We start from the raw sequence: 144179 nt of genomic DNA, 5'->3' as shown, positions 1-144179 counted from the left end.
GGAACCAGGGGGGAGTCGTTTACGAATTTAAAATGTTTCCTGAATTGTTACCAAATCATTAGAGTATTAAGAACAACAGGGTTCTTGGTGAATTGAGAAGTCTTGGTTGGGAGAGACAGGTACATCAGGGCAGTGGCGGAGGAAGGGAAGGAGCACGATTGGGCTTCAAGCCTGCACAAGGGTAGTTCAGGGGAATTCACCCGGTAGCGAAGTTTGTCAATGTGGAATGCCCAGTAGTAGGATTGGAGGTTTGGCAGGGCGAGACCCTCACTGAACTTACCTCTTTGTAATAGTGGTCTGCGGATACTTGGAGGCCTCGCACCCCAAATGAAGTCAAAGAAACATTTCGGAAGGAATAGAGGAAGAGATTGAAACAGGTAAAGGAATCTGTGCAGGACATTCATTTTGATCACGTTTATTTTCCCAATTAAGGAGAGCGGTAAACTGTTCCATCTATGAAAGTCAGTTTTCAGGGTTGTAGTGAGCGCAGTGTAGCTGGGGGGCAGGAGGTCTGAGAATGAACGAGCGTTGGAGTATTGACACTGCATGTTTTACCTCGAAGATATTGAATTGCACATTCAGAAATGTATATGATTTCTGAAGCTTTTTCCAAAGCACATGATATGTTGATTTCCAACTTTCCAGGTTTGATTTCTGGGTTCAGTTTCAGTTGATTCCAGAATTAGTTGTGGTAAAAAATATAAACCTTGCAGAGACATTGATTTTCCCGAAACTACTATTGTGATAGTAATTATCATTTATTTTATTATTTCATGGTATTTTACTTGTTTTACACAAAAATGCAGTTGGACTGTTATTCTGCTTGCTGCTGCATTTAAAGACAGTCAGACAATTAACTGTCTGACCATTTGACAATTTAAGATCTGGAAAAATCCCAATTTCCTTCAGGACAATTACGTACAGTGTATCTTAAAAAGCATTACATTTATGGAATAAGTTTTCAATGATGCACAAAAATGAGCATAAGGAAATCAACACTGTAGATTTGGTTGGTGTTGTTGTAGGAGACCAAATTTGAGATTATGAAATATAAAAACCAAAGAAAGAATTGTTGTTGAATTGAACGTTGAAAGGGGTCCAAGCTTTCTGATGTTAACAGTAAACCATGGCATGTCGGCAGGGGGACAGCTGTGAGGGAATGGCATTTCAGACGAACAGGAGAATAATTTGTTTTCTCAACAACATTTCTTCATGTTAGTAAGTCAATCTTAAATACTGGACTAATGTTTTTCAAGTTTAGGGGTGGGCGTGGCTCAGGAGGGTAGAGTGGTCATCTTGGAATCAGGAGTTGATTCTGGACTCCTCCCAGAGAGCGTGTTGTTAAGCAAGACATTGAACCCTTAACTGGTCCTGATGTGAATGTTGGCTCTAAGCAGTATGTTCCTGCCATTAGTGTATGTAAAGCATTTTGATAGAAGTGCTACACAGGTACAGAATTATTTAGTCTATTTGAGATATATGACACACATTCAATACTGTTTATCATATACTATGAATCTTTAACACAAGTCACACATGTATTGCAATGTAAACAAGGTGCTAAATACATCTCTATTAATATAACAAAACAGATTCACCAGTAAGTAATATGGACGCTGCTTTCCAGATGAAGCATCTTTTGGAAAACACCAATGCATTTCTCACAAAACATTTTCATAAGGACAAGCAGCAGTGATTGGATGCAACGATAAAAACTGTATGCTCCCTCACACCAAGAAGGTCATGGGATTGAAGCAATGTTCTTAAGTTTGTATGGGTTTCTTCTACATGTGCTGGTTTTCCTGCCATTGCTCTTGTGAAATAAGAGCATTTATTGCTTCATTATAGGACAGATGCATTGTTTGACTGAACAGAACAGTACTGTACAGAGTGTGGCCTTTACAGGCTGATTGGCAGCTAAATAAATCTTTCTTCAGATGAGTGCTGCTTATAATGATGGTGTCTCTCCAGTACTTATATATATATACAATTATACATAATTTATCTTTAATGAACTGTACTGTCCTTACTTTAATGATCCACAATTTTTTGTTTTCCTTGTGAGCTGTAACAAAAGGCAGTTAGCAGTGAGAACAGTCGAGTGCTGCTTTAAGTGTGAACTCAGTGGGTCACTGCGGACAAGGTAGTAGTCATTTTATCACCAATCCATAAAGCTTGGTGATGTTTCTATCTAATTTGGTGCCACAGATCCTCTGGGCAGTGGTCCCTAAAGTGGGGCCGCAGAGCTATTGCGCGGCGCGTGATCAGAAGAGGAGCAATATGAAGTACCTCCTCAGGTGAATGAATGAGGTGATACATCTTTGTCTCACTGCAGGAGAATGAGCGTCCAGATAACGATATTCCTCCATGTATCTGTATCCTCTGTTATCAGGTTCGTCTGTCTGTTTTTACTGCAACTCTTCGACCTGGTTGTTTTTTATCGGTGCCGCTTCACAGTTTGCGCTGTGATCAGCCGGTCTGATGCATCGTTAGCTTGGCTAGCCGCTAGTTTAGCATTACAAGCCCAGTTGTGAGGGATTTAAATAATAATTATTAACAACTTATTCGTATCGCAGCAGGAGAATGAGCAATTATCCACTGCAAGGTAGGAGAGCCACGGTCACATCCTACCTATATGAGTAGCCTCAATGAAAAACAAATACAGGTCAAAGATGGACATTTAAAATGAACTAAGAGTGTCAGTCGGACAGCTGCAACCCCGATTTGAAAAGATCTGCAGCACAAAGCGAGCCCACACCAGTCACTGAAAAGATGTGGGGATTAAAGGTGTGATTTTTGCAAAGAGTAACTTAATTTTAAACTTCTTTTACAAGGCATTACACAGTTGGACTTCCAGTCTTTAATAATTCCACTCTAAAGGTGATTTGTCAGTGTATTTTTTATTTTGTTTTGTTAAATAATAAGTTGCAGTTTTATGAATAACAATGTTTAAAATGAATACCAGTTGAGTTTGGAGGCTAAAGATGTGTACATGTGTGTGTGTGAGTGTCTGTGTGTGTGTTTGTGTTGGTGGGGGTGGAGGGGGGACGTATGGAGGGGCGCGAAAATACTTTCATCTATAAAAGAGGGTCCCTGCAAAAATAGGGGAATGCAGGTGAATCAAAAGGATCACAGTATTACAACAATGACTGGGGATGGAGTCAATGCTGAGCAAATTAGTGAGTTATAAAACCTTTCATAGTCGAAATCTAAGAAAACAATATTCTTTGTTTTTTCCTCTAATGTTATCACTGAGGTGCTGACATCTGTTGTCCATAGCAACTACAGAGACTTACAACATCCTGTGTTTGGCTTGTGTGTCCAAGATGAGGAGGCTGATACACCTCTGCTCCGCCGGTGGTGATTTGTATAATACGTGCAAGGAGTTGCTTCATTGAAGCTGAGCTATTGAGGGAAAGTGCAAAATCATTAACTTATTGAATAGTTCATTGAGTTTCTACAGTTGACTGATAATTAAACAACATTCAATCAATGTGAGAAGGGAGATGCAGCTGCATTAAGCAGATGAGATGGTCTTAACCTCTGCAAAGTGCTTGGATCAATGTTGTGTACTAAATGATAATGTTATGTTACCTTACATGCTAAATTCAATCATTTAATACTACTATTTGTGTTACAATCACATATTGTTGATTTTTGAGTATAACCGATGTTATGACAATTGTAAGTTAAAACCCTTTTTTTTTACACAAGGGATATAGGCCAAAGCTAAGGGTGGCAAAGTTTCAGTATAGATAAGTTCAATATATACAAGTTTCACATATATAGTAACTCATGCACGCAAAAACATTGTGGTTCCCTTTGCTGTGGAAAAGGGTGCTACTATTTTTGAGTTTTGAGTTTTCAGTGACAGCTGTACTTCTACAACAGTTTGATAGCTATGCTCAAGTCTGCTTTCACATAGCTCCATCAGTCACATGTCTTAAAAGTCTCAGTGGACTATCAAGAGTTTGCCGACTACAGGAGTTCAAGGTGGCCATAATGGATTGGGCATTGGGTGATGCTCAGGACCCTTTTACTTGAGAATATTATCTTGGTATCCTTATTTGTTATATGCGTCATAATCTACTCTCATTACTTGGGTGGTGCTTTCATTGTGAACAAATCGTTGTAGGTGGGCTGTTGATGAAGTCAATCCTTCCTCCCTGCTCACCTAGTGTATGATATACATCCATTTTAAATGTAGCTAATAACTTTTTTGAGTGGGTTACTGAAGTCCACATTCCATGTGTAGTTACTCGTTTACAATCAATCATTAACACCGATTGAAAATAACTTCAACTTCAAATTGTGCATACATTTTGGCTCATGATGTCTCATCTGGATGTATTGCATTTATACCTACACAATGTGAGCCTGACCACGTAAGTATGTGGCCCAGCAGGCATTCTAATCACATATATCATATTCAGATACACAAGATCTCAAGATCTATTAAGTACAATCAACCCTTTCCCATCACTGTAGAATCCACAGCATGTGCTCTGCACAAATAAAAGTAAATGCACTGAAAACACTGGAAGTCTGATCTGAATCTAATATTAATTCCCAAATCAAACAGTATAACAGATTGTAGGGCCAGGCACACTGATGGTTTTGCTGTAATGATAGCAGCAGTTGGATTTAACACTGTAAATAAAGGACACAGAGCAAAGTCCCCTCATCCTCAGCAGCGCCAGTGCTGTATTGATCACACACAGGCAGGTCCCATGAAATCAGCTGAAAGGTCAAGCCGGCGGGGCTCTGTCTGCAAATTATGAAAATCTCCGACTTATCTGTGATTATAATCGCAGTCCACCACCTTCATGTTTTTTCCTGGAGACAATTAGCATCTGGAAGGGAACATGTCAGACTGAGTGGATTCATTTCATTCATTTGGAAGATTGTACATGGCATGTATAAGAAAAAGAATTCACACAGGGAAAATGATGTTCTTATTTTATCCTCTGGTCGTGATCATGACATGGACATTCTCTTAACTGCAAAGCCTGTTTTGTAGATTCAGGCTCTGCTTGGAAGATAACGCATTTCATACTCTGCACACACTTGAAATCTGAAGTACATCAGAGTGCAGAAGATCACTTTGTTCGAATACTTGCTCCTGTTATGAAGCCAAAGGGAGATACAAACATGAAACTAGGGACAGGACAGGAGGGGAAAGATTTTGTCTCATAGAAGAGTGCAATTTCTAAAACAGCTTTGATCACATTTATTCCTTTATGGTGAAACTGGGGTTAACTATGTATTTGTAATTGAACAACCTAGTCATTGTGTTTACATTACATTACATTACGATCATTTGGCAGACGCTTTTATCCAAAGCGACTTACATTACATTACCACCCTTCGCAGAGGGGGGAGCAATTGAGGGTTCGGTGCCTTGCGAACCTCGAACCGGCGACCCTCCGGTTCCCAAGCGGAAGCACTACCCACTGAGCCACTGCCTCCTGTTTGTTGGTTTGAAAGTAGAATTAGTTTTAGGGATAACATTTCCGATATACACAAAGTTCATAATGTAACAAACTGCTTTTGCTAATTAACTAAGATTTATGCTACAATGATTTTTCTTCGGGTAATGGCATCATCACACTCACCATGGGAATGAGCTGGAGCAGCAAAATCCACAATCTTCCACAAACAAAAATGTGTAGGGAAACTTAACTACTGGCTTCTTTCAGTCTCTGCCTGAAAAGGCACTCAGCCAGAGGGAAAGAAGTCATCTTCTATCATTCAAAAGAAGTAACACATGAGGGACCGCGGTATAGTCAGTCCTATTCTTCCTTCCTCTACGTATTGTTTGTTGTAGTCCTGACCCTGGTGGTCTGGCCATTCAGAAGCAGTGGGCTGAAAGAATGTAATCAAAGTTTTCTTTTTGGACGACAGATGAGGACACAAGGGAGCACGACGACAGCGGTTTGTGCCCTGGGGACAGATAGGAAAAAGGCAGATCTCAGCTGTCCTTTAGTCAATCTGTGCTTGCTCAAAGGAAGAGAATGAGGTAGCAGTAGTGGTGCTTAGGATGGGGGTGGCAGGGTGGGGGTTGAGTAGGAGGGTGAGAGGATTTTGCCTGAGGGCACCCATTCCTGCTGCAGAATCTCTTTTAATAAACTTTTAACATTCACAGGGAAGAAAAATCCATACTCACAGGAGGTGACTTCTTCTCTGTGTCTCTATGAGCTGCAGCTAACTAAAAGCCAACATGTTTGACATGTTAGTGTGTACAGGTAGCAGTACAGGCACAACACAGACACCATCTCCAAACTGCCAACTCTTTCACGGTAAACTGCCTTTTTTAAGGGGAAAATGTTATATTCTGATGTTGATGATCCCAAATAACACTAGAGCCTAAGGGGTCTGACATTGTGGTTCATTAATTTCAATGATTTTTTTGGACCTCATGACCTTTATGATCATGCTGTCAGCAGGACAAACTGTAGATGTCTGGGTGCCTGTGGTGGCCAAGGTGCTGATCCAGCTGATCCAGCTGGCAGAAGAAAGGGAGCTGTCCAAGGGAGAGAGAGCACTGCAAAACAGTGTAACAGTTGTTCAGTCCGATGTGATGGATTAGTAATGCAAATGACCGAATTGATAGTGCAAATAACAGTAAAGAGTGCAATGATCCTAGTGAAGTGATGACGTAGAGTTCAGCAGGGTCACAGCCTCATGAAAAAAGCCCTTCCTGAGACTGCTGGTATGGGAGCGGGGCTTCTGTATTGCCTGCTGGATGGGAGGAGGGTGAAAAGTTTGTTGTTAGAGTGGGAGGAGTCCTTGATGATGTTTCTGGTTTTACCCAGACAGCATCTTTGGTAGTTGTTTTCGATGCTCTCCCAACTGTCTGCTAGTGATCCTGTGGGCAGTTTCACCACCCACTTGAGTGCTTTTCGGTCATGATGAGGAGCAGTTGCCGTACCATACTGTGATGCAGTTTGTGAGAATGCTCTCAATGGTACAGCGTTCAAATTTCACCAGGATCATGGGACAAAGTGAGCTTTCTTAAGGCTCTGAAGGGTGGAGGAGTTTAGAGATCAGGTTGGATTATCGAAGATACAGATGCCAAGGAACTTGAGACTGGACACAAGCTCCACTACAGCTCCTTTGATGGAGATGGGGGTGTGTGCATGGCTCCTAGTCCGCCTGAAGTCCACCATGGTCTCCTTGGTCTTCTGGAACAGATATGAAATGGTTCTCTGTTGTTGATTTGGCAAACCTGTTTTTTTAAGCATTCCAGTTGATCCAGACAGCCAATTTTGAGTTGGATTTCAATTTGAGGGCAAAATGTTACATTCACACGATTTTGTCAAGGTTACTGTGAGTCACCAACAGTCTTTAATGCTGCATTAAAGGTAAACCTTGAGTCACTTGTACTGCCGGCAGGTAGAGCTCTGTGAGAGCATGTGTAACAAAAATTGTAGCTGATAACAGACACAGAAGCTGAATTATCTAAACTGCAGTTTTCTTCTCAGAAGGTCACTTTCTTTGTTCATGAGTGCAAAATCCTCCCACCCAAACGAATTATGCCAGTCACACAGACAGTTGACAAAGGTGGGTCCATGACTACAGACTAAGACCTGTTCCCTACTTTCCACTCAGTGGCAGCGAGTGAGTAAGTAAAGTTAAAGGGAAAGCCACCTGGATCCATGCCAGACACTGCAAAGAAAATTCCAGTTGCCAAAGTAAGACGAAGGGGGCAACAAGCGCCCTCCACCAGTAGTGTGCCAAGCTCCAATTGAGTGATGTGCAGAGTGAAGCTCTGTGTCATCAACACACATCTAATTGGTTCAAGCCAAATCATTTCTGTAGCGATGAAGACCCCTCATGAAAACACATACATTATGTTTTTTTATTATCTCCCTCACAGTCAGCTCCATATGGCTTTCTTCCATGGGGAGAAACAATTTACAATGCACTCAAAATAGAAAGCGTTGGATATGATACTTGCCAGCCAAGGAAGAGTTTGTAACATAACTTTGTTAAACTTTGTTTGTAATATGAATGATTGTACTTACATTGCAGATAACATGTCGATATTGACTCCCACTTGAATCATCTGTTGCATGAAGAGAAAAGCCAGGACTCTCTGGCCCCTGACGGATGGAGCTGGTGGATTTGGCTGACTGACGGTTGGAAAGCTGTGTTGACAAAGATGTTATTGATTTGCTCTGTTATAATTCATGCTAATGCTTCGATTGCTTCTCTCATTAGGTCTACTGTTGGACTGATGAAAGTGCCTAATGACATTGTAGTCCTGAATCTTGGTTCACCCCCAGGGTGGACCTACCCCTACTGAGTTGTCAATTTTCTGATCTAGATGACATGAATTATTGAGTTTATTTGAACTAATATCTAATAATAACTCTTCTGATTGTTCATATGCATCACAGCAATAATGAATATGATAGCAATGATAACTGAATTTTTTTCCCTTTCCCTCACAATCCAACTAGTCGGTTTCTCCAGTAAAAGTTTTCCCCCACCAGTGTTGCCTGGTGCCTGCTCACGGGGGAAATGTTGGGCCATATTTAAATTATTTTTTTTTGGTTTTGTCTTTAAATGTTGTTCTTTTAAATTATTAATCATTATTCTTTTTAGATGATTACACTGTTGAGTTGCTATTTTGATTGACTGATAAAATTCTTCTTGTTTGATGTTTTAGGTTGAATACCAATTTTGATTATTCCATAAGATTTGCCTTTAATGTTATTGTGAGCTTCAGTATGCTCAAAAGGGTGCTATGGTCATGGATATTGTAAGGGCAAATTAGCTGTAACTGTTATGTGACCATTTGATAGCTGTATCTAGTATACCATGTAATACTGACCAGTCATCAGGTTTTTACACAATCTTTAAGTATGTCATTGTGCATGGTGGCACTCTAACCTGTAATATTCATCATATCTATCAAATGCATGTACTATTCTTTTGGTGCTTAGACCAAAAGAATAGTACATGCAGTATGTGATTTTTTCTGTCTTGAACAGGAGTGGTCTGTCTTGTCTTTATCAATGTTGTGAGTAAAACTACTGGTCAGCTAGGCGACTCTTACAAGACTTGGAGCCACTTCATGATGCGCTGAATTAAACCTACCAAATCACAAGTTTGTGCTTTTCTCATATTTTCTAACAGATTGGCACAACAGGTCCTTCTACAACCTGTGTCTTTGTGTAGCAGGAAACACCACAATTTTAGATGCATTTGGTCATAAATTCCAGGTGGAAATACATTTCGACTGACTTTTTGTTGCTTTAAGTCGAGTATATTTCTGCAAATATCCTTAAAAATTAAAACATTCTGAACCAGACATGTGTGCCTCTCTTTCCTGGTGAATCTTACCCATGGCCCATATTTGGTCTAAAAACATTAGAAGTAGCGCAGTTTCACAGAGAAACTGTGCTGGATTGCTTTCCCACATGTTCTCTCTGGAATCTAATTGCACGTCAATAAGAAATGAATGCATTCATTTGTTTATACATTGATTCATATATTGAATCACTTTGGCCAAGAAGTGTCTCAGGTTGTTAACAGCCAAGAGCCGAGTCACCTTCAGATCAAACAGGAGGCCGAGCAGCTGCTGTGATGTGTTCAACGTCAGCAGCTATTACCAGTAACAGAGCACACACACACACACACACACACACACACTTCATTGGTGCAGATTTAACATTAAATGTAATACATCTGATCTGTATTTGAAATGATTGCGGCAAACAATGGCATTTCATTGTAGTATTTCTGTCTCCTTTTCTATGTGTGTACCTGCAAGAGGGGGTACTGCAGTTCAACAGTGCAAGTAGTGTGTGATAAAGCTAACGAGTTGGCAGTTATTGCATCCGTTTTGCATCTTTGCGCTCCCTGCTTAAACTCTGCAAAGAAGCTCTTGGAGGAATCCATTTGCAAGGAATTTAATCATTCTTTTGAACAGCAACCTCAGTTTCTGCATGTACCTACTGCCAGGCTGTATCATACACAGGTAGCCCTTGAAAGGCAGAGACAGAGAATGAATGAGCTCATGAATGTTTAATCAACATTTTCGACACGCAGTAACAACAGCCATTTATATTCCTTGAGATGACATCCAGTGTGGATGTGCGGGTGGCTGATCTATGTTTAGCCATGCAAATGTGGGGATTAAAACTTCCGGCTAGGCTGGAGAGAAGCAAAGCACTCGCTGATAAATTAGTAATTCCTGGAGAATCATACACACACTTCCATGTGTGAGACCTCATTTTTTGTCGCTGGTTTCTGCCCAAATATAATGTAAAATCATTTCAGAAAAGTGTTTGATGTCAAGAATAAACTGTGAATGTACTGACTTCCCCATGTGTTGGTGACAAGTAAGCAAGTACAATGAGTGATGGCTTCTGGATGCAAGAAACACCCAGAAATTACGCCCATCCACTTTAGCATCAATCAGCCTGAGGCGCAAAAATTGGCCAAAAAAAGCTCATTTGGGTCTTGCATTGATGTGTTTCTCTCAAAGGTGAGTCATTTGTTCCACACGCAGACACTCTCTAATTGGATTGTAAATCTTTGGTGATGATTAATCATACGACCTGCTTCAGAGGTGCTAATGAGGAACTATTTTAGCTTGATGACATCGCCACAACCCACTGCCGGTAACTATGGGCTCTAAGTTTTAACCCGCGTTAGAGGGAACTGCCATTTGTTGCTTTCCTGGGACAAACTAAGAAATGCTCAAAACTTTGCTCCCAAATGTGTGGTGGGCCCTCTGCAGTGGCAGATTACAGTTAGTAACAGCCACTAATGGAGCCATGAGCAAATCTGTTTTGTCTTCCAATTTGAAAAAAATCCAATAGCTTGCTTAACCAGCAATGAGTAAGAATGTGTAGCCAATTATTACAATGGGTGCTTGGACACCACATTCCTGCAAGAATAATTTCCAGCCTGTCCATTGTAGCCAGCAACAATTTAGAGACAACCAATCAGAGCTGCAGCATGTTTGCATACTGTTGCACGTCCATCCAAAACAGCTTGTTCTGTAAATGAAAAAAAGACAGGAAAGGGCTGCAAATTTGTTGCAAAAACAACAAACTCCACAGGCTAACAGGAAGTATACTAACATGCTAAAATGAAGACAAATATAGGTCCTTTAAATGTATCTGACACTTTCAAAGACAACTTTTTTCTATAGACTGATCTGATTAATGGAGGTAATGAGAAGAAGCACAGGTTCATATTTTTGCTGCTCCTTGTGCCTCTTTTTGGTATGTACACCTGCAGGTACCCAATTTCACTTTTCCTACCATAAATCTTGTATGTATTGCATGTCTGCCAGTACAGCTGTACAATCATTGCTAAACACAGCCAAGCTGCAAAAAGTACCCCCAATCCTTCTTCCTCACCTTTACAGATCATTTAGTAATTACAGATAATTGAAGATGCTTTCAAAAATCATTCTGTGTGACAAGGTTTTGAGAAAAATGTCACTGTATGACAACATGGATTCTATTCTGGTACTCATGTGCGCCCATTGGTAGTAGAGGTTCTGTGTGATGTCTTTGTGCAGTCCTTCAGGATGAGATGTTGGCCACCAGAATGTAAATTGTGTCTGAAATTATGTGGCTTTCGTCGTCCACTTCCTTTGCGATACTTGAAGATGCAGTTTGGCTTAAGTTACCAACTTTTGGTCTCACAGCACCACAAGACTAACAAATCCTATTCCTGGTCTTGTATCAATTCAGATAAGTACAAATTCATGATAGAAACAGGATATTTGCATAGAGTCCTTAGCCTCCTGTTGTGATCTCATTTGCCTGCCAGGGGTGCTGTGATCCCGCCACTTCACGAGGGACAACCAGGAAGCTAATCAACTTGGACTGGACTGTAGCGGCTTAGTTGTTTCTGACAGGTGCAGTTTTGCAGCATGTACTTAAGTCTCATCACACTGTATCTCCCTGGCAGCTTTTAGCATCTGCTGTCCACCCCCATCGATTGAGGCCGTCTGTGCAGGACTGGCTGCATAATTCTGTTTAATATATGAGGAGCAGGGGGACTCGAGGCTTGTCAAAGGCAATACTGACTGATCCAACTGGCCTCATGTTAATGTGGCCCGTCAGGGCTCCATCAGGACAGAGCACAGAAGAGCGCTCTTTCTGCTGAATCGTCAAACATCAGAGGTGGACTGAATCTACAGGTGATCTAAGAATACAAAGACAGCGTGAGAAGCAAAGAAACAGAGAGGGAACATGTAAATGTGACCAAGGTGCCCCAACAACAGCTGTTAAATGGAATTTTACTGAGAAAAGTGTCTGTGTGTTGTAAGATTCACTAGTTTGCATCAGGTATACAAGTTCCCGCAAAAAGCTTGTAATCATTTCACAAATGCATAATTTCTGACATATTTCAGTTGGTCAAACACAATTTTCTGCCTTTTGTATAGCCGCAGAGCTCTCTGTCTGTGCATGTATCCAAAATGTTCTGGCCAGCATAATGTTTTTTGTTTACATGCCACATTTTGGACATGCTTTACATGTTAGGAGTACATCAATAAAAAGGCCTGTTTTGCGAAAATGTAATAATTGAAGTTATATTTTTATTTGCAAAGAAACACAGGTCAAATTTAGAACAACTGAGATGCTAAATAGAAGGAGACAAATGTTTTGGGGGTTTTCTTGTAATCACTGTCAGAAATGAGTAAAAGTAGTATTTCAATAATTTATCATTGAAATAAGCCCCCCCTAAACCCCCCAACTAGCATTTAGCTTCAGCAAACTACAGAGTGGCCAGCCAGAGCCCAGAAATCAGCTGCCCAGCGGCGGTGCATTTAAATTTTCACATGCCATCCTATCAGCTGTCAGCTGTAACTCCGCTAAAATATGTAATAAAGTTGCACTGTAATGTTCTGAAACGATCACCATGTCTCAGACAATACAGACAGTTTTCTTGTGAAAATTAATTTATAATATAAATTTAGATTTTTGTTTCCGTAAATAAATAAAAACTCACTTTTCTTCCTTTAAAACCACTTAAGCCAGTGGTTCCAAAACTTTTCTCCAGGGCCCCTGAATATTTTCGTGCCCTCCCCTTTGCTAAGATCACAACTTAATCGGCACATCTTTTCAGTGACTGGTGTGGTCCTCACTTTTTTGCTGCAGATCTTTTCAAATCGGGGTTGCAGATGTCAGACACATAGTTCACTTTGACCTGTATTTTGTTTTTATTGAAGCTCACATAGGTAGGCTGTGGAAAAAGGAAGGAGTGTGGCCATGGCTCTCCTGCCTAGCAGCGGGTAATCACTCATTCTCCTGCTGCGATACGAATGAATTAATAATAATAATTACTTAAATCCCTCACAACCGTGCATGTAACTGTGTGCGATTCCTATTTTAGGAAGAGAGACGCAGGTATTGCGTCACAGTGGGTATGTGGACAGGCGCGAGAGAGGGCGCTTCAAAATTTGCGCTGCGATTGAACACAACACGCGCGCTTCGAAATTTGCGTTTTAACCATTAATGTATGTGTGAAACCCTTACCTGGAAAATCAATGCCCTTTAAAGTACAACTTAGGAAGCGGTTTTATGTTGTCTTGTAAATTGTGTGAGCCCTCCTCACCTACAGCCTCATAGTCCATTATCCACCTTTAAAACAAGCCTGAATATACAGTATATGTATGTATGTGTATATTTATATATATATCAATTGATTGATTAATATATCAAATTTGGATTAAACTGAACTTTAAGGGAGCTCAATACCACAACAATGCTGTAAACCAAAAACGTTTTGCTCAACCTGGGACTGCAATCTACGAAATATGATGAAATATTCTGTAATTTCTTCAAAATTAAAAAAGGGCACGACTGCCAAACTTTTCAATGTTGTCTTTTACCAGCTGGGAGTCCACAATTCGACCACAGCGACGATATGAGCACAAACTGGTGGAACAGAATCAAATTCAGTCATCTCTGGTTGTGGAAATGTGTTTGTTACAGGAGGCTGTCCTGATCCCGTCATCCTGTCTGCTCCTCCCTGCCCTCCTCTGCTATTGTGGGTTCCTTTGTTTGTCTGTTCCCGTTTTCACTTGCTTGTCTGTCACGTGTCTATCTCTGCTCAACTCCCTGCTCCCTGTTTCCCATTTTCCACAATCAGCCCCAGAGCATTAACAGGACATTTCCTCACAACTCTTATCCTCTGTATTTGATGATGTTGTCCCAAATGTGAGTTTTCTCGCACTCTTGGACAATGGCTAAGGGAAGGAACCCGACCCTCCTTAATAATTTATCTCACATAAATATAAATACCGCAAACAAACAGTGTGTTTTAAGCAATAATGTGTTTTGAGCAATAATGTGCACAGGGCTAAGGGCTTTGAGCAAAAGTTTGCTTCAGTGCTGAGCAGTTGCAGCTTTCAAAATTGCAGCCAAAATAAAACAAAAGGAGCAATTTTTTGTCTCCTTCCTTCTAAATATCAAGCTGGGTGATCTGCAAGACATAGTTAGCTCCCTAACAGAGCTATGAGTAAGAACTGTGGATTATTTACTTAGAAATGTATTTGGCACAGTTGCTTTGGATAAACAATAGATATAAAGGACTCATCACAGTAGTTTTCAGAGTTTTTTTTGCCAGGTTGCATATCACAAAGCTGACTGGAATACAGGCAATGTTATTTACAAATTTAGGAAATATGGTATTGTACAGTAAGACACTGTGTGAGTATTAATTATTATGTTGTTTATTATCAAGCTATCAGGATGAGGCTCTCTGTGGATGTGGAGCATAAGTACAAGCAAAAAGTTTTTATCTGTATTTATTTTGAAGTCATGGTAGGTGTGATGAACTATAGCTGTGGGATTGAGTTTGTTATTGTGCGATGGTACTGGTGGGACACAGTAGTGCTCAGTGCCACAGATCAGAGTAATAAATGTCATTGTAATGTTATATAATGTGTTAACACACTCGTCACCCAGGTCTCTTGTTTCCTACTTCATGTTCACTACTGTGGTAAATTATGTCTCTGTTTGCCTGATATCCTCGATGTGAAAGTAAGTTTACTTTAAAACAGAGAACTCCCTGGCTTTATTTGGACACTGTTTTTGCTCTTTCTGACCTTCCTGATTTGTAGGCTAGCCTTCACTACGGAACCTGCCCTGTTTGCTTTGGACTTTTATATTGTTAGGCTTTATCTATAGAGCCATGCCTGCCCTGACTTTGTTTGTATTTTTTTGTAGGTACTGTATTTGAGTTGTTGTTGCTATTAAAGCTGAGAACCTTCACAGACTTGCTATTGAAGACTAGCTTCTTGCCCTCAGGACCCCCAGTCCACACTTCCCTTTTTATGAAAGAACATGGACTCAGGACACTTTGCTTCTTCCACAATAGGAGCATAGAGTGGAGCAAAGGGAGTCCCACATGGCCATCCTCACTAATGGACTTTTGAACCTTTTGAAATGAGGAGCCTGATTATATTCTGTGAGTGTTGTCCCTTTTCAAAAATGACCCTGATGCGATTGAATATGCAGCAATTTACATAAAAATGTCAAGGGATTTAAGAGTAAGACTCACACAGTTGACATTTTTTATTGCTATTTTTGCCCCCCCAAAGGTTAAACAGATTGGGATTAAAATGTATAGGGGCAGAGTGTACAGGTTTACGTTTCGCATTCCCTCCTCATCCATTTATTCTGGGAGACAGTAAAGTCTTAGCTACAGTATGCTGCCTGAATCACTTGACTGGACTCGCCAGATGTACAATAAATATATTTGTACAACAATCTATCCTTTAGTGCAATATACATTCACTACTTAAAAACACAGAATATACGATTAATATATATATATATATATATATATATATATAAAGCTTGATTTCTGGTTTTATTTTTCCAATTGTAAAATGATACAGGGCTAATCTGGAACCAGTGTGATCTTTTATTTTGAACCTGTGACCTATTTCCTGTTTGCTTACATGCCAGGATGGTTAGTGTGTGTAATTAAGGAGGGTAATCAATGAGACTCAGGCTGGGAAGATTAGTATAGCACGTCACTCAATGTAACATATGTAGGCATAGTAATTATGCTGGCCTGTGGTCAGAGTGAGAGTTTCAGTCATCTTGGTGGCGCTGGTGAAACATTACATTCCTGTACTTTACTTTGCAAACACAATTCTGGCTTCACTGTAGTCTGTATTTTATAACTGTACAATAGATAGATAGATAGATAGATAGATAGATAGATAGATAGATAGATAGATAGATAGATAGATAGATAGATAGATAGATAGATAGATAGATAGATAGATAGATAGATAGATAGATAACCCTTGCTTTGGTCGACACCACCGTGCATTTGAGTTCTGATGGGGCAGCAAAGCGTTTTATGACTGCAAGGGTATTGATTTTCTCGGTCAATGGGAGCACAATAAACAACACACACATGAAACAATATACATGGTATACAGTATCCACACAATAAGCTTGATGTTCGTTCACCGGTGCGTGTAGGGATCTTTTCCAACGGAAGTCGATCACCATCTCCCCAGTCTTACTGGTGTTGATCTGCAGGTGATTCCGATCACACCAGCCGACAAAGTTGTTAATGAGTTCCCTGTACTCCAGATCGTTCCCCTCACACACGCCCGATGATGGCTATATCATCAGAGAATTCTGGAGGTGGCAGCTGTCTGTGCTGTCGGAGAAGTCTGATGTGTAGAGGTAGAAGAGGCTCCCGTACAGCAGAACGGTTCTGGAATGTTTTGTAATCAATAACATTCCGGGCATCAAGCAAATGCTCAGATGTCAGAAATTACAGGGTGGCAAATAATTCTCAGGAATTGGAAGATGGCATCCGTAAAGCAAAGATGTACAATTAAATAGGAATGCACAATTGTTTTACAGTCATATTGTGTATTTTCAAATGAATAAGTATTACAGAATTTTTTTTTACAAATCTAAAGACTTACTTTGGTATTAAAAAGAGCACATTAAAAACAGTTTAAGATCTTGAAACTCAATCATCAGGACTGTCAGGCTTGACTGGTGACCTTCCTGTCTCAGCTTGGGACTTACTTATGACTTGCAAAAGAGTGACTCGGTCCTGCCTCTGGTGATTGGCATCTGTCAGCTCTATTTTATACCATATAGCAAGAAAACAGTAAAGTAAGGTATGAGGTTATGCTCTAATAAAACACGCACACATAGAAAGAAACATTGAAACTGCATAATTTGTAGAACAACCATTGCAGTCTTGTACATGTGCAGCAGGTTTGGTAATTTCAGACATTTGAATGCAGTTACAATCTAGTCACTGAGAAAAGATCACAAAATATAAAACATATACAATTGTGTTTCATGAGAAACAAGACACTTCAGAAAATAAGAGAACAATCAGTTGCAGGTCACTGTTAGTGATATCAGACACTCTTGTAAAGCTGTGGAAAGCTGCTTTAATCAAGCTGTAACCTCAGGGGGTCCATTAAACAAGATTCTTCACCACCCTGCAAACGATTGTGAAGTGAATACTAAAACAAGCAGAGGTTGTCACAAAACTTAATCAATGCTATTATAATGGCTGACTGCTTTAGATGAGAAGAAAAGCCTCTCAAGGAGACGTTTCACACCCCAATCAGATACAAAAATGGCTGCTGCTGCTGCATTTATGGTGCTTCCGGCCAATACGTCACTGCGCAAATATACTTTTTTTTTTCTCAATTGAAAAAGCTAAATTGTACTCGAATCACAAGCCAATGTAGCCCAATTCTATTATTAAATGCTTGGTGCAAAAAATGCTCCAAAACAGATTCCGCTTCAACTTATTCTGCTTCTTTTTGTGATATTTGTTTAACAATAATAGCATTAATGTCCTGGTTTTTGTTTTATAATTCGTCTCATTATTTATAATTGTATTATATGCATCGATTGTGTGAGTAAATATCACTGATCATATATATATATATTAAATTGTATATTCTGTGTTTTTAAGTAGTGAATGTATATTGCACAAAAGGATAGTCGTTGTACAAATATATTTATTGTACATCTGGCGAGTCCAGTCATCACAACTAACCAGGAAAATTACATGACAAATCAGGGGAGAAGGGAAGGGAAGAAGAGACCAAACGAAGGATGAGGAGGACCATACGATGGACGAGGAGACATGACAATGCAACATGACGACAACGAACTGGCAGTGTGCAACAAAAAACAAGGAGTATAAATACACGATTATGGATTTGTCTAGCTCAAATTTATATTTTTACATTGTTATCCTTATCTTCCTCATAATGATAATATTGGGCCCCCTAATTTTGTTCTCCTGAAATGTTGCTCCCTCTCTTGTCTGCTGCCAGTAGAGTGGATTGACTCCATGATACATAATATTTAAAAGCCTTTGATCAAAAAATAATGAGACAAGCTCTTATCTCCAGGAAAATGTACCATAGCTGCACTGAACTTCTTATGGAAGTCTGTTTTTCCACCATATGAAAAATATGAAAGGATGCATTTTATCTCACAATAGTGATAATTTTTCTCACGGTTGCAAACCGAGTTTCCATCTCGCAATGTCAAACCTATTTGCAGATTATGTTTTTAGATCTTCTCTGAGAGGTGATTGGAAACTGTTTGCATTGCTTCTCTTTTTGTAGACTCATTCATGTAATCCCTGAAATCAGTATATTCATTGTGAGATTCATGATGGCTTTGCCTAAATATGCTGTTTATCTTAGAGAATATGATCACACTTTCTATTTACACATATCCAGTCAATTGTGAGGAATGTTGGACCCTGTGTGCTTTGTTTGACCTGAAACCATTGTGTATTAAGTTTAATTCTGTAATTTCTGCTGCGAGCCCTTGTTGTTTCTCTAAATTGTGCTGTGAGGTGGCAGTGCTAACCACCAAGCTGCTGTGCTGCTTGCAATCCAGTCACATATGAAATACAGTATAGTATATACAGTGGTTCACCACTAAGAGGGACCGTTTCTGAGATGTATCACCACATCCTGGATCTAGGGGACCAATCTAATTCGAAAATAATGGCCGCCTGGGAGAGTGAGCTTGGACTCCTACTCCAGACAGATTTGTGGGAGGAAATCATACGCAAACTACACAGTGTCCCGTCCTGTGCTCGTCTTGCACTCATCCATTTTAAAGTTGTACACAGGGTCCTATTTACTATTCACCACCTGCAAAATGCGACTGTACAACGACTGTCACATTTCCTGGGTCTCATAAGTATTTATTTCCTTTCTTTTTGTTTTTTCCCCCTCTCTGTGTATGATGCCTTAATGATGGTTCCCTAGTCATAATATCAATGTAAACAAGGGATTGATTTGTTGATTAAAATCCTAAATACTGTAGTGCCATGGCAGCTTTGAAATTAGCATGCCATTTAAACTGATAAATGCATACAAAACCCAAGTTATATTTGTATTCAAACACTTTATTTTGTGCTGTTTGTTCCTGACCACCCCCCAGAATAATCCCCACAAACTGCCTTTAGCACAATCTCATGTTGTTTTACATTTTATTAATAGCAACATCAGAGTACTAAATGTACAGATGACGAATCCAATGAGAATCGCATTTACAGTGCTTGCAAATACAGAGCTTAGTAGTACAAGAGTAACCAAATCAAATTCACCTGGAAATCCAAACATTTACCAATAACTACAAAAGGAAGAAATGTGGTTCATAAGACACAAAATAAAAATTATACAACATTTAGCCGTCACAGAGACAGAATGAGTCCCTTTTTGGATGTGTGTCATGTGAACATATTTGTATATTATATATTCATAGGTCTTATACAAAAGTAACAGAGGTACTCATTGATATATTAAACACAAATATAAAAAGTTTAAGTCACAAAGTACAAATTTTTCATTTTTATGGCAACAACACGACTCCAGTCAGGTTTCTGCATGTACGTATGAGTTGTGATTGTAAGTCAGCTATAATGAGCAAAACACTGTGCACTGTGTGCGAAACGACAAAAACGAAGAATCTTACACATATTTCTTCCCCAAAAATCGAAACTGTATGTATATTTTCGTTCGGATACTATACCAAGAAGCTGTGTTTCTGTGTACACACTGATTTTGATGAACCATCTGGGAAGAAGCAATCATATCAACGTTTCCAGTTATCCCAAATTTCTTTTTGAATTCTCAACAAACACTTTGCTGTGGAGGCATGGCAAACTCTGTGGGCCTCTCTGTAACGTTTAATTCAAGTCTGTATTGATAAGCACTGACAGTGACGTAGCTCTTGTGAATAGAAAAGTGAAGACCCACGAGGAGAGTCAGAGCCCTCTGCTTTAGATACAGTAAGCACACAGCACATGATTTAAGACAATTTGTATGTTTATATGCGTGTTCAAACTTTGATTGTTATCAGATTACGGCAATAAATCAATTTATTTAAATGTCATATAAATGCCATAATCAGATTAAAATCAGTCTATTCTGGTATACGGACCTACATTGTGTGGCTGCAAGTCGATATTCCTTAGCATGTACACTCTCCATGTGTAAGGATCCTGCATTCCTCACCTGATGCACTTCCTTTAATAACCAAGCAACCACTCAAACCAAAATGCTTTTAATTCCATTTATGTATACGGCTTCCTGCATATTCTAGAATTGATCACAGCAAAGACAATGATCTTTGTGCAAAAGTGTGCACGTAAATGTACTGAATAAGGGGAAATAAGGCAGACAGCATATTGGGGTATCACTTTCTAATAAGCCAGACTTTATTTAGGGTTTATAGACTGTAACTAAGTCTTTACTAATATCAAATCACTTATCATGCTTTAAAGATCAATAATATCCCATTAATAAGAAAAACTCTTGGGTTGCCAAGCCCTGAAAATCAATCTGACTCTGACTTTTCCCCTCAGTATCTTTACTAAGACTCTCTAATAGACAGTGGTTGCCACACATTCTAATTTGTAAATGTTAGAGACGACCAATCCGCCTGCAGTTATAAATACTATTCAGTAGAATGTCAGAAAGAGATTTACTTCTAGAAACTACAGTTTGTCATTAATAAATTATAGTTTGGATGCTCTCAACTAAAGTTGATCTTTAGTTATTTTTTTAATTTATTAATTAAAAGATTTAATATTGATCTAAAAATTGTGATCTGAGATCTATTAGCCAACAATAAAGACATTAATTACAACTTCCTTTATAAAGCTACCTTATAAGAAAATGGCCCCTGGTGATTCTAATAGTTGAAAGATAAACCTTCCTTTCCTCGAACTGACACATGGCTTTTCCCTGTTTTCATTTTGGTCCATTGGAATTCCCCATTATTCTCCAAGATGGCTGAGTCCAACTTGCTGTGAACAACTTCTACCTCCTTGCAGCTCCCAGCAATTTATTATGAAAATAAGCCTCTTTCCAAGATGTTGAGATACCCAAAAGCCATGATTAAACAATGTCAGGACATCGATTTCCCTTCTCTTGTGTGAATCAATCTAATGACAGGGCAAGAATAAACCCTGGCCTGCAATGCCCAGCAAACATCTAGTTCAAACAACAAATATCTCAATAAGTTGTAATCAGTGCGTGTGATGTGCAACCAGGAGTCACAGTCCCTCCAGATGAGTGTGTGGTACATCTTTCATTATGACAGGTAAAGCCTGGCTAATGACAGTGTGTTTGTGCTGAAAGGGACTAAAAGACAAATTTAAGATGTTTGTTGGTTGTGGTGTTGTTTAAGACTTTTCTACGAGCACACAATCGACCTACTTTTGTCTGCTTGCTCTCATGTATGACCACCAATGTCTCCTGAATCAAACCTGACCAGCTGTGGATTAATTGTCCTCCAACACCCATTTTATGCACCATACACCATATCCATCAACTGTCCTGAAATATAAACTGAAACAGTGAGAAAGCAGTACGTCATTTCCTTCCAGATCATTTTGATGGCTGGCAATATTTGTCTGTTTCAATATCAGAGCTTTCGGTTACAGCCTTGAAGTAGAGCGTGGAGAGAATTGCTTTAAGTGAGTGTTGCCTAGTTTGCCCAGTTGATCAGACCAATGACTCTTGAATGTCAAAAAACAATAGCCAATGACAGCGTGAGAGGAGGTGGAAGGGACAGGAATCCACTCTAACTCTAGAGCTCCATCTTGTTTGTTCTTTATTTCCACATGGCGTAACAATGCCACACTACTACTGTGATAGGCAGGTCTCAGCGTTTAGTCTATAGTTGCTTTGGGATTTCAATGATTGTTGCCTTATGTTATTCAAAGTGACATGGTTCTGCCCATGGTAAATTATTTCTATACAATCATATAGACTACTTTTGTTGCAAATCGATTATATTGCATTAACTGTAGTGTGCTCAAAGTTTAGTCTATAGACCTCACCTTACTCAGTTGTGTGCACAACACAATATCATCTACACATAAGATTACAGGAGATGTTGTGTAAATTGAGTGATTAAGCAATTTCTGAAGTTGTATCATTAGACTTAAGAGTTAGGCTTTGTATACTTAAAAGATCATTCCCTGATCACATGTCCATAAATGCTCATACTGGCTAGTTTACTATCTGACCAACCACACATTGTCAGAGGATGGGGAAGTTATGAGATTAAAAATGAGATCCAAACAAACTAATTCAAAACAGTCTACAGCAAGTTGTTTTCTTGGCAACTTCTGTGGGAATTACAATGTTTTATCCATGTGATGAATCTAATGAGCAGATGATGTCATTGGATTCCCAGCCAATCGTGAGCATAGCAGAAACCAGGATCTAAAGCCCACACCTCTGGAAATCACGCAGGACTGTTTAAGACCGTCCACCTTCAAATCACTCTTCCGTTTGTGAACTATTGCAGCGTCTACTGAAGTATTATACTGGTTAGCTAAAGTTATAATACATGTACTGCTTCAAAGTGCAGGTAGGAAGCTTGGCACAAGGTTAGTTTGTGTTTTGAAAGAAATACTGTAGTTACACATGTAAACAAGGACACTATCCCCGACCTAGCTGAAACCTTCCCAAAAATGGGAGAGGTCTGGAAAAATAGAACACACCTGTACACAAATAGAAGCAAATATATATAAAATACATTTACACGTGTATAATATACAGTAAGATTTCATCACCTTCTGGCTATTAAGATAACTCTCTTCATCCAAAAAAATATATGTTATGTCAAATATGCAACTTCAGAGCCTGATACGCATGTGAGGCTGACTTGGTATGGTGTGTCATGTTGTGAATGGGTAAACGTAGTTGTTTTTCACCACAGTGTTTATCCCAGGCCTTCTGATGGCTCACACTGACAGAATGGCAGTGGGACGACCATTTCACTGATCGTGAAGTACACGCCTAAAACCACCAAAGTGACCTATTGGAGACCCATGTCAACACACAATAAAATCCATCTTTTCATCAGTAAGTATTGCTGTCTGCAGCCAAAAACATTTACAATTACAGAGTCGTGTTTGTGCTTTGTACAAACCCACAGCACATCAAAAGGTAGATTAACAGGTGGCTTCTTGAAAAGCTTCATAGCACAAAGGTAAGCTGTCTTTCAGTGATTGAGGTTAAAAATTAAAGTACTTGGTGCAAGAAAGCTCTCAGGAGACCACAGAGGTCCCTCACCTTCACTTTAAGAGAGAGTTTAAACCAATTTGGCAGCGGCTTGATTGAGTTGGTATAATCCCCTTACTTCAACAATACACTGATGGAGTATTATAGGGTCTTAGAAGAGTAGAAATGCAGTGGTCTTCCCTCTAAGAAGTCTGCTTCTTTCTTGTTGTTCACAACCTCTAAAATCCTTGGCTGTGCTGAAATTCTGATAACTCTTGAACTCATACAACAGAGTCTAGACTTTAGTGGATCTGGAAAAAGATAACTGGTATAGTTGGAGATCCACACCCTAAAGTGAGGGACACGATGTGGATCATCTTGGTCCTGAGAGACACCCTTTGCAGCACTTCTTCCATATGTTCATCATTCCTATTTGCTCATTTTATTTATAGTATTGTTCATCTTAAACTAAGTGTTTCATGTTTTCATGTTTATGCAAATTATCAACTTCAAATTTAATCTTTTTCAGCCTTTAGTGATCCACTCAGATAGGAAACACATCATAGATCTAATTTATCAGTAACAGCTGCTGCTGAGACAAGGACCAACATTAAAAACGGGAGACAGACCTGAGGCAGAATGAGCGCCCTGCTGTCCATGCTGTCTCCTCACTCATAACCACTGCTGAAGGATTCAGTACACCACTGAGCCTCCAACGCAGGGGCCTTTTCTTTCTTTTTTCATTTTAAGCCAATAGACTTACAACATTCACATATGGAGCAGTTGAAATGGCCTTGACATTGTCTTGTACTGATTGTATTCCGATTTTTTCCTTTGATGGATGGGAGAATTTAATTAACAGTGCAGAAACCCAGCAGCTTTGGAACTGGGTGCCAGGGCTGTGGCAGACATTTCTGTATAAAAAATAGATGCTATTAGTTTTAGATAACTATTTAGTTTTTAAAATGGGATCTATAGAAACAATGTTTAAAATCAATAAAGCATACAGTGTTTCTTTTGTCCATCTTCTCTTTTCCCTACTCAACAGAATAATGCTCCATAAAATATCTCTTAGACACAGTTCTTAAACTATTTGAAAACATATTCAAATACTTTGTTTCATTTTTTTTCTTTAAAAAACAATGTCACTGGAGTCAGTACAGTGTGAATATAGCTCTCTGCCTGTTGTCCATTGGTTGTTGAGTCTTCCTTCTGTCCAGGTTGTGGCACATAGTGGCATTATTGGCACATAGTTCAGAAATACAGTTCATCTTCCACTCACAGCAGCTCCTTGAATTCCTTTGTCAAAAATCACATTTATTCCTGCTTTCTTTAACATATCCGTTATGTCCATTACTCTCCCACAGATAGTGTGAATATTCCTACATGTGATCTACGCACATCTAAATAACTGTACGTCGCTGGAAATATAAGGAGGCAGCGTTCTGGAGTGGCCACTCTGCTTGTCATCTCTAGAAAAATAAATATCTTGACAAATGTCCAAAGATTGATCACACTATTTTACAAAAGAAGCCATTTTGTTTTGGTGTGTCTCTTGTTCAGCTGAATCCTGTGGAGATGAGAACAAAAATCAACCATTACCCTTAATATCAACTCGCAAAATAAAACATTGTATGGTTTCAGTATGCTTCACCCACATCCTCCAATCTGCCAATCATGCTACAATCATTAGCCAGCTGTGTTGAGAGTTTTAATTTATGAATGTTCTGTTACTCAGTATGTTAACATGCACTTTAAAACTTTGATTATACTGTATTTAAGGAAATTAATATTAATATTTTTTTCAAATGTCATGTACACCTTAATGTGATTGAAATTGGTACAAATAGAAGTATGCTCGAAGATTATGCAATTGTAAGTGAGGCTTGCCAACATCTTAATCAGAGAATGCCACCTCTGCATGCACTTCCTCAATGGGCCTCATACTGTGAACACACATTCAGTCATGTATACTGAGAGAATGGCGGAATGCTGTTGATTCTGTGCCTGTATGTGGCTCCCGTGTTGCTTTAAGAGTGTTCCCGTGTTTTAATGACAGTTTGTGTAGGTGCCTTAAGGTTGGGGACATGATAGGCTGAATAGGCTTCAGAAGCCACAAAAGATTTTGATGATCGATGCAAAATATGGGGCAAATATGCAGTAAACTGGGAATTTTTGGCAGCATTTTGTTAAATTTGTATATAATGCTGTGATATTTAGATTGTGAAAAGGAACTGACTTATGAATACTGACACTTCATACATTTTTATTGTAATGATTATGTTATGGTTAGGTGTATGGGTAGGTTCATGCATGCTGAATGTGCAATGATACAGCAATAATCTTACAAAACCAAGAAAAAAGTACATTTCGATGTCAGGTGATAGAGACTGACCAATCACATCCAGCATAAAAAGCAGGTCCCACCACACATCTTAAACCAGGCAAAAGCTTAAAGCTGCATCAAAATGCTGTGTTGTTCCAGCAGATGAAAGCCTTGTGATGTATAGATTTACAGTAATAATAAGGAATATCATGTCTTCAGTCTGCGGCATTGGGAGAGGACTGTAGAGAATTGAGCCGGTTTAGACCAATGTGTGTCCAGACAAAGACTGGGCACTGTCCTCTCACTATACTACCTGCAGGCAATCTGTTCCTTTTAAAATCTGGGTCAATAGCAGTCGTTACAGTTCCCTCAGGGCTTCCGGCAACACTGTGTTACCAGAGCATGTGTTTAACTTTCAAGCTTTACATTTCTAATGCAGGACTTTCAAGCTGAAATTATCCAAAAAATGTCCCAGGTCAAGAGAAAGTGCCTCTTTAATCCACTAAGATGTTCAAAACAGAATGCAGTTGAGGTAAGAAGAAGGTCACTGGTATAAATATCCATGAACATTTTCCAAAACGGACAAGAAATCATCAACTGCCACCATATACATTGGCATATAAATAGAGTATTTATATAATAAATTCTTTGAGATCAATTCACCAAAACACCACACAGAAGATGGACTGAACTGTGACCATGTCACAATGACAAACATATGCCAAGCTTCCCTCTGTTTCCAAACTGGGGCAGCGTCACAATAGGGATCTTGGTGGCCAAGGCTCACATGTTAATTTGTGTTACAGTACCCACCAGAGCGTAAATTCAGGAAGTCTGTTCCACACACAGGAAGTGAACAAGGCCTTCAGCTTGTCAACAGGAGATCTCAAACCACTTCTCTGACACAAAGGCCACAGGAATCAGTTGCCGTTCAGTGGGAGAGGGCCTGTCAACCAAACATATGCAATTAGATGTGTAATGTGTCCTCATACCACTGACTTGGTCAATTTATCACCTCTTTTATATGATATGATGTTGATTGATTAGCGTATCAGATTAATGCTGCGTTGGTTTCAATAGGCCTTCATCTTGAATCTCCCTGATCTCATAATATTAAGACTTAATAACTGGTTATTTTGAATGTTAAAATAAAAAATCAGTTATGCAAAAATTCAAAACACTATCATTATAAAACATTTAAGTGCAGTGCAAACCCTCAGTATTTTAACTGGTTATTGCTTATTGGTTATTTACTTTGAGGGACTCTGGTGCTTCTTCTTCTTCTTCTGGTCTTTTATCAGAACAGCATTCTGAGCTGTCTTCACTGTAAGAGCACCTTGTTCACAATAAATTACAAGAAGCAGCAAATAGCTTTTGGGTGTATGGGGACATGCAATTCAGTCGAGAATTGCATTAAAAATAATCTGCTGCTTTTAAGGTATCTAGGTATTTTGCTGTATAAATTGGTCAACACTTTCAGCATTAAGGTTTACATAATACTCTACCTCAATGTCTCTGCAGAGGGAATAATACATTCGATGTAATAGTTTTAGAGATGTTAAAGCTCCACTCTATACTGCAGTGACTACATGAGTAGCCATTAGTATTTGAGCCTTAAATGCTGACTTATAAGTAAATCTCTTCTGACAACTTCAACTAGATGGAAAAGACCCTTAGATAGCTTCAAATAGGAAAGACTAGCAAATACAAGGTTGTCATGCCCCTTCATTCATCAAGTTCAGGTAATTACGCCATAGATATAATTACCATATCTGCAGTAGGCAAAAGACATCAGAACATCAAGGACTCTACAGTCAAGTCGGTCAGTGAAATGTGTTAGCGTATCCACCTTTCACACTGAAATGACGTGCTGGGGCAACTCACCTGTTTCCATTGTAAGCACTCTTGTAGACAGGTGTCTGCTGGATCATCTCATCAGTGTAAATGGGCACAGCAGTCCGAACGCATTCATGTGAGCACTGCAGGCTGTCATTGTAGGCAGTGAAGATATCCACCTTGCTGGGCACCCGGGCAGGGGTGAAGTCTGTCAGGTTCTGGCAGCTTTCCTCCTGCTGGTGGATTTTACGCTGATGACTACTGTGGCGGCCATTTCCTGACTGTGCACAGCTACAAAAACACGCACCAAAGACAAGAAGCAAACATAAAATCATACCTTGTACCTTCTGTTAGGTTCAAGGGTTTGAAGGAAAATGAGTGAGTGAGCTTATGTACTCTCTTAATTGGATAAAGTAAAGGAAACTTCCCTACCAGTTTTTAAGGACGAGAGTTGTGATCAAGGCTGCGATAACCATAATGAGAGACACAGTGATTGTGATTATCTGGTGAACTGCCAAACCTGTAAAAAGGAAACATAAGAACAGGGAATTATAAATATTTATGGAGAAAACAAGTTCCACTCCTGTCGTCCACAGCACAGAGTCATGTACTCATCCTTTTATTTAGTTTTCTGTACCAACTCACCACACAAAACAAACAACACAAAACTCTAAGAGCAGCTCTATCACAATATAGAGGTCGACAGCCCAGAACAATTTGTTCCCTTCTAAGTCCTGATGATACTATCACCTGCTGCTATTCATAATATGGTGTTTTGTAAACATAAATGTTTCACCTCATCGTTTCTGCCTGAAGCCTCTTGCTAAACATTACACAGTTCAAGTTTATTGATGCAGCAGTGTTCTGAGAGGTAATGTCTGAGTCAGGCAGAGCAACATCTAAATCCAAGGTAATGAGATTATTTACTTATTTTTTTCAATGCTGGGACAAAGTTTTAAGTCTGTGTTGTTGGCCCTACTCAATGAACCTGTTGTCCTTGGGGTCAATATTAAAAAACTAAAACCAACACGGCTACTGCAACTGTAAACTATTTTAGGAAATACTGTTCAGTCTGCAGGGGACTTGGCTGACAACCGAAGGGTCGCCAGTTCAAGTCACAGGAGGACCAAAAGAAACGAAGATGGGCTGGTAGGGATGCCAGCGCATCTCCTGGGCACTGCCGAGGTTCCCTTGAGCAAGGCACCTAACCCCCAAATTGCTCTTGGGTGCCTGCAAGGGGCAGCCCCCCTCACTCTCGCCTTTTTCCATCTAATTGTATACGGACTGTGTGTTTGCATGAGGGTGTTTGCATTAAAAAGTGTGTTTCCAAGTCTGTGTACATTTGATGTTTTTAAAAACAACTGAGGGATGAAAAATAATTTCCCCTTGGGGATCAATAAAGTGTTTTTCTTTCTTCCTGACAACACAACAAAATTCACTTGTAACATTTCTGCTAGATATTTTAAAACTTTCATTTTATGAATGTGTAAATGTTTATGTTTTATGTCAATAAGTCCTCATTTACAGTAACTCTGTTTCTAAACCAAATACCAAAACAGCTATTAATCTCTCTGACAGCAGAAAAATGTGTCTCTTTACAGTCAGATTGTTTACTTTCAAACGTTCTTACATTTAGAAGTACCAGACAGTACAGACTGGATAATCAAGATATTATTAATACTGAATTAAACTGATGACTCTCATGCATATTATTTGATTCAAAATGGATTATAAAACTCATCTATCTTTATGTGATCACAGGTCTACCAGAGCAATGAAAACGATGTAATCTTGAGACCATACAATTAGTTGACATCTCAGAAGCCTCTGCATTATGTCATGGTCTTATTGAGCTGTCTGTGGTGACAAATAACACCTGGCCATAATATTATTAACGCACTTTAAATGATGCATTACACATTCTTGTGCAACCAACTTGGTTTTCTGCTTGCTCGCTTTCTTCCGTTTGACAGCTACAAAATCATTGCATTGTTCTTATTGAAACCCTCCAAACCCCTGGGGAGGGTTGAGCTCTTGGTTTGGCCCACAGTGTAATAGAAAAAAACTGTGCAGTACACATCTGAAGTGAGGATTAGTCCATGGATATAGCAGTGTACTGGATGCTGTGTGCTGTGTGTGTATGCTGTGTTGTGTAAGTGTGTGGGTGAGTGATACAGCATGAGAGCAGCTCAGGCACAATGACACACTGCAGCAGGTGACATGCTGCAGGAGAAAAAAAAGGGAAAAGAAAAGCCTTCATGATGAAAATGCCCACGTGGGCCTCATACATCTCACCTCTCCATCAGCAAGCTGCCTAGCTGCTGATCCAAGCCAATTTGTCTCCTGGAATGCTCAAAAGGAACTGCTGCTCCATGATTTTAGCTTTCATCTCCTCTGCCTGCAGCCTGGACATGCTCGTGTTCTTCTCATTTTACATATGCACTTGGATAATTAACTTCTGTGGGCAAGGCCACAAAAAACCAATCCAGGTCAGTCTTGGATTAATGATACAGTATTTAGGCTCAGGGAAGTCTTAGCTTCCCAACACAATCTGAGTCCTGAGCCACGGTACAGGCACATTAAGTTATGGCTCTGGCTTCCCCTCGGTGACGTCAAGGCTTTAAGTTCAAAGTGTATAAATTAACATTTGTCCAAGTTCAAATAGAACTTTCCCGTGCCCTTGAACAAAAGCCGAGGTCTGTGGTGAGAATTGTTTGATTTTTCCACTGATGAGGAGGTGCTTGTCAGCTACATTTCAAATCCAAATCTGCAGATTGCAAATTTATGTCCAACCACACCTGGCTGAAACACATTATGGGGCTCAATTAGAAACAAATCTGTACAAGAAACATTCTTCCTTAAATAAAGGAATCTAATCTTTTTTTTTTATGCAAACAAATGTGAACAAATAGCATTGTTAACATATAAGGAATTGCCATAGGTAGTCATTGTTAAGAATTTTCCCTCTCAGTAAAAAGTCATCTTCTATTTCTATTCTATCTTTAAGTTTCACATGCTTCAGATCTGATCGAAGTATAATATTTATAATAAAACTTAATTTGTAGAGTAACAATCCAGACTCTTTGGTCTTTACATAAGAGCCTGACAGAGAACTTATCCTTTCAAAATCATAACCTGCCCCTGCGTTGAAACTGGTGATGCATTAAATCACGTGACATTTGGACCAAGTACAGATAAGGTGGACTATCAGAAGTAGATAAGACAAAAGACAGTCCTACACTGCATGCTGCTCCTAGCGGCTTTTACATGCCTTGCCTATAGTTTGAGTACATTCTTTGAATACCTCAATGTGCCATTGAGTTTAAATATGGCTGGATTTCTGAGTTCTACAGTTGCTGCTGAAACACTTTGGGTTCTCTGCAGTACCTCTCTATAAATAAATTTTGGCGTCAATTATGGACACGTTTGTCCCCGTAGGGAGATGACAACTGGGAAGTTATAGGTAAAATGCAAACTGATCCAAAGAACACACAGATACTGAGTGCTGAATTCTGCAATATGATATGAATAAATGCAACACTTGAGCTTATGATCATTACATATTAGAGGGAACCCATCACCATGCTGTTTGCAGTTTACTGACACAATGTTACATGTATTCTGGGTACTTACCTATATTTTGTCTAGCTGCCATTTAGAAGCACCAGTATATGTACTTGGCCAAATGCAATACTTAAATCATTCGGCTCAAATCGAGCCCACAACTTGAGGCTAAACAAGCAACATGCTCAGTCCATATAATACAGCTCATAATGTCATAGGTGACAAATGGTAACATAGGAACTAATTCTGTTTTAGAATTGCCAGTTGGAGGGAGGGAAATTTGGCTTGGCTCTCTAAAACTCATTGTGCCCTGGCAGCCAGACTGAAAAATCACCTTTGGCAGTCACCTCGCTTTAGAAATACTCAGTTAGGTTTGTTTAGTGAGATCACTGCCAAACAAAGAAGGGCTGTCATTGCAATAGAAATAGGACAGAAAGGGACCCAGGGTGGAGGGGGCAGAGAACGTGACCTCCTGACAGCAGGATTTGAGTCCCATCAAGTCTCCCAGCAAGGAATAAATGAGATTTTTCACTTCTTGGCAACAACAGTTGATTGAACAAGCCAAAAAACATGGTAGTTCAATAAAATCTCTGCTGGCCATCTACTTCAAATAGAAGCTGAAGTATAAAAAAATCTAATTTACTGATTTTTCCCGCTGTCTTGTGAAAAAACAGCAAACATAATGTAAACGTGACACTGGGGATTTAACTATCAACCAACAGAACTCAGGGAGTATTTTTGCTTGTGTCTTAATTGTTTCTGCATTTTGAGAGCCCATGCCTCCACGAAGGACCATGGTCATCTGATTTCAAATGTTTTCGCTAAGACAGACTTATGTAAATTCATTGTATAGTGGACTTGTGGACGTAATATGTGAAAACCATTTCCTGCTAAATCAACATTGTCTCAGCTACAGTACAAATGGGTGAATGACTGCAACAGCACACATGTTAAGCCTGTCATAGCATTTATTTTAATCTATATCTGGAATAAATTTGACAATGGCAAATCCTACATTTGAATGGCAGCTGCCTAAAACGTGCATCAACGTTCTTCACCCACGTCCTGCCTATCAAATTTTTTTTAGTAAAAATAGTGTTTGTCTTTTGCTTTTCCAAGACACATTGGGTTCGTGGGGAGTTCTTCCTGGTATTCCAAGAGAGCTTTGGGTTGGGTCGGATAGCATTTTATGAATGTTTGTAAAGTGTTTTAAATAAAACATTAATGCTGACACACGACACAAAATCAATCTAGTCATACATGGTTTGCTTCAGTAATATTTGAAATGTCTCAATGAAAAACATGAAACATGAAGGTGAAGAGAACAGCTGAAAATACAACTAAATCTACTATTCAGCGAAAGTGGATTGTAAAATCCGTCAAATGTAGTAAGTGTCCTCCACCACAAAGGACATAGAATTAGGTTTATATTAAGTACACAACTGAATCCTAAGATGTGACCCAGAGTACACACATGGATACATACATACATGAATACAAATCAGGACAATAAACTCTAGTAGCCAAAGACAATAGAGCAGGGGTCTCCAACCTTTTTTCCTCTGAGAGCTACTTTGACAAAATAATAGTGCCTGAGAGCTTCTCATGTTTTATATTATAAGTAACATTTATTCACATTGCTGATTCTCCCCCCAAACCAGCTGAATAAGCATATTTTGTGTGAACAGTTACAAAATGTTGATATCTGACACTCACAATAAACAAACTTGACAGCAGCTTCATGTGTTGGACTGACAACTGATTGGCTTATAATCATTTTGTGACAGAAGAATGACTGGTAGCTCCCGAGCGACGTGTTGGAGACCCCTGCAATAGAGAGTTGGTGTGCTTATCTCTGTTCCCAGCCTCTCTCACCTAAATTCACTCAGTCACATTCCCAGTCATCGGAAAATCTCAGTTTTGTTGTCTTGACACAAAAAATAAAGAACATCCACTATAACCTTATTCTCAGTGACACATAACAAGACAAATGCAGGAAAAATTAAGAATTTGAAGTAAATTGATTTATTCAGACAGACGTCGTTACTTGTGTGTATTTCTGTAAGGACAGCTAAGTGCTATTCTACCTCGACACATTGCAATACACATGCATCATAAACATTCCTGACACACGCATCCACACTCATACACTCTTTGACCCCTTTGAGATGTCTCTCCCACGTTCAGGGACCAGAGCAGTACAGCTTCAATCGAAGGCAGCCTGCTGATAGTTAACAATTGGCAATTAATAGATGTGTCAAAGTGTCAGTCTAGGCTGATTTCCGCTGAGTTGCCTGGCAATCTATTACTGAAAAAAATGGACAAGAGAGAAACTCAGAGAGAAAGATCAGAAACATTGATTGTACATTCCTTTTCTCCCAATGTCAAAGGCTGTGTTGCATAATTCAATCAGTCTAGATGGCAAAAGCTGATTGGGGGATCAGAGGTGGCCAGAGTACATTGCTTTTATGATAACATAATTTACAAAAGGATATGCTTGTCACTCTTGTGTGTGTCTGTATTAGGAAGACTGTAATACACTGGCTAATCATGTTATCAAATTATCAAGAGGGTATGAAAGGGCATTACAATGAACGCAATTTCCATCAGCCATTTTGAAATCTCTACATTGCCTTATGTGTGACGGAAGTTGTTATTAAATCAAATTGTTATAATAGCTCAGTAACGGTATGATACTGGGAAAAAATCACATCACAATATCTTAAAAATCACTGATGTTATGTATTTTGGAAAATACATGATGTTGTTGAATGTGTACAGGGCATGGGTTGCTGCTGTGAGATAGAAAAGTAACAATGGTCAAGATTCTTACATTTATCCAATGCACGGTTGATTCTGACACGTCAATACAGCCAATTTGTGTTTACAAGACTCGGTTTCTTAAATGCCTGAATGCTCCATTAATGATGACAAACTAAGCTAAGCTAAGTACACTTAATTCCTCACAACTTGAGTCTGTAGTGAGATTTTCCTGCAGAGTGATCCGCTTCATTGCATACCTGCCCCAGGTTGGCAATTTAGTGACTCACCTCATGCATTTGTGGGAGGTGAGACACACTTTGGGGTTAGTTACCAATCCAGCGGCACAGTTATTTTGGTTACAGAGATGACCGCGTTTTGCACTGTGCGACGTAAACCTCAAGTCTATAGGAATTGCAGGCCACACTGGTATTTTCATTGATTCACCCTTGAAGGCACACCCACATTTATCTCCTAAACCAGTGGTTCTCAAACTGTGGTACCTGTAGTGGTACGCAGACGAACCAAAAAGAATATCGGAAATGCGACTTAAAATAAGTTTAGCACATTTGTCTTGTGTATGTTTGTGAACATGCTGGGTGTAAGAGGGACTGCCCCATATAGGAGAGTTGTTTAGATGAGAGAGTTCTAGTACCACTTTGTACAATGTGGCTGTGACTGACAAAGGTCAGAATAAATAATATTCTTATGAGGAATAAATGTGCTTCCTTCTTGCATTATAATTTATTCTGTATATATTATAGTACATTTTTGGATGCTTGGATGGTTGGATGCTAACTGCATTTTATTGGCTTGTACCTGTACTTTGCTCAATGACAATAAAGTTGAATCTAATCTAATCCAATCTAATTTTGCACAGCAGCTGAATAGGGTAGGCCTACGCTACTGTATTTTAACATCGGCCATAGTGGTGGTACTTGGAGAGCAACATTTTTCTGAGGTGGTACCTGATGTAAAAAGTTTGAGAGCCACTGTCCTAAACCATACACACGTACTCAATTCATAGAACTCTTTAGTCCGTTTTACTTTAAGTATAGATTCTTTAAACGGACACACGTATAAGCACACAGTAGTAACACAGTTTATTCTACATGTGGAATTCATGGAACAAAGAGTAAAGACCAATATGTGATTCACAACAGAATCTCTTATCACCAACATCCTGTTTTCATGAAGACCATCTCTTTCTCATCATTAATATAGTCATCTGACAGCCAGGGCGTTATTATGCACCGCCATGTCAAATCATTAATCCACTCTAATAAACACACCCTGGGCCAGATAAATTATTAAATCAATTAATTGAATAAGCCTTTTGTGCTGGTTTGGGGTGCAGATTTGAAGTATTCGGCTCAAAAAAATCTATGCGTGTTATGTATCAAACGCATGGCCTGGAAGCTTTGTGATCATCACAAGGTGCGCTTAATCTCCTTTATGGATATGTATTTAAAGGAGGATTGCACAAATAACAGGGGGGGGGCGATATTATAAGAGCAGTTAATTAGGTACTCTTTCGAATTTGAGTTGAATTAGTCAGGTGTCAAGCAATTTGCGGGGGTCAATTCTGTGTGACATTACTCCGCCTCCGTGCAAATTCACTAATGTGAATTAAAGCGCTGTTAAATCACAGTCCGCAGTTTTACGCACACTGTCCCTGGTAAACTAAATACACTGTTAAGGCCCACAATCATATACCGTAATTTTCGGACTATAAGACGCACCTGACTATAAGCCGCAGAAGCTAAATTGAATGATGTGTACATATATAAGCCGCACTGGACTATAAGCTGCCGGTTTTTTAATGTTTAATTACCATATGTAAGGGTTCGTGCACAGAGGGGATTGTCGGGAAAGAGGCGGCTGTTTGAGGAAGCTCCCATTTATTAACATTTCAACAAACAAGTTGCATATTTGCATAAAGTTTTCAAGTGTTACCATTTAGTGCAATAGTAGCTACAGAACATGTGCTATGCTGTGTAAACTGTACTGTATCACATAGCGTTTCAGACACACAAACTTTTCAACTTTCAAACTTAAACGGTGCGCTCCCAGCGCACGTACCGGCAGTGATCTACAGCAGTGGTCCTTGGCATGAAAAAGATTGAAAACCACTGATCTACATTATAGCCTACAGTAGAACCATAACAAAAAACAAAGCTTACAGCGCTTGACGAGGCAATATCAATGGCTAAATTAAATGTTTATTTAAAAGTGCAAAATAAAGTGCCTGTAACACGACAGTAAGCGCGTAAGCCTAAAGTTGCTGTAACACGGCTGCTTAAAATATACAGTAATCAGCCTACCAGAAAAGTCATTAATCCTCGTCTTCATCTTTTAGGCTAAGGTGCAGTACACGGCCGCCTTCCGGAGGACTGTAACCTGTAAAATCCATAGATTTAGGAATTCCCCTAGTGGCCGCTAGCTGTAAAAATCCATAGATTAGCCGCACCGTTATATAAGCCTCAGGGTCGAAAAATGGGGAAAAAGGCGCGGCTTATAGTCCGAAAATTACGGAACATCAATTTCCCCACATCCAAACAATATACTCAACGCACTAAATAGGAGTTTTGTGACATTTCCCAGTGTTACTGGAGCCATAGATTGCACTCACGTATTGCTTGTCCCCCCTTCTGTCAGTGAACACATTTATATAAAAAAATTAGAAACACACTTATTCCATGAATGTGCAAGTAGTCTGTCTTAATTAAAATTTCCTGAATAGTTTTTCGGTGACTGCTGTACTATGGATTTTATGATTAATAGACATCCAATTCGTTATTTAGCTGCTGTCGTTGCGTCCCAGTAAAATGTATTGGTAATTTTTTTCTTCATTTAATTTTCACTGCATTTAGATATGATTTAATTTTCCAGGCTTGTTGAGGGCTCCATGTCGGACAGACCATTCAAATGCGCCTTTTAAACTTGTGTTCACACTGCAAATGCACTAAAGAGGCGGCCATGTTTGCTGATTGTGCAATTAGCTGCAACCTTACTAAATTAGATGTTCATTTCACGCTAATTCAACAGTTTGTGCTGTGTGTTTCATGTATGTATATCTGACCCTCAGTATATCAACTGTCCATACTTTCAGCTCATTTATCCAATGCAATCAAACAGTAGGGGAGAAAAATGTAATTCCTGTTCTCTCATGCATACCAAACAGCCTGATTTTTTTGAGTTTTTTAGTTTCCCTGCTTTTGTGCATGATAATAAATATCTCTATGTTGGAGATAGGAGGACACACTTTCTTGTATTGAAAAACTGGTAAGACCATAGCTACACATGACTTTCTATACTTTATTTTAAGTATACATTCTTTAACCAGCACATGCAGCTAAATGTAAAGTATATAACATAAGATAAAAGTTCATTATCCCGAGGGAAATTACTTTGCAACAGTTACAGTACAGTGCAATGAATGAAACGAGAACGAGAAATCGCCAATACTAGTGCAATAAAAAAAAAAGTGCAAGAATGCATGCAGATCATAAAGAACACACAATAAGGGTTACAAAGTACATACAGTAGGGGAACAAAGTACATAAGAGTACAAGTACATAAGGAGGACAAGGGTACAAAGTGCAAAATATGCATCTGGCTGGGAGGTAAAGGGAATTACAATTTATACAACTTGTACAGCCTACATGTTTGTACATATGATATACAGCAACGTGTTGTGCGATATGCTATAAAGTGACAGTGAAACAGTTTGAGGGGGGGGGGGGGGGCAAGGCCTCAGATCCCTATGTCCCGACTGTCCATCCTCGACCAAAGGTAGATTTATTATAAAGATGACCACTGGGAGGAAGGATTTCCTGTGGCGTTCAGTAGTACTCCACTCCAGATCCAACCGATCAAGTTCAAATCCCAGGTCAGAACCAGCCTTCCTGACGATCTTATTGATCCTGTTGGCTTCTGCTGACCTCACCCCACTGCCCCAGCACACACAGAAGATGGCACTGGCTACCACAGACTAGTAGAACATCCTCAGCATGGTGTTGCATACATTGAAGGATCGGAGCCTCCTCAGGAAGTAGAGTCGACTCTGTCCCTTCTTGTACACTGCCTCAGCGTTCTTAGACCAGTCCAGTTTGTTGTCCAAATAGTAGTATTTGTACAGTATCCCTGCGCTGAGTCCACAGTCACCCCATTGATGGACACAGGTGTGGGGGGTGACTTCTTCTTGCGGAGGTCCACAGCCAGCTCCTTCGTTTTGTCAGTGTTGAGCTGCAGGTGATTCAGCTCACACCACTCGATGAAGGAGTCCACAACGCCCCTGTATTCCTCATCCTTCCCCTCGGTGATACAGCCCACTATTGCAGTCATCTGAGAACTGTTTATGTTTCATTTATTTTTCATTATACTTTCTGAAAACTATAATGAAAAATCTGTCCCATTGACTGTAGATGTAGTTTTTTTGGGTGTGGCTTATGTATCTTTATTTCCCAATTGTTGGTCATAAAAATAACTATTGGACAGAGGAGGGCACACTATAATTCATAAAATGAATACCAAAACATACTTAAAGAAAGCCTTGCTCTTCAAACTCCCTTAGGAAAGTCCGAGCAAATATTTGTCTCTGTAATTAATTCTCCAGCAAGAATATAAACACCATTACCCATGTGGAATCCTTGGACATAATTTCCTCAAACCAAAGCGTGAGTGTTTGGTTGTTAATGTAGTTTTTGTCTCTCTCTCTCTCTCTCTCTCTCTCTCTCTCTCTCTCTCTCTCTCTCTCTCTCTCTCCATGTCTCTATTATTAAATCCTTTTGTACACAGGGGCATTGACCTGGTCGGACCAGAGCATTTGTTAACCATCTCAGTTATTTCTGTATCTGATTTAATGTCATCACACTACGGTATTGTATTTGAGGCACCATGTATCTGCTCTTGACACTTTTGTATTGTCACTTCTGATAAATGTAGCTGCCATATTACTGAATGTAAATGTATTTCCATGCACAAGTGAGAGCCGCTCCTGACTGCTGATCTTTCCACACACACCCAGTTGCTAAGAAATACTAAGAAATAATAACTGCTGGGCTTGACTGCGCAGGTGGGTCAGCATACTGATGTACAAAAATCGAGCGCTTGGTGTTCACTTACCAGGGGCCTGTACTACAAAGGAAGCTCAACAGACCTCGGCTTCCTTGTTAATGCTGGCTAGATCAACGTGGCAGCCACAAAATGGGGTCTTCAAATACAAGCCTACAGGAACAAGATGGACCGGTCACATGCCGCAAACATACTTCACGTCTATCACAAGATCTAAAAGAAGAACTTAAAGAACCCAAAATCTAAAGGAAGAACCCAAAAACAGATCTGGGGAACAACCGTTTCTAAACTTGTATCCAGTCAAATACACAGGGCAGGCAAAACATGATATATACACAGCAGCCACCACCAACACCAACTAAAAGCGTTTTGACCAAGGACAGGAAAGAGACACAAAAGGCTGGAAACAAAATCGCAGCATCAGAGTGACCCTCCTAATTACAGGTAAGTATACACAGGGAACAATATTCGTAATCAGATACATTGTAAACCAGAACAAAAACGACAAAGGTAGCAGATAAACAAGTGAGAAGAATAAGCTTTAAAAGAAAACAACTTTGTCTTCAGTGTCATTACTGTATGTTGTCGATTGAATATCATCTGTGATCGATAAGCATTATTCTCATCATTGTTGTGTTAGTTGCAATCTCAGCAGCTTGAAACGCACAGCAAAGCAAGTAAGGAGCGTACGTCTTCCTTCCATCCATAACCTGTAGCATTGGTGAATAATATCTTCAAGGAAATCAAGCGGACTTTGCCAGGATCTAAATTTCCTGCTCCCGCCTTATATGGGGATTCCCTAAAGATATGACAAGGGCCTCCTGCCTTAACAGTGACGCTATTTAACATAAAAAATATGCTGCTCCAGACTCGACTTGCTGTGGAGCATAAGTTACTGTGGCAACAGAGTGTGATTAGAAGTGAGTCAGTTTTATGACGTTGAAAAATCTGACTTAAACTTCTATTTAGCTGACAAACCCCTTAATCTCGATTCTCAGTACAGGTCTCTGGTTCATGGCGGTTGTCCATTCTGCTGCTCGTAAAGAACGCAGAGCGCACCCATAGCGTAACAGTTTTATTTGGGAATCAACAAGATAACGTGCATAATTTCTGTCTTTGCAAATACTCCACATAATCAAACCATACCAAATGTGATGGAACCAGTGATTCATTTAATTCATGCTTTTTGATTTGAAAGTCTGAATCTGCTAAAGAAATTATATAATACTTCTAAAGAATTATATAAGTATACAGACTCATATACTTCTTTTCATACTGGAATAACATGACAAGAATCAGAAACAAGTCACAGTCAAGATTGGGGTTTCAGCACATTATTCCTTTCACTTTCTAGTCTATCACAATTGAACCATCATCAAAACTGAACTTCTCTGTACAATCATATGGAGTTAACATGAAAATGTGCCTCTGTCCCTTTCTCCCTTTTCAACAGAACAGTCTTCTTTATTTGAATAATTCCTCATTAACATCTGCACTCTTCCTTCAGTCCTTTGTGCTAAGCCATGAAATAAGAGCTTATCAGAGAAGAGAGAGAGTGTAGTAGCATCTACTTGTCCAGCCCCTTTGCCTCCTCTTGGCTGAGTTCTCTGTAAATCAGGGACAGAGGGCTCAACTCTGGGGTAACTGTCACCAGTCAGGACATTCATTTTTGCCAATTCTACTAAGAGATGATACAAAGAGTAATGGTAAGATCCTTGGGTTGCCATGGTAACTGTTTGAGAAAGTGTATTCTCTGTTTCTCTCTGGCTGTTGAAGAGGCTGTACTGTACGCCTCCACAGGTCCACCATGGGTCATAACGCTGCATCGCGATGTTCCCTGAACTTGCTACTTTAAAAAATAGATTCAAGGGATACATGAACACTTAACATACATTTTACATGTGCTCTCTTTGCTCTAAAGTGCATGTGGTATTCACGTCTTCACTCCACTCATTTAACCCTCCATCCCCCTCTCAAATTTAATAATGTGATGTGAATTACTGCCAGATAGATTTTCAACATGTGGCCCCATGCCTGGGTGCTATCTTTCACTTAGGTTTAAAATATTGACTGAATGTTTCTGTTTCAGGAGCCCAATGGACAATCCACACTTTACTTCCGCTTACTTAGGCGTAACACCAGTTATATCTAACCTTATGACTTTCAGACTCCTTAATAAGACTCACAATATCTGTACAATCTCTAAAGTTTTAATCATCTCATATTCATAATGGAGCTGGCAGCTCCATCTGTTTAGTGAAGAGGGGGGTGGCAGTTACTGCAGCACAATCACTGGAAACAATCAGTGAGCATCTGGACACACCAGCAGCCATAACCTACACGAGCCCACCAACATCACCTCCTCCCACCTCATGTATGATAGCCATGGACAATCAACAGAAGCTATCTGCTCAGGGCCGCAGCACCCACAGGAATTTCCTGTTCACACTAACAATGTATCTGATATTTGGTCATTTCTGGAAATCCCAGCTTTGCAAGAATGGTTGTTACTTGACAAAGAAATGGATTGATTGTAATGGAGTTAATCACTTCAACAGCCAACAAAGCCGATGTTCCTGATTTAACAGAAAATTCGAATACATTTTTTTCAAAATCTGACCATAGCCAATGATCATAAATCTATCAACCACCCACTTAACAAATAAAACATGACAGGCTGCACTGCAATCATAAAACACCCTCCAAAGTTGGATTACAAGGATCTTTATCTTTGGCCACACCCAAATCACCAAACCAAACAACAATAATTTGATAAAATGTTCTGTGTGTGCTTGCTGGTTTAAAGCTTGTGTGATTATTTTACATGTGAAGTATGTTAAACACAGTTTTGACGTGTGCTCTTATACTGTTGTTACCATACATTTTCTATACAGAAAATTAGGCTACAGTCAGGTTAGTTATCATTGCTTTCATGTGTCAAAAACTTAATTGTTAATGGTTGTCAAGCTGAAAATAATTGAACAAAACTCGAAAACTTAAATCACAATTTACTTGAGAACTGAGTCAGAACCCTTGCTATAATTACTGACTTGTGTCTTGGGTCTCTGTGTGTCACGAGTGGAGCTGAAAGGACTCTGATCATGTGGTGCCTCATAACTGCAGGAGGAAACCAGCTTTTTGAAGTGAGATGGACAGCATGAAATGGAATGCATAAAAAAGGGGGGCATTCTTAATCTACATGTAAAATCATTATAATTCCAGCATTTGATCATAATTAAATGTTAAAAAAGTGCACCAAGGAACTGCATCCTACTGTATATAAAGTACCCTTATAATGTAATCTCAAAACAATTTTTTCAAGTTCATTTTGTATGTATTGAGGAACCCTTTCTTCCTTCATTTTCTACCGTAGGGGTCTCCAACATGTTGCCCGCGAGCTACTAGTAGCTGGCCACCCGTTTCTGAGTAGCTTGTTAAAGGTTAAAAGAATACATACATTTGACAATACAACATCAATTGGTAAACCTTTTCTATTCATTCAAATTCACAGACATACTTATGTCACAAAACTGTCGTAAACTCTAAATTGTGACTGAGTTGTCTGTCTCTGTATGCCCTGCAGTAGACTGGCAACCATCCAGGGTGTACCCTGTCCCTAGCCCAGGGGTGGGTAAACTTACTACATAAATTACCTGTAAAAGTTATTGCATATTCCCCAAAGGTTTACCGAATGCACTTTATGTCCTTTCTTCCTTTTATTTTTATGTAATGTCTGTATTGCCAACATGCAAACGTGTTCAACATGCTGTTATTATTAGAGAGGAATACGGAGAGGTTGTTAATGTCAACAGAATGGCCCGGGTTGGGCCATTCTTCAAGTGTTCTCTTTCAGGTTCTCCATAATATGTTTTGTAAAAAGATAGGTCAATGTAAACATTTTCAATATGTACTTGTACCTCTATGCACTAAAACAAAGGGAAAACTTGGAGTTGTCCATTTACATCCCATTATAGGTTATTATGCTGTGATTTTACTTTTAAATTGGGCTGAATGTGGTCCCCGGACTGTAACGAGTTTGACACCCCTGCTTTAAGGCTTAATTGTTAAATTGTCTTGGTTAAGAAAAAAAGTACTTCTTAATATTTAGAATATTTCTTCGCAGCCCCACATTCAAAACAGACATAATAGGTGAAAAGTGTCATTTCTAGTGTGCTTAATGTTCTCCTAGTTGTCTTTGTGCTTTGAGATTTCAACTAGTTGGGCATTGGGGTTATGGGAGCTGGCTGTGGTTGTTTCTGCCTCTGGTGTGTCTGTGATGGACGGGTGCGTGAGTGACAGAAACAAAACTCTTTTTGTCTCTATGCAGACGGATTATGCCGACTCCGATCCAAGTTAATCTGATTACTGGGAGGAATTGTCAGTCATTAATTACAACAGTATTTCTATTCTATTTCTATCTATGTACTAAATGGTGTAAACTACAGTACATTAACACTACAGGGTTTTCCCTTCACATTTAACACAGATGTGTTTTTGAGCATTACATGAAAGCAGAAGATCTTACATCATTCACCGGTGTCTGCATCTGCACTGGCCTAACTCCCACTACCAAAATAGGGCTGCTGGTTCACTTTCTTTGGGCATGAACCATGTATGTTTAACAGGCGTTTTTTACAGCACCAATACAGGCATAACAGTTTATTGGCAGATAACTTCTGCATCATTCTTATTTTTAAATTGCAGTGGACCAATCGTGTAAAGCAATTTACTCACACTGTATGAAGGATGTTGATTTTGCGTCTTTAAACATCTTTATGTTACTATATGAGACTCTTACCTAGGACGCTACTGTAGAATATTGAGGATAATTTTGCTTCACCACTGCTTGTGTTGGTTTACATTGAAACTAAAAAGGGCTGACTGCTCTGATTGATGTTATAAGGTTCTGGGTGTGTTCTGGATTGAAATTACAAAGGAACAACGGAAAAAAATACCACCCCACAACTTACATTCTTTCTGGATCTCACTATGCAGGTGTTAACACTTTATTTAATGGGTCTGTCATTGGCGATCAACAGATCACCTTGACATAAAAACAATTCACACATACAGTGTCTTTGACATTTGACTAAAATCGATCTGACGAATACGACTTAAACCAGTTTAATGCAGTTCCTCTAATGTCAATTAGATGTTTTAATGTAGGAGTTATAAAATGGTATCAAACGCAGTACTAAGTTGTAATAGGATAAGCACAGAGAAAAGTCATTTGTTGCAATTATGAGGACTTTCACCTGTGCTGTCTCTTTGCATGGTGGGCTCGAAATCAAGACTGAAAAACCTCAAATAAACTATTGCCTCATAGAATGTCACACAACTGATTAGTGGCTGCTTTCTCTAGGATTTTCACGACTACTGTATATTGACCTTAATAATCCCAAATCATAATAGCAGAAATCAAGTGAATATCAAGTGAATTGATATTTCGGTGTGTGTACTGACCTTACACTGATTAGATCATAATTTAAAGGTGTTTACGTGACAGTTTTACATTAATTAGGTTTAATAAATAAATGCACTCCAAGATAAAACAGGAGAGATAAGAGAAAGAGACAAAGAGAAACACCTCTCCTTGAGCAATGGTTTTATCAGTAAAGCAGTAGTGATAATTATATTTTGCCTTGGGGCCAATAGGAGACATGGGTTAATGTTTTGAGAAGACAAGGAACATTTCAGCACTGAGGGTTTGCTTTGGAAAATCCCTCCATTCACCTGCTCTGATGAGACTTGGTCATATTGTTGCTACACTACTGACAGAAAAATCTGAGCTTTTCCCTCATCAACTCTCTATGAGCCATGTGGTGACTGATTTAGGACATAATATCAAGCAATCATTTTGAAACACAGGTGGTCTCACACTCACCTGTCATTCAAGAGGAAATGAAGAGATCACATTAAAGCTGACAAACCAATTGTAAAAGCCAATTCACAATCAGTACAGTTTATGCATTTGAGTCACAATCCTAAAATATATACAGTATCTATGCCAATATCAGTTTATAGCTTCAGAACCTAGTGCAAATGTATATTAATCATTGATTTATATTATATATATTATAAGACAATTTTGACAAAACATGGTGAAAGGACGGTGCATGGACCAGTGAAGAACCTCATCATTTTGAAGCAGATTTGGCTGCAGTGGGTAAATCTTTACACTCAAAAATTGGGTGTTTTTCAATACACACACACCAATCTCTATGAAATTAATCCTGTAAAATAACCTCACCTCTGTGTCAATTCTACCTAGGAGCTATTAAAAATATAGAAATGTAAAGTTTGTAGCTTTACCTTCACATCCTCGAATATTACCAGTATATTGCTTTGGTAGCAGTGAAGCCTATTTCCAGTCAGCAAGAGTTAAGCATACAGTTTCATACCTCCATGTCTTCAGACATTTGTCAATGCAATTGCATCATCAAAGTCCAACAACTTTTGATCTCCTTTAGCGTTTGGCGCCTAATTTTAGGACATTTATATTAATTTACCAAATGTGAAAGAGTCAATTAACATAGTGCTTGTTCGTAAGTTGTTAAACATGACTTACGTTTTATGGCTACCGGTATGGTCCATTTAAAAAGCCGTCTTTCTCATGGACTTAATGAAATGGTAAATCTAATATTCCTTCCTGGGAGGATTGTGTGTCTACAGCAGTAAGTTTCTGCCCATTAATTACACATGGATTTTTTGAGCAGGCGGGGCACTGGCAGGGATAGCACTGAGAGCCACAGCATGGTCAAGGACATTTTCTCAGGTGTCACAGATTTTCCTGGCATATTCTAAATGAAAAGCAGTGGACTGACAAACAGCAAGAGACAGTAAACACTTATGAAATAGCATATTTTCACATACTAACACATCTGAGATTGTCTTTTCTCTTCCAGTTTATCATTCAAACGTTCCCATTCTAGCCTTGTCGCGATTTCGGGAACTACATGCCCTGGAAAAGAATTTCCCTTCTGGGGATCAATAAAAGTGTTCTTTCTTTCTTTCTTTCTTTCCAGGCACATATTTGGTTTATGTTATTTTGGCAGATATATGTCATCATTTTCCTCCAGCTCGTCCTGCAATGAAAAATTATCATTTATTAATTTAATGTTTCTGATCCAGTCCAATTGATCTGAGCTTAGCGCATTGCTCTGTGGATACATGTAGTCTATTGACATTTGCGGATTAAAGGCCGTGGAATACATTTGTTCATATATGTTTTGGGTATATTTAAACAGATTTCAAACGTCTTGACATGGTTTCATAATTTCCAGACCTTGTAGATGTAAACAAACCGACTACTGCATTTAAGACTGAAAGAAATGTCTGAGTCAGCTGTCAAAGCTTTGTTTATGTTTGTGGTGGCTCAAAGAGATGTAAGACCTGAATACATCTGAAACCCATTTCTTTATTGTTTGAAATACAACCATACCAGTTATCCTTCAACCAAACTTAGAACATATGCGTATATTTCTGGTACTGACACTGCATAAACTTCTAATCATGGTACTTCACTCTCTTTGTATGTACACAGTAGCAACCTGTTAGGGGTAGCGGCCCCTCAGTGCTGCTACTTGTTTCCTCAAATCAAACATAGACCATTCCAGACAGCACACAGGAGAAATTGCTTGTGAACACTGCTTTAGATGCCTCATCACAGGACAAACTTCTGTACTGTTCTGTATGTATGTATGTATGTAGCTGAATACTGTATGTAGGTATAGTGGATAAATCACAATGAAGACCAAGGTTTTTTCTAACCCAAGGAATGATGTAATGTTGAATGGTACTCAAATTGAAAATCATGATCTTTGGTACAGCACTGGATATCGCTGTCTTAAAGGAAGCATTTAGAGACCATCTGCATTAAGGAGAAGTTTAGGAAATGATATATGTGTATGTGTCTTACCTGGTGTGTCCCCATATGGCTTTGGTGGTTTGACAGTCTCCCCGAAGCTGATAGTGGCCCTTGTGGTACTTAGCCTCTTGGGCTGTGGTGTTGTCACCACAGTCAACGTCCTTTGGAGAACCCTGGTGGTAGTGCTAGTGGTTGTGGCCACTGTGGTAGTTGAGACCCTGGTGGACAGTGTAGTATTGGGCACTGGAGTGTTGTACTCGTCTATGTTGTCCTCTGTCCCTGTGGGTCCCCAGTCGATAAATCCTGCCACTGTGGTAGTCCGGCCCTCATGAGGCTTGTCACTGTTGTCCCATTTGAGCTGCCTCCTCTCTCTCAGTAACAGCCCCCTTCCTCTAGGTAAAGCTCCTGGAGCTTCCGCTACCACAGCCAAAGGATCACCTGACTCCCTTTGAGAGTATTTTAATCGGCACTCCTTACACGCTGCTTTCCCTTTATGCACTGGTTTCTTATGCTGTTGACCCTTGGCCATTGGCCATAGCCCTGCCCTGTTGTCTTGGGGTGGAGGGATAGCGTTGAGGAGTCGGTGGGCCAAGGGGCTCAGAGTTCTCCAGTGAAGCTTGTTGGATGTGTCCCAGGCAGGCTGCAAGCGGGGCCTCGAGCGAGACACAGATTTAGCTGTGAGCTTTAGCCCCAAACCCTGACTTAGGGGGCTACACACAGAGAAGTCCAGGGTGAGGTGGGTCATGGCCAGGAGGATCCACACCCGGTGCCCAACACAACTGCCTGGCCTCAGAGCAGACGGACTACAGGAAAAGAGACAATGAGAGAGAAAAGAGAACAGTTTTGATTCAAACACAGGACACTGAATATTCAAAATCATATTCATTCAGGATCCTGCTTTCAGTCTTTAAGGTAATGAAGTCAAATGAAGATTCACATTTGTATTCAAGATCAATTTGCACACTTAGCAAAGTTCTACTTCATGACTTCTTGAGAACCCATCCTCACTTCCATCATGTATACTTCCTCAAGGAGCCTATTGAATAACAAAGGTAAAACACAAAGTAAATGTAAGAAATAATGAATTTGAACTCTCTCACTCGGAGCTGTCAAAACCTTTAAGTTCTTACCCTTGATGTTACAGATTCATATCAATCCAGAGATGATTGCACTGACACAAGGACAGGCCTGGTTTAGCTGATCATATTCAGCATTATCTGCCCCACAACCAAAGTCATCTGATTCCCAAAGGGCAATTTGGTTATGAAGCAAAATGATTGGATCAGGGAGATCACGCATCATACCAGGGGGAGACAAAGCCTGACAAATACATCACTCAATTCTCCAGTGATATGCCAATGGTATTAATTAATTAATTAACAAAGCAAGTAGTCCCAAAATAGCTGAATTCTGTTCATCAACGTAACCTAACGAGCTAATAGTCTGTTCAGGCTCAGTCGATTGATTTTACAGACAACCTTCAGTGGCTCTTGGGACAAAGCACCACATTGATTCCTGAGGGAGAAACCTCATCATGTCTGATCTTTCATCTCTGCTGTCCTTGTCCAAAAGTCACCACTCAGGATTCACTGTGAATGCATCACAGCATGGATGTTACATTGAAAATCACTTGGTGTAGTATCAAGATTGATGTATTTTGATTAAAGTGATACTCTGGTGAGGTCAATGATTTTCAGTTAAATTAAGTCTGAACTTTTTTGCCAATATGTGGTGTTCTGTAGAATCGATCCACATCAAAAAACAGAATGCAATCCATTGAACATGTGGAATAACCGTTAAATGCCACTCTACGTGACATTTTCAGTCATGTATATACAAAACGCCATATAAAACGAAAGTGTTTCCTATGATACACTGTCGCCTATAAAGTTGGAATGTTTTTTTATTCCAACTTAATGGGTGACCATGTATTTGGATACCTGGAGATGATTGTATTTTGTGTTGTTTACTATCCTATAGAAACTTTGTGGGGCCATCTCACATCATTTTGCTGCTGGGGTCAATTTAAAACCCTGTGTTCCTATACATAGGCAAAAGGGTACCTTGGTAATAGATAATGTGATGCAGGGGGTTTGACAATGCATAACTGAGGCCATGGTTACACTATGCCATTTCATGTGACTTGTATCCATTTTCTAGTATCCAATCACAGTAAACTGCATAAAGTGGCAAAATGTAACCAAGGGCAAATCAGATTTTGGTCGCATTGGGTTAGGAGCTGCCAAACCACTTGAGAAGATGGCATACCTCACAGTCATATTAGCTCATGGTGTAACAACAAGTTGGAAACGGGATATGTTTTATTGTGGCATGCATGTAGTGGCATGCATAACTTCTATCTTTGTGCTGTTAAAGAAATTTTAGATTCATTTATGCTGATTGCAATCTGATTATATGGTAAAATGATATCTCAACTATCTTTGTTTATTTCTGCAGCTGCTGGGGAATAATATACACAAATATATTGCCCATAGCCTTAGTCAATATGTAACACATTTTACCCTTTGTTGTTTGTTCTATTCAAAGCCTATCATTACCTAGCTCATGTGTATCCAATTGGCCATGTAACATTCTAGTAACAGAGACAGTATTATTGTATGGTTTGTTTTAGTTGTTAACCTTTTTGGAAACATTGGAATTTTACTGATTAATGAAGGGCAAAAAACCTCATGTGTCAAATTTCCTCTTCTGAGGAATGTTACATGGCCAATTGGCTGCTTGGTTATGCATGAGCTCTATTAATAGAACCAACAAAGGGAAAAATGGTTTACACACTAAAGAAGGTTATGGCTAAAACTTTTGTGTATATTATCCCTCTGCTGCTAGACATTTATTTGTGTGAGAGTGGACATCTTTTGGCCATGTGGTCTACATACCTGATTTAAGAGACAGGGGAAGGGAGCTGTGACTACCAACACCACATTTCAAAAAATAGATTTGTGTATATATACTCAAAGTTTTAACATGCATGTAAATATACTGAAAGTGTGTAGTGCCATGCAAGTCTGCATTATAACATTCAGATAGCTTTTTCTGTTATTTTCCATGTAAAGAGAGACTTAGAAAACAAATATTATTTATTGCAAAATGCAAATTTGTTTAATAGTATTCCTATATCAATGATATGTGGCCATCAGAATGATTGAGAGTCTGAGTTATGAGGGACCAACAAACCACTGAATAATAAATGATAATTTGGAATGGCATTTTAACTGAGCCATAAACAGGGATTGATGTGGTCATGGAATAGCAGCGACAAGGTCAAAGTAGTATTGACACTTAAAAATATGGGTACTAATTTGTTTTATGAGTGCTTGGCCATGGTCTAAGGTCAGGTCTTTTTCTGTTGAATATTTTGAGTGAAGAAATCTTTTGACAATGAGCATGCAGTTATGAGACATTTTGAAGACTGAGAAAAGAATAAGAAAAAGAAAATAAATCTCAATGAGACCTAGGAAATGAGATACACATGTGGACTAGATGCATAAGGAGAAGAAGCAATGGTGACTTCAGCTAGTGACTTGTACAGTCGGGTTGTACAGGTGGTGAATGACAATGTTACTGCTGATGAATAATTCCAATGAATTCTAATGTAAAATGATATTTCTGTACCAGAGTGATAATGGTGAAGCCAAATTATCATGGTTCTGTCACATGGGTGTAAAACATTGCCATAAGCAGATTATTTGTATCTAATGTTATTTAAACAAAGGGATGACAAGCAGAGAGACAGCAACTAACCACAGCCAGCAAAGGATATGTTGAAATAACATAATGTAACCACAAAGTTTCAGATGACATTCAATCTTTTTTCTTTAAAAGATTCATGCAATCTCTCATTGGTAAAGGAGTTATTCACCATGAGCAACATCACGAGGAGCGGGAAGATGACAGAACACAAACCTGGACTTTGTGAAAAGAACTGTGGGATACACAATGATTATGTAAACATGAACAAAACATTCATCTTCATTTAACAGATCCAGAAAGGGGAGAAGAAAGCAGAGATGCAGCAGAAGTTATACCAGTTGTGTAACCAGAGAAAAAACACCAATAGTACAGGATTGCCATAACTAGTCCAGTGATAGTCCAGTGGTCTGAATTACTTCATAGTCATGTTTTTGTTTTATCATGGCCTCCATTATTTCTCTTTTACAGTCTTGTATTTTTTTGATGTCAGCAATCAACATTACTTGCAAAAAAATAATGCTGCTCAAAGTGAAGCCTCCAATATGGCAATCAATTCTCTGGCTGTTTCAAAATGTATCAATACACAGCAAATCAATACATTGCCCAGCCCTAAAACACACTGAGGTATTTGGTGTGCTTTCAATGTTTACGGCATCAATTGGAAGACATCTTATAAATGACACAGACAGCATATTGACATGTTTAGTCAGTGAGTATTTTATATAAAAGAGGTTCTGACGTTGAAAAATCATTCCCAGAAAACTGAACACCCAATGATCCTGGGCTAAGCATTGGCTCCTAAAAATCCCTGTTACTACAGTTCAGGCTAAAGTATCCATCAAAGATGTGTATAAAGAGTAGGAGTAAAGTACTGTATAGTTGTCAACAAAATTTCACATTTGAGACTGAGAGAGACAGGCAGCACAAGATGAGGCAGAAGCACTATACTGCACAGGAGGCTCCTGAGCTAATATTTAACCATGTTGTGGAAAAGAAGGACCAGTAGGACAATGCTGAACATGAAGAGGAGGAAGAATCAATTGATGAGGAGGAAATAACGATGAGTTGATAGATCCAACATACAGACCACAGATGTATGGGGCAAGTGGATGTCTCTCCTGTCGCTGATGCACGATCCAGGCACTGTGGATGAGCGCCTGGTCACCTTCAAAAGGTTGCTGTCCATTCAAACAGTACATCCTGAGTCAACCTGGGCAATATTGGATAAAGATATGCCATGCCAGGTCCATGGAACATGCAGGGATTTGGGGCGGCAGAAGCCCAAATCCCTGCCCTACATTACCTACTTTTATGTAAACAAGGTCTAAATGTCTATTGGCCCTAAATTCTAAAATTAAGGGATTTTTTTGTGGTAATGGGTTGGACTGGAGTCAAAGGTGTAACACGAAATGTATTGAAAATGTATACTTTATGCTTTAAATTACAGTCAAACCATTTTGGGGTCAATTTGACCCCAGAGGACAATAGGTGTTGGGCTGCGATTCAAAAAATTCAAAAAATAGCACCCTCACCAAACTTTGACATATTCCACTCCGGTATATGTCAGATAGTTAGGATTACATCAAATATAAAAAAAAATAAGTTTGTTTTTATTTCTTATACTCAAAAATAGGGTATATTTTAGGTATGCAAGGCCTTTTGGCCCTAAATTCTAAAATGAATGGGAAAAAAATATGTGGTAGTGGGTTGGACTGAAGTCAGACTAAAGGTGTGACACAAAAATAATTGAAAATGTATTCTATATGCTTTAAATAACAGTCAAACAGTCAAACTGCTCTGCTGAGGACCGCAAGGCCCTCCAGAGGGTGGTAAAGACAGCGGAGTGCATCGTTGGCTCCAACCGCCCTCCCATGCAAGGAAATCACCAAGGACCAAAGCCATCCATCACATGGACTGTTTACCCTTCTGCCATCTGGTAGACGCTACCGGAGCATTCGGGCACCGACTACCAGACTCAAAAGCTTCTTCCCCCAGGCCATTAGGCTCCTTGGCCGTTGACTTTGCACTCCGTTATCATTGGCACTCATGCTCCTTTAGATTTATTTATTGGTAATAGTACGATATACATATTTTATTCTGTTGTTATTTAGTCTGGTCTGCTTATTCCATTTCCTTTATGCTTAGTACTTTTGCACAAATTGCACAATTTGCACTAAATTCAATTTCTATATGCTGCTGTCGATAACCCAAACTGAAACTGAATTGTTATACTAAAAGCAAATAACCAGTAAAATGTTGAAAACAATGCTAAACAAAGTAACATGGATATCTGTATTTCTTTCTGCCATTTGTGATTTCAAAAAGCAATCACAGTCATGGAAATAGTCTTTTAGCATTTCAATATCAAGGGAAAAATGATGTGGCATTTGAATGAACATTTTTGTATTAACTACTTTTCTCATATGCGAGGTGACCTGCAAGAGTGATGAATGCTGGCATATGTACAAGGGTTGCTGGTTGCTGGTAGCTGTATGTTCAATGAGTGTTCTAAAGAAAGTTTGGCAACAGTGACTCTCCCTCTCACAACTGTTTGCCAAGCTACACATGGAAATAATTAGTTGTGCTACTGTCAAGCTACTGAAAAAATTGTTAACTTGGTATTGTGTCCACTTGTAACTACCTAATGCCTGACACTGTCTATAGTTATATCAAGGCAGTTCTGCTGCCCTAACTTTCTTTATCATTGTCAAATGTCCTATCAATCTATATTCATGACCTCTTATATTTCAGGAAGCTTGTCTCCCAATTGGTTATCGATCTTTCCCACTAACATTGCACAGTCTGTGCCCGCAGGTTCCCTGAAATAGCAGTATTTCAGATTCGGCTGAATTGTAAACATTATGCTTAGTTCATTTTTGTGAGTTCTAAGCAGGACAAAGGAGGTAGAATACACTCTAAATAGACCTCACACATCTGTGTATTACACTGTGTGTATTATTATGATAACAATCATCAGAAGGAGGGAATCTGATCCAATCCAAATTAAATTAAATGAGATAATTATTTATGAATGTTCTTCTTGGCTCCTCTACATAATACAGTATAAATTATTTAAAAATTGTAAAAAATGCCAGTTTTGTTAACCACTACAAATTAGTCGAGTAGTAGAGTAAGACCTGTGATATTGTAACACTCATAACTGCAAAGGCTATTTATAAAATTGCCTTTTTTGAACATGGTGCCAATCTAATATATATTGACATGCAACATAATGAAAACATAATTGTGTAATACACTGCACAGATGGTAGATAAAGTGCAATAATCACAGTGTGAACATACAGTATCAGATCGCCTGTGGGAATGTCTGTCTAGTGTCCTATTCTATAAGCACAAACAATATGTGGCAGGAAACCTTTTAGTGGACTCTCACTTCATCTCCCCTCTACTCTATTGTGTGTTGTCATTAAACATACAGGGCCTGTGAGGCATGACTCACATTTTCATACCAACACACTGATTTTTTTAAATTCAGTGTGTGAGCTCATTCCTACGCACATTTATTCAATACAGGAAATATAAAGTTGACTAAGCATTATTTCTAACAAATGCATGTATCTGAGGTTAATTTCAGGAGCTTAGTATGGGAGGCCTATAACAGAGCTGCAACCATACACCAAATGACATATTAATTAGCAGACCAGTCAGTCACTTTGGAGGGTTTGAAGTTCAGCAGAAGACTTGATGGAAGTAACAGCTGTGTATGTATCAGAGAGAGAGAGAGAGAGAGAGAGAGAGAGAGAGAGAGAGAGAGAGCGTAACCTCTGCTGTCATCATACCACTGCAATGGAAATTTACACAATTTACACAAATCCAGTGATGTAACATTATACTCAAAGCTAACTGTGATATTTCTGTGCAACATATTTGGATTATCCTTCACCAAGGGTTCACCAAGCTTGACTTCTCCCCCTCAGTAACACTTTAAGCTGTACTGTATTCCATAAATCTACTTCCAACTTATTCTGCTGATTTCTACAAATGTCAGTGTCAGTGGAGCGAGGATTAAGCCCTGACAGCCACTCGAAATTAAAGGCATCCTTGAGAATGACACACATAATTACAGTTTCCCATTTTATGGGAATATCACTGGCATATGACTCAAGTTCTGATGCATACAGCTAAATTGCATTTTAATTCAAGATGTATATAAATAACATTCTGCAACTATATTTAAACCTACAGCAAAAACAGCTGTCTTAAATGTGCATGCTTTAACACTATAAAAACCTGACTTACTAAACACATTGTCAGTGGTTTTACAGCAGAGCGTTGGAAGATCTAGGTTGCTTTGAATAAGAGGTTAAGTTGTCCACACCCCACATGTCAAACTGTTAACAAGTGAACTGCTCTATTAAGGAGTGTTGCGTGTTGGCTGATTCTCTTGTGTGCTCAATGGAACAAAGACTCTCCTGACAAAGTAATTACATTTCCCTCCAAGATTCATTTCTGACAGAGCACTAATGTTTCTGGCACCTTAGCATCAACTCAAATGAGTTAAAGAATCTCAATATTACTTCAATGTGTGAAGGATGGTTGCATCTGTGGAATTATGTGATTCATAGATTTGTCATAATGCCTGTGGTCTTCTACAGAATTCTTAGTCTGTAGATTTGAGACCACACAGAACTTTAGAAAATTCCACAAACAGAGCACAGATCTTCTATGTGCTGTGTCTGGACTCTAGAGACTGTATGTTGGCCCTTGTAATCTCCCTCAATTAGTATCTCACTTCCTCAGTTCACTGTGTAACTTGTACTTTACTGTCAACACTGTTTTCCTTTCACTTTATACTCCCAATACAACTACTGTATGTTTATGAGCTCTCCTGTGTGACTGATATTTTGTGTTGGTATGAACAGCAGTGATAAGGCTGCATTGAGCATTCCTTGCTGGAAAACTGGCTAACCTTTATAAATGGAGGAAAAATGATGAGTCATGCATGTATGGTGAGCATTATTTCCCATAAAATGTTCCCCACCCCTGATTTAAATACCGGTCCAACTAACTTACCATGAAAGACAAAAAGCACTTAACAGCATATAATATTATTCTGTCCTAGCATAGACTACAATCTAATATTCTATACAACATATTTATGGAGCACAACGTTTCAAATTCCCAAATCTAGTCTGAGGAATAACTAATTGTACAAAAGTACAGGACTTGAGAAATACACCAAAGCCACTTTCAATGTGTGAGTGTAAGTCTGACCAAGGCTACAGACTTGAAGCTTAGCATTAATATTGTGATCCCAGAGCTAGACCATGAGGGCCCATAAGTGAATGAAGGATGTGACATGCAATACCAACCATGAAACCATGAACCATGAAAAGATGTGGTACCTCAAAAACCCCACCAAGAGAATATGAGGTGACTACCAAAAACTTGTGAAGCAGAAGGCAAAATAACAGAGCAAGCTACAAATGCAGAAAACCAGGCCAAACAAGGTAATGCAATAGAAAAGACAAGAGAGATTTAGATTAAAAGAAGACACAGCAGTGAGTCTAGACACCAGAGCCTATCATCATAGCACAGCAGCATCAAGGATAGAACAGATCCACAATGGAGGATATTGGAAAGTATGAAGAAACCACATTGTTTCAGGATGCAGAACAAGGTAGCGGCATACCTGCACGAGAAGATTAACAGGAGTGACATGATCTATACATCTGAGAAGTGTTCAGAGAGCATCAGCTCAAAACAGTTACTGAGAATGACAATTTCACTGTTCTCTGGGATATGCCCTTTGACTCCCACAGAGAGATGAAAGCCAACAAGCCTGATATAATTATGAAAGACAAAGACACGCAGGTCACTTCCTTTTACTTATACTGTATATTTGGGGAGTTGTCTTCAAAGTGAGCCCTGGGCTGGGTCGGGAACCAACTGTTGTTGGACCAAAACCTCATGCCACAAATCAGTTTCTTTACTTCTGCAGTAGTGACATAGCTCAAATATACTGGTCAAAGCGTGCACACATCCTCAACAAATCTAAGCTGAATTTCAGCTTAATATCCATGCACCGCTTTATACGTGGAAAACCCCTAAAGATACACCAAGAGGACCCTGTAGGTCAAATTCTGCTGTGGCCATAGAGTGCATTTGGAAGTGAGTCAGCTTCGTGATACAGAAAGTCCGACTTGAGCTTCAACAGAGCCATGCTTCGTAGGACAGGCCCACAGTCAGACAGCGGAAGAGCAGAGAGTAAAAATATGTCAATTGTATATTATTAAAGCTACAGACTAAACTACACCATGCAGGTAACAAACACACCTCAATAATGTGGCCTTTCATTCAGCTTTTGCATGAAAAAATACTCATCACTTTAGCCGCCCAAGAAGTGACATACATACACAGTTGTTAGGAACACATTACGTTATAAATGAGCTTCAACAGAGCCAACTAAGTCCTTAATCGTGCTTCATAGTACAGGCCAAAAGTCTCTGTGCATTATAAATGATATCTGAAGATATCACATCTATTATGCTATTTCAAAAAGCAGCAGCTTGGCCAATGCTTCCTGCGTCGGTTCGGTAACGCGTATCCATGGATGCATGTGTCAGGAACACATCACGTTGTAAATGTATGAGGTTATTTATGATAAAATTCGGGAACAGAGAACTGCTGAGAACTGAATTTCTGCTGCTCAACGCCACAGTGGCCGGTGTGTCCCAAGCTCCGCCTCTTCTGTGGCAGGATAAATACCTCTCACACAGACAGGTACAAGCTTGAACACAGACAGGTATTACCACGCACACACGCTACAATCCCCCCGCTTTCAGACAAGTATGGTACATAGTTATATATACATAGTGATACATGTGCATTTTATCAGTATGTGTGCAATTTTTCTAATGTATATGCAAGCGGTTTCTCATTTGTGTGTGTGAGTGTGTGTGGTTTCACTAGCATGTAGCATGGATTCAAAACTAAACGGCAATTCATAGTTTTTTTGTAATTCAGGGTAGCTATAATGATTCACAGCATTTAAACACTGAACTGTAATACCTGTATATCTCCCACACATTTCTAAAAACAGCATTTGGTAAAAAAGGAAAAAGAAAATCTCTGAGGAGAGGGTTGGACAGCTAGAGTTCATGAAGTTGCAGGTTGCAGTGGGTTTTTTTTCTCTGCTGGGTCCAAACACATACAGCAGTGGTTGGGCCTGTAAGAACAGAGGGACTGCATCATAACAATCACTGACTCGATTTTTTTTAATTACTTCAAATTTTTTTGACTTTTTAAATGTTGTCTCATATGGAACCTAGCAGAAAAAATATTCATATTTGCTGCATCTTGTGGGCATAATGTAACCTCCAAGTTTTGCCTAAAAGTGTTTCACTTAGGCTCTCTAATTAAGACCATTATCATAGAACTCCTTGACTTGACTCCATTACTCAAAAGTTGGGATAGTCAATAATTATCCAAACCATTTTTGGGAGAAAATAAAGATTTTCAAATTCCATTATTTTTCCAGGATTTTTATGACCTTAGAAACTTTTTTACGGTCAGATTTTACTTACCTGTTAAGTATTAAGCACCCTGTTAACACTGAATCAATATTTTGTATTGGCAGATTTTCACTGAAAGCAGGGTAGCAATACTTGCTTCTGACAATATGATGTTCATCTTTTCCTTGACTGTCAATTTGCACAATCAGATCTGTTTCCAGTTGGCTAGTGAGGGCTGTGAAGACTATGACCTATGTCACTCTGTGTTTGCGTGGATCACTGCATGGATTTATTATTTATTTTTTAATCATATAGGACTTGCATTGAGATTACACTTAAAATGCTAGCATGGTGGTGAGAGCTAATACAATGTATTTCAATTCATTGCACTTTCCCTGATTCTGCTCGCCTCAAGAACCGTGCATTCACACTGGGGAGAAGAAGCTCAAAATAGACACTGTGTATGTGTGGAGGGTGGGGGGTTTACATTTGCATGACTCTAAGAGTGACAGAGATGGAGAAAGAAAAGAGGCAGCAGGGGAGGAGCTGTGTAGCAGTCTCATCCCTCTGGGGGGTAAAAACTCTGTGATAACATCCAGACCAAAGAACAAGGACACTTCCCTCTTTCAGATGACTCAGTGTGCATACAGCGCACACACAGTTGCAGATTGGACCCAGTGGCAAAGCCAGCGAATTTGACTGCTTCATCAAATTACAACAATGGCCCTGTGAGTGTATTAAAGAAGAAACTGGGAAGAAAAAAAGCCTATACATAGATAGCTCCATGCAAGATGCTGAGTTTACAAAACATCTGAAGGTGTGTGTGTATGTGTGTGTGTGTGTGTGTGTGTGTGTGTCTGGTTTGTCACTTTTAGATTAGGTTTGTAGGACTATCTACATTTCTGTGATTCTTACAGTTCTGTAATATGTATACGATTAAGTAGTAGTCCGTGCTCATTGACCGACTGTACTGTTGGTGTGAAAGTCAGATGTATTTGGTTCATTTCACATTTTCAAGATCAGTAGCAACATGAGCAAGTACAAGTAGCTATTTTACTATGTAAAAAATGCAACACTTTTATTTTTATTTGTCCATCCAACAAACTTCACAACCGCAGACCCAGGACCCCCACATCTGGCTTCCTCACCTGCTGTCCACTGTCTCTCGGGTTTGCTGATGTCAACATCGTGAACAGCGTTATGCATGGCAATTTGAATGCACAGGGATATTGTGACGAGATCCTTAGGCCCATTGCTGTGCCATCCACCCACTGCCATCACCTTATGTTTCAGCATGTCAATAAACGGCCCCATGTTCCTCAAAGCTGAAAATGTTCAGTGTAGATTGCACATGGTGCTGCAGCACAGCTTCTTGCATGGGAGGGTTTTCTTATCACAGTAAACTGTGAAGTTTTTATTTATTTATAAAGGTTCAGACAGAACAGTCACCTCAAGGCATCACTGTGACCATTAGAAAAGAGTGTATCATCCTCGTGATTCATCCAAAATAATGTTTAAATTAAATGACCGATAATGAAATCTCTTGTTATATATATCATTAGATTATTTCCAATTAATATATTCTCAAGTACATATGAATGATGGTTAGCACTATTGCCTCACAACAAGAAGCTCCAGAAAGGTTTGAAGGCTCCAGATGCTCCAGTTTCTTCCAATCTCCAAATGCTGGTTATGTAACCTGGAAACTCTCAATTGCTGGTAGGAGTGAGTGTGAATGGGTTTGTCCCTCTCATCTGTGACAAAATAAGCTGTTATAGCAATATGGATGGAATCAAGAATGATGTTGTTATGTGGCTGTCCCATTAAGCACCTGCCTACAATGCCTACAGCGTCTGCTTACAATTTTGGAATACTGCCACTGTATTACTGCCGCAGCGCTGAAAAAGACTTAGTTGCGTGAGCCCGGAAAACAAACATGTGCATGAACAGGAGTCTATCCAGAAAACACATCAATCTTCCACTTGCTTCCCTAAAACTGGTCAACATCACACACGGTTATAGAACAAAGCTTTCAGTAATTGTGATAACACCAGCGCACAACGGTAGCACAGTGAGTTCATAAGTCAGCAGTCATAGGGAGCAGAAAATTCTGCTCAATTTCCTCAAAGATTTAACTGGCTTCTAAAAAACAACAATGTCACTGACACGCCTAAATTAAAAAAGCTTGGAGGCAGTGAATTTTTGCATCACCGTTATTTATTGGCAAACCCTGCAATATACTGGTAACGTCTATGCATTCACCATAATTCTGCCTCCTTGAAATTACTGTGGAAAACAAGATGTTACAGATACTTTTTGCTTCACCTGAGGGGTACTGAGAAAACAATGCCATGACAGTCAGTCCTTCTCTGCCCTTTGCAGTTCTTTTAATTCCAGTGTGTATAGCTTTAAGAGAACCTGGCCCAGAATACACACAGTTTCCAAGAAGAGGTCAGCAACGATTGACAGTAGGTATGGTAAAGCAGACATAGCCTCAAGAAGTGAAGCTCCAAATAACGGAATTTAAATTTAGGCATGAAGACACTGCAGAGACATTTACAGTACACAATCAAGTTACAAAGGTTTCTCATAACAGCCTTTGTACATCACATGCTTTGACTGAGCATTACATCAGTATGGACTTGCATTGTGCATTGTTAAAAACTAAGCCAGAGTGTCAGTTAAGAGTTCTGTGAAATAGGAAAAGACATTTTGTATTTGTATTTCTACATTTATCATTTAAATGCCTTGTTTTCCCAGTAACAGAATAGAAAGGGTTGATATTCCTTCTCTAGGGAGTTAACAACGCAAGCGAGTTTCATGTTTCCAAGTTTTCAGATTAACTGATTCAAAAGAATAAATTGGACCAATGGTGGCACTTTACACCTCTACCGTTTCCTTATTCACTGAAATAGCTTCAGCTGCAGCCTGTAGCTCAGGGGAGCACGACATGACAGTTTAAAAGGCCCTACGTCAGTCCTATATTGAATGCTAACCTTATCCCAAGCATCCAAAACCAACTGAACTACTATTATAACAAAACATCACTATCCCAAAATTACAACCCACACGCCTCATGCAAACAACAGGGTTTTATCATTTGTTGAATATATTGCATATGAGGCAAGAATGTCCACCAAATTAATAGATGGATTTACAGTGATATAGGCTAGGTCTGGTACTGAGAGTAAGGATACTTTGATAAATGGAAAGTTCATTCTAATTATGTTGTTTATAATATACGAAAAAAACGATTAATTTGTTGAATCCAGGGGTCAAGAAGCTATGGCTCTTTGGATGACGGCATGTGGCTCGCAGACAGTTCTGAGCTGACATTGTTTAACGCGACTAAAAACTAACTTGTTAATTACTTTAAAAAAAATAAAGCATAAAGTTGCATCCAATTTTATTAAATATATGGCTAACAAGGTAATACATTTAGAAATGTTTGGCTTCCCGACCCCTGGTTTAATCAATTTCAAGCAGTGTATTCGAAGTCTTAACCTGCAGGTAAACATACTCATTCTGTTTCCAGAGGAAGGTGTGTCTAATAAGAGATATCTAACTAGTTGCAGAGAGACATTAAGACATAATCAACTCTATTTATAATGGGAAATAGAAACTTACAAACAATTCTAAGGGTGAAATACTCTACACTGCTATAATTCATAGTTTTTTTTTCCATTTATCCTATTAACCCTAATAGTATTCACACAGGACACATTGGTCACAAGTTAACCCAAGTTCTTCTGATCTAATTTCTCTACTTGTAACTCATTACTCTTCCTCGCCCAAATACAGTGATCAGTCAAACCTGACTGTAAGATTGGAGCTTCAAACTAGTACACTCTAAATGTATCTTAAGAGGTAAAGCTTTAACTGAGTGAAATAATCTCTCATTTGCCAAAGAGATAAAATCCATATAAAAGAGTGTAATCGTTTGTACAATTTGTAAAACCGGAGAACTACTGTATACATCCATTTACAAAGGCAGATTTTTTTTCAGACAAATGTGGTGCTCATATGAAGAATATGGCAGTGCTGCCTTTCTGGTCCAATAAACTGTTAATGATAAAGCAAATTGAAAATGTCAGAAGGTATACAAAGAGCTGAGAGGAATTATCTGCCACGGTGACGGATGGTGCTGCATCGCATATTTATGTGTTATAAGGCTACATTGGCTTCTTCCATTATTCTAGTTAAAGCTCATTGTAACTGGCACCTGGCCCACAGTCCTGGACAGTCTGGTTACAATAGACTCTGTCATTACAGTGTAGGCAAATTTCAACACATTGTTGGAAAGGTGCTCCACATTTCTCACAATCTCAAGTTCATTCCTCCAAAACGAAATGCCGAATTCATGTGTTCATTCAAGTTTTAAAGAAAAAAAAGTGAATACATTTGAAATTAAGAATGAAACGAGACAAATGATCCATTCAGGATGACCAATCAGAGCAATTTCACAAAATTCAACATTCTACAGCACGCAAAACGTTCCAATTTGTAATAATTCTTACAGGCAATATCTCATTTAGAATAGCAGTTTAAAAAGGACTATTAGCACAATGGTCTGTTGTTATTTTAATCCTGTTTTGCTCAGTTTTTCCAATGCTTTGCACTTTTTTCTTGCACTATCATCTCCCACTGTGCCACAAATTTGAAGGGAGAGACTCTAATCCTCTCTATGTTCAAGGGAATATCAGGGAGACGAAGCCTCACTCTGAAAAAAAGAAGAGATTTTTAAATCCTGTGGGCCGTTATGCCTATTTGTATTTTAGAGAGCTGAGGCAAAGCTGTCAATTTACTGATCAATCTACAGTCCTATTCTTACCTATGGTCATGAACTCTTTAATGAGTTTGTGGATATAAGCAGCTGAAAAGAGTTTTCTCTGCAAGGTGTCATGACGAACCCATAGGGACAAGGTGAGGGGCTCAGTTATCAGGAGGGAGCTCAGAGCAGAACTGCTGCTCCTTTGCATTAAAAGGGCACCTTTAATGCTGTCCGACTGTCCGATGCTGTTATGACTGTCCGATACCTAATCAAGATGCCTACTGGATGCCTCCCTAGGGAGGTGTTCAAGGCAGATCAAACTGGGAGGAGACCGTAGAGAAGACATGAATAAAATGGAGGCGATATATAGCCCATCTGACCTAGGAGAATCTTGGGATCGCCCAAGAAGAGCTAGAGATTGTAGATGGGTGTGGGACATCACGGCTACAATGCTAAGAATGCTGTCTAGAAATAAACATTGATTTGTTCGGATAATTGCCCTTTTCTTCAAAATCAAAGCAAATTACAGCATAATATTACTCATTTGCAGAAGCACTTCAAAAATAAGTACGTCGCTTTGGATAAAAGTGTCTGCCAAATGAGTGACAAATGGAATGTCAGAATACACTGCATACTGTACATCACAGTGACAGCATGCTGACAATCGTGATTTTTTGGTTTTTTTGATGGGTTGACTGTTGAGGTAGTTTAAAAAAAAGCATTTACCAATATAATGTATCAGGGCTGTTATTATTATCATTATAATTATGGTATACGTGTTCATTTTTGTCTTGTATTACAGGGTTTCTGCACCTACTTTACTTAACAATGACATTATGACTTGAGTTAGATAGCTCTAGTCTGGACAAAAACTTGGAAAAATCAGTAATTGTTTGAGAGTAGAGAATCACAAGACAACGTCTCATAGCAACTGCCACTGGCAGGATTGCTCATATGAAACCAAAACGTATTTCAAGGAAATCAAAGTATCTCATAATATAATTGCTTTCTCGTCTTGTTAAGATTACAGTCATTATTTAAATTGTCAATGTGTGAATGTGAAAAGGTTCAGCATATTTCACAATTTTCCGAAATATTCCTGGACCTTGAAAAACATTATTAAATTCCAGGATTTTCATTGCTGCTCAAAACCTTTCTGACCATAGTCATTTTATTGCATGCACTGCATGGTCAAGTAAATGACATAAGAATTGTCGTTGTAATTGTGGAGATATTTCATACAATATTGCTAAGGGAGTCAGAATCAGAATCAGAATCAGAAGAGCTTTATTGCCAAGTAAGTTTTCACTTACAAGGAATTTGTTCTGGCCTTTGGTGCGATCAACATATAAGAGCAACAACTGTGCAAAAAATGTAATTCAAACACACAAAATTAAATCAATTAATTAAATTAAAATAATTAATAATTAATTATAAGGACAGCAGTGAAATATGTGTATCTGTATTTGTAGCCTGTTGAATATGCAATCGTGTATTTGTTGGAACTGAGGAGGGCTGTGTGCTCAAGCTCTCGGACTAAGCGTCAGGGCAAATATAACTCAGCATGTATACACACACGCACGCACACACAGGTGCAAATTGCTCTGTGGTACCAAGTGCTATTTCCAATTCACAGAGGATCCTAATCATTTAATCCCACTATGTCATGTTTCTAATTTGTTGATTGGATAAATCCTGCTGCATTCTCACCCAGACAAGCCACATGACACTGACAGCAAAAGATATGAGGAGCACTATCGCTGTGTAGGTGTTTAAAATCCATGATTTGACTACTTTATCCCACTGATCATAAGAAGGACACACAACACACAAACCTCATTTCACATTGAAGTCGGCAAATGTATTTTCCCCTTCACAGTGACCAATTTAGTCGTCCAAAAGCATTGGAAGGCGAATCACAATAATATATACAGATATGATTAATAACAGTCTACTTTGCCCTTCTTCTTTGCACGAGAAATGTCAATGCATTGCAAAGTACCTCAATACCTTTGGACTTCAATAAATGACACAGTACCTAGCCAGATCTTTTCATCATGAATCAAAATACACTATTTGGAATTATGTCCAAGCAATGTCTGTGTTTTTGAAAGTATCAGCTACATGTGGTTGTGAAGCTTTAAAATTAAGACTCTGGGGTGTAAGAGTTACACTCTCCACAGCAGCTATCCAGTATTAGGGAGATAAATACCACAGTTGGCTCTCCAAAGACTTTAAGAGATTTATAGATTGCTTCTGTGAGGCAGGCCTCTGGGAGACAAATATTCAAGGTTTTTTTTCAAGTGTCTTTGCAGCATGCAACACACACACACATCCACAGATGCAACAACCATTTCTGTATGACTTTGTAGCAGCTGCTACAACAGTTTTGATGCAAAAGGCACTGTTGCTGTGCAATGCTGATATACATACATGACATGTGTCGGTATGTGTGGGGGACAATGTCACAATGTCCTCGACTATAGTGCATGACCCAGTCAATTAAAGTGCATATGAACCACATGCTCAAAAAGATAAACAAGCCTCTAAAGAGCGCGGCGATAGGCTGAAGAAAATTAAGCTTTCTGATCAAACAAACAGGATAAACACTCCAATCAAGTCAGCCACTTGCATTTTTTATTTCACTCTAAGCTTCAATCCACATCCATTAGGCCAGAGCAGCAGAAGAGGGAAGAGAGTGTAAAAAGGGGGATTCTTCTGAGAAAATCCTTGTTTTCGTGTATGATGAATTTTACTGGAAAGTGGTCTGTTGAGAGGCGCACCCGTGCCGTGAGAGGCCAGTAAGTGGGGAGGGCCATGATGGATAAATCCCATCCTTAGAGGCAGTATTGATTCAGCAAAAGCTCACTACATGAATCAAGTAGGAGGCATGTGCTGTTGGCATATTCACTCCATAGGATAGATGTGCTCCAGCAGCATGGAAACACATTGGTCAAGATGGACATTAGAGCCAATCAGAACTAAGAGTGCTAGCATAACAGTGGGTGTTTCTACATTAATTTATTCTTTCATCTTACTGACTTCACGTGTAGACAACGGAAGCCAGAGCAACTGAACTGATCACAATACAAAAACATAAATTACTATAGTTGAAGCATGTGCTCCTAAACATTATCATAGAGGGTGATGTGTCATTATGTGTATGCCATGGAGGAAGAGAATCTGCAGATTTCCAACCCAATCATAAAATAGTCCAACTGAATTAATTGATGAGTCATTCTCTCTGGTCAGAGGGGTGCTCATCCTGACATAGGTGTATAACATGTTCTGCTGCATGGCTGTAAAAAGGGTCCACATCCTGAATCCTGTAGAGAAGCCTCTAATTCTCTTAAAAGCTTCAGTATAACTATTTAATTTTTATGTTTTTCAGCCGAGGGTTTCAGTCACCCGTGCTGGTAAGAATCATGTTTCACAGACTTTTCCACCCCAACCAGAAAAAAAATATGTTTGAAAGATTCACTAAGTCAGCAGCTTCAATGAAATATAAATATATTTCAAAGGCTACAAAGTGAGTATAACTCATTTCAACCAGCCACTGACAGGTTATTAGTTATGGTCGGCAAGTATAAAAATAGACATTAAAACATGGACATTAAAATTCTGCAATCGTCCCTCTTCTGTACCACATGTTGTCCCATGTAAATGAAAGTCCTTTCTGGTTCACCCTGTGGTTGGCAAAGCCAGTTGAGATTTCTCCCTTGGTGGTGTTATCACAATGGTCAGATGAGGCAGCAGCCATGTCTGAATCTTCTCATTTCACAGGGACAACCTGATCTGGTCCTCCTGGATTTAACAGACTGCTGAACCCAGGGTGTTTATGATACATGTACATGTGCGTATAGACACACACACACTCATATCTCCAGAGGACTGGATCTCAGAAGCAACACAGCCTATTTCACTGCAAATTAGCTTAATCACGCTCCAGAGAGGCCCAGTTAATAACCCTCATAGAGGCTATTAAGATGGCACCTAAATCACATGAATATCTGAATATCTGATGGCCCCTTACATAGTAATACTTCGTTTAGCACTGGAGTTCTTGGCTGTAGGGACAATGACTGGCCATATAAAACCTCAACAGCCTCAGACTGATGTCATGCAATTGTTTCACTCTGGAGAAAACATCTCTGTGTCCAGTGAAATATATTAGCAGCCCTGGTTCATTAAGCTTCTGATATTAATCAGAATAAGGCTATTAGTCGGATACAAACTGTTTTTTTATACATGGATAACACACAGAATAATAGGCACATGATCACCATGAATATCAATGAGGCCCAGCTACTATTGCTCCATTTTTAGCCCCCTTCTTTTTTCTAATTATAAAAGATTATAAAACCATTCAAACCAAAAATCAATCACTTTACCTATACTCTCTATACTGTCAATCTTAAAGTCAACTGGTGTCTCAGACAGTTAGTCTTTACAGTAATGGCCTGTCTGATAACGTCTCTAGTTCCTGAGCGCTCAACGTGGGGATCCAAAAACTGTGACAGCTATGAAAGATCAGGCCTGGAGATGCCAAGCCTGGGCTTGATGAATTCCTGCTGATTAACTCTCAGTTGGGTCTCTCTCTGCTTTATGCTACTTATTATTCAATACTTTTACACCCATAATGTAAAAAAGAGTAATGGCAATATAGCACACCTTTATGTTAGGTAGCAATGTATTAGAGCATTCATATCACACAGTCATCTTCTTTGAAAAGATACTTTTATGATATGTGACAAACCCCCAAAAACCTACCAGTCAAACTTTATGTAGTGGTATGGCCCATTACATAACATTTTGTTGCATCTCTCTATGAGCAGGATATTTCTTACCATTTGCATACTGAGCAATACTTTTGCACTTGGGTGGTCGGTGCTTTACGGAGCATTTACCCCCAGCCACTTTTCAATCACATGAACAAGCCTGTCATATAGTCGGGTGGTATATTTACAATTGAGATCTGTTCTACAGTTGCCTGTAATTCGATATTTTTGACTGTGGTCCAAAACGCTTCAGCAGCTATCCACACGTAACAGGGGACATTGTGAAAATAAATACAGCCAAACACACATCACCATAAATCAAAGTGTAAATAATGATACAAAAAATAATACAAAATATAAAATGAATTTCAAAAGAAACATATGCACTGCACTGACTTGACATATCCTGTTACAATCAAAGGGTTTATCAAATGGTCTTGCCCTGATTGTAGAGACAGTAAATTACATTTTTACCAACAAAATGTGAAAAAGAAATGTTTTTAGTTAATTGTTGGTTATCTGTCAAGCCACACATACAAGTTTCTCTCCATCTTTGGTGAAGCTTTACTGTGTTTTGTACTGCACTACCCACAGATCTCTAATTAGTTTGTGCAACTGTATATCTTCAGAAAGAAAGTTTGAATCAGTGACAGCAAGTATAACTGTAAAAAATTGAGAATTATTACAAATGTGATTCTATGACAGCAGCAACATGGATTACTCACCCTGCATTATATTCTGACATTCCAGATTGTTCCAGCAGGTGACAGAGAAATTCCTGAACATGAAAATTTGTTTCACTGAGGCTCTGACAGATCCATCTGGAAATCCAGGACCTACATGCTTTTCATTTCTTCATCTGTACAACTGTTCTGTGTATGACGTATGTTGCTATTAACCTGTGAGATCAACTCTAAGATGTTCAGTGTGTGTTATGCATAAGAAATGCATGGCTGCAGATGAGCATGAATTAGACCTACTGGTTGGGAATGAGTTCCAGCAGGTGGCCAGAGTTTATCTCTGCTGACAGGTCATTACTCATTTTACAGCATGTCATTACCTTTAAACTATTTATTTATTTATTTCTAGAATAGAAAGAATAGATTTCTAGCTTTTGTTCGCAGACCTCCTATCTTTGTAATCATCAGCAAAGTAACCATCTCCCATTTGCTGAATTATCACTTTATCCCGCTTTTATTAATGAAGATATATATCCAAGTCATTGTTCTGTGACTATATTTAAATGCTGACAAAAGCAGGAGGTGAGGGGTAAAATTGAGTGTTGGATGTCAGTGAAAAGAGGTGGAGGTTTCCCCTCCACCCACAGGAGTTATTGCCCGTTTCCTCTATCTGCCTAAGCACATAAACAGCAACAACTTTCATATTTTGTCAAAGGACTTGAATTGTAGCTCAGTAAAATCTGAAAAATTCACAATATACACATGTAAATAACTTTCCAAACTATTCAGGACAGACCTGAAATGAGATGAAACACCCCTCATTGTCTATCTTGTAATCCTTTATAGACTATTTCATTAGGCGTGTCTTTGTGAAAGCGCACGCGCGTGTGTGTGTTGAGAGCTGAGAGATCTCGCCTTCAGGTTGTGTGCGCGTGGGCCGCACGCGCGTGTTTGGTGTGTGTTTGTGTGCGCGCGCGCGTGTCGCATGCGCTGGACGTCGGGCGACCCCCAGCGTACAGGACGAGAAGTTTTTGATCGTTTTTTATCTGAAACATTAAAAGACACGTCCATGTGCAGGCTCCACCTTGACATTTTTAAGTGTTCACACTCCAAAGCGAAAATCTTCGTGCTTATCAGAAGCATTTCAGCGAAACAAAACGTCCACGCACGTCTTTAAAGGAATATTGATACATGCATTCCAAAAATCAATTCCAGCAAACACTCATAACTTGCTGTGTCGTAGATTAAAGGCGAAGGCAGCTTGTTTTTATGTACCAGCGAGATGTAAACACAATGAAACAATTTCCAGATAGCTTAACACAAATCAGAAAAAAGCCTGCTGTAGATGGAACAAAAGGAGTCTTACCTGCGCGCAACACCCCGTTTTATCCACATTTTCTCTAGACTGCTGAATCCGTCTCAGTCCTCCAGGTATCCTCCCATTGAGCTGGATTTCCACCTAAATCGACGATGGTTGATAGAAACACTCAAGTGACGCACCTTACTCCATCTGTCAGTAACGCAACCATTATTTAAGCCATATCCTCAACGTTGCGTACATGAAAATTCCTCCACTCGCCCCCAAATTCCAAACACAGCACAAAAGAAAGAGGAGAAACTATCAAGTCGTTTGTTAAGTTGTTTGTCAATTGTTCTGATTCGCGTCGAATCCGAAACAGAGGAGACGGACGCGCGTGCAGCGGACAGGTGAGAGGGAAACAGGAAGATGTCCTCAAACTTTGCCTCCGTTCATTTCCCCTGCTGGAAACACGAACATAAAATGCCGCGGAGGGAAACACAACAAGGCAGCGTCTGTCGTTGGCATCCTGAGATGACAGCGCACTCTCTCCTAAATTGTTGAAAGGCAGCGTCAACGTCCAAAAAAATCTGAGGAAGATCAGGATGCTCGCTCGTCTGAAGCGCGGAGGAAGAAGTGTCACCGCTGGCCGGGAGTCCTCATTATCTGTGTGGAGGTGTAGGGAGGGTGGGTGTGCGGGGGTTGAGGCAAAGTAATAAATATTGAGGTTGAACTGGAAAAAACGAAGAGGAGCGACGGAGGAGAAGGCTGGCGGCAGAGAGTAGTTTCAAAGGAGTTCCAGAGAGAGAGACTGCGCGTCTGTCAGCACAGAAGAGATGAGGCTGCTCCGTCTCCTCCCGCTGCTCCTCTTCTCTCACACTGACGAACGACCTGCCTGCTGAGCCCCACGGTGCCGTGACGTCGTTTTAAAGCCAAATATGTCATACGCTTGAGTCTTCTCACATTGGTGCACGTTTGGAAGTGTCAAAGGGATGGCATGGCGCGAGCCGTTGGCTGATGTATAGTGAGATGTACAACATTATTAGTGCCACTTTTGGGGAAAAAAAGGGATATTTCAGAATTAACTCAATATTTCATGAACAAAAGTCAAAATGTATATTCATATTATAGGCATAATATATTAAAAAAAATATTACTACTTTACACAACGAACATTGCAGCTTTTCTCTTTAAAAAGAAAGATTTTATTATAACATTTTGACTTTTTTCTGTGAATATTGTGCAATTCTTGTGTAAAATGGTTCCATAATGGACAATTTTGGGTCAATTTGAAGACCCTCTATAAACAAGTGGTTTTGAAACCAAATATGTACATATATGGTACTGTTTGATCAGATAATCGGGTAATTCTTCAAATATTATCAGAGAAGATCAAATGGGGTTCCACAAAGCACATTTTCACTACAGTGCCAACACTTTTGCACTTTGGCCCTATTTAGAACTGATGAGTTCCTGCGCCACCAATCAAATGGAAATTATTCCCATAAAATATTAAAAATCCCTTGTAGGAGTTAAACTTGCACGAGAAGTGACCGACTGGCCTCTCAATACAAGATGCATCCTGTTGCAGCAACACATCACCAGTATTAGTGGCCTCCACTTTGGATGGCTCATCCACTATGGCCCATCTCCAGCACACACAGAGCGGAAGGAGTGGTCCCTCTACGTCCAAAGTCAGATAGTGGCAGGAATGACCAGCAGGAAAACATGACATAAGTAGGTTGTCTTCGATGGCAGCGTGGTTATGGAGCAGGTTAAGCAGACACACACACACCTCTCTATCACATCATTATCCATCTGCACCACGTTCTTATATGTGACATATATAATATCTAACACACATTTCAAAAGAGTTACACAAAACAGTATTCACATGTCCTTAACGTGTGAAAAGTACCATCTGAACCTCGTTTGCCTTCTACAAAATTCTACAAATTTGAATGCCTGCTTAGCATGGAAGCTAAACCGTGGTAAGCATCTGCTCACTTCACGACATTAATGCGTAAAACTCAACAGAATCTACCCATGTAATAACACATGTGTTCACCTAGCAGGAAAACATGACATTCTGTAAGTAGGTTGTCTTTGATGGCCGTGTGGTTACAGAGCAGGTTAAGCATTCACACACTTCTCTGTCACAGCATCACCCATCTGCACCTGCGTTCTTTCCCCACCAGTGAATTTACGTGTATGAGAATTGACTACTGTAAAGCAGTCAGATATGTAATACTGTCCTCACTGAAAACTCGTAAATAAATCCATTAACGCAAATGACAGGAGTGATAATAAGACAAATGACAAGGCAGCCGGTATGTTATAGCCAACAGTGCCCTGATGTAAGATAAGATACTTTATTTCTGTATTAAATGCAACTCACAATCAAATCAAATGCAATTGAAATCTGTCTTGCACCCGCTCTTACATATCACACACACAAACACGTGCATTACAGAGGGGGTGCGGGACTGCTGTTAGGTACCAGGATGATGAGGATTACATCCTGTTAACATTATCCAGCAGGTTAATTGGGGATCGGGTACCTTTCAATTCTCCTGTAGCATTGCCAGTGAGCGTCTGAAATGATGTCCAAAAACCAGGTAGTTTGGGCTGAGACCTGTATAGGACTGGATTACTTTCCTGGCATCAAACAACTGCCAAGGTAGACCTTCTTTCCAGTCATGATTCAAGTCACTACAGTATGACTAAAACATTTTAGTGTTTTAGGGTTTGATGAAACCTCAGAGCCCCCTGTCTTTGTGGAAGGTAAGCACTAGCGGTGGCTTGTTTTGCATGGAGTTGTTTCAGAATCCTCCCAAATCCGCCAGTTTGAATAACTTTAGGAATACCAAAGACAGAACATAAACTTATACATACATTTTATTACATAAACTCAAAACCTTCACCACAGACTTAGCTGTGATGTTTTGCAAATGATATGTGGCAGGATACCATGTGGATTGACACATCACTGTCAGCAGGTAAGAACTTCTAGAGACTTCTGCAGCATGCTGACACAGTCAATCAGCGAATGCTCGGGAACAGATTTATTAGTTTGGTCAGGTTTACTTTTCTACATGTCTAGATGTATGCAGAACTATCCCTTTTCATCCAAGACCTGTAGAAATACTGCAGCACTTGGTTGTAAGTCTTCTGCACTCACAAGTGGCCTGCAACCTTATCATAACCTTTTCTCAACTGACATCAATTGCATACCCATTCTGGTGTTTGTTTAGGAGTTTCCAGGAGTTACCTGGATCACATTCTTCAAAGATTAGGGGGGACTAAGGCTGCAACTCTGGTTGATCTGAGTTGACATCAGAACAGTTAGGATTAGTATGGAGTTTGACAGTAGCTACAACCTAATTTCTGTGAAAAATGATGGCCAGGAACAGCAAGTGCAGCAGGATTTGGTTATTTTGGGGTACTTTTTGCTTCAAGTACTTTTTGCTTTCCAGTTACCTATACCAAAAGTTACAAGTTCAATTCACATCCCCTTTACCCATACAGCCAGGTAAGGACATGGCACTGGACTTTCAACCTCACTACCCACTTCAAAGCTGACAGCTAGTAGACAGGTTAGCCCTGTGCCCTTAACCTATTGCTCATTCAGGTATGTAGTAACACATTCAGGGAGGTTGTCTTTGGATAGTTCTAAAATAACAAGTTCCTTCAACTCACCCATGCTCTCCACTTCAGAAGCTACAGCCCAGTTAATTGAACTGTATGATCAGCCCACAGACCAGTTGTACATATGTCTACCATTCTTGACCCCCTTAGCATCCTGAACAGCTGATGATTTAAAAACAAGAGCTTCACTCTGCTCGAATCGCTATTAGAATGCTAGCTCTGTGGCTCTTGAGCTGTCTCAACATTAGATGGCTTCTCGCCCACAGGGATGCCAGGTATGTCGACTTGTAGAATAGAATAGAATAGATGGAAACTTTATTGTGTCAAATCCCACATGCGAACACGTCACCATGCAAACACGGCAGTCCACACACACACACATGCTTTACAGAGGGGTCAGCGCAGGGCAGCCATGATACAGCGCCCGTGGAGCAGTGTTGGGGGCTCGGTGCCTTGCTCAAGAGCACCTCAGCAGTGCCCTAGAGGCAAACTGGCAACTCTCCAGCTGCCAGTCCACTTTCTCTTCACCCTGGAACACACAAAACACACCCACACCCAAACAAAGTGCAAGTGGTTTAAAATGGTACAAATGCTAATGACAATGTATTTTGTTCGTGAATTAAATACAAATGTCCACGAGGCATCATCAGATTAAGGAATTATTTTTTGGGGGTTTCTGGAGGCAGAATGTCCTTACCCCTAGAAGTCTGCCATTGTCACTGGCACCTGGACCCTTGACCTGCATAAATCTTTGTTACACGGAGGTTACTGTCACTTTGCATCAAACCCAATTGGTAATTTCTTCCATGAAAACCTAAGCTTTCAGTGATATAAGTCACAATTCACTTTTGACATGAGCAAGCTAAACCTGCATCATTTGTATTTTGTACTTTTAATTCAAACTGTACCACATGGTTTAAAGATGTCCAGTTTCATCGAGGTGTATAGAGCTTCTGTGTGTAAATTACACATTTTAATATAAGATTAGAGCAACTATTGTCCTTTCAATATCGTGCCTCAATGAAAGCTGGCTATGCCTCAATGGAAGTTGTAAGACAGTTTTGAAATTGGAAATTCATTACTGAATCACTTTAGTTGCTCATACAATTGAATGTGATAAATGTATGTGTTTAAAATCGTATCTTTATTCTGTAATGAATGAATAATTACTCAGAAAACTCTAGAGGTATAATACGTAATTGTTAGGGATGTTAGAAGTCAGTAAGTAACCATCACCCTGTGCTTGTATTGTAAGTAAAGTGATAACTCACAAAGCTGAACTTCACTGTATTTTTTATAAATATATTCCCCAGCTGCCTGCTGATGTGAACAGTACATTCTAGCGGGAGACTTATTTCTACCATCTTTCCCAAATGACATGAATCCAGCATTTAACTGTCAACCTAGATTCTTTTAGCACACAGATACAACAAGATGTCAGCAGAAGGCAAAATCCCATTACATTAGAATCAATGTACTCAAGCGACCGCACAGCGAGATGGGTGAAAATATTACCTATGACAAGATGAATGCTTGCATGAGAAAGAAAGAGAATGTGGCAGCTCTTCTCTTACACCTCAGGGTCAAATTGTCAACGCGATGAACACAGCTGCTGACATCACACCTGTTTTAGCCTTTGCCACTGTTTTCGCTTCTCCTGGGAAGGCCAGTGTTTTTATGCTTGCAGTATTTGGACTCCTTTTGTGCATAATTCTTATAATCTAAGATTAATACTTTGACCATGCAAAAACTTTGCTTACCTCAGCCTCAAAAGTAGATCTGTAGCTCCACTGGGCTTTTTCGTACTCTCTAAGCAATTGCTTTGATCAGTGTTTGGTAATGAACACGTTCATTCTTCTCCCACAATCAGGTGAAGTTCAGCTGTTTATAAAGTTTGCTATTCTACACAGGCAACTTTGCATAAAGGACATGCTGTTGAATATCCTCATTATTGTATTAGTGAGTGTAGATACACACTGATCCAAGTGGATACCTCTCTCTGTGGAGAGCATTTGTAGCTCCCCAGCAGATGGAGGCTGTCATCTCTCACTTCTCTGTCACTCTCTCCATCTCTTCCCATGTTTTTTCTCACTCACTCCCACACACTCACTCTTTGTCTGTCTGGGTTGCATGAAACAATGCATGTCCCTAGACTACACAGATCACACTGTATGTCGTTTTTTTTCTGTTCACAACATCTTTTTGATACAGTGTGAAGAGGAAGAAGCCTTATCCTATTTGGCCCAAAGATGGAGGCATCGTTGTCATGTATGTCTAAGACCACTGGTGGTTTTAGTTCACATGGACCTAAACGCAGCATACTAAACACCCTGTAACACCCTGCTACAAGAGCACAAATTAAAAGACGAGAGATTTTAATATATTGCTGATCTGCTAAACTGGATTGAGTCACTGTGAACTGTAGTCGAGGATACCGTTTGTGGAGTCTGTGAGGCTGAATTAGATGCTGCACCGACGGTTTATGGCTGTGGTCTTGTTATGGTTGGAAACAGAGCATTGGTGTTGGTTGAACATAATTTGTCATCCAACTATCCCTCTTGCTTTTAAAGTCAGCAATAGCTGTTTGCATACTTTGTATACTTTCCCTTAAAAGATTTAGAATAGAATATAAGAATAATAGTAACAATGATACGGAATAATGATATGATTGAACACTGAAATAGATAAGTTTATCATCACAACACAGCTTTTTTCCATTGATAGAAAACATAAAAGAAACTGATTCATAGCTCCATTTCAACCCTGAAGCATTTTGGATCTTTTATTTGATTTGATGTGATTTATATCCAAGAAACATGTAATTTATGCAGACATGACATTATCAAAACACTTTTGATCTAATAATTTATATTTAATTAATATTTTTCCTCGAAAAACAAGACAATTTGAGGCATGAACAACAATGATTAAACTGTGATAAAAACAGAAGGGAACAGTCCCCATAACTACCTCCTAACAAAAAGCTAAATAAATGGCATAATTACTTGAGTCAAGTCACGTCAATTTTATTTGTTTAGCCCCATATCCCATACAATGTGTCAAAGAGCTTGACAGTGTTAGCATGATGCACAACAACATGTAGCACAGAGCCTCTTGTCAGTGTTATTCAAATTAAACCCAACAGCCCATAATTAACAGATCAATTAGGAAATTCCTAATTTGTTAATTACACAAATAAAATCATGCTTCTTTTCTTAATTTGCAGTTATACAACTGCAGCACTATCACACACTGTAATGTGCAATACAAGCATACAATTAGTCACCAGGTTGTGCCAGTGTGACTAAAGCCTGAGTGTAAACATTAATCTGTTATTTAATTTTTTTAATATAATGTTGATATTGAGCACCAGTGTATATTATGTTGCCATTATTTTATGATATTACTGTAAAATCAAAGTAGAGAACTGATGCAGTGTTTGACATTTTATGCTTGACCCCTGTTAAATTACTGAGTTAATTGAGCATAGTGAGACTATAAAATTATATTGTAATTGAGCTAATTCTAATTGAGTGAAAGCACTTTTAGAGCAATGTCCATATGCTTCCATGAAAAAAAAACCCAACAACTTTCATGTAGCTTTTAATCCAATGCTTTGGCACCGTATCAGCTTTGTCAATTCATCCATTGTATGCAAATGTTTAATAGGCCATTAATATGTGGTTGGGTTAGACGTTTTATGACACCTTAAGCCTCGAGTGTCATTGGTCAAAAGACAAAACCCTATACCAACTACCAGACTTGTGTGATACAATTGTACAGTTAATGCTTTCAGAATTTAACAACAGCCAGTCAAATCCATCAGTGTGCAGGTTTCCTGTGTGAAAAAGTGTCTGATTTTCCTTTATATCGCTCTGGACAGTGGCCATGATTTTACATTAGTTTAATATTTTGACATGACAGTGAGCATACAGTTATGGGACATTTCTGATGCTTTTACATTCAAAGGGGAAAGCCACCTTTTCCTTTAGACAGGTTACTATGTCATTTGAAACATTTACTTGTGGCTCTCAAAGTACGTGGCACAACATCTTTGTAGTAGCTGTGGTAGATGAACATAAAATGCATGTTATAATTGGATATAAAACCAGTGTATAATTGTAATTCTTGGAGAAGCTCCAGCTTTCAGAATGTCCCATATTGACGATATGTGTCTTACAGTGATGGTGTGACAACTTTACAAAATACTAGTTGGAACATTTTAGGAAATATTTGGCATTATGATCAGTTCTAAAGTAATCCTGTTGTCTGCTTTCACCTAGCCTCATCTTCCCAGCTCCACTTGCTCTGATTATAACAGTTGCCTAAATGGGAGTTGCAACTGTTACAACTGGGTAGCTTTTAGCTTTTTACTTTCATACTTTGTATAATAAAGGAGATTGAAGATTGCTGTAAATCAGCAACTGCACTGTTGAAAATGACATCCCATGGAAAGAAGATTGCAGAGAAAGGAGGAAGTAGTCTGCTTGACTACGGAGGTGTGATCACAATGCAAACGCAACCAGGCAATATCACGAAAACATGATAACACAGAAACATATTTATTAAAGGTTGAAATAGGGCCTGCAAGTTGTTTCATGACCATTTCTTTTTCCAAATAATGTATCTGAATGATCACATTTTAATATATGGAAAAACACTTAGGTGACCAGGTGGGAATTATGCATATAATGTTTGTTTAATAATGAAATGTTGTTTACATATAAATGTAGAAACTGATGAGCTGGAACGTTTGTTGTAGGTCTGTTGTGTATTATTATGATTCCAGTGAAGGCCATTTGCATTTTATGCTTACCTTTGGATTCCTCCAAAGCAAAGTGCTGATGGAAACAAATACATCATGAAAAAAGTTGTTGCAAGTGGAACAGATGACCTTTCTTGGTTTCCATTTAATTTGATTTACCATATTATTTTATAGGACGTGTCGTGCTGAAAAATGGCCCTTATTGATTTGTGTTGGCTTTCACACCTTCAGTATTTGAGGGGGACGACAAGGGAGGGCTGGAGGCTTAGTTTCCATTAGTCTACTTCAGACCAAACATGGATCGAAGGCTACAGGAGGGCTTGAACCAGTTTTTGCTATCCAACAAGGTCATTAAATACTGTGTATTTACACAGTATGCATTCGAAGGTTTGGAAGTTTGTGTCACATCTTCTCAGAATTATTCTCTCTTTACGCATGGATCTACTGTGGTAAGAACATTGCGAGCAATGCTTTCCTAAAAAAATAATATGCATATGTTAATAACTAGTGGTCAGTGCTTAGTTCTTTCTCTGTGGTGTAGCATCATAATCCCGTGTATAAATCTCAAAAAGGCTTTTTTCACAGAGCAACACTATTGTGAGTTCTGCAAATGACATGCAGAGCAGCGTGGGCCTCACATAGTTAGTCCAGTGGTGATGACCCAGTTCAATGCTCTTACATCGCAAGCCCAGTGTTGCACAGCCCGAGGGCCCCAAGCCAGCCCTGGGCAGACTGCTGCTGTTCAGCCTGTTCACCAACTCCCACACAGGGAGCATCATATCATTGCAATCAGAAGCCAGAGTACAGCCAGCTTCACAGGTAAGTAACCTTTGGAAAAAACGTTTTTTTAATTTTGTTGACAATTACAGGGTCATGAGATTGTGAAACGGGTGGTGATCATTTTTCTTTAGATTAGATTAGATGCAACTATATTGTCATGGGCTAACTAGTACTGCAGTTGTGTATGGTATCTTAGTTGGTTGTTAGTTATGAGTACATAATAATGGTGGCAATTGGGGCAAACATTTTGGAGTCTATTGGTCTACTTTTACCCTAGGGCCTGCTAGAATGTTAACCTCGCTGAGGAAAAATAAATATTCTGTTTCCACTGAAAAATAGCAGAATTTTTAAAAGAAACAGTTCCTTTTAAACTGTCACTTAGATGTTATCTTTGCAAGCTCCCAAAGTTGTGTTCCTTGCAATAGAATGGTGTTCAATAATGCAATTTAAAGAAAACAAAGTCATCTAGCAGTTTGGATTAAATCACTTATATACTTCCACTGATTAAACCGGAGAGGAAAAATTTATAGAAAACACAATCAAACTGCTAATAATGCTTAAGTGTTAGAAAATAAAAGGAAGTAGGAAATGCAATAAATATGTTCCTGACATCTAGTGTCATCACAGATTTTTCCATATTTAATCAAAACACTGAAACGTGAATTTGTTGAACAACCAAAAATGCATATTGATTTCCAGACATCAAAAAGATTGATGTTCGTAAATTGTGTGGTTTGATCCTGCCCTGCACTAAATAAATGGGATGGATTGATCGATGTCTGGAAGGCTGTCAATTTATTAATTGAGATCAGAGTTCCTTTATTTTCACATCAATTGAACCCTATAAGTATTGGTAACTTTACACTGTGCTCCACTCTTACACAACTATTCAGCCAGTAAATTAAATTACAATTTAAATTGTTTTAAGTACAGTATTTGGCAGAGTGAATGTTGTCATGGGAATCAGTCCCATTGTTGCTTTTCATCCCACATGGTATCAACACTGCATTAGTGTGGGGTACACCACAAAACATTTCATTATTGTTTTAGAACAGGAGGCTTGGGAATCATGCTGCATGTCTGCTACTGGGGTAGTTCAGATGACCACTGTGGACTACTGGGATCCCTTGAGTCAACCAGAGACTTCCATCTCTGACGGAAAAAGAACAGCCAACTGTTTGAGATTCATATTTAACAAAACAGCTTTCAGCCTCTGTGACATGAAAGCAGACATCTCCCTTTGCGTTTGAAATAAAATGCACACGCTCTACACACTTACATGTTTCCTTTCTCAAGCTCTCAAGTTTTCCTTTATAGCACTACATGGCCACATAAGGACATCATTCAAAAGGTGTTGGTAGGTGGGTTATGCATGAACTGTGGGGTTATGGGACTCCCGGGGTATACTACACTCATGCTGCTCACAGTAAACATGAATGTGCTCCCTTTAAGAGGGCATAGCGTAGCTACGGAAACAGCAGCGCCATTTTAGTATTCAAGCAGGTGTTGTGGCAATGAAAATGATGTCTGTTGAAGTCAATGGGCACAGAATTGTGTAACCAAGCGAAAAAGCTTACCTGTGCTTACAGACATTTCCTCCGACACAGCAAAAAGTTATTAAGCTGTTCCGCCCCTTAGCAGGTCAACAGCTAGTAAAGTGGTGAGCATCCTGGAACATTGACGGGAGAAGGATTACACTGCCCTCCCCCCGAAAGCTGTGAGGGACAGCCCCATCTGCAGCTGTGTTTCGAGGGGCAACGTTTCAACAGGGAAAATGGCCGCTCTCGATGTGGATTTCTTGTGTGCTTGTGTGCTTGCGAACTGCTGGTGGACGCAAAGGGCCACCGCTTCTTTGGAGTGTACAATCAGCAGACCAGACGTGATCATCGTATACATCATATTGGATATGGCTGCACACAGGACAGCATACGTTTATTAAACACATGATTAATAACTGGATGTATACAGAGAATCAGAATGCACTTGTTATGTGATTCCTTTATGTGGTATAACAACAAGCAACAAGCTTTCCCTAATGCTGAAATGGAGCGAGGGTGTCTTTTATATCTAAGCTGCGTACAGTTAAAAGCCCATTTTAAACTGTGTGTCTCTGTATTGACCACAATTTATGCATCTACCACATGAAGATTTAAGTTTAAAGCCACTTTGGTATGTTGAATGTTAAAACCTGAGCCTTACAAATCAGTATCAATGGAAATTTATCGGAGTACACTTAAGGACAATTGATTTACTGCTAGAATACATCTTTTTAGTCTAGCAGAGGAGCTCTAATGATGAGAAATTCAGGCATTGTCACCCTGGCAGATCTTACCTGGAAGGAGAGAGTGTGGGAGCACTGAAGTCATTGCTATGGAAACAAGCAGAATGCTGTCAGAAAAGAGGCATAAGTTAAAGCAGAAACTATGCCTTGGAGGAAAGGATGCTCTAATTAATTGGTCGATAGAACCGGTGCGGTGCCAAGAAATACCTTGCTCCATTTTCCCAGGTCACAAATGGACAGTTCATTTTCTCTTTTGTCTAAAAAGTTGTTCTAACAAATGGCAACACCAGCCATACAGAGACGATGGATGAAGGCTGAAAATGAGAACGCCACCGACTCAAATTCAACTCTGAGGGCTTTTTTTCCCCAACTGACAGATCCTTCTCTAACCACGAAGAACATGAAAAATGTACCTAGGAAAATGTCAACAATCATTGAGAACTTTAACATGAATTCTTTTCATGACCTTGTTCTAAATATACCATTACATGTATTGCATAAAGATGCATTCCTCTCCAAGACCAAACAAGCCACGACAAAATGTGCCTCTTCTCATAAAAGTGGAGTTCTCTGGATAAAACATTTTTGTTTTATTTGTCATGACAAACAGTTTTGTTTTTGTTTTTTTAAAGTCACCACATCTGGAAAAAAAAAAACTAAACTCTGATCCTCCATCTTGACATTCAGTGGATAGCGACCAAAAGAAAACATTGATTTAGTTAAAACAAAAACTGTGTCCCCATCACCCAGAATATGCAGTCCACCTTTTGGGTAGTTTGAGAGAAATCACTTTTGTGAAGCAAAATTCTTTACATTTGAAGAGAAGAGGGTACATTGTGGCCACTGGAAAGCCGTTGTAACCAATATCACATATGGTTGGCTTAAGCATTAAGTAGATTGAGATATCTATGGGCAGAGAGGGAGCCAGCGTAAGTGGACAGAGCAGTGGTTGGCAAGTAATAAAGGATGAGCATTAACTTGCCCAGCCAGAAAAATGGATTGACTATAAAGAACTATTGTCTTTGAAAATATAATTTTGTACTTTTTTTTCAAACTAGGAAAGCTTTTACAACAACTTTAGCCACATGACCATTCATTCTGTGGTCTGTCCAATCACATGTACTGTATGCACCTTCCACTAATGTTTACCTCAGCTGCTTTCAGTGTGCTCATTGATGTGTTTTTCATCACCCCTTCTCCCCACACCACCTGTTTGGTCCCTATACTGTTGTTAAGTGTAGATGTAATAGGTTATTTGGATCCATTTTGCTACCAGGGATTTCAAAATTGATATTAAAAGTAACTTTAATCAAATTATTTTTTTCCCAGGGCACCACCCCTTCTTACAGCTGAATGAAAACTTGCAGAACACAAAGGTACTGTTTCGTGTGGCCATGCTGTGTGTGTGTGTGTGTGTGTGTGTGTTAGCCGTCTCCTCTCTGCCCCGCCCTGCCATCAGGTGATGACCCTCACCTGTGCATATAAAAGGAGGCAGTAGCAGGCGTATCTCTCTCTCTCTCTCAGATTACAGGTGTGTGGCTGGAGGAAGGTACAACCAATCTAAACACAGAATCCTTAACTACATCTGCCCATTACTTGAAGGGAATCACATCTGTGGTGTGATTCACCATGGATCGAGCCTGTCGGGTCTGAGGCTGAGCTGAGCGGGTCTGCACTGCGGGTTTGTTTGTTGCCGTCAAGAGGGAGATGCACCCGGCTCCAAATATTCTGTCCCGTCAAGAAAGCCTAAAGCAGGAGGTATACAGACGTGGTGTGGGGAAGGAGAAGGCAAGCCAGTCGCCTTCTCAAACAATCAGACGTCAGTTGGTAAAATTAGGATAGGTCAACGAACAAACTACCTCTTTCCGATCAAAGGGCTGCATCGTCTCAGTTGCCATGTGAGGGCCCACACCAGGGTTAGGCTACCCGACCCCACCATCTACACCAGCAGGATCTGTGGCGGTGTTAAGGAATTGTAAACGTTGCTCCATGGAATAAAGCCCATGTCAAATCGACCTTTATTGTCTTTTTTTTCTTTCCTGTTGCTGGTAATCAATATTTGTGTTTCTATCCAGGTCTTGAATTGTTCAAAATCCCTCAATTATGTTCAAGCAAACTCACTCCAGAAATGGAACAGTATTTGTTGGATTACAAAACATGATTCACTTATTTGAGTTAATGTTGAAGACAGCAATTTCACAATTTACAATTCTTTTGATTTTGTCCATGTACTAAAATGTCTAAAGTAAATGAAACAAGTATCTAGTCCATGTCACTTTTTAAAGATATCCTTCTACCTCAAAGAAAATAAAAACTGAAAAAGATAATTGGTCCATTGAGATTATATTGCAAGATCTCTGAGAAATACAGAGTTACCTGTGACAGGCAATGTATTGAAATAGTTCAAAGTTCCCAGCAGTGCTTTGATGGTTATTGGACTTTCTGTCACAGTGCCAATGTGGGACTTTGTGGTACAGCTCACACTGTGGCCACTGTTCCAGCGAGGTAATCAGAGGTGTGAGAGGTTTGTCACCGAAACTGAATTAAGGCAACCGATGGTATTACTCTTCAGGCTGTGCTACTGGGGATGGTGTAGATCATCTTGCTGCTGTGCAATAAATAGTGTCAGAACACAGATTGAAGACACCCTGCTTATCAATGTTCGACTTTTCAAGAAACGCAAATATGGCATTTGGAAAGAACAGGACCCCTTAAGCAAGTGCAGCAATCATTCCTGTAACATATACAGCCACATAATACCACCGCTGTTGGCTTCCCGGAGGTGACTAAGAGCATAGTTTGATAAGAGCTTTGTGTGCCACCACTGTGTTATGAACCAATTAAAATGATTTATTTGCTTTCATCTGAAATTAAAAGGATTTTGCAATATGTACAGATTAATTTGCCTTCCCCGCCCTACTGCCCACAGGTAAATGAAGATTTAGCACACATTTAGTAATTCTGGATTTCAGGTGCATTCAAGGTTACCTTCTTTGTATGATCTCATCCTGACACTCATTTCCACACTTCCTTCCACTGTTCACCAATCACCCTCATCTATGTCAGGGGTGGCGAACCCGCATGCGACTCTTTGCCGGCTGACGTGCGGCTCGGCTTCAGCTTGAGTGCTCACAGATTTTACTCTTGGTCAGCAGAATTTTCATATACATCTAAAATGCATATTACAAAAAATGACAAAAAGCTGTCCCATTTTAATATTTATTCGTATATATTTTGTCAACATGCCATCTTCCAAGATGTCTTTCAGTAACGTTATGAGAGCGCATGGCTCCTTTAAGAAGAGAGACGCAGGTATCGTGTCTCAGTGTGTGTGGACAAGCAAGAGAGTGAGAGAGACCGGTGGTACGTAGAGCGTTGGCGAGAGCGATGAATGTTACGGGTTACAGAATGAAGATATGAATGTACAGTATGCCAGGGACTGGTGAAAATAAAGCTGCAGAGGTTAAAGTTGTGATGCAGATTATTTGACTCAGCTGAGATCTCATGGTCTCAGCTGAGGTCTCAGGAGCTTCAATTGTCCACAGACTGCACGCAGTAAACTCTCTACATTTCCACAACATGAGCCCCGCTTGCGCTCGTACCGCCGGTCTGTCTCGCGGGCCAGATCGCCGGATCAGCTTGCAGGCCAGAGGTAAATAATATTTTTTAGGAGTGACCCAGTAAAGCCTGACCCATCAAATAATGGTCAGAAAATTCACATTTTTCGAAATTGAAGTGTTTATTGCACCTTTAACAAAATACAAAATAATAATATTTGAAAATTATTTACATACTGTATATGATTTTTCTTTTGTATCAAATGCGATTCTTCAGGCGTTTATAGAAAATCAATGAACAAAATATTTCCTCTTTCAGAAACAAAAGCAAATATTTATTATTATTTGGAACATTTTGAACGGATAAAATGATTTTGTTATTCTTTTTTTTAAAAACAAGAGCCCTTTTACAAGCTCTCTATTCTGCAATATTTGCACTATTGCACTATTTTGCTACTTTTCAATTCCCACAGTATACATGTGAGAAATGATTGCTTGTGCAGTGCTTGCATCTCTTTAGGGTGTCCCGTGTTGGGGAATGACCAATACAATCCTTTTTTCACAAAATGGATTTCTCTATCTTTCAGGTGTTCAACCAGTTTTTTTTTCTGTACACTGTACACTATACTGTATGCTAAGACCTGCAGTAGCACTTATGCTACACACATTTTCAACAGGATCTTTCTATGAAATCAGCTACAAAATATAAACTGATTATAACTTGCTTCAATACAGTAAATATTCATATTAAAATATAGGTAACAATATAAAAGTTATTCTTACAGTAACTTTTGCTATATTAGCAAAGATGTCCCTGCCAAAAACTGTCAGAGCTGCTCCGTCACGATAGCCATTTTGGATTTGGCTTTTAGTTAATTTTTGCTGCCTGCAGTGCCCGGGAAATCCACAAGATGGCCGAAGACACTAACACTCAGAAACTGCTGTATCAGTGATGATACACTTGCTGTTTAAGTGAAGTTGGATAATTTCCCACAGCACAACTGACGATCTCTCACGGCACACTAGTGTGCCACGGCACACAGGTTGAAAAACACTGGATTAAATGCATAAGAGTAAGTATTAAGCCAAATGTGTTTCTTTCTGCTATGCTACTGATACACAATGATATTAGACTTTGAAGACCATTTCATGCTATTGATTGTCTGGTAACAGTCAGCACTTCGAAATGTTGTTGGGTTTTATTATGGCTCTTTGAGCTGGACTGGTAAGCCTCTCCTGATCTATGTTGTGCTATGCTAGTAAAATCATGTTCACAACCACAATAAGATTATTCTCAAGGTCGAAATCTGAAAAATGTAATTCAAAGTGATTTGGGAGCATTGGAATCCTCACACAACAATGATTTTGCTTCACAACTGTTTGGCGTGCTGAGAAATAAGCCGTATGCAGACAGCATTAGTTTAATATGGGGAGGTAGGCAATTTAATTATTATGTAAGTTAATGTTAAAACTCAAATTTCTTGTGAATTTCCATTCTCTGAAATGCTGACCTCAGCACATTATTTATTACAATACACAGTGTATTTTATATATATTTAATATTTGCATGATGGCATTATGTCTTTTTTAATCAATAGGATCAAATCCAAGTAAACGTTCTGACATGGATTCTTGCTGTGAATCCTGCCATGTCAAGTGTCAACTCAGGAAAGTTGGTAACTTGAGCCCAAGTTAAGTCATGCAACTAAAGTCCATGCCCCTGCCTATTTGTCAGCTCTGCAGGATTGTCATGAGGCTGAAATAAATGGATAAATGCCTAAAATGTTTTACAGCATTATGTTGAAAGGAACTGGTTTGGGTCGAAATAATACTGACTTAGGTCTTTATTAATGGTAAAATATAAAAGCTCTCCTGCTTCCTCCTTGACCATTCATGGCAAAAAGATGCCCTCCTTTAATTTCCCTTGCACCCATGTTCCTCATTGTGCCTTAGTCTTCCAGGGCCGCAATTCGCATTTACTTGTTTTTAATCACCTTGTAATGCTGCCTCACTTACTTCCTCCTTTCTGTGCTCACTCCGTCCCTCTCTGTGGCATTTAATTTATCCCCAATGCATTGATTTAAGATCAGAGTGCAGGCTGCTCTTAATGACTCTCTCAAAATTATTCATATGTTTATCAAGAGGCTTGTAACACTCTCTCATTCACCCCACCAACAGTGCCTACACCTTCCCTTTCCACACTTAGCAATAAATTCCTTTGAGGTTTCAAGACAGGCGATTTGAATGATTTATTTCCCCGTTCTTGCACATTTATTTAGCTTCCTTGTTAATGTAAACACTGTGGTGTACCCTGGCACTTTGCTGATTAGAGATCCACTTCTGCCCAATACCTATGCTGTCACTGTTTGTGTGGGTGATATTTTACCATTTGTTAATTGGCAGCTGAATATTTCAGCTAACTCTAGGAGGCTGTGTAACTCTGTAGGTGTTCTGTTTGCATAACGATGCATTTGATCATCAATACAAGAAAATTATTTTTTTAAAACATTTGGTTATGACTTAAATGTCACACTGTATAAATGAAATGACACTATTGTTGAATTACATCAGCACAGCAGTACAGTATAAGTAAGCCTGGCGGACACAAACATCAGTTTTGTCCTTTTGTCTTACTTCGACAACCTCAAGGCTCCCTTTGTATTTGCCTCACACAGGGTCCACTTGTCAGAAGGGCAGTGAACATACGGTAATGATGCCCATACAGGGTTTGGTAAGTGGTCAAACAGCCGCGAACTGCAAAGCAGATGGACTGATGTACCCTTTACTGAGCTGAATGTCATTGGCTGGCATTTCCCCCCATGCCTGTTGGATAAGAGCGCTCAGGGGAAACGGCCCAGAGAGAGAAGAAGACTGTCTCGCTCTGAAGATGTGCAGAGAGAGAAATTCTTGGCTTGTGGTTAGGTTCTAGGGAGATTCTTGTTTGATATTTTGTTTATATTGACAGCATTAGGAATTGCCTAAGCATTCCAAAAGCATTTAGAAATAAGCTGCTGGATATGGTTGTTGAAGAAGGTTTCTAGAAACATACATGTAGAACCAATGAATTACTACAGTGCGCATTTGCACTCTGCACTTAAGACATATAATATTACAGAGCGAATACTTGTATATTAATCTCCCAAGGGTGTTCTCTTTGCTCAGTCGACTCAGCGTGCAGGGTCAGCCAGCTAGTTCAAACCACTGTGGAGCAACCAGGGGTATGATGTGTGTGAGAGTACATTTTGTAATAAAGACTTAAAAACAGAATAATCTCTTCCTATAAGAACAACGATAGCATAAATCACAAAACAATTTCACCGTAAATTTAAGTATATATTTATTCGCAGAGATTTCAACTACTGGTCTAACTAAAATAAACACAGAACATCAACACAAGAAGAAACACACAGGAAATGCAGGGAATAAGTGAAGATGGACTGAAAGTGACCAGGAATTTGGGTTATGAAATTGAAAGACGTGAAAATATATTGTGAAATCAAACAGACGGAGAGCAGGAGGCAAAAAGGTCAGTAGTGAAGAAAGATGCTGTACTTGCAAGTCCGTGGCAGTAGAGAAGATCATTGGAATGGTGTCGTGGAGATGTGACAGTCTTATGGGAGTTGGTCTGAGTTGTTGGAGGAGTCAGGGTTAGATGATGGAGGATCTCATACTGGTCAGCACGAAGACTCTCTTAACTGCTTCTGATAAACTGAACAGTATAGATATATACTCAATACTCAATCATGATATTTACAGTTAAGGGACAACAACCAAGTTAACCTTCCTGTCTCAGGAGTCTGTGGAGGCATGACTCCGGAAACTAAGCATGACTGCATCTTAATGACTTTATTATAGATTAATATGTTATTCTTTCCTTAAACTTCACCAAAATAGCAGCATCAATGTCAATGATGTCATGAAGATCTCTTTCTTTCTGACTTCCTATTCCTTCTGACTTCATGTTCCTTCTGATGCCGAGCTCCTCTGACTCAGCATCTAAGTCAGTCAGATCACGTCTCCTTACTCAAAAATCTTAAACCAGAAAATGACACCTGCAAGGATTCTCTAAAACACAGGAAAAGCTATTGTAAAGCGTTGTATCAAGGTGTTGTGGAGAGAAGATAAGCTTTAAGTGATTTCTTTTTTACCCCCCTCCCTTCTTTAATTTGGAGACTGCCTTCGGCACTAGCAATAACTGTAGATTAGCAGTAGGGGGATTTCTCTGGGGAGAGAGACTACGGTGGAAAGCGTTCCAAGCCGTACCTCTGCAAATGTTTTTCTTTCCAAAGGCCAGATCTCTCTGCTTCATTGTCCTTTGCAGCCCCTGTATTTCCCCCAGTTTTACGGCTCTTCTGAGGGACAATTTGTGTGTTGGGCCCTGGTTTTATTTGTTGGTGTTCGGCGAAGGGTAGGAGAGGATGTCAAATGAAACCCATTAATCACCTCACAGGCTATAAGAGATAATTGTGAAGGGAGAGCAAGAAAGACATTGCGGGAGGAAGAAAGAGAGAGAGACAGAGAGAGGCAAGAGAAGTAAGCGGAGCAAGAAAGCCCAGGGAGAGAAAACAAAATAAATCAGGAAGAGTGGTATCGGTATTCTTACGTATAACAGCCTTTGCCTTCACTTTCCTCTCTCACTCTTTTTCCCAGAGCTCCGTGAAAGGATTGATTGAGTGCAGCAGAAAAGTGAAATATTAGAGTAAATGCATGACTTTTGCAGCTCCCATGTTGCTCAATTGTAACTTTTGTTTCAATTAAAAGCCAAGATTCAACTGAAGACTCCCTTACATGTATTAAATGAATATGTTGTGGAGGTCTCAACTTCGTCTGCATCAAAGAAAAATTTATTTTGTCTCCTTTTTCATGTGTATGGCCTGTGCTGAATTTACAGTATATCCTTTAAACCCTTCCCAAAGAATTGAATGTGGAATAAATTAATTATACAGTCACATTACATTCACATCACAACTATGAAGTTATAGTCATAGTTGAAGTCAAAAAGCATTTAAACCATTTGCATAATTCATATGCAGCCAAGCTTAATCTGTCAGTCAGCAGCACGTATAATACATACAGGGTTATTTTTCAGGAGACCCACTAATAAATGTGGAATAGTTAGTGGCTCTAGTTAGTGTGTTGATTGAGACTGAAAACAAAACTGAAACTAAAACAACCATGTATTTGTGTCATAACTCCACACTCAATAACGCCACTTTAGGCATTTTTAGTGCACATCCAATCTTTATTGGTGACGTTAGTTGTTTCCATCAGCCTTGTACAGAGAAGTGCAGCTATGTTTACCAGTCTTCCTCTCTGCTCACTCATGCTGTGAAGCTCCATTTCTAGATAATGGTTTAACACTCTTTTCAAGGCTTTACAGTGCTACCTTTAAAATGATGGTTTTTAGTTTTGTTCTGTTTAAAGTGATCATTTTTGTTTAAGAATGAACCATGTCCACTCAAGCTTAAGTGGTGAATTAGTGCACCAGTGTGTGTGTGCGTAGTGTGCTTGGGGCTGGTAGGGGAGGCACAGTGGCACAAGAATACGTTAGCCAAATACAGTTTAAAACATCATCATCATTAATAGTTTACCCAACATGCAAATGCGGAAATACTTTATTAATGGCTCTTTCAAGGCAAAGCTAAAAAACTCTGGTACCAGGCGTCTATGAATAATGGTGTTTGGTTGCATGATACAATTTGCCTTTACCAATACTTGTGCTGTGTTTTATGAATTCCCCCTATTGTATTAGCATATAGAGACGCGGATGTGGCTTGCTTCCTTTCAGACTTCTTCAAAATGTCTGAAATACAGCATTTATCATAAAAAAGAAAGGCTGAATGAATCTGAGACCGATCTGACAGCAGGGGATGTTATCCTGGAAAGGCATGAATCATGATTTATTCCAGTTAAGGGATTGTGAATGGGTCACATTGGAGACCTTACATGAAATGCAAATTGCTCAAAAAATTAATGATTTCTAAAATTATCTCATCCTCCTCTGCCAACTCTCCCTGAACTTCTAATAAACAAAAAAATGTAATTTACATAATTAGTCAACACAGCAGACAGAAACATCCTGTACATGACCACACAGTTTACTCGATCAATTACAGATGTGCTATTCATATGCACCAGAAACAGTTGATTCATATTCAAACTATTAGTATGAGTTCAATTCAGCTGAGTGAAATTATTTTAATTCAATGCAATTAAATTAAAACTGATGAATTCCAAGAGGCCTGGAAAGACTGAATGCAGATAGTGACGTTTTAGATGGGGGCATTTTAGTAACATGGAGTAGCAGTCATAGGACATTGTCAGTAAACGCCATTTACTCCACAAACCTCAACATGACTCAAGGGTGGTAACACTGCTTTACCTCCATGTATGTTTGTGTAAGTCAAAGTCAGCACAACTAATGAAGCCGGGAGAAACCACACATAACACTTCAAATAAACTGGAGTATTTTTCACTGTGCTCCACATGACAGAAATCATTTGACTTGTTCTTGCTGCATTACCAGCATTGCAACACAAGTTCACATCATGCCATGGTGAAGCAATCTTTGAAAAACCTGTGCACATATCATCTGTAGTAGCTACATAGGCCCAGGAAGGACTGAAGGCATTTTTCAATTATTTTTGCTTTTAGCTTACTCATTGCTGTCTTCAATAAAAGTATTAATTATTATTATTATTATGATTTATAAAGTTTATTTTTAAAAATAAAATAAAACAAAAAGCGTGTCGACTTCTCCTTCTTTAGACCCACTGTCCTGATCGGAGTCTTTATTATTTACAACAAGAAAGGATACATTTGCAGGAGCACAAATTCCACCGACAATCTTTGTGAATGCCGTGTGCCGTCCTCAGCATTCAGTCTCAGTCCTCGCATCCTCTAGCAGTCATCCCTGTGTCATCCTATGAACTTTGGCGATGTCCTCCCCCAATCTCAAGCACCTCTTCTGTAAGGCTGATGTTATGAGAATGTCCTGCCAACTATTTTTGTGACAAATTAAATGAAAGCGCATAAATGGAAAGCTGTGATGGAGGCTGTTTTTTCTTTAAGCGTATTCAATTCTCAGGCATAATTTACCTACATTTGATTGATTTTGCTAACTTTATTACACGAGAGGTGAGGCAATATACTCCGCCTCTAGCGAGTGGCCCAGTCCTTCATATATTTTTCTGTATGTGGCAAACTGTAAAAGTTTGGAAACCCCTGCATTATACAGTATCTTAGGCTTGTAAAAGTATGTGAATCTTCTGTTATGCACCAACTAGAACCTGCTTTGCTACTATTAACTGCCACCAAATGTTTCCTGTAGCTGCTGATCAGACTTGCACAACATGGATGATGAATTTCCTCTATATAAACTTCTTAAATTCTTCAATACTTCAGGGCTTTTGTGATATGAACAGCCCCCTTAAGATAACACTGCAGCAATTAAGTTGGGTAAAGATCAACATAAATTGCTTCCTTCTTAAGGAATCTGTTTGTTTACTTGTACATCTGAGTCATTGTCTTGTTGCATCATTCATTTGATATTGTGCTTCAATTCATTGACAACGACTATTACAACATTGTGCAGACAAAGTTCTCGATGCAGCTTTCAATTCATTGTTCCTGTACTGACTGTAGACCAGTGTGTCCAGGCCCCCCTCCACCATGCTTCACCGCTGCATGAGGATTTGTTTCTTTAAGCGTGCAAATGGTCTTTTGTCACTCTGAGACGTATTATTTTGGAGAGTAGTAATTTGTCATAGTAATACTATGTTCTTGGTGTGATTTTGATTTATGATTAAGGCACAAGGCCACACCTCCATCAGTTTATTTTACCGCAAATATGGGTAAAAATCAAAAACAGCTTAACTGAAAAATATGTGCAGTGAGTCATATATATCAGATTGCACATTTGAGATTGGTCGGTTTGTCGAGCTTTTCATGATTCCGTGACTGCAGGGTTTTATGGAAATTCAACAAAATGCTCTAATTTTCTGGCATGCTAAATAATTATCCCAGTTCACCAAATAATTACAGCACAATTTCCAAAAGTTGTATGTGAGAAAGCCTAGAAACGCAGTAGTCATGGAGAAGAAGGCATGAAAGCATGTTTGCGGCTATAGTCAAATCTACATAACGTGGAATTGGTGATGTGTAGGCAGTATTGATTGAAATGTGAAATTGAAAGACAATCGGATGAACAAAGCCATCTATTCACTCACACATCCAAATCTGGACATCAAAATTGACCTGTGCTGTGCAATAAATGCACCTTAAAAGCCACAAGTTTGTACCTGTCGTGGTTGTTTTGTAATATAACAATAACAATAATAACAGTCTGTGTCACCTCTGTGTAAGCAGGAACTGACACAAAGCAGCCCAGGTCCCAAACAATAGCCATTTAAAAAAACTTCATAATAATACTGTACCCTATAATACTGTTTGAACATGTTATTTCACCACTAAGATAATATTTGCAAGCTGGGCGATAACAGCAAACAGCAAAAGCCACCAACACATTGTGATAACACAATAAACAGGCTACTTACAAAAAACAAAAGTGGGCATTTGATTTTTGTCATAGAGTTATTACGTTCTCTCAGTCACAACACCACTAAAATATGGAATCAATTTGCAATCTTACCCACACTTTAAAGATCTAACTGCTCCAACAAAGAATCCTAGAACCCAGATAAAACCAAACTTTGTTTGATCTGGGCTGAAAGATCTTTCTAGCTTTCAGCTGTTTCTCTATGAATGTTATGTGTTTTTTGTTACATAATCAGTTAAGTTAGGGTTGAGTTGTGATTCCCTATGATCACATCACTATGCTGTGGAAAGTGGTCTCCGTTTTCCTCATTTTTGGGACACTTGTCCTCAACCGCGTTGCTATCTTTGTTTATCTTAGGTGTGATTTATGAAGAAAAAACATTTTTTGCAATTGAAAGTGATTTTCAATTGAAAGTGGTTTTCTTGTGTGTTTTGCTGGCTGTGCAAATCACAGACAGCCTGCACTGATCTGCTCTTTAATTGAGAATAAGACCATTTATTGACCACTTGCAAACTTTCTAAATGACCCCCTATTCATTGACATATTGATCATTGGCTCCTTGATCATTATGGATACAGTATAAGTCAGTGACAGTGTTTTAATCATGTATCTCGATGCATCTGTGTTATGGTGCATTAAGAGAGAAAACTCATTTGATGCAGACTCAGATGTTCTAGGAGTCTGTTACTAGCTGCCAAATTTAGGCAACAAATGCAAATATACAGATGAGCTGAAGGCAGAATGTCGAAATTAAAATGAAATACAACACTCAAAAAATTACTGCCATGACTACTCCTAGCCACTTTTCACATGTTCCCCTTATCATTCAAACAGGCTGGAATCAACCAGTTTTCTGCCATTTTTCTGCTATCTATTTATTGTTTAATTCGATTGTACATCTTTTCAATAAACCACCTCCTTGATATGTAGTTTTTATTTCTCACAGACTTTTCCTTTAAAGTACAGTATAATTAACAAAAAGGCACCATAATTGGTAATTCAAAACGCTCTGTTATGCATTTACTTCAAGGACCGTGGGACTTTACAGTTTCATAGTTTCATAAGATATAATTCTGCAACACTTTCTGTATGTATAGTATACTCTATGTATAGCTCAAATATAAATGTAAACTTTATTACACTGGCAACTAAAATTTTGCGATTGACATTCTCATAAAAGACTTCAGACAGATCACCTCTCTGGCCCATGGGCCCCACACCCTTAAGTGTGGGGTCCACGGGTCAACTGTTTTTCAGCTCCGTGGTTGCCTCAGCGATAGACGGCTGCTTTCCCAGAGGGATGCAGGGGTGCTCCACCATCAGGACTCTGCTGCTCCATCTGCCACCTTGCCCCACGTCCCTTTTTTGTACCTCTGTATAATCCCACTGGAAGTTCCTACTGCACACCCAGCCATTTGTGGAGAGGGAATCTCTCTTGGAACTGCCTCTCCCAAGGTTTGTTCCTTTTTTCCTTTTACATTAAGGTTTTCTCTGAAGTTTTCCCTCGTCTTACTAGAGAGCTTTGGGCTGGGTCGGAAATTTTCCTGGGCCTGGAGAGCCCTTTGAGACATTGTATGTGATATCGGGCGATACAAATAAAACTGACTTCACAGTAAGGCTTGAGATCTCCTTAAACCAAAGGCTAAAAATTATCCAGTGTCCATTGAGACTGCTGAATATAGAAAAACTGCAATGAGCTCACTGTTGAAGGATCTATTTAAGTGACACACTGTGCTTTTGCAATATTGTTGCCGTGTTGTTCTTAATTGGCATTTTTATTGCAAAGAAAAGAGGACCATATGGAGACTTAAAGTTGTCACCAAGTGATATTACTTGTGTAGTTTCCATACAAATTAATTGGATGAACAGTGTTGTTTGCTCCTATTAACAAAAGAACAAGAAATACTTCTTACTTCTTTCTTCATATGTTTTGACTTTGGACCTCCCTTTCACTCTGGCTCCTGCGAAAAATGATGAAGAAGATAGACTTGCTTGTTTCTTTCAAAACAATCACTTGGTCCCACTTCTGCTAAATATATAAATCTATTTCTGTTAAAGGAACAGCAGCAAACATTACACAAGCATGACATAACATCTTTTGGATTGGTCTCCATATTTTCTGTCTCTGTGGGAGTCATCCCAGTCATGTTTTACAAATACTGAATGAGCTTTCAGAGGCCATGGGGATGACACTTAGTCTTCATGCCATGTCTCCTCCAAAACTGTAGCAATGCCTCTTTTTTGAATTTACATCACGTGTGTTGTGATAGGCCGTAAGCTGTAATTAGATTTGCTCATTACCATCACTCTATGACTGAGTGCCACCATGTTATTTTGCACAGGTCATGCAGCCCAAGAGCAATATTCATGTGAGAATAATGTCTGTGGTGCGCTCATTAAGGAAAGGACACACATAGCCATTTACTCACATTTAGAATTGTTAAGCCTTTCTCAAGGGGCACAGAATCAAAAGCTTATTAAAGGAACATTCTGCTTGTGCCAAGCTTTTAAGTAATGGCCAGGATTTTTAGGGAAGCCAGCCACTGGCCTCCTAAAAGAATGATGTTACCGTATTGTGCTTGCACCCACTGGCTGCTCTTTTATTGACGTTAGCTTTAGTTTAAATTCACTGGGGCAAAGTGAAGCACTTGTTATCTATATTGTGGTTACTGCTTAGTGTCAATTTAGTTTGTTTTTACCTCTCACTGGTTTTTCATGCAATTATAATATTTTTTCATCATGTCTTCATCATGAATTTTTAAAGCTGTTGAGCTATATATATACAGTATATATATATAATATATATAATATATATATATATTTTATTTTTTTTAAGTTAAGAACGCATTTGGTATTCTAAAAGCCAGTAGTGTATCGGACGAGCAAAGTCAGAATGGAGAAGAAAAAAAAAAAGAAAAAAAGAAAATGGAAAATCAACTCATCCCTGTAACGTCAGAGACACCATTCCATATTACATCACTTCATGTTTGAACATACATTTACATAAAGAATTTAAATGTTGAGTTTATGCAGTGGTTTTGATTTATATGAGGTTATTTAGTCTTCATGCTCACAACATTGTTTGGCACTCTCATGAAGGCATGTTGAAGCTAATATGTGTATCTGGTGATAATTTAATGATCTAGCCCTCTAACTTAAGGCCATTTTTGCAGAAAATCCATGTGCCTGGGCTTTGGAACTTTTTCCTGGACAACAAACAATTAGTTGATTCACCATTTTTTTAGCTGCAGCTGTTGTAATATGCAATTTCAGTAGTGTTTAGACTCTGAAGGTGCCCCATGATAAAAGAATAGTTATGCTCACCTATCAAGCTATCCTCTAGTGCCACGATAAGGCCAACAATTCACCTGCTATACTAGAAACACAAATTCTAATGAGAAATTATATTTTGACTATTGATCCGTCTGCTTCATTCAAATTACTTTGCCGCATCAGTGCTCATCATCGGTGTTAGCAAATAGTCCACACACAGTCCAACTGAAGAATCCACAGCAGTGATTTCCAGTGGATTTAGAAATTACGTCATAAGAGTCATGAGTTTTATGTTCTGACACTGGGGTGTAATGGGCACTGCTGTCTGTCAAAGCTAGTAGAGATAATCAATTCTTTCATAGCCCTTGATTCAAAAGAGTGTGAGGAAAAATATATTTTTCCACGATAGACAACTTTATCAAAGAGGACATCTCTCATTTAAACAACCAAAACATCCAAGATATTGTGATTGCCTTTTTTATCTTATAGCTGTTTGGGAGCTCAACTCAGAATGATGATATGAACAAGATCCTCTTGGCAGTAAACGGATAAAGCCGGCTGGCAGATATATCACCACCACAACCTTGTGAGACTGCAAATCACCAGTATGGAGGGTGCTGGGATATTTCATCATGGCAAGAGGTCATTTGATCTATTACATGCCATCAAAATCTGACCTAGTCTATGGGTGACAGGGAAAGCCCCCTTTCACTGTCACAACCGCACACTCTACTAAATTCTCATCCATATCCAGTAATCATTCACCTCATTCCCCCTTCAATCTCTGTCTCTATTTGACACTGTCTCCCTCTCTCACTTCTCCACTGACACAGAGGTTAAAACCATTAGCAGAGAGTGTAAGCCTTACCGCAGAGTCATGTGGCAAGAGCTTGGTTCAATAATCAATCTCTCATGTTATCGGGGTAAGATGTGTGCTGGTCTCAGGTGCAATTATTTGGCATGCTGTTGGTTTACTGGCAGTGCAAACTAGTATGAAGCTCAGCCACACGGAAGAAAGCATTCGGCCTCTGTGGAATAGAAGGTTTCTGACTGAATATTCCCACGTACGGAAGTGTTGGTTGTTGAGCCAGCTCTGCTCTCTGTTTCTCTCCAGTAAATCAAAAAACAACAGAAATCTTTACTCAAACCATGAAATGCTTCTTTAGTATATAATACTTACACTTCAGTGTGCACACTGTATATTGGTCTTAAACATTTTTTTATATATATATTTCTTTAAAACTGCGTTCTAAAACATTGGATTTCGCAAGTCACATTCACAATTCCTGAATTTAGAAATAGGCACTTGCAAAAGGACTCCAATGCTGAAAAGTGTTCCAATGCTGAAAACCCACTTTATCGTTACCTTTACAATTTACCAACTGATTCATATCATCTCATTGGACTTGGATACAAGTTCCTCTAAACTTTGCGTGTGAGTTGCTTGTGAGAATAGTTGCTAAACTTCGAAATGTATCTAGAGGATTACAGAGTTCAACATCTTAAGAGCATCTTGAAGCTTTTAAGCAAGTGGAAATTAAGTATGAATTGAATTTGAGCATTTTTGGACATGGATTGTATCGTCGACACAGGGTGGCAGACGAGGTAGCTGATGCTGTGTCATGTGTACTGCTGATGTTCCTTGGAACAGCCATCTAATACAACTAACTTTCATTTTCTCGGAGTTGGTGACTTGTTGGTGAGGTGGCAGGTACAGATTGTTAGCTTGCTCAGAGGCTGTACTTAGATGAAAACTTTGGGAACCACTCACATAGTTGTTTGCAGTAAATTGGCATATGTTTTTTTCCACATGAACATCTCCCAGTTCACATTTGGACAGATGTAATCAAACAATTACACTAAGCTCGTCATGTTCCAGTGTTTTGATTCTGGTGTTTTTTCCTGTTTTATTTTGTAGTATTTTCACCTCATCAGTTTCCCATTGTGATCTGCCCAGTGTGAATTTAGTCTGCGTCTTCACGTTGGTTCGTCCTGATTCTGTCTCTAATTATGTTCCTGGTTCTGTGCAAGTCTGGCTTCATCACTGTATTCCATGTTTCTCTGCTTCCCATCCTGATTCTGTTCCTGTATCTGTTCCTGGCTTTCCTGTGTACTCTTATACATTCTTGTTTTGTCCGTTTTCCTTGTTTCTCTGGTTTTGTCAGTTGTTTCCTTTTCTGTTATTCAGCTCGGCCTTGTAGTTTGTTAGTTGATTTAGTTATTTCCCCTGTTTCCTTGTGCCTCTTATGCGCCTGTATTTGAGTTTAGCTTTTTCCATTTGCAGGGTGCTGTTTCCTTTGTTTTTCCCTGTTTGCCCTGAGTCTGTTCGCTCCTGTATTGGTGTTTGCATTCTTTTGCCCAGAAGCTTATTGCCTGGCATTTTGGTTATTCTCCTTGTTTTCATCCTGAGGCTTGTATGCCTGTATGTTTGAGTTCTCCCAGTTTATCCGTCTCCCCTTTGCTTGCACTTCTTATATCCTTTTGTTACTGTTTCCGTGTTTGTGTCTGTTACTTTGTGTGTTTATTTTGTCATTTAAAACTTTCATTTCGTTATCCCAGAGTCGCCTTGCAATTGAGTCCTCACCCTTGCACTTCCCAATAAAACGAAACACAGTTATAGTCTTATTATGCAGCAGTATTGCATGCTGCAATGCCCCAAAATCAAATGGGTGCAGCCAGACAAAAAAAAAATGCTTACCTGGTTCCTTATGCACCAGACAAGAGTAGTAATTAACTATCATTTGCATTTTCATCATTTGAGATGGCACAAACGGAGTCCAAAAATGTATTTCTTACTAATTCTGCCATTGAATTTAATTGGGCACAGTCTAGATCAATATGTGAGCTAATTTAAAATATGAAAAAAATGGTAGAAGTTTGTACAATAGACATTTTCAAACTATTGGAAAGACAAATTTTTCAAATATGGAAGTTTGTCTTTCCAATAGTTTATGGTGCAGGTTTGTGCAGGTGTTACTGCATTATAATAAAAAACATTATCACATTAAAGTTATGACCTATTTCATTCTGGCAGCAAATTTAATCTGTATGAAATTGCTGTTATGTTTTGTATAAACTGTATTCGTCTCACGTATGTTTGTAAGTTGTAAGTACATCTGATACATGAGCCCATACTTTGTTTAAACCTTAAATGTTCATCTGTTCTCGCACACATTCTTGCAGCCCTGTGCTGTTCCTCAGGCTCAACCTTTGTGTGTAAGAGGGTTTCCTTGTAGGCTAACACCTTTCTGCTCAAAGTCAATTCATACTTTCAAATGGGCAAGGACATGGACAGCACCATCCATTCTCTATGGCCGCTGTAGTTGCCGCTGTGAGGTCAGCTTTGAGTTAGCCCCAATATCTCACAATATAATACAAATTGCCATGACAGTTGCTGAGCACATTCATGCGCACAATAGGATGACCCTGCTAGCACCTCCTTCAGGACAGGTTCTCAAGGTTCTAAGAATAGCAAAATCAGGGCATCAGCATATCCTGCAAATTTGTCGCTGTGATCACTAAACGTTTTTCCATATCTACTTTTTACCATTCATATGTAAATGTATCTCACAGCACTCTGGGAAATCTCCCATGTGCATGGTGTAAGGGACTCTTCTCATTATCACAATGGTAGAAACCTTTTTTTAATTTCCCAATTGGAGACAAAGCCACACAGAACAAGAGACTACCCATGGCTTGGATTGCTGCTGTGCGAAGAAAAAGCATTGGACAATGGATTTTTGTGAACACTTGCCCCTGGCACTTTCTTTAAATAACTTTCAGTTTATAAGGTAGGATTGTACCCACTCTAACATCAATGTTGTCACAGTCTGTTGGTATATAGTCTCCGACACGTCACCATTGTCTGCTCCTGCTGTGTCCAGAAGTCCAGCCTACTGGTCTGCCAGCTTGCTTGTATTTCTGATATCTTTGCCTGATGGTGTCTGCTGTGTGCTCAGCTGGATCCTCCTCTCAAATGTACTCGATGCAGTGGGTGTCCCCATGTCGCTGATCAGTCATATACTCTACATGACGCCTCATGACACACTTAAATACTGTAAATTGCAAAGCAATCTAACGACTTGGAAAGTGTGTAGGAGCATCAGAATGAAATACTGTGTTATAGTTCAAAGTTGTGGTTATAATTGTTAAGGTGAGATTCACATTTTGATGAAAACTTACCCTGGTTAATGTTCATTGTAAGAAAAAAAAAAAAGAAAGTAAAAGAAAATTATTTGTGTTTTTCAGTGATCCGAGTTAAACATTTTGGTTTCACTGCTGGTCAAAACATTTAAATAAGAACACTTTCTCCACTCAGTCTCTGGAGAGACATTTCTGTGATGCCCTTACAGTATATCACATCACCTGCACTCTACAATTCCCCACATTTTTGTTCTTGTGCAGTGTTTTGTCTACATTGACTTTGACCTCTTTTGGCATCAGAGGATAAATTATTTCACCCTAACAACAATGGGACAAGCCAGACCTGTGTACATAGTGTTAACCTGCCACAAGCGTCAGAGGAAACACAAGGTCATGATGATAAATCTCAAAACTTAGCTTCTCATTTTCTGCTGACTTGATACTCGTTGTTTGCAGCGACATCTGGTCATGTTGACAGGCTGTGAAACAACTTTTGTCCAGTTTGTGCCAGCTTTATGGTTGTTTTGGTTGATTTCTTGACAATGGACAAAGGACAGACCTAAGGGTGGCAAAAGTTTATGTCTCAACAGGGCTATATGGACACCTGGGCTAACACCTGGACAGCTTAAAAATATTTTAATAGTGTAACATTGTCAGGAAGAGGGATAAACATGATGATCTGTAGAAATTAAAAAAACGGTGTACATTTAGAAATGTTTGCAATATCCTAGAAGGGACCGGGAGGGAGTGTATTAAGTCGATGTACGGAGAGGTTGAGATTTTTCTTAAATGTTGGCAGAGAGCTCAAGAACTTTCTAGGTGTGATCGGGGACTTTTTACTCAACACCACACTTCTTTTTGTGATTTGCTGAGGCTCCGAAACCAGTCTGATAATTATTTATTAATTATTATTTTGGTGGAAGGGCTAGTGGTGGAAATAACCACATTTGCTAAAAAAGTCTCATGCTATGTTGTTGAGTTAGTAGTAATTATACACAGTATTACATGTATGCTTACTCTGAAATCACCTAATAAATATTCTCTTGACTGAATTTATATTTACTTAAAAACATTTTCTCACCCACCAATGACTCACTGCTCAACTCAGACCAAGCAGTTTTCACGACATCAACTGCTGTATGTTGCCCTGAAAGAACTTTTTGTGGTGGAGTGGAAGTGACAGGTGTTCTTTCAATAAAAATACCAGAAAATAGAAATTTTGCTAAATATAATGTAATTCACCAATATGTGTCTTTTGTATTTGAAAGTTATATGTCAACATTTGATTAACACAAGGTTGAATCTTCAAAGTATGCTTCATGTTCTGAGAATACAAAGACTCTGAAGGCTGCTCTTCTTCTCTGCTAAGAATGACATTTTGAAAAATTGAAACTACTGTGGAAAACTGACACATAATACGGAGAAGTCTGTGGAGTAAGTTAAGGCTTCAAACATAAGATTTCGCTCTGACGGTGTTGATTGCAAATTCATTTTCATTTATGAAATAATGAAATCATTATTAAACTTAAAAGTTATTTGGATGTTATATTTCTTTCTATTATATATTTGTAAAATATCATTTTTATAACACACCACTCTCCGGGAGGAAAGAAACTTTAAGTGTGTGGCTTAGAGGGCAGTTTTAGGTAGTTTTAGAGAGAGCGAGAGAGAGAGCGAGAGAGAGAGAGAGAGAGAGAGAGAGAGAGAGAGAGAGAGTGAGAGAGAGAGAGAGCTGAGCTGAGCTGAGCTCAAACCAATATTTATGATATTTTAAAAAAACATAAATAAACAATAAAATGAATAAGGCACATGAACTGACAGGTGATTTCTGATCAGATGTAATAGAGCTGGCAATAAATCTCTCCAGTTTCCCTTGACCTTTGACTGGAGCTCCAATTGAAAATGCTATCAGATGTCTTAGGCGACTCTACATCATAAACACAAACAGTCACAAACAGTGGACCATTTTCATAAAACATACTGTCAACTTTAATGACCCCTTAGGATGCATAAATGAGTTATCTCATTGGTAAACATTAGTTACTGGCCTATTTACCATCTAGTTTTCTGTTTGTGTGATATGTGGCTCTACCACCACTTTCCACGCATTTCTCTCATTTGCATGTCCGTTGAGTGATTCATAAAGTATAAATCCATGTTAAAAATAAGACCTACATTACATTGACGCTTAGTTTTCAGCTGATTCTTTGATGGAACCCCCAATATGTTGAGATTCCCGGTAGTGTCTCCATGTTTTTTCTTTACTGTTCGTCTCTTCTCTTGCAATTGCTTTTGGCAGTCAAGAGCTGCTAAAATGATATCACAGAGAAGACTTGAAACAAAGATTCTTGCTCTGACGGTAACTGTTGTAAAACTGTAAACTGTAATTTTTGTTCATGAAATGAATTAGTAAAAGTTAAAGAAAACAACCTTTTTTAAAACTCACCTCTCACAGGGGTAAAAAAAAAAGCTTATATGTGTCTCGTTTCAAAAATAGCCATGTGACTTTTTAGCTAATTCCTGTAAGGACGATCGCCATTTAAGGGGGCTAATTAAGTCACTGGAGCTGCCTGTGTCTTTCGACAGTTATATTGTCCTTTTAAACTATGGCAATTTTTTTCACATTAGTATTATTATACTACTACGAAAGCAGTTGTGTCTGTTTTTTCAAAGTTGTCTCCCACACAGGGAACATTTACGCAGTGGGGTAAATATCACGAAGGGTGTTTGCTCTAGAAATAATAATAATGGATAATGGGTGTATGTAAACCCTGGCACACTTTCTGTAATTGGGCTGAATCAGGGTCTAATCTCTTTCTCACTACAGTCATACTGGACTAGGGTACAATTTGAACATCTGCAGGGCTTGGAAGAGGTGGTCTCTGACTGGTTGTTTTGGCCGACCAGAATGTAGTTGCTGCTTTCTGTCGAAACTACCCATATCAAGGCAGTAAATCCACCCAGATGTGGTGTAAACTGACTAAACACTGCATATGTGATAGCAACCTTAGAGGGTCAGTGCTTAATATTAGCCTGAAGCATCATTTCCACTTTTGCTCAGTGTAACATACTGTAGGTTGTTGTGGGTGGTGAGGAATTGAAACCATCAGTGTATCTTAGCGAGCTTCTGTAAGTATCATGTACATCTTAAAATAGGCCCACATGTGCCATCTTGTTTAGTATAGCACCACAGACAGCGTGCAAGCACTACACATTGTCATTCATAAATGTTAGTTATGAAATAGCCTTAGGGTGAAAGCATGAGTACATGTGACTCTAAGAAGCTCCAATGACCTGGTCAGCTTCCTTCTCCGGTGATCGTCCTTGTGGCACCTAACCGAAAAGTCAGATGGTTGTTTGAAGTGAGACACAAATGGACACCAATCTTTAATAATAAAGTATTTGCCCATAGTGGACACAATGCATGAAAAGGCTTATTGCCTCATCATTCCTACATTCTTATAATGGCATCTCTGGTAGATCCAGTAGATCATTTGTGAAAAATACAGTTGAAGCTGAGTTATATTGCATAAACTCCTCTTGAACAGGCTGATCAAGGATTGTGTGCAGTGATGGGTGCGTACGTTAAAACTATGCAATTCACAATGAGCAGATAAAGCACAGAAACACCACTATTAGCTGAAGATTGTCTTCAAACAGACATGATCCAAATGCAACTTTCACTGGCTATGCTCAAAGTGATGCAACAACAACCACAGGCAAGTCATTAACACACTCATACACGGTTTAGCTCCACAAATGCTACCAGGCTGGGACACAGGAAATTCATTTTCTACTTATTGCAAAATTATTCAAATGAGAAAAGCATCAATAATAACATTCCCACAGAGAAAATCCCTGCATAACAGGTCTGATGGGAAGGCAGATTTGATAAGAGGCTGTGCCCTGCTGGCAAAACATAATAAAGGGCTTTGGGGGGCCCATCAGTTGAAACTTCATGGATTGTCAAGTCCATGATGCATCCAGAGGGTCTAACCTTTCTCTATGTACATCCATGTTTTTTTATGCAAGTATTTATAATGACACAGCACCAGTGACGTGCTACTCTAACCCATGCTAATTTTTTCCTCACCTCTTCAGGCCACTGTGACAACCCAATTTCCATTAAATATAATCTGTCAGTTTAACAGCGACTATAAAAGCCAATGGGCCAGAGAGAGGTACTGTGCAGCTTTTAATTATCTCACCGATAGACTTCAACAGCTGCTGTCTGTTTATTTCTCCTCTCACTTCAAGGAATGGTTTGCTCAATGCCTGGCTGAAAAACAGTCTGATTGCAGCAGAAAGTCAAGAAGAACATTTACTTTCCATGATTTAAGATACTGGAACTGAGCTTGAGTATTACCAATTTTTGGGACTGGGTGTTTTTTTTACTCCAGAAAGAGTGTTGTAGATTTCGAGAAGTTAAATTTGAAATATCTCCTCACCTAGTTTCTTACTTATTTTTTCAATTATTTTTTAAGCAGGATTACTTTATGGGATCAGGTTATGACATTACAACTAAAGTTGGTAGAGTGGTGGATGGCAGAAACCATTTAATTTTGGTGCAGATCCAGGGATTATCAAAATAGGATTTCTTAATAGTTTTAATTGTGTGTCAATGCTGTGACTTGGTGCTTCTGGGTCAAAATCCAACCGTGCCCTTCCATTTGTATGTTCCCCTGTGTCTGCGGGAGTTACCTTTAAATTAGGACTAACTGTGCATGCTAACTTTGTGATAGACCGGTGCGTTATTCAATGACCCCTGGGATTGCATCACAAACAGGACCACTGGGTATTGAGAATGGATTGATGGGTAACTCAATTTTCGTGAATGAAATAAACCAAACTCACTGAAAAACAGTCATATGAATCCCATGAGGCATTATCAATATTTACAATATGGTTCATATCCAGCTAAGGATCTGGATCCCCCAGACTCCTTCACTACACTTTCACTATGAGTATATAATCTGTGCACATAATGCATGTGCATATATTGTAAATGGTTTTTAAAATCAGTTTGCTCAGTTTAATCAGTCCCCTTCAGCTTTTCACAATTCTGCGATTGCAGAATTGACTGAAACAAAACGCATTTTTCCACAATGCTGCATAATTTCTCAGCATATTTATAGCATTACTTTCCATTTCACTACATAAATTCACAAAAAAATGCAAATGGTTACCAAAATGGTGTGTGAGGAAGCAGAGAAACTAATTCAACACAGAGCAGACATGCTCCAGTGCATTCACAGCTTCTTGCTGTGCATGTGTGTGTGTGTCCCAATAGGATCTAATGTAGATAAGACTTGCATCTTATTTATGAATTAAAAAAACTGTTTTGATGTCGACCAAAATTGTCCATTTCCCTACACTTTGCCCTACAGTCTGTAAAAATGAGTGAACAGAATTTTTTGTGTACAGATTATTTAAATGAGCAAGCGGATTCTGAAAATCTTTATAATCTGTTTGCAAAGATTATAACTCAGAATCTGAATCTGAAAAGGTTTATTGCCAAGTAAGTTTACACCTACAAGGAATTTGTTCTGGTCATTGGTGCGATCAACATATAAGAGCAACACCTCTGCAAAAAATTAAAAATTAAAAAATTAAAACACACAAAATTAAATAAATAAACCATTTAAATTGATTAAATAAAAAAAAAAATTAAATTAAATGAATTAAATGTGTAAGTTTCAGGGTACAAATGTGCAAGAACCAATTGTTCTGATTATATGGTCAGTGGAAGACCCGGGCCTTGTTGATGAGGCCCACTGCAGAGGGAGAGAAGCTATATTTGTGGCTTGGGGGTTTGGTCCTGATGGACCTAAGCCTCCTCCCAGAGGAGAGGGTTACAAACAGATTGTGTCCAGGGTGGGAGGGGTCGGCCACAATCTTGCCTGCCCGTCTCAGGGTACGGGAGGCGTACAGGTCCCGGAGGGACGGCAGGTTGCAGCCGATCACCTTCTCTACACAGCGGAACCAGATGGTGATGGAGGAGATGAGGATGGACTCAATGATGGCAGAGTAGAAGTACTTCTTCAGCTGCTGCAGGAAGAACATCCTCTGCTGGGCTTTTTTGGTGAGGGAGCTGAGCTCCCACTTGAGGTCCTCGGAGATGATGGCACCCAGGAGTCACACAGAATGATGGGGCGGGTGGGGCTGCGTTCAATCGGAAATCCACAACCATTTCCTTTGTCTTCAGAGCATTAAGCTCCACATTGTTCTGACTGCACTAATTCACCAGACGGTCAATCTCCCGCCTGTAGGCGGACTCGTCCCCATCAGAGATGAGTCCAATGAGGGTGGTGTCGTCCACAAACTTCAGGAGCTGGACCGACTGATGACTGGTGGTGCAGTCATTGGTGTATAAGGAGAGGAGCAGAGGGGAAAGAACACAGCCCTCAGGGGAACCGGTGCTGATGGTGCGTGAATAAGAGACCTGTTTCCCCAGCTTCACGTGCTGCTTCCTGTCAGTCAGGAAGTCTGTGATCCACCTGCAGGTGAAGTCGGGCACGTGAAGCTGGGTAAGCTTGTCCTGTAGCAGTGACGGGATGATGGTGTTGAAGGCAGAGCTGAAGTCGACAAACAGGATCCTGGCGTAGGTTCCTGCGGAATCTAGGTGCTGGAGGGTGAAGTGGAGTCTACAGACCTAAAGAGGTCAGAGATACAGGTCTGTAGTTGTTAAATCCTGTTGTCTTGGCTTCTTGGGGATGGGGATGATAGTTGAAGCTTTGAAGCAGGCTGGTACGTGGCATGTCTCCAGTGAGGTGTTAAAGATGTCGGTGAACACCGGAGACAGTTGATCAGCGCAGTGCTTCAGTGTGGAGGGGGAGACAGAATCCAGCAGCTTTGCAGGGGTTCTGTCTCTTGAACAGCCTGTTAATGTCCCTCTCTAGAAGTGAACTTGAACTCTGTACACAGTTTATAAACTGAGGACCCAGATTAGAAAGACACCTACTCTCTCTTCAATTCATCAACTCAAGATATATTTACTTTTACTCCCCAAAATGTTTTAATGCATACATGCCACAATGAAATATTTTTGTTTGAGTCGAGCATTTCTTCCACTGCTATATAGAAGATATGATTAGTTTTCCTTACAGACTCTACGCTTTCATGCATTGTGTTTTTTTTTGCCATTTTGTTAAACTGAAAAAGTCCTTTTGTGAAAAAAGACAAGGCCATAATGTTCATTGTGCTCAGTTTGCAACTGACCTCATTGTATCACATTGTCAGGGCTGCAGGCAGGATTGAAGGGCACCAGGATACCAGATTGCAGATTCTGTTGTTGCCACTTGTAATTGGTGTGAAATTACTTTTTTTTGGTAGAGAAATAAGAAGCTGACTTGGAATACTTTAGTTTGATAGGGTTGACAGATACTACTTGCTGCAATGGTACGTGAGCACAATTTGCAATGTTAGCCCGACATAAACAAAGACATGACAATGGATTCCAGCAGTGGAGCCATGAGGAGATGGGGCGGCCATTGCTCATCGAGATGAGCAGCTGTCAGCTTTGTGTGTGTCATTACATGTAGAGCTAATGAGCCAACACAGTCATAAATACTTTACCACATGTTCACCTTTGATGTAGAATTGCTTGACTATATTGTATTTATACAACCTCGAAGTCCTTTGGTACAGTTTTTGATCACAGGTGGCTTCTAAAATATAAATGTTACAAACTAATTTATTTATTTTTATTGAGGCAGCCTGCTGAAATAAAGACCAAAATACACACCATCCACTGAGTGGTGCTGTGGCACTGGGAAAGTGGAAGGGATAGGGGGGATGATAATAACTGTCCTTACCCACATGCTTAATAGAATGCATTACCAGAGAGGAAGACCAGTAAACCGTAAGCTGAAGGTAGGAAGTGAAGTGTAAAGTGAAGATGCACATTTATTTATTTACTTTCAGTGTCAGCTTTGTCAGTGTCATTCACCCACTGAGAAAATTATGCGTTTTACGGTGAGAAAGACAGAATCGCAAAGATAGGCCATATGTGATTGAATGTCACTTGTACCTTGTCTCTAAATGTGGAATATGTAGACCTAAAAAAAGCAGTGTTATTGTCGAATAACGAACATACAGAGATAGAGAGATTTGTCTTCACACGTGATACATATCAGTTTTGTTTCTGTGAAAATGTTAACATTGAAAGTCTGGATCAGAGGGCTGAGGGCATATTTTACCTCGGGGGCAAATAAATATGTTAGAGGCACAAGGAGAATATAAATTAAGCTATTCAAACATTGTGAACATTAATACAAAGTGTAAAAGCTATGATTAATGGGGGATGTGATTAACAAATGGCTGCAAAAATCACGAAATGTCTGCAGCAACATCAGTGATTTTGATCTGATCTGATCATTTAATTTCACTTACGTATACCTATCAGTGTATGAATTTTACTTTTATTTTTCCAATGTAGTATTAGTTCATTACTTTAAGTAACAGATCTGGGCACATCTTTCACCAGTGCAGAACAATAAAGAAAACCAGAATTAAACACTATGAGTCACTCATAATACCAGCAGGTACATTTTTTCATGTTTACAGCAGTGGACAAATGAGGAACATCTTTTGGATTTTTCCCATTTCAGTTTCTGGAACATCATTGCCAGTGTTTCCCTATCAATAAACACTCAATACCAAGCCAATACCAAGCCTGTTGCTGCATATCACACATCATATCAGAGTGACAATTAAACAACCCGTCCAGCTGCACAATTACAATGTTGTATATCTTTTGACACTTTTAAATAGCGCAAAAAATTGTCACGTACAGGAAATCAACTTTAATTTTTAAAGGAATCCCAATCCCAGTTTTAGCAGTAATTTCTCGACCCCTCTCTCTGGCAGTTGTCTGAACGAACTGTTTGAATGGGTTGGATGGTATGCAAATGATATTTAACTACTCCACAGCTATAATTTGTTACGCTCAAGACAGAAAGCAGTTGAAGAAGCAAAAGGTTTTAATCCCAACTGTAGACATTCTTCATTCTCCACAACGTTGTACCGCCTGACATCTTTGCAAATGAAATAAACTGATTTTCTTTGTGCACTCTGATCCTGCTGGTAGTTTACAATCATCAATATATTCTATGCAAAGTTGCGTTGGCTCAATAGGTTTAGGGGCCATCTTGTCAAAAGTGCCCATAGGTTTGTTTTCTTTGTAGAACATCTTATTCCGGTAATGCACAGTTGGTAAAATGTGTTGGTCATGTTAAAATGACTGACTGTCTAATTTATTTTTTAAATATGAATGAGGCCACACATTTGCCTTGCATTTGCCTCGCCGTGCATCTTAAATTTCCCCTGCCATGTTGCAGATTGACACTAAGCGAACAAGCGGTGCCTAGAAAGAGGAAATGGCGAAATCTATGATAGAGTATCACTTTGTTTGCATGCTTACTGCCATCAGAACACTGAGGCAGTGTACAAGAAGGGACAGAGTTAACTCTACTTCCTGAGGAAGCTCCAGTCCTTCAACGTATGCAACACCATGCTGAAGATGTTCTAGCAGTCTGTGGTAGCCAGTGCCATTTTCTTTGCTGTTGCGTGCTGGGGCAGCAGGGTGAGGTCAGCAGACGGGACAGGATCAATAAGATCGGCTGGTTCCAACCTGGGGGTTGATCTGGATTTGTTGGTGCTGGTGTCAGAGAAGAGGAGGAAAAACACTACATGGAGATAATGAAGTTCTGAAAATATTTATGCAAGCATGCTGTTTTGTTTTTGGTTTCCCACCTGTGATTCTGTCAAGAAGGCAGGGAGTCCAGAGAGGTCTGGAGCACAGGACTTCTGTATAGAAAAATAAGGAGGAACCACATCACCGAGACCCCGAAAGTGGAGAAATCTGACAAATACCAAAGGTTTTATGGTAAGGGGTAATAAAAAGCCTGAATTTACAATTGAACTTTTCATACAGAACCAAGACAGCAGGTCAACAGTTTGGTGTCACATGATACTGATTGACCAATCACATATTTGCGATCAGCCTGTCATGGTTGCTGTCATGAAGTCATATATGTTTTCATATTTCTGTTATCTTAAATCCTGTTGTCATTTTAATCCAGTTTTGCCACCATTTCAGCACACTTTATGTGCCGAACAGATCTGGCAGGTAGTCATTTTGCAAAGCCTTTTATCTGTGTCCAATAAAAAATAATTGCCACCTTTTTCCCTGATTCAGCCACCTATATAAGAAGGAGAGCCTTCAAACACCCCAGTGGCTGGAAGCACATAGCTAAATTTGAATATATTGATGTTAAATAGCTGCTAGAGATTAAACACAAACAAAACAGTTCCACCTCCTCACACCCACTCTTGCATGGTTTCCTTATAAACAACATGAGTCACTCGGGTTGGCTTTTTATCACTGTTCTAGCTTTCCACATAGCTGTCCTTGGACCAGACTCAGTCAATCAGGCTTGTGTATGTGTGTGCGTGCGTGCGTGCGTGCGTGCGTGCGTGCGTGCGTGCGTGCGTGCGTGCGTGCGTGCGCGCGTGCGTGCGTAGGGTTGGGTGGGGAGAGAGAGAGAAGAGAGCTGCAGTCATCAACAGCTGACCAGAAAAAAATAGAGGACAGACTAACCAGAGGCTGTTTCTCACTGGTAATTGGCTGGGTTTTAGATCCTGATATATTCAACAGATGTTTGCCTAAGCCCTGAGCTATTTAACAGCCAAAGGAATTCGCCCTCTGTGCTGTTGTGTCCTTGTTTTCAGCTGCTCTTGTGACTATCTCTGCTCAGCTCAGTCTTAATGTATAGACATCTCTGTAAATTTCAGCTACAAATTAGTTGGACTTAAATGATCATTTTCATCTACAAGCAGAGCCTTCTTTTCATTGTGGAATAATGCAACTTTCATGAAAGCATTTTGTGATGCCAAGGACTTATCAGCTTACCACTACAAAAAGATGTATTGTGATAAATTGTTCCCATGCACTGCGAACATTGACATCCCATCCACAGCAGGAATGTCAATGGGGTTCAGTTCCCAACCGCAACAGATTGCAAAACTCCTGGAAAAGAGGGGGTGCACGGCAGCCATTATAAGGCGCCACTGGAGCAGTTGGGGGTTCAGTGCCTTGCTCGCGGGCACCTCGGCAGTGCCCTGGAAGCAAACTCGCAACTCTCCAGCTGCCAGTCCACTTTCTTGGTCCAGATGGGGTCTTTTCCATTGTTGTTTCATCTTATATCTTTATAGGAGTAGGGCCTTTGCCGTAGTCTATCAAAGGGGTTCGCTCTGAAAATAATACCTTTTTAATATCAGGTAATTTAGTCATTGGAAATGTTTGCAAACAGAGCACAGAATCATTATTTAACTTTTTTACTATTTCACTTATCTCTCTGTACAATTTGATGTTAAAATAACAAGTAAAACATTTGAAATGGGACTACATATTATTAAACTGGGTTCCATCGCTGAAATGTGCTGTAGTTTTGTCTGTGCATCATTGATATAAAAAATGTATCAGAATGTCTGTCAGTGATTCTAGTGCTGATCTATATGATTGATATTGACCCAATTCAGGATCAAGGACAGATGGAATCAAAATTATACATGTTTGATCAGGTTGGGTTTAGTCCGATGCTATTGCCTTGGCTCTGTGGACTTTCTGTTGAGATACTGAAGTGGATCAGAGTCCACCCAAGGAAAAACTTATATTTTGTGAGAAGAAAAAAATATTATTGCGGGAAGACAGTGTCTTGTGCAGTTTGGGGGAAATGGACAGAAAATCACCCATAATTGGCAGGGCATCACGTTGCTGCGAATCTATCATTGGGTCTGGTCAATATTCTCTGGTCTGTTTCTGGTTTGGTCAATTTATGTACATTATGGTGAGTTTTCCACAGGTCTCTTTTAGGCTGGGTCTTAGATCCATGAAGAGCAAGACCTCTACAATCAATAGTAAAAGAGACCTAAGGGTGTGTTCATTTACTACATTTTTTAAGTTTACTATATCACAATTTGGCTACAGCTTTTTTCTTGTGTATTTTCAGCCACTGTATAAGCACAACAACATTGTGAGGTTGACTGGTTTTGTATATTCTGAAAACTGCTGTGTGCCACTACACAATATCAAGTGATGTTTTCAAACGATGTATTGCATAAGAGACTGTTTGTATCAAATATTAGTGAAATAGGAGAAGTGTTAGAAGGACTTTTTAAGAGCAACATGTGATATTTCTATATGATTTACCATGTCAGAGTTAGTCAATATATTAATAAGTTTGTTAAACAAAGAGGAACCTTCCTCTTTCTTTTTGTAGGACTGAAAATGAAGTGACACGTCTTACATTAGGGTAGTTTGAACAAAAGCTTTTCAGCTGTGGGTGGTAACTAAACCTTTATAAACAACACACGTTTTTATCACAGCACAAGTTCCATTAATCAGGGCCCCAAAATGGATATGTTATCAAGAACACTTTCCTATTGCTTTCCTGTATTTCATATGTAAATAAAGAGCTATTCTGTGGCACTCCCTGCAGAGTGCCTGATTTCTTTGAAATATAGTGGTACATTTCCTTTCATTCTTTCCTCAGTCTTTTGCCAAATGTTCTTGTGTAACCTTGAAAAAGTGTTTCCTATCATATCAGCATATTCCACATCTCCTTATCGCATGATGATGCTCAGGTATAACAGTTGCAATTGTGTTTCCTTATAATTGCTTCAAGGACAGGAACCTCTTCGACTAATGGTGAACCAGTTTCATTGAGGCCAGTCCCTAAGGGTCAGCTTCATTGAATTGTGCGTTTCAATCTCAGTCTGTTCAAAATGGAAATGGATTGAGCATATTTCATTTAACATAAACCTATAATCCGTGTCTGCTGTTCCCTCTTTTATCTCATAAAGAACTGAGCAAATCATTTTATCCACAGTAGAATTGTGTTACCAGGCACAGTTTGTCTGCATTATTAAAGACACAATTAAATTGTTCGATCACATTGCAGACAATATTTAGGACATCTTCACAGCAAACTGTGCTAAAGGAAAGTTCACTAGGCTGTTTTAGATGCTACCCATAATGTGTACTAATCCAACATATTCAGGGACATAAACACTGGGTCATTATGTTTGTCTCATTGTCTAGGAGTTTCAACTACAAACCCAAAGTTAAGACAATCTGCAAAATAGAAATAAAAACGGAAAACAGTATTTTGATACTTTATTTGAATTTTTTTTTCTCAATATACACTCTTTCTAAATTTGATAACTGCAACATGTTCCTCAAAAGTTGAGACAGGTTCAATGTATGGGGGGGGGGGGGATCAGAAGAGGAGCGATATGAATAGGTACCGGGCTTCGACATTTGCGCTGCGATTGAACGCAACACTTCAGTTGAGGGGGCCGGGAGGGTGTGCGCGCTTCGAAATTAGCGATCTTCCGGTCTGTCTCGCGGGCCGGATCACCGGATCGGCTCGCGGACTAATTAAGTGAAGTTGGATAATTTCCCACGGCTCACCTGACGATCTCTCACGGCACACTAATGTGGTTGAAAAACACTGATCTAGGAGGTACAGCGTGGATTCATATTACTCTTTTTGTTTATCAGACTATATGACAGTTAACAGCCATGGCATTAATTGTGAAATGTATTACCCAAATAGTATAGAATTTATTACATGAAAACCTCCACTGAGAAAAATAGTCCCATTGCCATTGCTCTGTGCTAGTCTGCATTGATATGTGAACAATAAGATTAGATTCAAACCTACTGGCTGACTGCATAGCAGGATGTTGATGCTGAAAACCTTACACTGACTTGTCATGTAACGACAAGAGGACAGTGGTAATTTGTACCTGGGTAGAATTACTGGCAGCTCTAGCCTTACAAAGTAGCTAGGCTATATGTGAAACAGCAGTGAACACTGTAGATGCCTCAATGACGGGCGATTTCGTGATCAATATCACAAGATAATTGACCTTAGAATGCTGCAATTGACAAATCACAAAACAGAGAGCCATATACAGTATAGGCTCAAATGTCTGGTATTTTGTCTGTCTGTCAGAAAGGCTCTCAAATCACTGGGCGTCAGGAGGCTGTCAAATCACTGGGAGTCATTCTCTGGGGGTAGTTGCGCTTTAAAGTTTTAGTTAAATGGACAGATTAGCTGACAGTGCCGTCTTTAAGCCCCAATGTTGGCAGAGCAAACAGCTATAAAGGGGCAGCTAGAGGAAGTTCCTAGAAAGCAAGAGCACTCTTTCTCAGTCAGAATGCATCTAGTGAACCTGAAAACATAATCTCTTACATATGTTGAAGTCTGGTCAAGGGGGAAAAAAATAATAGGAGCGTATGCAATCCCCTTTAAAGCAAATCCATGTTCTCCACTCAGGTGCAGGTTACATAGAGGTGAATGCTTCCCAGCTGAATTCTGGTCCAGGATTCATCACAGTACCACGTTAACCGGTATTTAACCATCCATTTCACGTTGGTACTGATGAGCACTATGTCGTTGAGTGGAACGTCTATCAAAGGACAGCTATACCAAGTCCAGAGGTTCTCAGGATCAATGAGTGAATCAAAGGACTGAATGCATCACATGTTATACATCGGGGATATTGCACAATGTGATTATTGGACGGGGTTCACTGGAAGAAGTGTGGATTGAATAATCAATATGGGGATTCAGCTGCACTGTACAGGATGCATGAAGAGGAATGTGCCGTGTGGAGTGGACTCGCCAGTGACCACCAGCCAGAAACCAACACAAAGGAGGAGACACATTGAGTGGAGGTGTAGACAGTTTACTGGATGGCAGACTGTGGACCACTGAAACTCATTGAGACCTCGGCTGAGACCATGAGATCTCAGCTGAGTTATGCTCTGTATCACAACTTTTACCTCTTTTGCTTAATAACCAGCTTAAGAGAGATCTCTCTCAACTTGAAGTCCTTCTTGCCAGCCTGATGAAGTATTTTGAACACGACAGCACATTACTGCATTAAGATCAGAGAATGACTACAAACCCTTCGTGGAAAATGAAACTTTGACAGTATGTGAGAGTGAAGCCACAATTTTCTCCAACCTCTTATGCCATCAGTTGTACTAAAGGTAGTAATTTTGATACAAATTTTAATTATCATTTGTGTTCATGATTTACATCTTGCAGACTACAATTAATGATATACAGGTTTGTGCATCCAAATTTAGTTTAACGCTTATTTTGCCACAAAAAAAAAAATTCATGTCAATCAATCAATCAATTGTGTTTCAATTTTGAATTGCACAAGGTGGAAATAAAACCAAAACATTTTCTGATATAAGAAGGAAACAGCCTTAGTGTGGTTGTGGTTCCTTAGTAGGAGGATGCTACAACAATCTACTACACTTATGTGTAGATTGAGAATTATCACAAAAAAACAACTTAGTTTCACTTGTCATGCTGTTTCTGTGTTCATGTTTATAGTACATGTTTTAGGACAGAAGGTACAACTTTAAAACTTAAAAAGTACTTTAGAAAGCTTTATTTATCAAACGCAATGATCACTACCACATGTGAGGCAAATATAATTTGAGCCATTACTCAGAGTTCATACCACCTGAACTTAAATTAACATTAACTCCAACCATTTTAACCTTTCACCTTGGCATCATTCAACTGACAATGAAAAGCATGTCTTTAAGGACCACAAAATGACAAATATGCATTTATTCTGAGTGAAATGTTGGGCCAGAACACATATTGTGCCACTTGGTTAAAAAACAAGGATGTAACTTCTTTGAAGACCAATATGCCTTTTCTGGACATAGTTTGTTTGGAACAAAAAAGGCACTCTTTCCATCCATTCTGCGCATGGAACTTTGTGGACCCCGAGGATTTTAAGTTCTTATGTGGATGATATTTTGTCAGCAGTTAGATATTGGTCATGACATCAGCTTTGACAAGAAAAGCTAACATCAACATTGTAATTTTTTACCTAAAACCTTGGATATATCATGGATATGAAATGCCAAGGGAAATAAGACAGACAGTTTTAAGACTTTCCCTGCAGCATATTGTTAGGTTTCTTTTGTTGTGTTCGACTCCAAACTAATTTTGTAATTATATCCCATTATGTTTCCTGTGCTGTACTTCCTTCCCTCATGTTTTCTGACTTCTGTTTGCCTGCTTACTTTCACCTGTTGTCCGCACCTGCTTCACCTTGTCATCAGTGTCTTGCGCCATGTTCTCCTCTTTGTTAACCTGCTTTTTTGTTGTTTGTCTTCATGCATGTTTGTGAGCCCTGTGTGTTTCCTCTTACGTTTCATTTTCTGGTACCTGAGAAGTGTTGGTCTCTGTTTCCCCACATTCACTTTATAATCTGTTCAGTGTTTTATGTAGTTTTGCCCCGCCTCTTACTTTTTCGATTTAGCATTAGTTATCCCGGTCCTATGCCCTGAGATTTATGTCCCCATATTTGTGTACTCCTTCTACCTGGTAGCTGTGTGCTGGTAATTTCAGTTATCCGCCTTCTTATATTATGGCTTGTATCACTAATATTTGACTTCCCCTGGTTATCTGTTTCTTCTGGTCAAGGAAACTTGACTTTAGCCAACTGGTCCCCCTCCCTTGCTCCGAGTTGGGGTTTCATTCCTCACTTAGCTAGGTATAACACACATTATCAACATAAAGATGAAATTCCATGCAAGTGCAACATTACATTTAAAATAAATTTAGTAAACATAGATCTGATCTAGAGTTTGGCTGCAGATGAATTTTTTTATTCCATTTACTCCACCATTTAAAAACATGTGTTGTGTGTATTCAAGCTCCTGCCAGTGACCATTGACTGAAGTGCAAGGCTGGACCTGGATGTCATATTGGGTATGCCCACTGCTCCTAATAGCTATGCAGGGTCAAATGCTAGTTTGCCCATGGGATAACTACATTGTAAACGTTTCAACTTCCAAAATGTTGCAGCTTCCACAAGAGCTCATATTTCTTGGCAAAAGTTGCAGAAAAGTTAAAGCGTGACACCCATACAGGTATCGATTGTATTTAGTATATGGAATGACAAGTGCCATGCCACCTGCTATGTCAGTATCCACAGATATAACTGTGTTTTGTGTGTGTGGGTCTGAACCTTTTCACACTGTGTGGGTGGGAATTGAATGAGATAAATAGATCCGCACCAGATAAATTCCTTTCGTCTCACACTCACTAAAGCCCTAACAGATGAAGATGTTGTAGGATGAAACACGCCTTCTCCATCAGTATGTTTGGACATTTTCTTCCGTTAAGAGCATCGAGCAAACAACAAATTGTGTTCATCTTGTCAGGTATGGTATTATAAAGTAGAACGGGACGGCGATCAGACTAAATAAAGTCATTGCAGCTAGGGTTTAATTACTGATGTGAAACATGACTGGGCTTTGTTCACTTGAGAGTTGTTTTGGTTGTTTCTAAACCAAAAACTAGCTTCATTATCTACAACTGCTGAACTGAATGTGGAAACAGGTCATTATGCCCTGGAATGATCCTTGGTGCCCTCACCAGGGCAGCAGCAAGCTATGAGGGCACTGAGTTCCTGACCTGTATTTTTTGCAGTCACTTTCTTTTCATATTCATTGCACTTGTGATGCAGGACATCTCTCTTAATTGCTGTACTGTACTGGAAGGTAGTAGATGCTAACTGAAATAAATCATCAGTCTAAGGCCATTTGGGTACTGAAATCCAATGACATTGTGTTTAGGCTGGTCACCTTCTGCAGGCTCTTGTTATAGCTGAAGTAGGTCACAAGTGAGGAGACATGTGATGCTGATGTGTGGCTGAGAACACCTTTTTCCTTTAGTCTGGACCAAATTGATTCCAACACCAATCACAGAAATTGTGCTATGGATTATGTTGTGTATTACAGGAAATACACAGCAGTCTAGGAGCCCTGATGAGCCGTGGCTCCAAACAGAATGATGATAAGAAAAAAAATGATGAACTGTAAATATGGGTTGATTACTACATTAAGGAACAATTGGAATGAATGCACAAAAATGTAGACACATTTGAAATATTTTGTCAAAAAATCAACGAGAATACATTTCACAGAACCACCAAATAAATGCTGCATCAAACTTAAAAGGCCTGCATGGTTGAAATATTATAAAAGAAGTAATAACGCAGTGAGCTTGAGCAATTTATTCATGAAAAAAATGACCACCCACATCAAACACATTAAAGTTTGGTGTGCTTCCATTAATAGATGGATTGGTTTCATCCAAGCCAACCAATTACTAAAGATATAATGATGACTCTCCAATGCTCTTATTTCTACTCTGAGGCTTGAGGAGCTAGGGGGTTTCCAGAAGGAAACATGATCAAGGGAAAACAGTGTGATGTGACAGCCCTTCACTGGAAACCTTTTTCTGATTGGACAGATCCGCTACAGCTGATCTGATACAGAAGACTGCACTGACACCACCATAATAACACAACTCAGGTATAGCATTAGTCATCATCTAGTTAAATGGCTGGATATGTTGTGCCAACATGTCTTGTAAGAAATTATAAAGGTATATTGCTTCAACTCACTGAAATAATCTGGGATTAGGGTACATCCTGTTTGGAAATCTCATTAATGAATGGCTGCAGCTGATGCTATATAGTTTAAATCTCTAAACATGTGAAATACACCTTTGCCAGGTTAGAAATAAAAACAACAGAGCAGCTCCAAACACTGACAGCCAAACTAGCAGTGCTGCTGTTATCAGTAATTTATGTTCTTTCAAAAGGGGTTTAAAGCATGAGGATGTTCCTCGGTTCTTCTGTCCTTCTGTCGTCATGCTTTTTCTTTTCACCTTTTCCTGATCTTTTAATCTGACACAAGGAAAAGGTGCAAGAGATGGGAAGGTGGGAACAAAAAGGATCTTTGAAATGCATCTATCGTCTTTACATTCAAATTCAATGACAAATGCAATAATCTACACTTTGGGGCGACCAGACAACTGCTACAAGAGTGGCCGTCCCAACATAGAGGGGACAAACCATCTGACAAGTCTCTAATGGCGATGTATGTGTTCTTTTCAGTTGCGTAAACAATGTCCAGCATATTCTTGCCCCTTACTGCAAAGTTCACATGTTGGTGAAACCTTGGTTAAAGTGGTCTTTAGGTTGGCATTGTTGAAATTCTCACCAACAATAAATAATCTGTCAGGATGGGCCGTTTGTTGCTCACTGATAGTGTTGTAAATCTCACTCAGTGCCCCTTTAGCATTAGCGCTTGGGGGATATAAACAGCTACAATAGCCATAAATTCCCTCGGCTGGTTGTGTCGCTGGCACTTCATCATCCTGAAGTCCACTGTTGAGCAATGTTTAGAGACTATCACAGCATATTCACACCATGTATAATGACAGCACCCCTGTTGCCCTATAAAAGTCAAGTGGAAAAGGAAACTTCTTTGTTGCTGTTCCATGTTGTCATGCAGGTAGGTCTGCTTGTGCTGCTAATTGTTTGTTTGGTGGTTGTGTTGTTATTGCCAGCTGTGTCTATAACGTGTACTATAAATTTGCTATAAGGCATAATCCACCAGAAAGCCTTCAGGTAGGTTCAGTTAGGAGGGCAGAGTCCTTCATGTGGATTTTCTTTAGGTGTCTATCTGGCAGCATGACCTAACCTGGGCTGATGATAGTAAAACCCTGAACACAACTCTCTTTGGTGGGTGTGCATGGGTTGGTGCGATATTGTACCTTTTTGCAAACTAGGTGGTGAAATAGCTCTCTTTCAGGTTGCACTATATGTTGGAACTAGGCCCTTCATTGACAGCTTACAAAAAATATTTTTAGTATACAGAGTGTTTTTCAAACAAAGACAAATCTTTACTAGACTTGTAATCAAGAATGAAGCAAACGTCATGTCGGCATGGGGTTATTTGAAAGAGAATGATGCACAGGAGAATATTTCGTGTTGAAATACTTGATCTACTCATAACTTCAATTGGATTATTTTGAGTTGGATTAATTTCAGAAAGGAGATAAGAAAGGACACCACATACGTCACCAACACAAGCCTCGATACAACAAAACACAACACAACACAAGCCAACACAAGCCTCGATACAAGCTTCGCAAAAATCTTCAAAGCCTCGACGCCTCAACACCTCGACACATCACTAAAAATTATACATTTCATCAAAGTCATAGAGTCGGATACCATATTTTCCCATGGTCCCCAAGCTAGATGGAGCCCTTTCGGGCTCTTGTTTATTTTTCAATTGTCGCTCTTTCATCACTTCAGCAGAGAAAACTTTTTCATTGTGTTTCATTGAACAGACAGTTTTGTACAACTTTCACTATGAGGAAGATGTGCGAAACTGTGGCTGTGAGACTGTCTCAGTCGCTCCCTCAGAGGAAAGGATCGGTTGACGATGTGGAAATAAACTGAGTGGCTGGATTTGCTTCTATATCAATGATCTAGTGATCTTCGACGAATGTGTGTTGCTGCCAGAGTCCAGTGACTTTCTATCATTAAACATTTGATAAAAGTGATTTTTCTTGTTGAAGAAATCCGTTTTGTGTGAGATGTGTTCTCGTAATATTGCCTTAATGGTTAATGCATTGGTAACGGAACTTGGCGACGTTAGCGGGAGGATACACAAGTGACTACATTGTTTACAAAATAAACTAGACCTGTGTCCCCACCAGTACTACCTCATCATTTCCACATTCCACAGTAATAAAATATGGACAACAAACATCAGACACCACAATGGTTTCAAGACAAAAATGTAATATTTCATGGGATGTCATCCTATAGTCTGGTGTCAAACTAGCTTTTGTTGGGGCAGCAGTAGCTCAATCGATAGGGATTCAGCTTGGGAACCGGAGGGTCGCCGGTTCGAGTCCCGTATGGGCCAAGTGAGTGAACTGGTAGCTGGTGAGTTGCCAGTTTGCCTCCAGGGCACTGCCGAGGTGCACGTGAGCAAGGCACCGAACCCCCAACTGCTACATGGGCGCCGTACAATGGCTGCCCTGCACCCCCCTGTAATGCATGTGTTTGTGTCTGTGATATGTAACGGGGGTGCAAGACAAATTTCAATTGTGTGTGATTTGATCGTGAATTGCATGTAATACGACAATAAAAGTATCTTATCTTATCTCTTGTCTTTTGTTTTCACCCCAAAGCATATGGGGAAACTTTCTGCAGGTCTATAGTTAGTTTTTTCATTAGTATTTACTTAGCCGTTGCATGGGAAAATTGAAAGCACCTTAGCATTAAGGCTGTGGGTGGTGAGAATAAACAGTGTATTGAGTAGGATGACACAACTGCAGCTCCATAGGCCCACACAGTCTAACCAGACAGAGTGGTACTCAAGCAAAGAGCCATTTATCTGTTAAACACACCCTCTGGATTATTTATCACTCTTGTACATGGCACCCATCAGCAGGAATTTCAATGTCCTCCCAGCCGCCTGGGCCACTCAGGTAAATCAAAGTGACTGTTTCACTGAATGAGATATGTAAAACCATTAGGGCAAATTGCAGGCACGACAGGACTCACTGCTTCTCCACCCTGTGCTGAGAAGCTGTGGGTGTTGTGTATCAAACGAGACACATAAGCTTTCAGAGGGGACTCAATGCTGCTGAGGTCACATACACAGCTTAGCGTTTAAGACAGAATTTTCAGGAGAAGCCTCAGTAATGGCTCTTTATGTGTCAATGCACACTCACACGTCTCATCTCTTTTTGACCTTTCAATATTAATACTGTATGTCATGGCTTGTTGGTGCATCATGCATACTTAACATTTTAATAAGTCATGCCTTTTTTACGTGCATTATGTATAGCTCATCTGCAGCACAACACAAAATGCCGTTTGGTTGAATTTTCATCTAAGAGATGTGATTCAGGGTGTACTTGGCCAGGTTGAGCCTGGCCAAGTTACTTTTTAATTCTGTTCCATTCTGTTCTTCTGAGACATTTCAAACCTACACTTCCTGAGATAACCTCTGCCTCAAAAACAGTGAACAGAACATAAAAGTGTTCATAATTAAACAGCAATAATAAAAGGCAATACATAGTCCCCATTCTATACCCCATTATGTACTGATTAGGCAGCCCATGGAAAACATGTATTAAAGCCTAAGGTCTCCAGAGGAAACACTGCATAAAACTTGAGAAATGACCCAATTTTGACAATAGTCACCAAACACTTGTAGCAGATAAGTGATGTGAAATAATAACCATTCAAGGCTAAATCCTGACCAATTTTATAGAAAGCTTTTATTTACTGTATACATATACATTTAGAAAACTTCACAGCCACTCACTATATAGGTGCCACGGTAATTGAAGCTCATACAATTACTGGACACCCCTTACACCTTCTTGTGAAGTATGTCTGAGGTACACCGATGACAAAAACCAAAATGAGTCTCAGTGTCACAGTATTGGCAAATAAAAAATAATTACCTGTGTGTGTGTGTGTGTTTGTTTAGGTTTTAAAAGCCTTTTGTCGTTAAGCAGCCGTGGTCATTCCAAAAGCACACATCCAGAGTATGTCAACAATGTAGGATGGACCAGTATCTGTAGAATAGAACGTTTCCCCACTGTTAGAGAGTGAACATTACAGTAAGTGTGCAACATCAGCCCAGAGAAGTGGATGATATTACTATTATTATTATGAAACAGTCAAGTCATAATACAAAGAGTGCTGTTTTATGCAGTTATACAAAGCAGTTTTCGTGAGTGGTTCACTGGGTTGCAAGAACATCACCAGTCCTATGGTGGCTGACTTGAGTCCATAATGTAAAATGGTGAACAATTCTCAGCTTTTGGATGCAAAAAGAATGATGATAATGATTGCTGTTATGCTGGGATTTTAGAGACATTGTAAACTCTCGCAAAAACAATCCAAGTCCACTGAGTGTCATCAATGGATATGTCAAGTGTCTGGAACTTGGTGATGGTGATTGCAGTTGGTGATTGAGTTGGAGTAGGATGTGGGCCATTCAGTGCTTTATGTCTCAAAGGCAAGATACAAGGGAGGGAGTTAAGGTGATGGCAAGCTTGATGAATTTATAGAGCTGAGTGTCATAAGCGTAGCAGTGGAAAAGAATGCTTGGTTGTGGCATCTCATTGTGGCATCTCATGTGATAGACTTGCGGAGGTGGTTTGTTCTGACAGACATCTTTAGTAGTGTTAATGGAGGGATTATAAGAGAGCTCAACCGTACTGGGCCAAGGTACAAGTATAGTATATGGAGAGTAATGGCAGAGGTGTCAAATGCAGCACTGAGGTCAAGGAGGATAAGAATGGAGAGGAGGCTTAAGTCAACAGAGTAGATTATTTGTGATTTTAACCATATGATGCTCTTTTTACAGACCAGAAGCAACTATACACTGTTGCTAATATTGAACATAATATGGGACATTGTGTTACGGTGGTAGTTAGCAGACACAACAGGATGAGCAGCGCGATTATAGCCAATGTGTTTATTGAAGAGCGAGAGTGAAACAGTGGCGGGAGTTCCCAGGGGTCGCTGGCTCAGGGACGGAGGCAGAGGGGGCAGACTGATGAGGGGAGGGATCCAGGACATAAGAGGTGATTGCTGACAGTTGAGGATGCTGGTAATTCGATACAATCTGTGTGCAGACGAGTTACCTAAATGAGACAAAGCTAGATATGGCTATTGTTCGTTGCTCCAAGGTCTGTGTGAAAGCTAAAGCCACTGGCCACTGACCTTACATTAAAGAAGCGGGGGATGAAGGAAGACATAGAGAGACGTATGACGCTGTCAGTGATTTTCACCGGCAAGTGCGCCGGCACTGGCACCGGCACCGGCAAGTGTGCGATAGGAGCCTGCAGTATTACATTTCCATCGCACAAGTTTTATTTCTCACTTGAATGGTTTGTCCATTTGCACCTTACTACTTATTTCAGTATTTCCAACATACCTTGTAGGCAGATGTTATTTAACTCACAAAGATATGAAAAGGTTAAAGAGATAGAAGACTGTAATGGAATAAACAAGTAAAGTGATGTTACTCAAAGTGAAGCAGTAATACAATACTTTGTAATAACTCCATTACAGAGAAGCAACATGATTACAGTATCTTATTCATTTTGTTCTTAATTTGAAAATGTAGGGTGAGTTGTGTATTGATTAATGTTAACTGCTTTAGTCTACCACAGCATGTTCTTAGCATTAAACATATATGTCTGCATTCTGTCCTTTGAAGCTTTTCTGTGATTTATGACACCAGCAAAGTCCTCTCTAGACATTAAAGCGATAGCTGTGAATGCGGCTCTGCTTTCATCCTTCTATATCTGTGAGACTAATGCAGACCCGGCTTTGACAGACAGTGTGGCTCTGTCCTAGAAATGACCTCTCCTTTGGGAATTCTGTTTTCTCTTTCCAGTTGTGATATGTCCCAGTAGGAACTTACAAATCCAGCCACATTTTAACAAAAGCAGTGATCAGACATTCACTCCACTGTTTCCTTTTCACTGTCTTTCATAGCCAGGGGAACATTTAACATTATAAACCTTAACAAAATGTACTTTTTCCAGGTGTCTCCACAACTGCCTGGCCCTAATTTGATACATTATTCTAAATTGAGGCTAATTTTAACAGCAGAAGTAGGTTAATGAGTAAGTCATCAATAATTATACACCAGTTTTATGTTCCATTCTGCTTGCTTGCCACATCTTTAGAAAAAAAAGTGAATACTCTTGAGTACGATCTCTGAGTTCCACTGAATTCTAATCCCAAATTTGCAGTTGCAAACAAATTCTCAGTCGGGTCTCATTTCACACAGATGGCTGTTGTTTGCAGTGAGTAGGTCTGTGATGCCGTAGTAATTGAGAGATCAGATAAAGGGAAAGAAAAGGAGGTTTTTCAGTTCTGCTATTTTTTTAATCTGTTCCTTTATGTATGTGAGTAAGTGAGAGACGGGAACAAAACTGTCACGGTAACCTACCCCTGACTGCTTGCAAGTCACACATCTCTATCCTGCCTTGTTCCAACAGGGGCAAAAGTTCAAATGGCAGCACAGGGAGGGCTGATTGGGTGGTCGGTCCGAATTCCAGGGGAAGCACAAGGACACCGGATTGGGCGGCTGGCCCGGAATTCAGGGCAAGCACAGGGAAACTCTTTAGGGATAAGCCTGCTGGATCAGCAACTGCAGACCTGGAAGCTGACTCAGAAACTACAGACTCGGAGGCTGTCTCAGTAACTGTAACGGCAGAGGTGTCAAAGGCAGCACTGAGGTCAAGAAGGGAAAGGATGGAGAGGAGGCCTAAATCAACAGAGTAGATTATTTGTGATTTTAACCATATGATGCTCTTTTTACAGACCAGAAGCAACTATGCATAGACCAAACTGTGTGCATCTTCCCAGCCATCTCCATGACTATATGCATTTTGTTGTACCTTATCCTGTTTTCTGTGCAGAGACTTGGGCACAAAGTAAAGCTCCCTTTTTCTTTATTGTGTCGCAGTGCCTGCCCAGCTTTGTGATTCTTCATTGATTCCTTTATGTGTTTTATAAAACATTTTTCACCAAACTTGATGTTTCACACTGTTACCTATCCCTAGAGTATTTTTTAGAGTTGAGGTAAATGGAAATTATCACGATGAACAAAAGTGGAACAGTTACTACTCTTTCTGGTTGGATGTTCTCCACTTGAAAACTGTGTACAGGGTAGGAGAAGTGCTTGGGGAGGCAAACATTTCCATGTTAGTAATTTCATTGTTGTGTCTGTGTTGCATTTCTGCTGTTTTCCATGGCTACATGTCACATCCACTTAGACTGATGGGGGGTGGGGTGCTTTCTGAACCACAGTGCCCTTCAGTTCGCTTGGCCAAGTCTTCCCTGGGATTAAAACCAAACCCTAGACTTCCACCCCATGAAACAATTCTCTCTGCTGCTTCTCAGAGATTTGCTACTACAATCTATTGAATTTCAAAACAAAGTTGCGAGACAGAAAAAAATCAAACCCTGTATCAATGTGGTTGTACTAGGTAACAAAATCCGGATGTGGCTAGACCTTTGTTCCGTCTGACTTTGTACGGGTCTGTCAGAAAGGCCCATGACATGTGAAGGGAATGCCAATTGTCACAACTTGACGTTTGGCCATTTTGGGGCATCGGGTCTTCTCACGCTGCCAAAATAAAGCACTTTCATTTTTAGTGGCAAAAAGACAATGGACAAAGCCGCATATGAACAAAATGTTGAAATATATAACATCATTACTACAAAACTCCAACCAATAACATACTAATGTTAGTCTAATGATTTAGCTTCAGCTCATATGAAATGCCTGTAATGAAAGAAGGGGAATCACTGATTTAAGTAAAAACTAAAAGCAGAAAACCATTGAAAACCTTTGGAAAAAAATAAGAAATAGCAACTGTCAGGGTGTGGAAGACAGCCAACAAGGTAAAAATAAAAATGAAAATAAAAATAAATAAAATTGGGGGAATGTGGAATCCATTCACCTGTTGACTTTGAGTTGAAAATACTTGTACTGTAAACACTGTAAAAGACACAACTTGATAAGTATGTCTAAACACACATACCAATAACAGCTATTTTCAACCTCTTGATGAGATGAACGAAACCTTGTTAAATGTTACACACTAGCTATGCAGAACAAGGACATATATTACTCTTATACATCTTCCATCTGGACATTGATTGATACCTAATCATCAGTGCCAACCCACAGGGAACGGCTGAATTTGGAGTTCCATGATGCAGAAATCTTCATACTATCCCTAGGTCCACATTGTGAGGCATTGTTTTTGGACTGTTCAAAGCTCGGAGCTGCCAGCATAAAATAAGTTGTTGTGGGTGTTGATTTTTAGACTTGAAATCATAAATATATCTTTGAGAATATGTATATTACACTTCAAATAGGCCCATGTGACATGTTGTTTACAGTTGTCATGGTGTTCTTTTCCACAGACAGTGTGCAAACAGTCAAAATGCCATTGCCATTCCATCCCAGCACCATACCCCATGGTTTTATGCTTTCAGTTCACAAAGATAAGGCAGGACAAAAAGGAAGGAAGAAAAGAAGCAAAGGAAGGACGGTCACAAATCGGAATGAAAAAAATGGAAGAGAGAAAAGGGGACAACCTGAAATACAAAAATAATGACGGAAAGACAGCAGGAAGGGGAGAAAGAAAGAAGGGTTATCAAAAGGGAAGAAGAACTTGTGACAGATCACAATAGTAATACTTATGAGCTTCTCTCAGCTTGAACTTGGACCTAGTCACTGACTAGTTACCCTATCAATTAGATAATAGTTAAAAGTACAATAGTTCCTCCTAAATGTATGAAAAAGTGGGGTACTTGAGTACTCTACTATTTAAACACTTTCTCCTCTATGAAAAGATAACACTTCAAATATAATGTCAAATCATCATTATCAAATCATGTGCAAATAACCCGAGGTTGTAGGGAGCATTGTGAAGCACAAATGAGACATGGAGTCTCTCTAACAAACGTGGCGCACGCAGGCAAGCTATGTGAGCCACATCTGAGTGGAGGAGAGAGCGAAAGGAGTGAATCCTCACCGTCGCTTCTTAGTGCTGCAGTGTCTCTAGCTGTCTAATGAGGCCTTATTAATTCAGATCAGGGTGAATGATTACCTCATCATTCCCATTCTCCAGAGACCTCTCGCTCCCTCTGTACTCTGCCAAGTACATTTACAGCACGGTAATCCAGAGTACGTCTTCGCTCTGAGACTCTTTAATATTCTGAGTTGGAGGAGTGTTGAATGATAGCAGCCGGGACAGAGCTTTAATGTGTACTAGTCATACATGTATCGGTGGGATTTGTTTAATCACTAAGAATTTTTTAAGTCTGAACGAATGACTGGTTTCTGTGTTATCTATTCTCTTTTTGGAGAGGCTGCACACCCACAAGCAGCAGCAGATCTCTGACAGCAAACACAGAACACCCCCTTCCTCCCATCTCATCTATGTGCAGAAACTAGTTGCCTAGCAATGAAGTCTCTGATTTTATGGTCCGTGAGGCCTACATACACATGAAAAGGAAAAAAACCCCATCAGGATTAGACCAGTACTGTAATAGCCAGAGTCATCTTTTGTTTCTGTATGCATTATGTGGATGACATCAAGCCAATGGTTGTTGGACAGTGACTGCACAAAGAGCAATGCCAAACATAGCTGCATCATCAAACTGGGACATTGATGGCCAGAGAGTTACAAATTACCCAGTGATTGAACACTATAGCTGTTACTGCACTATATAGTATTATAGGATACAGGATACAGGGCATAAAACAAACAATGATCAATTAATTGCTCAATCACCTTCATGTCTAATCTTTCAGAAGAGAATCCCATGTTAATAAAAACCATGCGTAGCTACAAATTTTTCATATGTGGGAATGTGGGAATTATCTTGCGACTATGAAATAATTTACTTGTGGAGCAAAGGAAGGTGATCTTCAGGACATTCTGGATATTGATGAAGCTATTTTAATGCATTTTAAAAGAGGAATAAAGTACAAACATAAAATAAAGTCATTAACATGAAGGAATCCTGACTCCACAGACTCGAAACAGAGGGCATGATGTGACACGAGCCCTGAGAGTATGGTAGACTATGTTGGAGTATCAGTGCTACTGCAGAAGTCACTTTATTTATTATTAGCCAACACTAATAATAGGTTACTTTAGCTCAGTGGTTCCCAATGTGGGAGGAGCGCCTCATAGGGGGGCGGAGAGCTATTGCAGGGGGGGAAGAGGAGCTCATTCGCATCGCAGCAGGAGAATGAGCATCCAGATAACATTATTGCTCCATGTGTTTGTATCCTCTGTAATCAGGTTTGTCTGTCTTTTTCGGCAGGGGTCAAGACACAAACAGTATAGCCCGGTTCACACTAGTCTAGTCTAGGTAAGTTTTTTTTAATAATGTTTTTAGGGGTGGGATAAAACAAGTTTTATTCTTACAAATATTTAGTTGCTCAGTAAAAATGTGTTACACCAAATAAATTCAGCCCACTCGTATTATTTGTGAAGTCATGCTCCGCTTGGCCACCATTGGCTGCAGCTGATCACGCTGCTGCTGCAGGGAACTTGGTGCGCTCAGTAGTAGACTTTTAATCTTTCAATTCCTTCATACTAACTGTGTCGAGCAAAAAAAGAAACTGGTTGGACGAATGCGTACAATATGGATTCACGTGTATTCACGAGTTATGTTTTTGTGTGAAATTCATCTTTTGTTGGTTTTGTTCTTTGAACACAGTGATTTTGTGTGCAACTGATGCATGGTTCATTTTGTGCACTAATAAAATATATACCTATGTTTTGAAGAAATCATATATTTTTTCTAATTACGAGAGGGTTCGGTGAATGCACTGATGAGGCTTGAAGGGTTCAGTACCTCCAATAAGGTTAAGAACCACTGCTTTAGGGTGTCCCATGTTGGGGAATGACCAATGCAATCCTTTTTTCACAAAATGTATTTATCTATCTTGCAGGTGTTCAAGCCGTTTTTTTTTCTGTACACTGTACACTGTACTGCACGCTAAGACCTGCAGTATCACTTATGAAACACCCATTTTCAACACAATCTTTCTATGAAATCAGCCACAAAATATAAACTGATTAAAACTTTCTTCAATACAGTAAATATTCATATTGAAATATCAGTAACTTATTTAATATTAGGGAAGATGTCCCTGCCAGAGCTGCTCCGTGACGATAGCCATTTTGGATTTGGCTTATGGTCATTTTACTGCCTGTAGTGCCTGGAAAATCCACAAGATGGCAAAAGACACTAACACATTGCATGCAAAAGGTTTTTCAGGGAAAGTGCTCGTCATTTGGATGACATAGAGGTCTCTCTGGAAACTCCTGTATCAGTGATGATACACTTGGTATTATAGGGCTAAAATGTAGCCTAATGTAACCCTAACCCTAAGTGTTTGCTTACAACTGTACAATAAACTTATTATTGTTTGTTGTATTATTATTGTTCTTATTATTAACTGTTATTTCAGGTTAATTCTGACAGACCATACCTAAAATATTTTAGGGGGGCGGCAGTAGCTCAGTCCATAGGGATTCAGCTTGGGAACCGGAGGGTCGTCGGGTCAAATCCCGTATGGGACAAGTAAGTGGACTGGTAGCTGGTGAGTTGCCAGTTTGCCTCCAGGACACTGCCGAGGTGCCCCTGAGCAAGGCACCGAACCCCCAACTGCTCCACGGGCACCGAAGAATGGCTGCCCTGCACCCCCTCTGTCTTGCTTGTGTTTGTGTGTGTGATATGTAGGGGTTGCAAGACAAATTTCAATTGTGTGTAATTGCTGTGAATTGCATGCAAAATGACTAGATTAAAGTATTTTAAATCTTAAATCTTAAATTTATAGCAATCCACTGGCAAAATATTAAGGAATATCAAAGAACAAGTTGAAATTAATCATTTCATTATTTATCCAAGTAATATAGATTATGTACCAAATGTGGTGAAGATGGGAAAAAATAGTGAGGAAATTTAAAAGAGCAGACGATCTATGAAGGTTGAAGGTGTCTGGGATAGACAGAGCAATTTGTCCTGAAATTTCATAGAAAAGGATATTCCTCCGCTTAGATATGAAAAACCTGTGCCAAAGTGCCTCGCTCTTTTCCCAATTTAGCAGCATCGCCCCAGTGTACTTTTTCAACACATTCACCCTGAACCATGTGGATTTGGTCATATCAATGGCTCAATTCAGATGAATGGTTGAGTCACATGCTTAAGTGGCCTATGGAGATGCCTGTGTGACTTGAGCAGAGCCAAAGCAGTTTAAACAGTCCATTCTAGTTGTTCTTGTTGTTGCTCCATGCTCAAGACAAATGTGACCCACTTCTCTCCCTGCACTCTCTCACACTGAGCGCAAGCTCTTATCCTAACCCTTTTGAGTCAAAAGGGATTTTTCAAAGACGACAAGGTGGTTGGGGCCTTCAAAAACTTGCTTGTAGTAAAACACATTACTCAATAAATCCATGCAGAAAAAAGAAACCCAACCTGAAAGAGACCAGAGGACAACTGCACCTAAACACCACCACATAGAGAAAGAAAGCAAATACTGGCATCAGCATGATGCTCCACCTCTATAGTAACAAGCAGCTGTTCTTTCAACTTGTACCTCACGTCAGCACTTTTTCCCTGTACTTCAGTTTGCGCTCTCTCTCAGCTCAAAAAACATGCGATAGGATTGCATGGTTTCTGTCTGATACTTAAAACCTGATTTTTTTGGCACATACCTCAACTGTTAATGTTTAGTTTATACCAACAGAGGGCAGAGCAGCACTCTGACCAGGTGTGCATTCTCTTGGAATGAGCCAGCGGCTTGACCTCAAAACACACAATTTCTTACATGCACAGACATACACAAGAATCGGGTAAATACAATGAAAATACTCAACATGAAGAAGTTATAGTAAGCTTTATAGATGCGGTCTTCAATGTCTTCAATGTCAGACTTTTGCAAATTTAAATTCACAATTTCACATTTGATTTACATTAATCTCATATAAGTGTTTTGATGAAGTAAAACTAACTCATATCGGCTTTTCTATTTTTGGTGGTAAGCCTACAACTACACTTGAATGTTTTGTCTTGTGGAGAATAAGTAAATGTCAATCAATAGCTCTATTCTGACAACTTTGGTTGAGGTATGCAGGTATGGTATGGGACAGAATATCGTTTCTGTGCAGCTCTCTAACCTGATCACAGCTAATGAGGAGGTCCTGATCTCCTGACCCACAAAAGTGAGACCCAAGGCAATAATTTGGACTAAATCTGACTCAGAAACCAACTGAACCCATGAAGGATTCTACATGGTGGTGCTATTGAGACCCAGTTAAGCACAAATGTGTATGACAAAGTGAAAGGAATTAAAACCGTAGCATAATGACAAAACTACCTCCATGTGCAATAAAACATAGTTTTATTATTAGTTAAATTTTCACTTAGTAGAGGCTGACGTCAGAGAGTAAAGGAGGGCGCTGCCATACTTATTATTTCATTTCTTGTTGAGCTGTGATGGTGCCCAAGGCTCACATTGGTATGGTAAAATGTTCATGGTTCTGTTTCCCTCCTATTCACTTATAACAATATAACCACTGAAATTGTAATTTGTGGGCCGACATTTTTTAGGGCTGCTGCTCAAATGTGCTTCATAGTCAACAGCCTCATTAACTGCACCATTCAAATGGCCAACATAGCTGCCGAAGAAAAGCAAGAAAAAGGAAATGTGTTAAGCCAACAGAGAGGCTTGCAATGTAACTACAATAGCAGTTTTAAGACACTGCTGGGGTGGACAGACGTTTTTAGATTAAAACATTTGCCTGGTTGAGATTTGACTTAACGTGAAAAAAGACAAATTCACATTGTTAAATAAAAAGATACATTATTGTTCTGCATTCCAGCTCATATCATCATACTGAACTGCTGTTGTCACTTTTAGTTTATGTAGATTTGTTCAGCACAGTTACTTTTTCTAGTTACATGAATTTTATCCATTAACATTATGAGATACAGCATGTTTCCATATTTCTGTAAACAAGAGGCTACTTCAAAATACACCAACCAATGGCAAACATCAACCGTATTTATCCCATGATAACAATCAATAGGTTTTAATTTGGTCCATATCAATAGGAATTTGAAAAAAATATAGTAGTGATTGTTTACTCTTTCAGTAATTTCTGCTTTCTGTCACCTTTATACCATTGCTGCCTCACGGACAGAGGGTCCTTGATTTTAACGCCCAGTTCTCCTTTCTGTGCGAAGTTTCCTGAGATACGATAAGTCAAATGCATGATAAGAAGGTCACCTCAGATGGTTAATCAATTGTATCAGAATAAGGATAACTTTTGCCTTGTTCAGCTTTGGCAGAGGTACAGTATGCGTTCCAATGAGTGCCCTTTTCTGCGATCAACTACGTAAACATGATATAATCATGGCATACGGGCAAGACATATTTGGCATAGTTGTATCAAGAGACATTTTGGAGATGCAACACCTCGTGGAGAGAACAGATGATGATATTTTATGATACATATCCAAACAGAGTGTATAAGTTTCCGCTTTGAGGAACGAGTCTGCTGATATTCTCCTGCATTTTTAATTGATTTCATCCTTACACTCGCCCTTGCTGAATCTCACAGTAGTCAAAGCTCTTTAGCAGGAGAACCACTGAGAGAGATAGTCCACATTACATGGCTCCTGGAAAAGCTGCATGATGAGACGGTTCCTTTTTTACTGGTATGCTTAATAGTGTGTGTGGGTGTATGTGTGCATTTTTCTACTTCTGTTTCAAAAAGAACACCTTTCAACAAGAAGTCATTTTGGTGGTACCATTAAAAACTTTTATTAAGGACATTAATTAGAGTTCAAGTTAGGGGAATGTTCCTTAATATGCCATGAACCCTCTAAATAGGTTTATTTCACTTGACACTTTTGCCATATTTAAGTAATGTTCCTTTTATTTTGAAATTCTTTCATTTTTTTGTATTTCTTTTTCAAAAAGAAAGTGGAATATACCATTCTGATGTTAATTTGTGTTATGCAATAGTGTGATGTGTGTTTGAGAAATAAAATCATGTCATGTGAGAGTGAGCCAATGTGTCTTCACACTTCTTCACACTGCAGTAGATCCTCAAGCGACGAAGGGATCTAATTTCCTCCCTGCCCAAATGCTTGGGGAGAATTGATGCTCAGAGCCAGCAGGCCGTGTAAAATTGGCCATGAAAGACTCTCAATTCAGATCAAAGTCAATAGAGCCCCCCTCGCCTGTTCAATATCTTCAGTGCATTTAGAGGTTGCATGAAAGCTTAGACGGCTTTCTCCACCCTGTCAGCTTCATCTGCTGACCGCACACTGAGAAGAGAGCAGTGCTTCTCAGTGAAAATATATGAGGTGATTGGTAGATGGATAGAGTGAAGCAGTAGGCTACAGATTGGCACATACCTCCATAATGTTGATGCATACTCAAAAACCTAAACGTTTATTCAGGCCATTCCATTTAGCTTGAATTTGTCTAACTTTCTGTGCAAGTGATTTCTGTGAAAGCCTTTTTCAAACAGGTGATTATTCTGCTTTGTAGGGAACCCAATGTTACATCTTTGTGGAATATTAAAAAGAAGAATCGAGTCATGTTTAACATCATTCTAAAAGTAAGCAACTTATTAGGTTATTATGATTAGGTTAGATTAGATTGAGCTTTATTGTCATTGAGCAAAGTACAAGCCAAGGTACAAGCCAATGGAATGCAGTTAGCATCCAACCAGAAGTGCAAAAATGTACTATAATGTATACAAATAAACTATATAAACAGGTAATAAATGAATAAATAGTGAGTAAAATAGTGAAAGTGTCTTTGTGCAAAACAGAAATGAAATGAAATGATCAGTGAAATTACAGAAAGTTGTGCAAACGGCAGTGGAGTGCAAAATGATGCTAGTGGGGGGATGGAGTAGAGTGGGGGGATGGAGTAGAGTGGGGGGGTGGAGTAGAGTTCAGCACAGTCACTGCCTCGTGGAAGAAACTCTTCCTGAGCCTGCTGTTGCGTGAGCGGAGGCTTCTGTAACGCCTGCCGGATGGGAGGAGGGTGAAAAGTTTATTATTAGGGTCGAAGGAGTCTTTTATAATGTTCTTGGTTTAACCCGGACAGCATCTACGATAGAACTGTTAGATGCTATCCAACTGTGTACCGGTGATACTTTGGGCGGTTTTCACCACCCGCTGGAGTGTTTTCCGGTCTGAAGTGGAGCAGTTGCCATACCATACTATGATACAGTTTGTGAGAATGCTCTCAATGGTACAGCGGTAGAAGTTCACCAGGACCTGAATTACCGACCTTAAAGACCCTCTGGGACCTCAACCAGCAACTGTGCCACACCGTTTACCCAACTATCCCCCAGACCCCAGATCAGTGGTGAAAATCCTCTGAAAACCATTCATCTGGTCTTGCCCGCATTGCTCTCAATCAGGACTCATTCTTGTTGGGTTAAACTGTGAGTTTCGGAATTTCAGCAATACAGGCTTTTGACATCAACTGCATGGGATATCTCCAGGGATGATCTAAAGAGGTGTCACTTAGCTCTCATTGATAGGAAATTCAGACTGCTCGATAATTGAAGTGCGTTCAACTATTTCTCCCATTAATTAATTTCTTTCCATCATTCACTATTGCACATTTATAATTTTAATCTGCCTTAAATTCCTTAACATTTCATGTCTTGATTCTGCTACACATTCATTTCATTGTTGCATTCATTCACTTGCTAATATATTTTGTTAGTAATACAGTCATTCATTTATAATTGTTTGCCTGTGTACATTTCCTTTAAACAGGGCAATTAATCAATTAAATTACCCATTGAAGGTGGTGCCAAAAAAACAAGTGCAAATACGGGGAGTATAGCTTTCTTTCCCCAACTTATATTTTATGGCACCCTTCACGTGAGGCCTTGTCACGGCAGGGAGGCAGTGGCTCAGTGGGTAGAGCTTCCGCTTGGTGACCGGAGGGTCGACAGTACAAGCCCCTGCCGAGGTGCCCCCGAGCAAGGCACTGAACCCTCAATTGCTCCCCCCTCTGCAAAGGGTGGTAATGTAAGTCGCTTTGGATGTATGCGTCTGCCAAATGATCGTATTATAATGTAATCAGTTAAACCAACAGTGTAAGGTGTATTGAAATAATCAATACCCTGTATAAACTGGCATATTCCTTGAATTGCACATTGCAGTAATTTTCTTTACATAAATGTGATATATTCTGACACAAACCAGATGACACAGAGCTTAATGTGATAAACGAAGAAAGGTCCTCACCAAATTGTACACATCTCATAAAGAAGGTGCTGCTATATGTTTCCCCTGATAAACTGTATCAGTGGCCTGTGCACACAGAGACAAGCTGTCAACCATTGTGCTATCATATAGCATTGCACCCTTTTTGTTTTTGTTGCTAGACAGCTTTGAGCCATCATAGGGATCACAGAGGTTCCACTCAGGTTGCTTGGAAGCGTTAATTAAAATGTCAGAACTTAGATGGTTATACTGTTAAACACTGTTTAATATCCATTCAGCTGACTATGTAGCTGTATAAAATCCTATTTAGAAATTTAGAAGTAGAGATGCTTCAGTGATTCTTTTTCTGTGCATGGAATAAACTCAATTCCTGCATCACAAACCTGATGAGCATTTTGTTTGGTTCCACTGTCCACAACATTAAACACTAGGCCAGATTGATTAATGGCATTTCCTTTTTCCCAGCACGTAATGTAAGGAACCCCAGAGTGTTCTGATATATGTCCTCTAATTAGAGCGAGCCATCTAATGAGCCTCGTTTGGACTCCAAAAACTAATAAAGGAAATCTAACGAAGAGGTGAGGCCCGGTGGCAACTAGATAAGCTACCAGACAAGCACTATGTTTCTGAGTGCTTCTAGGGGAGCTTCAATGTCAGAAAAAACATTGTTAAGCATCTTCATTAACTGAGATGAATTTCTCTGTTACAGTCCTCAATTGATGAAGATTGATCGGGGCAAAGACACTTGCCAGCTGATGAAAGTCAGTATGCCTCTCATTAAGAGCAAAGATGACTGGATGACTACATCCCCCTCAGCGTATACAACTTTGTACAAATGTAAAGGAAAAAATATAAAACACTAAGGGAACAGCTTACATCACATACCACTGAATTTCAACTTTCCATTTCAGTAAACCTAGAACAGCACTGGTGCGGCTGCTGGGAAAGAACCAAACTGAGATTATTCTCTGCTCTGGTACACAATTCACTCATATGGGTGTCTCCTAAACACACTTTTTATGAGCAGTCACGCTACACACATGAAAAAATAAAAATGCTCCAGTTATAAGAGCTATCATTAAAGGCACAGCTCAACCTGAGTTAGCCACAGCACTCTGATAGCTTCCTCTTTTAATTTGACTTAAGAACTACAAAATAGCTAAATACTGCAAGACGTTCTACCCATAACTATATATAAATACTTATAATAATGCTTAAAATGATAAGTTAAAACACAGATAATGTTTTCAGGCAAAAGTTACGTATTGTAGTTTTAAACTGTCACTGTCTTTCATTTTCAAATGGAGATGTAAATAATTCACACCCAGGTATTATTTCCTAGTCCAGATAGATACTCTAACTGTATAAAACTGGGATAAACCATACTAGTGGTCTAATATGCCTTGCTCCTCAGCTCGATGGCTATTTCAGTGACAGACGGCCACCTTCACGGAGGTATGCAGGGGTGCTCCACCACCAGGACTCTAGTCTGCGGCTCCCTCTCGCACTTTTCCGGCTCTATGTAATGTTTTGAATGTGGAGATGTTGGACACAAATGCTTCGCGTGCCCGCACCAGCAGTCAGCGGGGCCTGGAGCTGCTGGCGGTAGACTGATGCTGGGAGTAGCAGTGAGCTCTATTCTCTCACTGAGATTAATGTCTTCCTGGATGAGACCTTTGGTAAAACTGTGATGGTTAAAGATTATTTCAAAGATATTGGAAAATTTTTCAGATCTGTAAGCACCTTGAGAAAAACAGTAGGATACGATGTGTTGGACAAGAAAAAACGATACCGCCTAAAGAAGCACCTGACCTCATTGAGAAGGTCACAAGGGGGCAGAGGGCAAAGTATGAAGCGTTCTTGTAAGCTACTGTGATCATGCAGCACAGAGTGTGGGCTTTCCCCTGGGTCTTACTGTTCTACACTGTTTGTTTTCTTTTTATGGACCACATGATCCTCATCAATAATGGCTTCATAGTGCATTATCAGGATGAGGCATGGTGCACAACACACTTCCTCCATCATGCTGCTTTACGGTTGGCTGTGGTGATCAGGGCAGAGCTGCTTGAGGTGTTGCAACTGATAGAGCTTCCCGTTTCACCTCCGACTTTTGGATGCCAAGAAAACTGCAATGATGTCAAGCGCGCTCTCATCTCAGGATTCTTCCTCTCTACCATGACTTCACCATCTCCTGTGATAACTGCATCTGCATCGCTTCAGAAGTCCACCCTCAAATGCTTGTGGAACTGACCCCACAGTACTTTCTTGGAAACTTGTTACAAAGCCATGGCAGACTCCTGCTATGAGCAGCTGAGATAGAAGCCACACAGAAGTGGAGAAAGAGATGGAAGTGGAGAAACCTACAACCAGTCCAGCACTGACCTCTGTGCTGTCCAATAAAGAGATTGTTATGATGAGATACAAGAAGTCTCTCACTGCAGTTGATTCTCTGCTTAACTTTGAGGATTGGTACGATCTATAAAGGAACTCTTATGAGTTATTCAGCTATGGAATTTGTGCTTAAATGAAAACTGGGGAAGGAACTGTGCGATGTTGATGGAGACAGTAACACTAGTATTGATGAGGATGATGAGGAGGTCTTTGTTTGTTTTTTCCTCTGTTTCAATTGCAGGTTTTTTTTCGTTGTGTCTGATGTCTGGTTATCTGTTTAAAGAAATGATGGTGTCTTAGAACACATATGTTTTAGTTTGTTTAGTGTTAGGTCTATAAATATCTGTAAATAAAGTTGTTTTAAAAATCTAGTCTCAGGTTCTTCAGTCGCACCTCCAGCTTCCATGTGTCTCCAGCCACTGCTTCTGTCTCTCCCCGGGTTGCTGCTCCAGTATTCCTGTCCCTGTGATCTTGGTTTATTATGATTGGCCAGATTGCTCCTCTCACCTTAGCAATTTCTCCACCTGGATCAAACTCTTGGTCTTTGCCGCGGCCCCAGCTAGTCTGCGCATTGCTGCCTCAGTCTCCAAGTTAGTCATACGGTGCAAATCCAGAACGTTGCTGGGGTGAGTTGGACAAATGTTGGGGTTTTTTACTCCAATGGTCGCTGATCTGCAACATATGCCAACAATCGATCCCGTATAAATTACGTAATAGACCTGTTACGCGGTAGAGCGCTGGCTTGGGCCTAAGCTTTCCTTTCTAGGTACTCCCTTGATTCTATTCTGCTACTCCACTTAGACATTCACTGTTGAACAGATGCACGATGGAGAAGATGGGATTTTTTGTCACATTACTTTGCAATCCTTCAGAACAGATATATCCAAATAATAAAATATGGCACTACTGGACAAAATTAGCAGAAGTGATCACACTAAATGAACCTTATTAAGTGGTGGTGACTATTGATTTCCAATATCCCAGAGTTTGGGCTTATTTTACTGGGCAATTTTACCTGATGCTGATGTGACAGTGTATGATACAAAAACAAATCAGATGTTTGTCATATCTTTATCCGTGGGATATAATGACTCTCAACCCAGAATAGTGAAAGATTTGAATTCAAAATGTGTTCTCCAGGAATGCCACAAGCTGCATCTCCTGGGTGCATCAGTTCGAAAACTCACTATGGTCACGGGCTGGGAAGCATTTTTCGCAATTTACTCAGGATTGCTGTGCCATTGTTAAAAAGGGGGTTCAACATGGCGAAGCCTCATTTAAAAACAGCAGCCCAAAACATTGTGAGGAATTCAGTATCCAATCTTGCAAGAAACACAAGGACAAACAGGAAGGAGGGAAACGTGTGGTTGTGTTTACAAGAAGAACACAGAAAATAATAAAATATGTCTAAGAAGTATAAATGGGCACTGTAAGGTACAGAGGAGTCAAACAGAAATCTGGTGCAGGAGGTGACAGAGTTAATGGAGGTAAAAGCTCCCATTGTGGAATACAGCCATGGCTTCATACCTAAGTAGAAGAAAGTGTGAAGACTGAACTTGATCTGTACCCTGTACCATACACTCAGACATCCATCGAAAACATTTTTGAAATCCCTCCTGTCTCTGCAATTACAGACAGGGGGCCTCAGGAATTTAACATCACGGCTAGCAGCAAAGATTATCTTGATCTGAATGATACTTATCTGTTTATGTGGATGAGGATTTATGCTGATGGTACAAACCTAGATCGTAACGAGGATGTACATTTCATCAGTTATGCGCATACACTCTTCTCCAAGGTTGATATAATGCTAAGAGACAGACTTATTACACGGACATACCGAGGGATAATTGAGTGTTTAATCGACTATCACAAAAACACCCTCAACACACATTTTAGCATGGGTCTGTTTGCATTAGTCTGTTTCTATGCCGTGTCGACCAGTGGACACGGCATGGAAATAAGGAGAAAACCAGTGTTATGATCGGTACCGATCACGTAATTTTAATGTCGGACCGAGTTATGTGGAACACAGACACCAGAACCTAGAATCAGGTAGAAAACAGAATTCAATGAAAAAACACAGAGCAGGATGAAGATGTGGACACGGAGACTGGATGTTGCTGATGGAGATGCTGAAAACAATTGACAAAGCGAGAGTGAGTGGATCCCGAAAACAGAATCCAGGGGCGCAGGAACAACAAAAGGTCCACTCACTACAACAAAAACAGTGCAGCATGCAAAATCCAACTAAACTCCCATGAAACAAACTGCAAATATTATCGACTTGGAGTGAAACGCCACTCAAGCGAAGTGGAATCCAGTAAAACTCTCTGGCAAGGCATTGGTGGGTCACCGGAACTCTATATAGTCACTCTGTTGAGCACTTAATACTGTATAAAAACAATCTCCAAAGCTCCTAACTGCATGCTCATTGTCATGTCAAATGCTTTCCTCAGTAAAAATATTCAACAAAAGACAAGTGGGCAGCGATAAAGTCAATAAAAAATGTTCATGCTCACCATGCCTCACCAGTGAGAGGTATCTCTGCAGAAAATGTGCATATTTTTTATGCTGTATATTATTTTTTTCATGTTGTGCCGCTTGTCTAATGGAACCAGTGTTTTGTTAATGCTGCTGCTGCCGCTGTTGTTTTAATGAGTCCATCTGATGTTGAGGGATCAGAAACATTTTCTGGGTGTGCTCAATTTTTCCACCCGCTGTTTAAAAGACTGGTTATGAAAGGTATGGTGGCAGCAGAGGTAGTATAAATCATCCTCCTATCTGACTGATAGTATTTTTCTATTTAAGTCTGTACTGGCATAATCCACAATAACCGCCTTAGGCTCGGGGGTGATTTATATAGCAACTCCGACATTGCCTGATTCCTCTGCGCATGTGACCCCAACGCCACTCCTTCTACATTTTCTGGGGTCTTTCAGGACTTAGGCAGAGCTGGTGCTGTCAACAAATGCTTCTAAATAACATTTACCCTTTTACATGTACCCATTTACATCTACCCAGTAGGCTGATCTGATATTCATCCCTCAGGTTTCTTAACAAGACGAGGTAATTGGTCTTTAAACTAATAGTGTATACCTCAACTAGCCTTGCCTTGGATGAAAAGACCTTTGGAAATAGCGCATTTTCTTACCGCACACTTCTTCCCTGGAACTCACTTCCTGCACTAGTTAAAGGATCCCTAGAAATTTCTAAATCCTGCCCTAAAGATGCACCTCTTTCCAGTACATTTTGATATCTGCTAAATGGGCAGGACGCACAGTCTCCTACCTGCAGGAGAGTGATTAGCCAACCGAGGTTCAGCTCAGGGCTCAGACAGACTTTGTCCACTCTAGTTAGTGGTAGTGTCAGTGTAGTAAGTGGATGGGGCACATTAGCTAGTTTTTTCTCTCTCTACATCCTTCCCTAACCCTCTCACCTTACATCCTATGTCTCTTATGTCTACTGATCAACTCTCTGGCCCATGGGCCACACAACCTTGAGTGTGGGGTCCACAGGGTCAGCTGTTTTTCAGCTCCATGTTTTTCAGCTCCACCATCAGGACTCCGCGGCTCTCTCTGCCACCTTAACCTTTCTTGTCATCTCTCTCTCTCTCTCTCTCTCTCTCTCTCTCTCTCTATCTCCCTCTCTCTCTCTCTCTCTCTCTCTCTCTCTCTCTCTCTCTCTCCCCATCTTGCATGCTTTTTCTCAATACCTGATTTTTGTTAGCTCAGCCCTGCATGCTTTTTTTGTACCTCTGTATAAGCCCACTGGAAGTTCCACCCAGCCATTCGTGGGGACAGAATCCCTCATGGAACTGCCTCACCTGAGGTTTCTTCCTGTTTTTCCTTATACATTAAGGAGTCATCAGGAGTTTTTTCTCGTCTTCCTAGAGAGCTTTGGGCTGGGTCGGGAATTTTCCTGATGTTGTGGGTCTGTAAAGTCCTTTGAGACATTGTATGTGATATTGAGCTCTACAAATAGAACAGACTTGACTTGAATATCAGACTCAGTCATCATTTGTGCATCGGTATTATGATTGATCAAAAATGATCGGACCAGGCTCTTGTGTGACTAACAACACATTTTTAAAATTTCACATTTCCCCTTTGCATTTGACCTGTGTTTTATCACATCATGCGTGAGCGGCATAACAACCCCGGATACAAACTCTGTGATGCTATCTTCCTCAGGGATGCTCGCACATGTCACCATCATTTAATTCGTCAAACTAAAATTAAAATCGTGCAACCCAGGGGAGGAACCCAGTCTCCAAACTTGTAACGTGAAAACAATACTGTCTGTGTTGCAATACAGCACACACTCATCCTGCAAGTCATAAAGCATGAGTTTGAACTTTGACTCTCACTCGAGACCCCTTGTTGTCAGTTTGATGCCACTACACCATGGCCACATTATCTGAGATGAAACAGAACTGTCTCACATCATAATGATCACTGAACATTACAAATCTGTCTGGGCCAGTGCTCAAATTGCAAAATGGCAAATCGCAAAATCATTTCTCATGCTGAATGTAACCCAATGTAGTTTAAGACCGCCTTTCTTATGCAGATTTTATCTATAACTGGATGCCCTCATTTTCGTACTAATCAGATATATTTTTCCTGCTCTTTGAATGTCTAGACACGCCAGGGGTAACAAGAAGCCTCTTGTCAGATTTTAGTAATGTCTTGACATAACCCTTGAAAAATGTATACATCTTGTCAGGAAAATGCCACACTTCATCTGTGGTCAGAATCTGGTAACCCTTTTCATCTGCTTTTTGAAGCTCAAATGTAAGTTACATGCCTGACAGCTATCTGTCAGCATCACAGTGTCACAGCTGTCAGTCAGAAACAGTGATTTGAATACACCCATTCAGCTCAAGGCCAGAGTTATGAATGCAAAAGGGTCAAGCTCTGCGTACTCAAGAAAAGTGTGAGATAAATCTTACAGGCCTTGCGCAACACTCTCACGTCATTAACACAATAGGATCTCTGCCTGAAAATCAAAAGGCTCTTCACGGACTGGACCATACCATTTCATCTCATATTGTCATAGCAGTAGTATGACCGGTCAGGGTACTTGCCTCTGTAGAACACATTTTCACTGGTTTCGAATTTGTGGGGAAAGTAACCTTTCTCTGTCTTCAAATCCCAAAGCAGCGGGGTTTTTTGACAGGCGCATGGGGAGAAAACTAAAAGAGTCTATCCAGCGCTGTCTATATGCCTCATTATACATCAGAATGACACTGCTTCCCCTCGTCACCATAGGGGTGATCCCTTGTCTCACAAACGTTCCAACAGTATGTAATTGTCAAAGCCAGAAGCATTATGCACAACAAATGTGTA

General features: G+C 39.6%; 1 protein-coding gene across 1 annotated transcript; it reads right to left on the bottom strand.

Annotated features, from left to right (window-relative positions):
• Positions 1 to 26729: 26729 nt before the first annotated feature.
• Positions 26730 to 139427, bottom strand: ajap1 (adherens junctions associated protein 1). Its single transcript, XM_076166213.1, has 5 exons — positions 139336 to 139427; positions 47011 to 47762; positions 28125 to 28212; positions 27741 to 27983; positions 26730 to 26802 (listed from the first exon to the last, which is right to left on the bottom strand). Exons 1-5 carry the CDS (start codon positions 139425 to 139427, stop codon positions 26730 to 26732), a joined length of 1248 nt encoding a protein of 415 aa, XP_076022328.1.
• Between the last annotated feature and the right edge of the window lie 4752 nt (positions 139428 to 144179).

This window comes from Genypterus blacodes, unplaced genomic scaffold (genome assembly GCF_046128005.1).
Source record: "Genypterus blacodes isolate CSIRO-AG114 ecotype Tasmania unplaced genomic scaffold, CSIRO-AGI_Gbla_v1 ptg000156l_1, whole genome shotgun sequence".
NCBI classification, from domain to species: Eukaryota; Metazoa; Chordata; class Actinopteri; order Ophidiiformes; family Ophidiidae; genus Genypterus; species Genypterus blacodes.
This window is presented reverse-complemented; position numbering and strand designations above follow the sequence as displayed.

Coding starts and splice junctions, on each gene's coding strand:
- ajap1 (XM_076166213.1), bottom strand. CDS start 139,427: ATGACTAACTTGGAGACTGAGGCAGCAATGCGCAGACTAGCTGGGGCC. Junction 47,763..139,335: donor CAGGTGGAGAAATTGCTAAG/GTGAGAGGAGCA, acceptor CTTTTCCTGTAG/TCCGTCTGCTCTGAGGCCAG. Junction 27,984..28,124: donor ACTCTCGTCCTTAAAAACTG/GTAGGGAAGTTT, acceptor GTGTTTTTGTAG/CTGTGCACAGTCAGGAAATG.